The sequence below is a fragment of the Coccinella septempunctata genome, chromosome 8 (genome assembly GCF_907165205.1).
Source record: "Coccinella septempunctata chromosome 8, icCocSept1.1, whole genome shotgun sequence".
Taxonomy (NCBI): domain Eukaryota; kingdom Metazoa; phylum Arthropoda; class Insecta; order Coleoptera; family Coccinellidae; genus Coccinella; species Coccinella septempunctata.
In genome coordinates, this window is record NC_058196.1 from 26,399,371 (window position 1) to 26,543,549 (window position 144,179).

The 144,179-nt window shown below is 35.4% G+C and overlaps 3 protein-coding genes across 4 annotated transcripts; all 3 read right to left on the reverse strand.

Annotated features, from left to right (window-relative positions):
- Positions 1–25,123: 25,123 nt before the first annotated feature.
- On the reverse strand, positions 25,124–43,584 carry LOC123319156. The gene is made up of 5 exons (XM_044906013.1): positions 43,110–43,584; positions 35,989–36,207; positions 32,679–32,901; positions 29,144–29,480; positions 25,124–25,270 (listed from the first exon to the last, which is right to left on the reverse strand). The coding sequence occupies exons 3-5, from the start codon at positions 32,713–32,715 to the stop codon at positions 25,252–25,254; spliced, it is 393 nt and encodes a 130-aa protein (XP_044761948.1). The 5' UTR covers positions 32,716–32,901; positions 35,989–36,207; positions 43,110–43,584; the 3' UTR covers positions 25,124–25,251.
- Positions 43,585–55,881: 12,297 nt separating this feature from the next.
- LOC123318982 (homeotic protein Sex combs reduced-like) lies at positions 55,882–98,914 on the reverse strand. 2 transcript variants are annotated; one of them, XM_044905769.1, is made up of 3 exons: positions 97,777–98,914; positions 59,122–59,459; positions 55,882–57,320 (listed from the first exon to the last, which is right to left on the reverse strand). In XM_044905769.1, the coding sequence occupies exons 1-2, from the start codon at positions 98,486–98,488 to the stop codon at positions 59,155–59,157; spliced, it is 1,017 nt and encodes a 338-aa protein (XP_044761704.1). In that variant the 5' UTR covers positions 98,489–98,914; the 3' UTR covers positions 55,882–57,320; positions 59,122–59,154. The 2 variants fall into 2 exon arrangements, with proteins under 2 accessions (XP_044761704.1, XP_044761703.1); XM_044905768.1 differs by having other exon boundaries at positions 59,247–59,459; positions 97,777–98,913.
- Positions 98,915–118,227: 19,313 nt separating this feature from the next.
- LOC123318392 (homeobox protein Hox-B7-like) lies at positions 118,228–121,107 on the reverse strand. Its single transcript, XM_044905002.1, has 2 exons — positions 120,426–121,107; positions 118,228–118,610 (listed from the first exon to the last, which is right to left on the reverse strand). Exons 1-2 carry the CDS (start codon positions 121,105–121,107, stop codon positions 118,228–118,230), a joined length of 1,065 nt encoding a protein of 354 aa, XP_044760937.1.
- Between the last annotated feature and the right edge of the window lie 23,072 nt (positions 121,108–144,179).

The following is a 144,179-nucleotide window of genomic DNA, read 5'->3' on the forward strand; positions in this document are numbered from 1 at the left end:
ACTCCGTTCTAGTTACAAAAACTTGAGAAAATTATTTCATGGCCAACCGACTGCTTAAATAAAATGGAGTATAGATCATTAGGCTATAATTTCATAATCACAGATAATATAGAATATGTTTTTTCTTAGATAACACAAGAAATATTTGAGCTTTCAGATAGACATTCTATTGATGTCTAGATCTCTCAATGAAGAGTCTAATTGTTCAATCAACAACTCGATTACACTCTCCATGAACAAGCTACGGAAACTCTCTTTTGTGTTTGTATAATTTTGGGTGAGTTTGAGAAGGGACGACCCTGTATCAGGGGTCAAGGACTCAACCAGTAAAAAACAAATCGCGTGATGTGTAGTCGATCAGGCTCTTTTCTCTTTGATTCCAGGGCAAACTGATAGATCATTCCCACAAATTAAATCGTGCCCATTTGGCAAAGGTTGTACCCTGACCCTTCCACGTAGATCGCAACGTTTTTATCTCGTGACATATATTCCAAAGCCTGTACGGAAGCAGCCCCGACACAACAATAAATAAATCTGCAAATAAAGAAAGTCACGAAGAGACCAAGGCTCGAAAAGATCGAACGCTCGCAGAAAATAGCGTTAGGCCATTGTTGAAAGTAAAAGGACACAATTATTATTCATTTGTAAATGTCAGTGCGTCGGCCGATATTCAATATGGTGGGAGCAGACCGACCACACGACACGGCCAACTTGATAAATGATGCCCGATTCTTAGGATAACTCTGTTTTGAACACTTTTACCTTATACCATACTGAATATTTTAGAACGTGGGATGTGCTTCCGTCGACTTGGCTGCGTTTCTCGACTTGACACGTTTCACGTCATACGAATAACGAGTTTGATGTTCCATCCTCATCTGTTTCACGCATCGTTGGTTATTTTTTTGACTCTTGGGTCCCTGTCCTTCGTTAAGTTTAAACTTCAATCGAAACTGATGTTCGTGAAGTATGCAGGACTTGTGTGCACAGTAAGTTACTACTACTACCACTTCTAACATCAGCTAGCTTGAGATTTTGGAAGATCTGGGAGTCTGGGAGCCATGAATTGGTATGTAGGAGTCTGCAAAATAGGTTTGGTTCAAGGCCCCATCCTCCATTTCAAGTATCTAACACTACACTGTACTGATGAGGGACAATGATCCCGAGTTGGTTTCTAAGGTGAGAATTATTTTGAATCTTTAATTGCTTCCAATTCTATTTGTAACTTCTCTATCTACGACGATATATTGAAAAATTCTTAGCCTACTAGAACCAAACAAAATTTCAATGTCAAAATATTTTATTATTCGACATATTCTCCTCTTGATTGGATATATTTATACAGTGAACTTGCAACGTCTCTAGAACTTTCCAAAAACAATGTGTCTTCTTGGTGGAAGAAAATTCACGACGTTTTAAACTAAAAGGGAAGTGATGATAGTCGGATGGAGCCAAATCTGCTGAATAAGGGGGGTGTTCTAGTAATTCAAACCCTAAATCACGAATTTCTTGCATGGCAACATGAGATTTGTGTGCATGGGCGTTGTCCTGCAAAAATAAAACACCTTTGGATAGCTTTCCTCGTCTGTTCTCTCTCTCTTTTCCGTAGAAACCTTAGTAATGTCGAATAGTAATGTCCGGTTATTGTTCTACCCTTTTCCAAAAAATCAATCATGATTACTCCATGGCAATCCCAAAAAACTGAAGCAATATCTTTTCCAGCAGATTTCTGGACACTAAGCTTCTGAGGTCTTGGAGAACAAGAGTGTCGCCATTTCATCCATTGTTGCTTTGTTTCTGGATCTTAGAAATGTACCCAAGTCTCATCCATAGTAACAATTCGGTTTAAGAAGTCTACATCGTTTTCAAATCGAGCACAGATCGAACGCGATGGTCAACATTCAAACATTTGAGGATCCATTTGGCAGCAATTTTTCTCATGTCCAAATTGACGTGAACTATATGATGAACGCGTTCGTATGAAATATTCGGTGCTTCAGATATACGTTTTAGCCCAATTCGACGGTCTGATAAAATCATGTCATGAACTGCATCGATGTTTTCGGGGACTGACACAGAAACAGGCCTTCCCGATCGGTCATCATCTTCAATGGAAAATTTACCTCTTTTGAAGCTTGCAGTCAAATTTTTTAGAAGGACATTGATCACCAAGGGTATTAAGCATATCTTCGTAAACCCTTTTAAATACAGGTACTTGATGATGGCTCGATACTCCAATTTTTCGATTTTCACGATTTCGGTGATTTTGATCGGTTTGATTTACTCCTTTGACCTCAAACTTCACACTGACACTTCCAATGAGTTATTGTTCGTTGCTATGGTAACGCAATATTTTTTTTATGCATGAAACTGGTCTAGACTAAATAGATTTCAATACATCCTCGTATAATCTATTAAATCCATTTTGTCCTGTATTCAACGTGAAATATTTTCCTTGTGTTATGGATAGTTTATCATGAATAAAATAAATAAGGAGTAAATAAATAATTCGATAAATGTCCCGAAAACTAACGACTGTTACATCCCATTAAATATCTCATGATCTATGTATAATCTGAAGTAATGTTAGGTATGTACGATGCATCGTTATTCTAATCAGCATTTGCATTTCGTGGGAGATATATTTCCTATTTGTCATTCGGAAATCCGAGTCTCATGCTCAGAACCGAATTAGAAGTATAATTTATCGTTTCCTTCTATCAATATTTGATCAAGCGTCCAATGTAATATCTCAATTTCCCTGTCATCATCTGTACTCAGACGATGATGTGGGACATAATATCTGATTGCGCTACTTAATATTTAAAAGAATCGCTTTATTCTCTGACTTTTTTCATGCAGTTAACTATGATGATTCTATTTCGGAGGACCCTTTCATGTTTACTCAACTGGGCCCTTAATATTGGGTGGAATATTGAAAAATATACTTAATGACTTGGCTGTATGATTGATATCCAGGTACAATATTTATTCTATACCAAACGTAGGTATCACGATTTCATTTGAGTAATATGGAATTGTTTGTGCAGCGAAATTGAAATGTGACCACAGGGAAAGAACAATCATCAACAATTTGAACGAAATGAATGAAAACTTCGTTCGAGTTCCTTACAACTTTCTTCTAGTTCTTAATTCGACCTATCTTAGCAATGAAAAGTTGTTCAAATTGTCTCAAACGTTGATTTGTCTGGAAAATAGATATTTTACATACCATACACTTCTCATCCTTGATTCTATGCCTACCAAAGTATGAAAATAAAATAAAATATTCCTCTAATATATTCATGATACGAGGATGTATCGATATCTAGTTAGCCTAGACCAGTTCCATGCATGAAAAAAATATTGCGTTACCATAGAAACCAACAATAACTCATTAGAAGTGTCAGTGAGAAGTTTGGGGTCAAAAATGTAAACCACAGTTGTCAAGATGTCCACCGAAATTGTGAAAATCGAAAAATTGGAACTGCAACCTTCAAAAGAGGTAAATTTTCCATTGAAGGTGATAACCAATCGGGAAGGCCAGTTTCTGTGTCAGTCCCCGAATGACATGATTTTATCAGACCGAAGCAACAATCGATGGAATGCGACACTCTGGTTCTCCAAGACCTAAGAAGTTTCGTGTCAAAAAATCTGCTGGAAAAGTTCTTGCTTCAGTTTTTTGGGATTGCCATGGAGTAATCATGATTGATTTTTTTGATAAGGGTAGAACAATAACTATTCGACATTACTGACCACTCTACGGGAAGAAATTAAAGAGAAAAGACTCGGAAAGCTATCTAAAGGTGTTTTGTTTTTGCAGGACAACGCCCCTGCTCACAAATCTCATGTTGGCATGAAGAAAATTCATAATTTAGGATTTGAATTACTAGAACACCCCCCTTTATTCACCAGATTTGGCTCCATCCAACTATCATCTCTTTCCTCAACTGAAAAAAATTTAAAAGATCGTCAATTTTCTTCCAACGAGGAGGTAATGAAGGCTGTGATGGTCTGGTTTGCAGAAAGAAAGAAGAAACAAGGTCTTGGGACGTTGCAGGTTCGCTGTAATAATTGTATCCAATTAAGGGGAAAATATGTTGAGTAATAAAATATTTTGACATTGAAATTTGGTTTGGTTCTATGGTAGCTAAGAATTTTTCAATATATCCTCGTAATCTATTGGAATTTCTGCCTTGCTTATCATTTGATATAATGAAATAATAACCTAAACTGGTATCTGCATAGCTCATGAGCTATGTACTGACCGAACTCCAGCCTACTTTCTCGTCAACTTTTTTATCATATGGATAGTCAGCGACGGTCGCTGGGATCATACATCATCACATTTCCGATTAGCATAACGCTCTTTGCACACTTACAAATTAAAAAACACGATATTACACGACCAACGGTAAAAAGACATTGATCAATCACTAATCGTACGTATACGTATGAGTCTTGTTGGTTTCTCATTTGAATTGAGTGTATCCAAGTAGAAGATGCTCACGCGTGGTTCAAGATTGCTCATATAAATGCAAATTTGAACCCGGGTCGGGTTGCGTTTAAGCGTTGTATCGAACAGAATGAAGCAGATTCGATATTGGATGGATCATCAGGGATATGCGATGAAGTAACTGAACTAGACCATATCTACTTTACCCCCAAAAGAACATATTTTCACAATATATAACCTAAGAATGCAGATCCGGTCAGATTGAAAACTAGAAAATAACGTTCGGAAGCATCTTGCAAATTTTAAGTGACATCTGGAGAAATTTTGCACAAGTTTTCGTTTGAATCGACTCTGTTATGTTTCCTTGAAAATTAGGCTATTCATACATCCTTCAATCAAAGGGTTTCGCAAAAAACCATTTAGAGTCAGATACGAAAGTTAGCAGAGATGACTTCAGAAAATATTGACGATAATGTGGATATTATAATCATTGTCGTTGGAATCGGCTGGCTAGATTTCAGCTTTTCATAACTGCGACCACGTTGATCTATCGTTCTTGCCACCCTTATGAATCCAGCAATCTCCATAAGAGCTTTCGCGAATCAAAAGCTGTCTTGCCCATGTTTCTGAGTACCAACATGTTCGTCAGTTTGCTTCTCCGATTGACAGAGCATATGCATATGCTGCTTCGTCCAGTTGATGCAAAGGGTATTTGTTGTGACAGCGACAGAGCTCTGCCAGAAAGCCTACAATACACCGAAGCTCTGGAGTTTCCCTACAGAGGAACTTCTTGTTTTGCAAATCCCATTGTTGGATAGAAATCCTGATGTGATCTTTTTTGAGACCTTAAAAGGGTCCAGGTTGTATTTTCCTCGATGCCATAGTACCCTGGCACCCATATAAAAGTCACTTTATTACTTCTGTCTAGTTGCTTTATAGTGCTGTGGTATTTCCAGATCAACAGAGAGTACTGTCAGTTGGATGCCAGAGTTCTCAATGATGCCTGGCCGTCTATTGACACTTGGAATGGCATCAGAAGGTTTTGCCAAAAGGTTTGAGTCTATTTGGTTCAGAATCCTCATATATGCCCAAGTTTCAATGTAGGAGATTCTCAAATTATCTCACAGACTACAGTGCTAGGTAGATTTAGGAGTGGCAGATTAACAACCTCTAGTGCTGCTGAAGGAGTTATCCATGCGTACAAGCACCATATACGATCACAGTATACCATGTCTGATTTTAACCCTCAGATCTTTCCAAAGACCCTTTTGTATGCCCACATGGTATGGCCTTGGAAAGAGTTTTGTGTATGTACGTTTTCCAGTTGAATTTACTCATATGGCTCATATGGCTCCATGTGGTAAACGTTCCAATAAATTCATTGGCACCGTCAACGCATACTTAATTTTCTTGAAATCATTAATCAAATTAAGCATGCAGGTAGGACTAAATGAAAACTATTTTAGATCAGAATTTTTTCTAATTTACTATCTATCCCATAAAACATGGGTGTTCTGAATCGGCGCAGTATTGCTTTCATGTGAACGACTCCAAATGGGGCTTATGAATACGCAACCTGACTCCTCGGCTTCAATACAATTTTTTCCTCGGTAATTGTCATGCGAATGAGGAGCTGAAGAGGCTTTGTCGCGCGTAAGTTGTCATGCGCACAATAGATTAATCAGGAAGAGTGTGACGACCACCTGCGTCGCTATCCTTGGTCAATTGGAGGAGGGAAAAATTGGTTTCTCAATTATAATTTCCATTATTATGTATGGGTGATAAGAATGGTGTGTTTCAGTCAGTAATTTGCAGGGAAGGTAGTCAGTTGATTCTTGACAAAGCTTTCTTCGATCAAGTGATACCCTTTTTTATACTTTATGCTGGTATTCTTCTCGGTCAGATCAGGTACGATGGATGTGGGAGTACTGAAAACGACTTGGATTTTCAACAATACTGGAGCTAGATCGGGAAAGACCAAAAATCCAAGAAAATTGGGATTTTTTACCTATACCAAACGCAAATGTTCAGGGTGGCCAAAATGTGTTGTCTACTGAGGGGAGCTTGAGAACTATTTATAAGAGCTAGAAAAGAACGGATGACACATTTCCGAACTCTTTTTCAGTGAAACGAATAGTGAAAACCGTAGCCTCCTACGATTCTTGGTTTTTGAGTTGTTAGCAAAAAATGAGATTTTGATGATTTCGAAAAGTTCTCATAACTTTTTTGTTACACTTTTTACTTTTTGAAGTTACAGATCTGAAACTTGAACTTTTTTTTAAAGTTATTTTTTAATTGGAAAAAATATCTTTTGTCAGTAGATTCTACAGATAGAAGTGCCTAAGAAGGTTTAAGTTTCAGATCTGTAATTTCAAAAACAAAAAAGTTATGTGAAATTTCCTAAATCGTTAAAATCTAATTTTTGCTAATAACTCAAAAACGAAGGATCGTAGGAGGCTATGGTTTTCACTATTCTTTGTTTTTCTGCAAAAGAGCTCATAAATGTGTCATCCGTTTTCTTCTTTCTTTTCTTTTTTCTCTTATTCTCTTTTTATTTATTTCAACCTATAATTGAAAAAATAAAGCATGTCATACACCCTCTACGAAGGGGTGAAGTGTAGTTGTTTTCTTCAATTGAAGGCCCTCATTTCGCTCAGAAATAGATAGACCTTTTGTTGCTGAGGATAGTTTGGAATTTTATGGGTTCTTTATCAACCTATTTCTAAGGGTTGAAATGCTGTAAGCGATAATACTAGATGCTGAGGACGAAACAAGAAATCTTCTTTATCGTCACAGACTAAACCTAAAAAAATGAAAAATCGATTCGAATTCTCGATCCGACTCGAAGGACCAAATCCAACAATATCCCGGTCTTATCCCACAATCTCGAACAAGCAATGGACCCGCACCATCATCAATTTAACACGCAAGGCTCATCGTTTGAGCGCCAAATTAATTCAGAGCCTGTTTTAACAGGTGTAAAACTCACGTGTAAAGGCCTCGGTACTCAATGCCCTCTACCGTCTCCGACTCGAATCGTTCTCCTTTATGAAAGTGTTGTTCATCGTCCGACGCAATAAATCATAAGAAGTGTCAAGTGGGCCATCAGTCTCAATACGATCTGCTCTTAATGGTTATAAATGCAACGCTAATTTGGTGGAGATGCTCTTGCTAAAGGTAAATCAAGGCGTTTGTAAGTGGTTCACTTGGATCACTTGATGAAACTTCTGGGGAAGGCAGCAGGTGGGATAATTTCCTTTGAACAATGATGGCTTATACGCTTTTTCACTTTTCGGGATTGTAGTTTTGCTGTATAATTGTATTTTATAATATTGGTGAAGAAAATGTATTGATTAGTAATACATTCATTTCGAAGACAAACTATTTGCTTCTTCCTTTAGGACCCCAAAATATTATAGGAATAAAAGAGGATAGTTTACTTGGAATTATGCCAAAGACCAAAGCCAATCTTCTGCTTTATGGACTTAGTTCCAAAAAAGAAACTGGTCAGACTGGATACGTGCTGAACAGAGCTGACACCTGTTCTATGTAAATTATTCATTACTTCCTCATACAAGCAAGGAATTATTTCCGATAAGCTCTCTTCCATCAGACTACCGTCCAATAGACAGGAGATTTTAAATATAACAAGGAAATTCTACGAGGAATGATGATAAAATGAATACCAAAGCATTCTCACCACAAAAAACGAAGTAGCCAGAGACTAGTATGCTTTTAGCGTGAAACGTATTAAAATGAGAGAAAATAAACTTTGAAGGGCATCTCTGGACCTTCCAAAAACACACCAGCAATTTGCTAGAATTCTCTAGAACTTTATCAGATCCATCATTGATGTCTCTAAGGGACACTACAGACTCAGAGCACACATCAATACATAAACCTAGCATTATCAAAGAAACTCTCTGTAGACTTTGACTGGTGGAGGTTGAAGCATATCATTTGGCTACCTGGCTGCTAGTAGAACCAGCTTGGAAGTCCTTGGTTATCTAAAGGTGAGGCTAGAAGACCTCAGAAAGCACCTCACCTAAGACATACCTATAGTGTTTACTCGAGCATCGTGGATTTTGAAGATAAATTAGTAGAAAGAAAAAAAGGTTCTATGAAGTACTTATGCACTTTCAGCGGTGGGGAAAGCGTCAGCAGGTTTTCAAAGATTTAAAAAAATATCGTCAGGTTTTCATACTCGAGCGGGTCAGATTAAGATACTGTATATGCCCTACGAGAATATGTTAATTGGACCCAAAGGAAGATACTTTTCAAGTGAGTGACAATTTGGACGTGACGCAAGGTCACAGCGGTCCTTTGAAAATGAAAAAAAAAATCGTTACTAGTGCAGACCCACGAGCTTGTCATATTTTCTTACAGATGGTTGATTTCGGTGTTGCAGACGTGTTGACCCATGAATCTGACACTAATCAGTGAAGGTTTTCCCAATTTGACAGTTTGAAGATGATAACAATTCATGTTTTTCAATAACTCCCTTCCTTACCTCCAATCTTTTCTGTATTAATTATGAAAGTTGTAGATAATAAAATTCTATACAACTTTTGGCTGAAGCAATTTTTCATATCCCTAACCGTTTTCTAGCTAGAGGTAGATAAGGAGCTTAGCCACACATGCGAAAGGCCAAGGTCAATATAGAACCCAGTCTAATGAACATTCATAGCCATATATCTCAAAAACGTTCAGACGTAGAAAAAATTGCTTCGGACAAATTTTATTCCAGGAGAGAAAAAAATGAAAAAATAAACAGATTTTTGTGACCTTTATGGCCAATTTTTATCGTTTCAGCTTGCTGAAACTGTAAGATTATATTTTTTCCGTTATTTTTCAATCATTAGCTTCAAATTAAGACAAAAAGCCACCGCACTCGAGAATGTAGGCGTGACTTTTTTTTACAAATTTGGCACCTTCCCTCACGTTTTCATCACGCTTAAATTGCCAGATTGAGGCAATATATACTTTGCAACATGTAATTAACCACATATATCTTAATCTGACACGCTCGAATATATACAGTGATTGTTTTTTTAACTATTCTGACAGGTATTCCCTTTATACAGGTCTAATTTTTGGTAGGGGTACTCTACAGTGTCAAAGGATCCCCTTATATTAATCTGATAGCCTCGAGTAAATCCCTCTTGGGCTCCCCAACTAATTGTTCCTTCTCTCAAGAAAATGGGACTTGGGAAAGCTCATTCGTGTGCCACAATATACCGCACTGTTTGAGAGGCTTGGTTCTCTCGAGCTGATTCTAAAGAAGTTCAAGAACCTCTCCATAGTTTGAGCTTTATGAGCTCTTGTGTGTGCCACAATAGACAGCACTGGTCACAAAGTCAGGTCTGATTTGCCTCTACTTAAAAAATTGCAAATAGTACCTACTGTAAGAAGGGTAGAGAGACTTCAAGTACTCACAGTATCAAGATGAAGAGAAATTTTTGCTGACTTTACACTCATCCCTTAATATGGCAGAATTCTGGGTGATGGCTATGCCCAGAAAGAATTTGCACCACTTGAAACCTTAAAAACCCTTGGAAAAACTTCTCGACCACCTTTCACACAAGACTTAACCACCCCAACTCCAACATTCGAATGATCCGGAAGCTCAAACGTAAGTTAATGTGAATTCAGGTGGTTAGAAAGAGAATCTGGCCCATTTAATTAAAACGTCGCCTACCAACCTGATACTCCACTTTTTGAAATCGCAATTCATCCTCCTGTCGCATCAGAAGGGAAGTCTCAATGATTGACACCGACAATTACCCCGTCCCTTAACTCGGGCGAACTCTCAAAATACAGAAATACATTTTCCAACCCCAATTCGCGTCCAACTTTTTGGCATCCGGTGCCGGTTCATTCAGTCGTAGACAGAGAGGAAGCCAGCAGCAGGAAGTGGAGAAATCTCTGGAAGATACACTTCCACCCGGTCCTTCCTTAATTTTTGTATCAATCATAATCAAGTCGGCGATGCGATTCGTCGGTTAAATTGGCGGACGAAAACTTCTCCGGCGGAATTTTATCTGCTGGAAGCCCCCGCTTCCTTTTTGATAAGCAAACATCTCATTTAAGTTCGCGAACAGATCAACTATCAAGTTCGTTGCGTCTGGCTTGATTGATCGATTTGCCATAGGGCGGTTTTCCAATTTCACCGGTCGCCGTCTGCGATTTTGAGTGTCGGGAATGAGATGTTTTTCAGCTGGTGCGACGTAGGAGCTGATAGATTGGGTTTATTGACTGGTTGAGGGAGCACTTCCTGAAGAGTTTCTGATTTCCAAGGGAGTGTTGTAATCTCTATGAACGAAAGTTTGGTCCAACTTGCACGATAGGTCTATCGCATCTTTCATTTTAAGCAAACGTTTATGGATTTAAGAAAACTGTAGGTATATATTATATTCTCTTGTCGCCCCTTCGTCCTTGGTTATTATCTCCATTAAGTACTTTATGCTTCGTTTCTTATAGTCTGAAAGGAGTTGGAATAATTAAGGCTTGTTCACTAAGCGCTTGGAGACAATTCAGTGATTCCGTGGACCTCTTGTAAAGAATATCCACACGAAAACATTCCAGAATAAACCGGAAACAGCTCTTGACTAAACGTGGCCAAGGGTTTTCGAAAAAGTTTGGCATATGAGATGTGTTGGAGTTGGATATTCAGGAATTCTCTAAACAACAGAAGGTTTTACATGGAATTGGGAGGATAATGCTCTACAATCAGATGAATGAAAGTGGGTGTCAGGTGTCACTCAAGGTTCAGTACGTGGGCCACTTCTGTACATACAGGGTGTAATTGAAGGTGAGGCTTTTTCTTCAACAGAAGGTAGAACTGGTCGAAATGAAGCGTTTTACCAAAAATCACCGAAAACATTCAAAATGACAAAGTTGATTACTGAAATAGATCCTAATACGACCCTAGATCGTTTGTTAGCTGAATTATCGCAAATCAGTGGGAAAAACTCTCCTGATTCGACCATGTGGTTTCCTATAGGATATGAGCTCGTTCGATATTTACGTGGTAATGAAAATGGAAATTTAGGATTGCCGAATTGTTCTCATTACTTTTCAGTAACTTGCACGATTTTATGAAATGGCTCATTTCGATACCAACTGACAGAAGAGACTTAGGACACAAGTGTAAAAAATTGAATAATACTTCAAAATCTCACCAATGAAATTCGTCTTAATTATTAACGAATTTTTTCACAATGGGCATCACAATCTTCTTGTTCGAACATTTCAACAATCCTCGTAAGAATGGGATGAAATGGGAAAACATCATAGCACTTTTTCAACATAACTAACAAAAGCATTTTCGAGAAACTGCCTCGATTTTCAAAAAAATTTTTTCCTTCTAAATTGCACGATACAACAATTATGATTCTCTCAAAAGTGACCTGATGCATCTAACCCGATGAACTTGGTACTGAACCATTCATTGTCCAGCCATATGTTTATGTTTTGTTTCGTTTTTGCGATGCCGGAGTCACTTTTTACAGTCCCGTACTTGAAATTCAATGAAATTCTGTCGAACTTCTAGGGGTTGTATCTCAGCCATCTTAGATATTTTATACAGACAATTTTTGGTTGAACGACGATCTCTGAGAATGAATGAGATGCACTTGAGGACATGATTCCTCGATGAAAATAGGCAGAGGTAGTTCATAATGAACCTTCTTTTCAAGATACAGGCTCTGGAAGGTGTTGACGAGTTGACACTTTTCAATTTTTTTACGGGTTCTAAAATACACTAAGTCATGAAACTCAAATAAAAAGAAATAAGTGAATGTTGCTCTCACAATTTTTTCGATCCCATAACTTTATTATTAGGGGTTGAAAATAGCAACCCCTAACGATATTCCTATGAAAATTGTTGTCGTTCGGCAGATTTTCGAAAAATAAAATTCTTATTCTCTTATTTTTTCCCATTCAATTCTGGAGACAAAAGTCTGCTGCAAAATTTCGATACAGTCGATACTTTTCTCAGAATAAATCAAAACTTGCAAGCAGTTCTGGTCAGAAATATCCTAAGATATATCATATTATCATAATGAGTTGTTATTTTCAACCCTAAATAAGAAGGTTCGATCGAGATCGAGGAAAATTGTGTCAGCTATATCTACTTAGGGCTGAGTTTTATGACTCAGTGATTTTTAGTACCCGTACAAAAAATTAGAAACCGTCAATTCGTCAAGCACCCTCAAAGGCTGCATCTTGAAAGAGGGGTCGATTTCGAAAAAAAATTATATGAACTACCCCTGCTAATTTTCATCCAGGAATCATGTTGTGAATTCCTTCGCATTTATTTACAGACACCCTGTACACACTGTTCAAAATTGAACTGGATATTCGAGCGATACTTTCTGCTGAATCGAATTATCAGTATTGATGTGACTGTACATACTATGTTTGTACAAAACATGGTCCTCATTGCACTTAATCATTGCTTAATTTAAAAAAATTACAAGAACCTCGAAGGTGGAGGTCCTGCTCATTCACGTATGAGTCCATATTTCGTCTGTATGAGTCTGAAGGACGAATAATGGTGTGAGAAGAACTGGTATGATGAAATTTCACGACCTCATTAACCCTTTTCGGTGGTGGCTCAGTGTGCTTTCGGGGAAGTAGAAATGCACCTCAGCCTCTGTAGACCAAAGCTATATTGAACTGGTCTGCAATATCACAGCAATCACACCGCTTACCTGACCCAGCGCAGACATAACAACAATGTTCGACTGATATTTGGCAAAACATTGCTCCACCTGGCGAAAAACCTTAATTTCAAGGTGTTCGTAGCATAAGCAACTTTTTTAAGCCTGCAGACTGTCTTCTGTAAAAAATCAATACACCACAAGGTATTATTCTTCTCATGATGTGGTCGTAAGAAGACCTCAACTCACATAAATCGAGAGTAGCCTGTTCGAAAAAAAAATGCACCTTCAACAACTCTCAACAAGGTCCAATGTGTACTAATATTTTTTTTATGTCTATTAGCCTATTCCCCTACCCCCTCTCCACCCATCTTCCGGCATCATCCACCGAGAAAAATTTCAATTAAATTTCCGCCATCCCGGACCTAGCAGGAACGCCAAAAGAATTGATATTAAAATAGATTAGGACCCGGCCTTTAAAATAAAGAAAGGAGAGATCTGTCGAGATGTCAGGGGGGGCCCGGGCGTGGGGAATCGGGCCCGGGGGCAGAACGTAATCTTGAAGGGTAGATACAGAAAAGACTCCTTCCGAACCGTTCGTTTCTTATATACAATATTTTTTCCCTGGGAAAACTTTGTTGTTTGAAGCTGCGCGCCGCTAAGCGATCATTAATCACTGGTAAGTTTCGGAGAGTGAGTGACGTGTCGGAACGGAGTCCCCCCCCTTACCCCCCTCGGGGCCCCTCCGGTCCCAGCCGACGGCGCTGAACAACTCCGGGGAGCTTTCAGAAAATTGCAACATCTCGCCAAGTAGGATACGTAAAGAGAGTGGCTGATCTTGTCGTCTCTTCGGGACGGGGACAGGGGGAGAGGGTGGTTTGATAAGGGGTGAGAGCTGGGGGCTGCCGATGATGATAGTACTTCTTATTCCGGGGAATTCTCATGCGAAAAAGGGTGCGAATTTCATGCAATGATTTATTGTACCAGTAGCTCACGATTGAACCCGAACAATAAATCGGGGTGGACAGAAAATTGCAGTTCTCATCCCTAGAAAATCGATTTTTTAATTTATAAATACCTCAATCAGAGATGGGTTTCGTTGCTGAGGTTTTTAGCCTCAGATTTTGATCATACGCCAAATTGTTCCCCAATGCACAAAATCTTCAGACTCTATCATAAAAACGTCCGTTTCTGGTCTATATCCATATGTACCAAATATGGACCTTAGATATAAATGGTTGTCCATCGGATGTTTACTGTGTTTACGATTCTCTTAGAGGTGGGCTTATTGGAAGTCTATTATGGACTATATTTTCAATAACGTTCATACAAGCCATGTTCTCTTAGAGTTTATGGTGTTCATTTTCGAAGACTTTGTGATGGCGAATGAGAACTCTTTGGCGTTTGTCCCACAAACTTTTGTGTAAATCGATCAAGGACTTTATCAGGACTATATGAAATGGACCTTTGTTATTTGGTCCGTAATATGACCATCAAGAACACTTACTGGATACCCGGTATTGACATTGTACATTTTATTCGATGAACAATGGATATGAAGGGTGATTTTTTAAGCGTTGTTTTCTTGAAAATCGAATAAAACACTCAATTTGCATCATATATTCAAAATTTTTATTGAATTTGATAACTTTACCTTTGCCATTTACATTTTAAATATAATTTCATGTAAATGTTGTCTGCGGCTCCGTTTCAAAAGGTTCATTTGGAAGGTTCAAATTTGCGTCACTTTTTCGAGCATTTCTGCCTGTATTTCGCGAATTACGAGTGTTATGTTATCCTGTAAGGCTTCAATCGTCGATCCGACGTTGAATAGTCAATGGACACGATTTAAATGTTCCAAGAACGTATCTTCAGCTAAATTCTGTACAATACTCTACTCAGCTTTACTATACTTTGGGATTAGTTATCTATCTATCTGGTTTACTATATCTTCCTCAACTTTACTCTACTGTTCTCTAGTATGCTCAACTGTACTCTTCTGTTCTTTACTCTACTCTACTCAACTCTACTCTTCTGTTCTCTACTCTACTCTACTCAACTCATGTCGTCTGTTATCTACTCTTTTCTACTCTTACCTACTGTTCTCTACTCTACTCTACTCTCGCCAGCTCTAAATTTTGGGTTCGGAGAAGAGTCATCACATCAATGAAAGACTTTATTCCTAAAAACATTCCATTACATTAATACATGGACTTTCAACAGCCTGTATCTTTTCAACCGAGCTGAATTGGCAAAAATGTTTATGGGAAAAGCACCTAAAGTATTTTCAGTTGAAATACAGGGTGAATACCAATATTTCAACAGTAGATTCTTGAGGTCGAAAGAAACACTTTTTTCCCATACCATTTTTTCTGATAGCTATCCTGCATATATACCCATAAGGATCCCATATCTCAATAAAATTGATTTATAGAACCGAAATTTTTTTATTCCAACAAACTGCAAATGTCCATAATCTACCACAGGAATTATGAGATATTAAATAACCTATTTCGCAATTTAATCAATGCGCAGGAAGCTGCCTGCAGCCAAAGTCCCAAAAGGTCATTATTCAGTCATCCCCTTCAGAGCCTCAGGTTCACTTCAACGCCCAAGCCATTTTCGGGCAGGAATATTATGTCATTCCGCTCACTTCTGTCCTGGTGGTCCATGCAAAGTCCATTAAGGACCTCGCCAATTTATTGTAGGACTAATATTTCATGCGAAACGATTAGTTTGTCATTTCTGAGAGTACTCCAGCATCCGGCGAATCATCTGGTTGCTATTAGGTACGTGAGGTCGCCATTTTAGTAATTCGATATTTTTTTCTTGTGCCAGAACTAGGTCAGCAACCATTCGCCGAAGGTATTAGGCGTTTGTCGTTTGAAAGCAATGGAGTGTAGAATGTAAATATGGCTACAGGATTAATAGGTACTTTTAACTTTGTGGCTCTGATACAAGGAGGATAGGTAAAATTTTATTATTTTTTTCTTAACGTACATGTCTCAGAATTCAAGTATGAGTCGACACCGTTAGATATATTATTAGTGAGTAAAAATGTTTTTATTAGTGAAACTTTGGAACCCAACCCTCCCTGTATACGCCCCTGCATGAAATAGCCGTTTCGAAAACGAGACAAGACTCTAGAAAACATGACAAGACTCTCGAAAACGAGATGAGGCTTTAGAAAACATGACGAGACTCTCAAAAACGAGAAGAGACTCTCAAAAACGAGAAAAGACTCTCAAAAGCGAGACGAGACTCTCAAAAACGAGAAGAGGCTTTCGTTAACGTGATGACAGTCTCGAAAACGAGACGAGACTCTAGAAAACATGACGAGACTCTGGAAAACGAGACGATACTTTGGAAAACGAGACAACACTTTTGAAAACGAGATGAGGCTCTAGAAAACATGACGAGACGGGACTCTGCATAACAAGACGAGTCTCTGCATAAAAAGACGAGACTCTCGAAAACATAACGATACTCTCAAAAACGAGAAGAGGCTCTCAAAAACAAGTTGAGACGCTCAAAAACGAAACGAGACTCTCAAAAACGAGACTCCCAAAAACGAGACGAGACTCTCAAAAACGTAACGAGACTCACAAAAACGAGACGAGACTTTCAAAAACGAGACGAGACTCTCAAAAACGAGAAGAGACTCACAAAAACGAGAAGAGACTCACAAAAACGAGAAGAGACTCTCAAAAGCGAGACGATACTCTCAAAAACGAGAAGAGACTCTCAAAAACGAGAAAAGACTCTCAAAAGCGAGACGAGACTCTCAAAAACAAGAAGAGGCTTTCGTTAACGTGATGATAGTCTCGAAAACGAAACGAGACTCTAGAAAACATGACGAGACTCTGGAAAACGAGACGATACTTTGAAAAACGAGACAAGACTTTTGAAAACGAGATGAGGCTCTAGAAAACATGACGAGACGAGACTCTGCATAAAAAGACGAGACTCTCGAAAACATAATGAGACTCTCAAAAACGAGAAGAGACTCTCAAAAAGAAGTTGCGACGCTCAAAAACGAGACGAGTCTCTCAAAAACGTGACGAGACTTTCAAAAAGGAGACGAGACTCTCAAAAACGAGAAGAGACTCAAAAAAACGAGAAGAGACTCACAAAAACGAGAAGAGACTCTCAAAAGCGAGACGAGACTCTCAAAAACGAGAAGAGACTCTCAAAAACGAGAAAAGACTCTCAAAAGCGAGACGAGACTCTCAAAAACAAGAAGAGGCTTTCGTTAATGTGATGACAGTCTGGAAAACGAAACGAGACACTAGAAAACATGACGAGACTCTGGAAAACGAGACGATACTTTGGAAAACGAGACAGGACTTTTGAAAACGAGATGAGGCTCTAGAAAACATGACGAGACGAGACTCTGCATAACAAGACGAGACTCTGCATAAAAAGACGAGACTCTCGAAAATATAACGAGACTCTCAAACACGAGAAGAGACTCTCAAAAAGAATTTGAGACGCTCAAAAACGAAACGGGACTCTCAAAAACGAGACGAGACTCTCAAAAACGTGACGAGACTCACAAAAACGAGACGAGACTTTCAAAAACGAGACGAGACTCTCAAAAACGAGAAGAGACTCACAAAAACGAGAAGAGACTCACAAAAACGAGAAGAGACTCTCAAAAGCGAGACGAGACTCTCAAAAACGAGAAGAGACTCTCAAAAACGAGAAGAGACTCTCAAAAACGAGAAAAGACTTTCAAAAGAGAGACGAGACTCTCAAAAACGAGAAGAGGCTTTCGTTAATGTGATCACAGTCTGGAAAACGAAACGAGACACTAGAAAACATGACGAGACTCTGGAGAACGAGACGATACTTTGAAAAACGAGACAAGACTTTTGAAAACGAGATGAGGCTCTAGAAAACATGACGAGACGAGACTCTGCATAACAAGACGAGACTCTGCATAAAAAGACGAGACTCTCGAAAATATAACGAGACTCTCAAAACGAGAAGAGACTCTCAAAAACAAGTTGAGACGCTCATAAACGAAACGAGACGCTCATAAACGAAACGAGACTCTCAAAAATGAGACGATACTTTCAAAAACGAGACGAGACTCTCAAAAACGAGAAGAGACTCACAAAAACGAGAAGAGACTCTCAAAAGCGAGACGAGACTCTCATAAACGAGACGAGACTTTCAAAAACGAGACGAGACTCTAGAAAACATAACGATACTCTCGTGGGAATCACAAAATCGCGTAAACATTCAATTTCTTGACAATTTGACCTAAAGTCAACTGTTTTTCTAGTTCGATGTGGAGAATCTATCTGGCAAAGTACATCTACGGGTTACTCGTCTATTCTACAATTTTTTTCATTGCCTCATGCAAACTGGAAAGAATCAAGGGGCAGTCAATTTGAACGTCAGGAAATCCCTTTTGTTGACCTAATTTCTGACTTTCTCCATGATATACTGCAACACCTTACAAAGCGTTAATCCGATCTAATGATCCAAGCAACCTCGACCTTAACCGATGCTCTCGACGTTAGAGGTCTGGCTTCCGCTCCTCAAACCACGAAATTTTGCATATTACCGACGTTCTCAAAAGAGAAAAAAAAAACGTCGTCTCATACCTATCCGTATCGGACCCGGGCGAAACACAAAGCAGGCCTCGAACAAAACGATCAAAAGAGAAGCAGTTGGAGCCATAGGCATAAGAGGCTGAGATTTTCATGTCACTTTTGAATGTTATGCCGTGGATGTCATTAATCTTCCTTCTTAAGGGACCGATGGAGCGCATTCAGTGCCGCTTATCCGTCGAAGAACCCCCTATAACGCCACGGTAGATCTCAACATCCAAAGTCTTTAATGTGCTTAATTAATAAAAAGATGTGTGTAGCCATTTCTTTGTGTCCGATTGAGGCGGACGGTGCTTCGTTCGTGCCATAAATCAAATTGGTTTCTGATTGCCGCTTGTGAGCGTCGGTTGTTGCGTAGAATTTTTTTTTCGAGATGTGAATGAGATCGGGACGGTGATGAATGAGGACGAAGGTCTGTCTCCCTGATTTCTGAACTTGGTAGCGCGGTGATCTTATGAGAATTTTGGCATTCGTCATTGTTATAATCGAAAATTATAAATGATAATCAGTTTTAAAAAAATTTCAAAAACAATTCAGCTTCTCACCTAAAGACAGAGAAGAAAAGAGAAATTAATGACATTCAGATTAAAGTTTTAGACTCTTCTACTACCTGTATTATTCATTAATTCGCTATAGTGTTTTTTCTTTATCTGTTTGTTTGTTGATTTATTATTTGATCTGTTTCTTTATCTTTCTTGAAAATTCGTCAAGACCGAACAGTTGCACTAAGGTCCAGCTAGAAGAGATGCTTTCTCAGACTATATGTAGCACTTTCTGCTCAACGATGATTTTTCTGGGAAATACGCGTTGACTTTCGAAAAATCGGGTCACCTAAAGATTCGTCAAGGCCAAACGGTTTTTTCACGATATGAAACTCTTTGTTTGCTCCAGTTTTGACAACGAGAACAAGCATTATACGTTGAATAATAAATCAGGAAGTATGAATTGTTTCATCTGCTATAAACAGTGCCATCAATATATCCTTTCTTTAAGAAAGAGCACTCCCAAACAATTTCAATGGAAGAAACACTGTTGAAACATCCAGGTTGTTTCCTAATTATTTTTCACCATTCTTTATTATCAGTTGTCAGAGTCATGAGAAGCAGAATAATTAAGGTAGACACAAATTAACACCAGAGATCCATGATTAATGATTTCTCGTATTACACTTCAAATTAGACGTGTTTTTTATCGTTACCTTAGATATAAACCTTATGTTCAGAAAATAGGTGTAAAGGTAGGTATCGATGGAATTTTTTTATATCCCAAACCACATCGATTTTAATTTCATATGGGCAATTTTTCTTTCTATAGTTGGTAATTTAAGTGCATTTTTGTTAATAAGTGGATAATCTATAAAAAATGATTTCAATTCTCATCCCACTGACTTTCGTGTGAAGTTTGTTCGTTTTTTTATGGAATTCAGAGTAAGTTACAGAATTGCATTGATGGGGTTGTATTCAGCTGACGTAGCGCCATCTAAATGGTAAAATGTCGAATCAGAGGAAGATATCTGCAAATCATGATGGAATGTTTAAAATATACAAAACTTAATAATCATGAACAATCATATAACATTATGATTCGTCGCGGAATCTATACTAAAAAAAGACCTACTTATTACCTACGTAATTTTTCGAAATAACAGAAAATGTTTTGGGTGCATCTCAGTTTTTCCAGTAAAATAATATCATCTATTGAAATATGGATTCTGTTAATTTCATAATAACTGTGCTAATTTTGTCTTTGTTTTGAATGTAACTATGTGAATTTTTCATTTTTTGTTCTGAATTATTTCATATAATTTTCATAATTACACTTTTATGTAGAAATCGTTGAGAAAACTGTCAAATTTTTTACACTCTATAATTCATCCTCAGTTTATATTGGGTGGAGGCACGAAATAAGAGATGTTAAAATTAAAAGCACAACATTTCAACTTCTGCCAAAGCTCTGTTACCTACCCATTGTTTCAATTTTATCGAAAAGTTTTTCTTTTCTTATGCGGGAAAATTCAGACAGAACTGATGTCATCGTTGAAAAATATATCCCTTTTCTTCGAATGCAATCAGGTTAATCTATAATTTTCACATCACTAAACAAAAAGATATGAAATATTGCATCTGGGCCAAAATACTACTCATACTTAAGTGCAGAAAGTCAACTAGAGATATTACTTTACAATTATATTCAACTGAATTGAACGAACTCTAGACCTTTTCAAAAGTGAAAAATCGTATAAAGATATGCATCTTTGAATGCAGGCTACTGTCATTCAAAACGGTATGTCCATACCAAGCCTTTCTAATTAATGAAACATCAAACGTTAATATGTTATTAATATTCTAAACAAGTTACTTAATGCATGTGCATCAGCATCATATAACGCTGTCAGTCTATTATTAAATAACCAGACGAAGTAACTTTTATCAAGGATGAATGAAATTAATTATCGAGTCAAGTAATTATATAAATTAGAGATCGAATCGAAAATTTTTTCATAGCGGCTTGCTAACCAAGTGATATGGAATGAGAATAGCCTTTTATGCAATTTAGTGAGGCAAGAATATAGGTTGAATAATTTCAAACCTTTCATATTCACTAAGATATGTTTCTAAATTTTATCAGAATTATATTAAGTATTTAGGTATTATAGGTATCATTTCTAAAGAAAATTTTTATGGGGGTATACTTCTCACGACATTCACTAAATTGATAAAAAGTTTATCAGTTGATAATTTATGTATGCGTGAGCATTATTAAAACTTCACTTTATTGTCATATAAAATTTGCCAGATATCTAGATTATTATAGTACTAGTGGATATAGGATAGCATATAATGAAGATAATTGGGAAGATTTATCCTATCAATTGGGTAACTATAATTGTAGAAATAACGTAGGTACCATTACTACATACCTACTAATATTTTCCGTTCAAAACTGGAGATTCCTATGCATACAATGGTTTTTCCTCATGAGCATTTGGTGAACTAAATAATCGCAGCCGAAAGAAATGTATATAAAGCATTTCATTGAAATATAAATGAGTCAAAAATTTACCTCCATCGTATAAGGACAGCCTGTCCTTCCTTAAACAATGTAAGTATTAATTATTGTTTTGATATGAAATGGCATTATATTATAAAGAAACTTTTTTCAATACAATATAAAACGAAACAATTTATGAAAGGGATGCATATACTAAGGCCACAAATAATTCAAAATAGTAAAAATAAAAATGAAGTAGAAGTGTTCATATCGAATGGTGGTAGACTTGCGTCTGAGTATTAGTAATATTAAGCATTTGATTATAATCACTTTTATTTTCTTGCGAGATTATAATTGTTTTCTCTATTAAATTCGTGAAATATTTATTAATTTTTTGTATATGTCCCTTCAATTAAATAATTTTTTTACTAATATGAAGAAAACCTCATAGTATTTTATGGTGATTGTATATGTAAAATATTCAATTCAATTTAGACTTCCTCAAAGTGCATTCACCATTTTTCTGAACATCTTAGTAATCTGATAATTAATGACATTCCTTATCAGTACTTCCAGCATTCTATTTATATTATTGGCAGTAATAAAACAAAATGCGTTAGTTAACAGAAAAAACGTATTCTTCGTTACCAACTCTCTTAATGTTAAAAAAAAAAAATTTGGAACTACAGCGTTTCTAGCCATAGTTCTATTTAGTCATATTAAATAAATAAAAAAATGAAGAGTATTATCTCTTTGTTGGTATGATGATTTTTTATAAGCATTGAGTGTGCCTTTGCTCTGAATGATTTCCCAAACTGTTGAAAGATTGACACTTCAGTTCCAATAGTTTTTCGAATTTGTAAAGAATAATTTTTCTTTTTGAAGAAATTGATAAACTGATTGTTGAAAACACTTTTTCATATTTTATTAATTTCAGTATACTCATTGAATTTGAAATTTTTTCGTTTTGTGATGTTATATGAATATAAATCAATTTTATTTTCACTTTTTCTTTTATTTTTATTCCTCGTGGCACTGGATAGATCTAAATGCTGACAGATGAAGGTGAAAAAAAAACATTTTCATACGTTCAAATCTATTTCAGTATAATTATATTCATTTATATTTTTATGAATTAACAAATAATCACACGAAGGGTGGTCCATTGATCATCTCCTCTTCAAATCTTTGAGGAAACTCGATATTCTAGTCACGTTGCTTTGTATGCACCACACAAACCTCTCTAGAACCGAATTTGTCGCATAATTTCAAACAAATTCGGATCTACAGGGTAGATGTAGAGCATTAACGTGAAGCGAAGCGTAGTTTCAGCTTTCTCGGTTATATTTCCGCAAACTTTTCGCCATCTTGGATCAATCAAAAACCTGTAAAAACAAAATTGTTTTAATTGTCAATCAAAATTCGTCAATGTTTCTGTTCTTGGGAGTAAATGTAATGTAAAGATGGTTTTGGGACATGCCTCTAATCCTATAAAAGTCGGGTGTCAAAATAATGTTGTATAAATTGGGCTTACTCGAATCGTGAAGACGCTAGAAACCACGATAAACACATCGTGTGTATCATGCCCTTCTAGGGTAAGTGTCCAGCAGGGTTTGTAGATTATTTAAGTAAAGGTTTCTCGTGTATGTTTGTTCCAGTGAATATGTGAGCACTTTTGATTTTGAGCATATGAAAAATTCGAGATACGATACTATTGATGTATCTGTATAGGATGTCTGATTTTCAGAAAATGTTCAATTGGAGAAAAATTAAAATTAATATACTCGGCTCTTACTACCGCATCTTCAGATGAAACAAGCGTAGGAAATCCCAGAGACGTGCAAAACATCTATACACAACCGTAGATAGGATTCGGGATCATTGTTCCTCATCAGCACAGTGTAGTGTTAAATATTTCAACCGGAGGATGGGGTCTTAGCGAAACCGGGGGATCGCTCTGAGATATATTCTCATTTCTCATCACGATGCGCCACCTGTCTGGCAATGACTGAACTTCTCTGGGATTTCCTACGCTCGCCATGACTAGCTCGCATTTTATTGAAAACAATTCTGTCCATCTCATATTTTATATACTGTGTACTTCATTTCCATATTGAAACATTCCCAATTCAATTCGTAAGACAAGTAATATTTTATTCATTTTAATTCTTCATAATTTCGCAACTTATTCAGAAATATCCATTCAACCCAACTACCGAGATGTAACAATGTTGACAATTAAACTACTCCGCTGCAATCTGCGAAAGTACAACGCCTCCTTCGCCTTAATTAACCATATTAGCAGGCACTGTTTACACTCAAACCCCAATTTGACTTAATTAAGAGATAGTATCTCTCGTCTATTCCCAGTTCGTCACGCTAGGTCGGCCAGCCGTGGAACGCCGTTAAATTTCGTACCATAAATTGGCTGCAAACACAGCCGCGGCGACGACTCAAACCAAAACTCAGCATGATATGGGCAAAATTGACCTGGAGGGTGAACTGTTATCTGATAACCTTGAACTGCTGGCAGTTCACGTCACGAGAGTATGTAGCTGGTTCGATTTTTTTTCGCGTCGGATATATTTCGTTCGGGAGGGTTCAAAGAATTCTTTTATTTTGATATTTTTCAATGGATTGGGTTAAAGATAATTCCTTCAAGGTACACAAAGGACATATACATATTAACTCAGATAAATTTAGTAGTTCTTTTCACAATATCTATAAGTCCATCGCTAATAACCCCCTATGGTTGAAAAGAATTTTCTAAATGAACAAAAAATAAAATAAAATAAAATAAATAAAAAAGAAAAAAATAGAAAAGAAAGAAGTTATTTTTCCACTTAAAATTCATTTTTTGTTACAAATGTTGCTATCAAATAATGACTGATTTTTCAGGCAAGGCTGATGAACATAATTGTATAGCATAATTCTTATGAAAACTTCTATAGGTGAGATTATATAAATGTGAATGATCTTGGGTATCGTGGGATGTTTTCTACGAATAGAAAAAAAAATAGATTGATATTGATAAGGAAGATATGCTTCAGCCAATTCATTGCGTACTTAATTTACTGAACTGATTAATGAAGGAATAATTATGTTGATATCACACCACCATGATTATGTTAGTTCACAGTGTGGGAACATGAAATCTTTCTCAGTAATTCCCAATCAATTACAAGCAATAGATTATTATCATCATTATTAAAATAGAACAAAATCAAAAATTGAAGCTATAGCCATCAGATATATTAAAACATTTTCCAATCAAATCAATAATAATTATATTTTATTCATTTTAATAATAAAACAATTTGAAAGACACTTCATATGTTAAAAGTCTAACGTTTTCGTTAAAATCCTTCATGAATGCCTTATTTACTCAAAAAGTAAAAAACAAGTATACCTTTTTTGTTCCAATGTGGTGAAAATGTTCGAAAGTCATTTTTCTTCTTTGGCTTTATTGTAAGTGTATCCAGATTTGCAAAGTTGAGCTTCTGATCCTTATTTTTCAGATTCATTCTCCTTTGAACCACCTGAAAGCAGAAAATAATATGAGATCCAGTGAAAATTGGTTAATATGAAAAAAAACCAAATGACATTAAAAAAATAGCATTCATTCGTCTCTGGTTGGAGTTTCATTTACAAAAAACCTTCACTGGTCGTTTCGTTATGTTATATCTCTTTAATCATAGTTAATCTTGCAAAACCACTCTTGTCTAAGTTCAGGAGTTAATCACTGGAGGGCTGTGAATTGAAGTGGATCGCCTAGATCCACCTAGTAATTTAATGGCCGCAGGGATTAGAAGGGTCTGTCCAGGAAACGTGGAGAGAGGTCCACAGGGTTGGTCCCCACAATTAAGGGAGGAAGGAAGCGAAAGCCATATCGTTATAACAGCGCAAATTCATGCTATTCTGGGCAGAGGGAATTTAACCCTGGAATTCGTTCATTAGCAAAAGAGCTCGAAGTAGCATATTATACTTCAGGAAGGAGAGGGTTTTCATTTTTCCCGAATATTCCCAGTGAGTTAGTAGTTGCAGGATACTCATACTAAGGCTTGTGCAGAATTTCATGAAGAATAAAAATATGAGATAATAATAATATAATAAGAAGAACAATTTTGTATTTTTGTTAAAAATTAATTATAATTTTTATTCTTCATTCTGTTTCTACACATCTATAAATATTTTCTTATTTTCGTAACTGGTTGAATAAAGTAAAACCTTTCAAAACGTCAGTTACTTTTAAGAAGTGTCACTTCATTTTATATTTCAAAATAAGTTGTTTTCAATATCATTCCAAAAACATCAATCACTGCTCAAATGTTCGAATAAAATGAGTTTAACCTATCAATAAAAAAAAGATTGATAACAAACCAATAAATTACTGAATAATCCTCAGAAGAAAAATATTCCACACAATCTTACACCTGCCAAAACTCAACTACCCATCGCAGAGACAAACTCCTCAATGTACATGAAAAGTACCTTTGCGTAAGTCTTCAGCATACCACAAACAAAACTCAGATATGGCAACATTGACGTTTCAAGGGGATCTTCGCCTCTTCCTATTGACGTATCCCGTCAACAGAAAGAGGGGGGGAAACAGGACCCATTCCCGCTTATTGCAATCGTTTCGAGACGAGGGATATAACAGTGACATCCTGTTGGAGCCTACTCGATTTCATCACGTCCATGTTCATTGATGCCACGCATATTTTGTCATTTCGTGCTCGGATTGGGACTTCTGAATCGCGAGGGTTGAAAACGAAAGATAAGGCTGGTGCCTGGTTGGAATAATAGTATTGATTCTCTTTCAGTTTTCTCTTCCTATGAAATTTCAACGAATTTGTTGTTCAATACTTCTTTTTGCATGATTATATCTTGCGAATTTTGATAAATTTTGGTTAAAGTTCCCCTTTGGATAACCTCTGTTCTGGACATAAGGACAAAAAGTGGCAAACACTAAATAGTGCCTGATCCAACCAATTTATAGGAGGAAATATAGCTAAAAATGATAAGCTGACCGAATCTAAACCTCATTTAGATCTATATTGAGTATGAATTTGTGCTCTTGTGTTTCTTATTGTATATTTTTCACATTTTTCTTCTGTAATTGAAAAAAAACTTATTATTATTATTTTATTTACCGGGCATACTCATCTCAAAACTTCAGCAAGTATTCCTTCCGTGCTTGACGCCGAACTGTGTTATTCGAAAAGAATCAAAACTACAGTATCACCGGATTTGGGTCATAGCGAAAAACGCCCTAATATAACCCTATCATGACAGAGTTTAAAATAGCATACATCACGCTACGTCCTACAACAGACATGCCACACTGTGCCACGTCAGGAAAAAAACGCACATTCGTGACCAGCCTGTTGATCGGGCAAAAGTCCCGAACTTTTTCCAGAAATGTCGGGTATGAAGTCCGCGACGCAAGAGCACGAGCGACAACACAATAATTGAATTGTAGTCCAGAGCAGACAAGAATTGATTTAGGGATTCCGGAAGCGATGTAATTAATTCTCGAGGAGGTTTTAATTATACTTCCCGCCTATTCCAGCCACGTTCGGAGCGGGATTTGCCGGATGAAAAGACGGAACGTGTGCTCCGGCTTTAGATTCGGCGATTGTTCCTAGTTTTCTATGGGTTCTTTTGGCGCTTTTGTCGCGGATCTGGGGGAGTTGCCTCCCTTCAGTGAGTGTCCTTGGATGAACACTTTGAATAGAAGATTTTCAAAAGATTTATCACAAATTTCGACTTGAAAACAAAATTTTGGCATTCACACGAAATAGAATCGGATAATTAAGTATGCTGGAACGTCGATCGGTAGACTAAAGATAATATTGACTATTGTGGGAGCTCAATTGACAGGATTCGCTTCGTGAGAAGTAGCGTAGCATATACAATGGGTACAGTTGTAAAAAAAATAATTTGAAATACCTTTCATGTGAAAACGTTGTCTATCTAATGAATGAGTCAATGGAAAGTGGTAAAGATACTTTCAAGAGTTAGTCAACTCGGTAGATGCGAACTAAACTAATTAAATTTTTTGCACTGCACTGATTTCATAAAGACTACGCCAATGCGTTCTAGTATGGCGTAGCGTGTGGCGAAAACCTGGTGACTCCGAGTACTCCTTTTGCGCCACCTTTCTATATCTTTTTGAGTATTGGGTTTATAGGATTATATCGCCAATCAAGATGTTTCAATTCGAAAATCACTAAAGAAAATAATTGATTCGAGAGAAAAATAATGTAGACCCGTACAAAAAAATCATATTATTCTTCTGGAATCTTACTAGAATACCAGTGCCTTCTGCAGTTCTATTGGATTTATATATACATATATGATGCCGTGATTTGGGAAACTTGAGTTTTTATTTCATCCGACGGTGTACTTTGCTTTAATTTTTTGGATTATTTTGTGAATAGTGGTTTATGGCGTTTCAAACAGGAACATTGAGAAATCTTACACAAAAACCCTTTACTTACAAAATAGCTAAATATTTTAGAATTCACTTTATGCAAAAAAAATCAAAGAATCAGATTTCAAACATTAGTTAGTATAGTATCACTGCTAGACGAGTTCTACATAATGATAGATGTAAATTGTGAAAAATCATCACACAATTCGATTAATTGATAACTACAAGAGCTTAAGAATTGAAGGACCACTGTAGAACAGTAGTGCTGTGCAAAAATACATTTCAAATTGGAAAATTATAGAAAATGATTAAATGCTTAAATGCATTATAGAACAGAACATTATACAGCTATAATTTAAATATAAACTCGGGAATTCACAATTCTGTTCAACCCCTGATGCCTATGTCCATTTCAAATAGTAGATAAGCATAAATTTTTTGTCCATAAATGAAGAATGATCTGAGTAGTTGTCTATCAATAAAAAATTGAATTAAAGCATTTTTAAAATTTTATTACAAAGCTGACTTTCGTAGAAACATATGTGTGATAATATGAAACCACGTTAATCGATGAATAGAAGGAAAAAAATTAACACAAATTACAACAATAAGAGAAACAAAAGTTACAACAAATCTCAGAGTAAAAGAATATAAATGGGCTTGATGAGCAGAATATCCGAAATTAAGACGCAAAAGTGCTCAATCTTCGATAAATAACCGGGTTGGAACTGGCAGCCTCCGGAAGATAAACGATCCAACACTGGCAGACACAGGTTGTTCGTTAAAATCCTCAAACAAACCGCCATTAAACGTTAACAAACAACGACGTGAAAAATCGATGGCAGCGTTCCGTTAACGGCGAGCTTAGCTCACGCGAATCCCGGAACATCCCCTAATCCCGTTTAATCAAAACCGGATTTATGTGCGACATTATTCAGAAGCAATTAAAACCTTATTTGTCAAAGAGCAATCATACCTGAAACGAGGCAAAGCCGCCTGGACGGATCTTGCAAGGCTTCCTTTCGCACTTTTTAGCACTGCCGCGCATCTTGTTGACAGAAGCGATGTCGACTCTCGCAGAGGCGGCTGTGATATCAGCGGTGACATGATGGTTGCTACGTTGCCTGGCAAGGGGAACCGCCGGCTTGCTTTCAAAGCCCTCCTGATGCTCGATCGATCGCTTTCACGCCCAGTTTTCCCGCGCATTCGGGGTCCTTGCGCATTCTTACTCTTTAGCAGCGGATCTGGCAGGACCAAATGTTGTGATGCCTCCGGACAGGGGCGAACTCTGCTCGCGCCACCCTCGGAAGAGACTACAAAAGGTACAGGATCACATATGTGCGGAGGAAGGGGAGGGGATGTAACGATGAAAACGTGCGAGTTGCGGAAGAATTAAGATTTGTGGGTAGCGTAATACCTTCAGAATGGAGGCCGGAACAAAAGATCACTCAACAATGAACTTTGTAACCCTTTGCAGCCATGAATACACAGCTTCATGTTCCAAGCCTTGAATTGAGGTTTTTCTTTCAATATGTAAAATATGTAAAAGCTATAACAGGCCATTGACAAAGGCGAAAAGATCATTCCTATTTTCAAGGTATTCGTTAGCTTCTTCAGTTCCACCATATGTACACGGCGAGTCTTTGACTATACATATATTTTTACAGTAGACTGTTGAAGTCAAAAGAAACACTTTTTTCCTTCAACATTTTTTCCAATTCGGCGTAGATAAAAAGGTATAGCCATTTTAAGTTTTTATAATGATCTAAGTCACCCGTAGAAATCTGACCTTGAAGTTTTTCCAAGCATTAAGAAATAAACCATTTTGACCTTCGAAATGAGCTTCTATATATTAGAAACACAAGCATAAACTCAATGTTTCCATTCCATTTGGTTATCGGAGTAGTGTTCATAATACAATGAGTTACTGCAATTTCGTTCGAGATAAATATTCTTTTCTTGATCTGTATTTCATTATCGATAATAATAATAACAATTTTAACTTGCAGCCACCCACTCTGCATTAATCTCCAATATGTAATCATTTATTTCCGTTGTTTATTTTATTTTTTAATTAAATATCTCGAAATAAAATTAGATTCTTCATTGAATTTTGAATTTCATTTAGAAAGCTTACGTTTAATTGAAATCGAGGAATAGAAATTAGCTGATTCTTCATGGGGTGCTGATGCCTTCACACTTCGTACTGCAGCTTTGGCCTTAGTTTTTTCTGCTGCTGAGTACTGTTGCTCTGTTTAGTTCAACAGTACGCACGACAATAACAATCGATACCCTACTCAATGATTCCATGAGGATTGTTACTGGAACCATCAAATCTTCACCTCTGTATTGGTTACCCGTTTTTTCAAACATCGTAGTCTTTGAAGAAATTCCATTCCTTCCCAAATTTATTCCCAATGTTATCATATATACCAGATTCTAGAAGTGCCAGATCGAAATCTCGTTAGCCTTTATGGACTAATGATTTTTTTTATTCGACTAATAGCCACAAAGAATTTTGGCAATCAGAATGGAATTCGTGTAATCTCTTCAATAAAGGTTTGATAAATTGATCCTTCAAAAAAAGCCCTGGATTTGATCTTCCTAGAAACATTTGGAGCACTCTAAATCGTCTTAGGACTGGCTATGGTCGGTGTAATAATTCAGATGGAATGCTGTTGATACTCTGAGATATGAGTGTGACGCAAAAGAAGAGACTATAGACCACTTGGTAAAGAATTCCAGAAAAAATAAATTTAAGAGTGGTATCGAAGAAATTAATTCGGTGACCGACACTTTTCTGAGATGACTTACCAATTTCAGAGTTATTTAAGGAGATTATTTTCACTTCGTCAACCATCATGGTAGAAAAAAGGAGGAAGACTATGAAGATGTCCTTCAATATAATAATTTCAGCTTATTCTTGACACAAATTCATTATGATTACCCTTATCTATACTGGCAGACAGAGAGTTTTTCTGAGGTTTCTATCTTTGTTTTCGTGTATCATACGAAAATATGTATGGTAGGTACCCCGTTGACATTTTTTCTCTGCTTAGACTGAGATCTGGAACGAGGAAAAATTTCTAGGATATGTTTCTTGTTCACATTTCTTTACACCCGCTTCATTGTTTTTAGGTTGTTAAAGTTTGTATCCCTCCATTTCAAAAGTTACCAGATTCAAATATAACCTATTCAATCTTTCATTTCATAGGATCTCTGAAAGTTCAAATGTTCTTCTTCTTTGCCAGGTTAACAAACATAAAGCACCATAATGACAACCAAATTCCTTTTAGAATAACAAGCTAAATATATACCACTGGACACTGCACATTTGAAATGTGTAATTTGTTCAGGTTAATTCTGGGGATGTTTCAGAGTTGCATTCAGCCAAAGTACCCAATTTTTCGAACAGGGAATCCTTCTGACGAAAATGATGTATTTTTAATGAAATATCTTTAAAACGTCACATTTTGAAATAACCATTTCAACCGTTTCCCAAAAAAAATTATTTTAAGCACTTAAAAATGAAAAATAAAAATGGGTATTTACAGTTTAAAGCGTTTTGTGAGAATTGCACAAGCTGGCAACATCGACTGGAATATTCCTTGATAATAAAGGACAACAAATGCATTACCTTGATGAGATAGACAAAGATGGCTGTCTATGAAGTCTGCGACGAACGAGGAAGGTCGTAAAATTTTATGTTATTTTTAAGGCCGGTTGCAGTTGAAGCTCGCCAGTAAGCACGCGCCTGTAGATCAACAGCTGTTTTTTATAAACAAGCTGATTGGGCATTGTTCTTTTCATTGTCTTGTATGCGCTGTTGCCAAATCGTAAACTCCGCACAAAGCGATTTGAATTTTGAAACCCCATATTTGAAGGATGATTTTGAATAGTTTCCGCGGTGAATTTGAAAAACCATGAATGAAACTCATAATTATTCAGTTTAAACATACATACTTATGCAGTGATAACCCAAATTGAGGAGAATTCCCCATTGCAAAGATACATATTTTTATTTTTGGTTATCAAATTACCCGAAAACGTCGCAGTCTACGAGAAAATATAAAGAATACTTTTATTTTCGAAATTGGTCAGATATTCAAGAGGGAGCCTTCAAGACTTCTAAGACTTGAGTTCTTTGAATTCCTTTAGTAATTTTATGGTATGTTATGGTTATAATGAAGAAACCGGAAGATTTGTACGGTATTTTGAGTTCGAAGAAGATTCATCACGTCAATGAAAATGCATATTGCGAAAAGCATTCCATTCGATGTAATTAAATTTTTAAAGGATCCTCAACAGCCTGTAATTTTTCAACTGAACCGAATTTGAAAAAAATGATAAGGGTAAAAAGTGTCCAACTCAACTCACTATCTAATCGTGTATCTATTCGCGCAAATTCTCAGATTGCAGCTACCTGACAGCTGTCACGCTACCTCTGTGACAAGCCGTTCGACCCGTTAAAAAATTCGTTACTCTCGAAAAATGCTCAAAGAAATATTCACCTGAATCCCACCCTGTCCTCATCCCCCTGACCGCCATATTTCCGCCATCTCCGTTATCTCCCGTCACACTGAAATCTTCCAGCTCGCAAACTGCCTTCCAGCCTTCCACCACACGCCGTAGTCGCTGCCTTCTTTGTCGTGCAGATTTCGACACGCCAACTCCGCTGTCTTTTCATTCCCTACACATCTCTCCTCCTTGTTCTGCCGAGTTTCCCGGCGTAATCTGAAAGGACGCAAGGGAATAGTCATTCAACCCGTTTCTGCGCTCTGCCTATATTCCCGCTTCTTATCTCTGCGTCTTGCTTTCGGGAAATCGAGAGGTTTCGTATTTGCGGAGCTTCCTGCCTTTGCACGGTTTGCTGGTCGATAGGATGATTCCGGTTCATCATTTACAATAATTCCAACATTTGTTTAATTATTTTTTTAATCTCTTTTTCATATTTGTATTTATTTCCATTCAACACTGTACACCATCATCTGGTAATACATAGATTGAAATTTAAAAAGGAACAAGAAATTATTATTGAAATCAATATAATGGAGACTAAAACTCAAAAACTAAACAAAGAAAAACGTACAGAGAATATCTTCAACGAAAAGGAATAAAAATGTAATATTTGGTACGTATGTACAACTTTATAAACCCTTTAAGAATAGTCATAAAATAATTAGGTTTTATCATAGGTATATGTAATTCGGGGATACCCTGTATGACACCTCCTTACATCAAAAAGAACGCAAGAATATTTACAACGAAAAATTTGTGTTGTTTTCCTGAATTTACTGCAAGTACCGTAGATTCGGGTGACTTGGGACGATTTTGAAATTCAACTTGTCATATTTCAAAAACGGTGACCTATTTTCATGTGAGAAAGAGGTTCAAATATGCTAAATAAATCAGACTATTGATTAGGATACATACCATGCTTCAGAATCCGGATATAAATATAAAATACTTGTCCCAAGTCACCCACCGAGTTGGGAGGCTTGGGACACAAGTTAAAATCCATTGATTTCTCAACTATCAGATGAAATAGGTGACTTGGGGCGGTGTATAGTTCTGAAAAATCAGAATTCGTGATTATATAGTTGAAATTCGGTGAGGAAATCAAATGATAAACCCCTATTACAGCGAAAGTAAATATATTGCAACTCAAATGAAAAAACCAAACAAAACAAGGAAACTTTGATTTCTTTCATTCTTTGGTGATTTCTTTGTGGAAATAACGCAAATAATGATATCCTGCGAAAAATCGGCATATTTCCTGCTGCCAATGAGCCGCTTGCATCTATTCGGCATTGTCCCAAGTGACCCTATGAAACAACAAAATAAATGAATCAGATCCGTGTTGCCGTTTGATTTGTAAACAACCTTGTTTCATGACATATCTAATATGCCAATATCCCACGTAACCAGAAAAAAAAATACACAGGCACAAAGTGAAACACATATACAAAACACTAGAAAGTGTGAGGGCCATAAAAAACGCGCCTTTTCTCTCCTGAATTCATTAATTTTTCCTGTCAATTCAAACGCTCTGGTCACGGCAAACTCAACAGGAATTAATTGTTAAACTAACTGAAAAGACGCTACACAATCTTATAACTTTGTCCCTTCACTTGTAAATGGTAAGAGACAACGAAACCTGCAAGGGGGGTAATTGTCCTAAGTTACAGGACTGTCCCAAGTCACCCGAATCTACCGGTAAAAGACTCGCTCTATAAATAACTTATTTTAAGCTTTTGTCATCGACTTTTTTTCGATCCAAACCTTCGCGTCTGATCAGAATTGTAGTCGAATCTACACAATGATCATTAAATTATTCAACGGAATATGAACAATACTCCATCTTTTCCATATTTCTTGCACGTACGTTATTTGTAATGAATATTTGAATATAAAACAGGGAAAATGAATAGCAATCGTCTGAATATAAATGGCTCTAAGATGACCGAACATTTCATCATGAAGTTTGTGAGTGGATAAAATAAAATTCTGATTTATCTTCGCAAGAGAGAGCCATGTTATTGAGATAAAAATTATTAAATCTAAAATCTTCTGTTCCAATTATATTATTATTATAGTATTATAATTGACACGATTGAAAAATTTATCTTGTTATCTAGGTTGAGTCTTTAACTCGTAGGTACAAATATCAAGAATCTACTGTTAAAATATTTGTACGAGTCAAAGACTCAACCTGTATTTATTACCTATATTGAGGGACGATCTGGTCATATTTCTGTCATAAGAATAGTTTGTTCTCTTCGTCTGCAGATCGTTTTATCCAAAATCTCCTCCATCATAGTGAGAGAGGAAATTTCAAGATTATATACACTCAATTTTTCTTTACTTGTTTCCAAAAATACTTCATAACGACAAACGATAATGTTCCCTTGTAAATCCGACCACATTTAGGTTTGGCAATATACAAACACAAAAGCCATTATCTTGAAAAATGGCCAGACTTGAGTCGAAGAATTTATCGAGAACTTCGTTCGCGAACTTTCAAATTTCACAGCGATATAACTGTAGCCATTAAAGGCCCGATGTTCAAGAGATTTAATTTTAAAGTTTAAATGAACGCTGTTATAGGTGGCGATTTGCATTTCGTCGCAATTGCAATGGAAATTAATGCATTTAATCGTGCTCGTTGTATACGCACGAAAATGGAAAATGGGTGATGCGGGATTATTAGAAGATATTATGTTCTTTCCCAAGTATCTATGTATAGTGGAGATACAAATACTTATTTGTAAGACAAATATTAGGTATACCTAATTCAAAACTCTTATTGCTTAGCACACTTTGTAATTTTCCATTGAAGTTTACTTGTTGTTGTTTACTTTTTCGTAAAGGAAACTGCAATGAAGTCATTCTAGTATTCTGCGCATATTTTGAGAGCCAGTCTTCTGAAAAATGGAGATCATTACATACTCGTTGAAAAATATGCTATTTTTTACCTATTTTACTTGTTTATGTGTCATTTCAATGTTCTTTTTTTTATATTCCTTCTTTGTTTTTTATTTCATATATTATATTAGGTTTAGAATCTTTCTCAAGGCTACATTGATTCAAATTCTGTCACCCTGAATGAAACAATGGTAATATTTGTTACAAAATGTAAATAAACCTTCTCGATGTGTTGAGCATGAAATGTGTTGTTGAATTAAGAATAATAGAAGAAGGTATATTGGGTGAAATAATTGTTCCCACGAATGTGAAAGCCCCTGTTTTCCTACCCCATCTCTATCGAATACGAGGGTCCAAATCGTTTACAGTGTTTCAGAATAATTGATAATAACTCACGGTAATTTACAGAAAGGTATCGCTCTTCGGGCTCTCAATTTTCGATCGCCATCCTGACGTTATAGCAGTGGTCCTACATTCCTCTACGGTCGACACACAAATCACTCAAAAACTGGTTTGGCCCGTCTGGCCATCAGAGGAAATACCAAAAGGAGGTTCGTTCATCTTGTTGCCCTAATGAATTTACAATGTTGCCAATTTAATTGCCATCGGTTTGACCTGAAACAAAAACGAAAGTGGTAAACGTTGGTCTCGACTATGTGGTAAAATATTGCGGCGAGAGAGAGACAGAGATGGAGTTTTATCGCTATATTCATGGTGCTATCTGATACCTTTTGGGGTAAGTGATTAGAAATTTATGAATATTTTCCTAAGACTGTTTTTGTTGAGATTTACTCAAATTGTCAACCGAAACTTCTGATTCAGGCTATGGTTGTTGATTTAACATTTTTCCTTGAAGTTTCTATGTTTCTTGTTTTTTCCAAATTTTTGAATCAATATTTTCTGGGATAAATTTTCAATAGAAAATTGACAAAATTCTATTAACAATCAATATTATACTGCCTGCATATTACCTCATCATAGGCATATTTTGAAGGTTGCAGAAGTCGAACCTCACGTTCGAAAGAAACTTTCTCGTAGTCCATAAAAATAAGACCTTACTCTCATTCACGAATACCTCAAAAAGTATCCAGTAGAGTATATTGTAAAAGGCTACCAATAAAATTCCAAGAAGTTTTCTATTTAGAGTTTAGAGGGTACTCCAATATCTCCGTGGACAGCTGAGTTTTACACCTTGCCATAAATGATGTTATGACATATTATTATGAGTAGTAAAACGGCAGTAAATTTCAACCTTAATCTATTTTTCGTCGAGTGTTAAGTTTCAGCAGACTGATGAGGAGAACTGTTTTTATGGAGCCAAATGTACTAGATAGTATAAAGACTAAAGTTCATCATATTTACATCAATTGAATGGGTTTGTGCGGCCCTTAACACTGCTTTATGAATTTGATAAATACACAGGGTGATTTATAACTATTGGGACATAGGCTAAGGGCAGATTGTTTGGACAAAAATATGGCTATAGGACCAAATATACCTCAATAAAATATTGCTGTGGAAAAAGATAGAGGGCGTTAAAGTTGAATTTTTGTTTAGTTTTTTGCTAATCACTTCACTGTATATTTTTTCATCCATATTTAAGAAAAACACAATTGAACAGTTCAGAGCATCGGAGGGCGATTTGAAGTAACGATTAATTTATTTTATTTATTTATTTCGACGATAAAGCATAATTAAAAACAATGTAACATAAAAAAAAATAAACTTAAATTAAATGTTTTACGTGGCCTCCTTCGACTTCTATGCCTTTTTTAATTCTTTCAATAAAGGACTTTCGAACTTCGAAGAAAATATTATTCTGTCCCCTTATAAAAAATTCAACTTTAACGCCCTCTATATTTTCACACAGCAATATTTTATTGAGATATATTTGGTCCTATCCCCATATTTTGCTATAAACAATCTGCCCTTAGCCTATATCCCAATAGATATGAATCACCCTGTGAGATATGAAGAATGATATCTTCTCAAAATTCTTTAGCATAACCGCATAAACAAATAAATAAATTTATAAAAAAAATTATTTTCTATTTTTGTTAATTAACAATACTCCAATAACAGTCCAATTGAGTGAAAATAATTAACTTTTAAGACTGACTATTTATTGGGAACCAATAAATGTAAGTTATTGTCGCATTTACTCAAGGACCAGATTGACCCCAATAACTCCCCATTACTGAATTTATTTCGAATATTTGTGTTCAACTTGTTGTATTCTCCTCAGTTTAATCGCTAACCTAAAATAAACAAAAAATAAAATTTTAATGTTGAAAAAGGAGACAATAATAAACAGATGATAGTTTTCGATATTTTAAGCGTCTACTGGCCTTGAAATGGTTATTTTTCAGTTGCTTAGCAGGAGCGAGAATGTCTACCTTTTTTTTATCAAAATAGTTGAAATTCATGCAAAAAACCTCCTTATAATTTCATCAAAATTTTCCGAGCCTAGGTCATGGCTTGTGTCAATCTAATGGTCAATATGTCACTAAAAATATCTTTCGAAATTGCTGTGAAAATTTAATAAACATTCTTGCAGCTGATGAAAAGCATTACTGAGGTTTTAGAGTAATGGGAATTGGAATCTTGTCAAAATAATGCTTACGAATTGAGTCATCTCCTGAAGAGAATTGTTTTAGGAAAAAAATATGAAAATAATGAAAAAATAAACAATTATAAAAAAATAGCATAAGTAAATAGATTTTTACAATTTTTATTTGAAATTTTTCTGGAGTAAAACAGATGAAACACAGTCGATTTGTCGATAATTTCGGATAATCCGACGTATCTCGCAAAATCCAGCAAAATTCATCACATTCCCCGCGTTTCCGCTTTGTTCAGTCGCAGCCACAAATCAGCATTTCCAACTTTCTTTCCCATTTATCAAACAAACAGCCAGTTTTCATTTCAGGTCTAAGCCCCCGGAGAATCCGACAGAAAGCGTCAGGATGGATTTATTCCTCCAGGTGAGACCGGCTGGGAACAGACACGAACTCTCTTCTGTGTCAAACGGTAAGGGGCTGACCTTACCCAAGGAATACGGAAAGATTAATGACATCGCATTACTCCATACGGTGTTTATCCGTGGACGTAGTAAACATTGGGATCGATAGAAAACTCAATTCATGTCCTAGGACATTCCTGGACAACTGGATTTACGCTTTGTCATTATGACCTGGGTAACGCGCTAAAACTCGGTATCTGCTGAGTAATGATTCGGTTATTAACTGTATGGATGGCATTGAAAAGGAGGACTATCGGAAGGATGGCATTTCGTTGGAATCAAATTTTTACTAAATTATATCGATCACGAGGTAAGATAAAATGAAGAGTTATTTAGGAAAACGAAAAACCCAAATGGAGAAATCTACGACTAACAAGGAAAGAAAAAGATACGGGGAAATATTGAAAAATTCTTAGCCTACTATGGAACCAAACAAAATTTCAATGTCAAAATATTTTCTTACTCAACATATTCCCCTCTTAATTGGATACATTTATTACAGCGAACCTGCAACGTCTCTAGACCACTAAAAAAAATGTTTCTTCTTGCTCTGCAAACCAGACCAAAAACCAAACACCTTTGGACAGCTTTCCGCGTCTTTTCTCTTTAATTTTTTCCCGTAGAGTGGTCAGTAATGTCGAATAGTAATCTCCGCTTATTATTCTACCCGTATCCGAAAAATCAATCATGATTATTACCCTATGGCAATCCCAAAAAACTGAAGCAAGAACTTTTCCAGCAGATTTTTGGACACGAAACTTCTTAGGTCTTGGAGAACAAGAGTGTCGCCATTCCATCGACTGTTGCTTTGCTTCTGGATCGTAGAAATGTACCCAAGTCTCATCCATAGTAACAATTCGGTTTAAGAAGTCTACATCGTTTTCAAATCGAGCACAGATAAACGCGATGCTTCTACCCTTGCACGCTTTTGCTCAACATTCAAACATTTGGGGATCTATTTTGCGGCAATTTTTCTCATGTCCAAATTGTGACGTGAACTATATGATGAACGCGTTCGTATGAAATATTCAGTGCTTCAGATAACCGTTTCAGCCCAATTCGACGGTCTGATAAAATCATGTCATGAACTGCATTGATATTTTCGGGGACGAACACAGAAAGTGCCCTTCCCGATCTGTCATCATCTTCAATGGAAAATTTACCTCTTTTGAAACTTGCAGTCCAATTTTTCACGGTCGCATACGAAGGACATTGATCACCAAGGGTATTAAGCATATCTTCGTAAATCTGCTTACCTCTTAACCCTTTTAAATACAGGTACTTGATCATGGCTCGATCCTCCAATTTTTCGATTTTCACAATTTCGGTGGACATCTTCTTTCTATTAATTATTACTTAACTCTGGTTTACTTTTTTGACCTCAAACTTCACACTGACACTTCTAATGAGTTATTTTTCGTTGCTCTGGTTACGCAATATTATTTTTAAGCATGAAACTGGTCTAGGCTAACTAGATATCAATACATCCTCGTAGATTTTTTGAAAGAGATACCTGCAATTCTGTTATGAATGTATTAGTAGGTCAGGAGAACCATTTTTATGGGCCAAACTACACTATTTAACAATTGATAGGGCTCTCTGACTTTCCATAAATTAATTCCAGGAACAATCCCTTCAGGATGTTTATTTTGATCAGATACCAGTATGTTTAGTTGATATTGCTTGGTGTAAACTTGAATTTGTGGACACTAGGTACTAATTCGGCTGAGTGATTAAATGGACCAAATGCGTGCAGAAGTTTCAGAGTTATAGGCATTCGAACTTTTATTCCAATAATTAGGAATAACATCACAGTATAAATATGGTTGTATAAAGTAGATACGGATATAAACAGAATCTTTTTTTAGACTTTAGAGTCAAGCATTACTTTTCAACTGGATCGTTTCTGTGTTTATGTAAATATCTTTTCCGTTGGCCTTGGATTTGATTGTGAGTCTCGCACTTTCTTTGTTTCTCTAAAAGCTAATTTGAAATTTTCTCAGTCCGTCTCTGATGGAACCGAATGAAATACGGTTATAATTTGCATCAAGGATCTCGAGACCGTATTATCTATCTGCTACTCCCACAAAACAAGAATAAAACTGACCTCATGGTCGGAGTATTTGGAAATATACAGGCGACATGTTGCAGTATATCGGTTAGCGACACCTACAGAGAATAGAATGGGTTAATCGCTGAATAGAAACAAATACAAAAATAACACTGAAATGATTTTGTTGAATTAGGGCTCGGTGACCGAAAGGCAGTAATATACAGGGTGTCCATAGCTTAATATGTCAACTTCAAAAACCTTTGGTATTTATGAGCATTCTACGTAGCTTCGACAGCATCCCATTCAAAATTTTCAAGGTACTCAGAGTGTGCCACATCATTTCAGAGAGCTTTTCAATAAATCAAATTTTGCAGAAGAGTTTCGGTACTTTTCAACTAGTGTATTAGTTTTAAGTCACAAAGAACGTTATCTGTTGGAATATTGAGCATAAATAACAGCCTTTAGTATGCCTCTGTGGCGTAAAATTCTGAAAATGAAGAACAATAATGGCATTCTTTAAAGTACCTACATAATTGAATTTAGAAGTAATACCTTCAACAAGTTATACAAGGTGGGCTTTTTAAAACGAAACAGACGAGATAACGGGTGTAATAAATTTATTTCGAAAAAATGCTTGGACACGTCGATTTTTGTTTCCAGGGGGACAACTTTTAAGGTCAAATTCACAACTATATCGCTTCAACCCTTGGTGTTAGCACACCAACCCCTAAATTTTGAACAGAAATGATAGATTTTCACGAAAATCGAGCCTAACCTAACCTAACCTGACCTAACCTCCTTGAAGCTGTCTAATATACTGAAGTTCATTAGGAATTTTTTTTTTAGCTCTGGGCACAATAGATCTCAAGGTCACAGTGCAACACAGCCCGCTTTAAAATCCAAATAGAACCTAGAAATACTGAGGTATCACAACATGAATTATTGAAACACAAACCATTCTTTCAAGGCCACTACACAAAAATCACGCAGGAGTTTCGATCCCAATCCAGGGTTCATAGTTCACAAAAGAAAAAACACTTTAATTCTGAAAATGAACGCGCGGTGGACAACGTGTGCCGTCAAATTAATGGTACACATTTTTCAATGCCAATTAGAATTCACAGACTGTTGGAAGATCGTGACTCGATAACATCATTGGCATCCAATTTGGGTTGAATACAGAATCAAGCCTTGTCTCAACAATGAAATGAATCGGAAGACAATTGTGGAAAAGGACGAAAAAGTTTATTTTTTCTTTGGGACAATTACAATGTAGTGGTCTTCAACTTCTGTTGTGCACAGAGTGCCAGACAAAGCACTATTATAGCCATATCGTGTAATTCTTGCAGATAAGCATTATCAAGAAAATTTCAAGGTTTGGAATTGAAAACGATAAAAAACATTAACCCCGCTGGCCCCCTGATAAATTTTCAGTTTGATTATTGAGTTGTCCGCAGTCTTCTTTGGTACAAAAATGGGGTACCATCATCCTACCATGATTGTCGAAGATTTTGGCAGTAATCCACCAAATTAAAAGGTTGAAAACCCAATTCATATCAACAATTCAGCAGCAAACAAACGCAGGGTATGGGATAATGTGAGTTATCGATATTTTGATGGATGAAACTTTCAACCAACATCTATCTAGGAAATTTGTAAACTTTTTAGGTGCTTATAAGCCTCCGTCAGTCTTATTTAAGGACATTGGTAAGTGAGGTGAGAAAAAATTTCTCTATTTGTTGCTTATGATGTTTGATTGAATAAATAAGCAGGAAACGTTTCGAGTGTCATTTCAACATAATATATTTGCCCTACTTGATTTAAAATACAAGGTAACATCTCAATAAACATCGCATAGAGTGAACCAGAAGTACCATTGAAAACGTGATGTTAACAATTTATTAGTAAGACCTCCAATCGTTTCAACCTTGTGAAAGGCCACTTTGAAATACCTTTATGAATTCTGATATCGTTTCCAACCCCAACGATGACGCCTGAATTTGAAGAAATCAAAGAATTTCATCAAGCCAGGTATGCAGTATTGATCATGGATAAATATGTGTCTGAGCATGCTCAGTACGAGCACAACATTACCGGCTAACAGCGTCCGTAGAAAATCGCCCATCGATCTGCGTTTCTGCTTAAAATTCGACAGGAAAAAAATTTAAACATTCAAGGATGATATCTGTCGAAAAGAATTCCATAAATAATTAAAAATATAAAATTAACTGTATGAATATAAAGAATATCGGCGTAATCGACAGGAGTAGGACTTTACTAGGAATTTTAAATAGTAAGCATAGACATATGCTAAAAAATCTAATAAATTATGTAAACGATTGGCGAAAAAAAAATTGATAAACATAAAATAAGATATTATTCCTGTGAGAAAGCTCGTTTGGTCCGCAATAAATGATTAATTAAAGATAATTAGGTACTCACAGTCCGGAAGTACAATGACAACATTCAAATTGGTAATTGGTGAAACTTGTTCAGTGGTACCAACGTGACGAGGCGGTAGAATTAGAGGCGGCACAGGACACTTCCAGTTTGCTCCACGTTTCGTTACCAACTGTCGCCTGGCTGGCAGTCTTCCCTTGGCCGAACGAACGGGCTGGAGCAGTTGTTGGGTACGAGGGGGCCATTAACATAAATTATGATTCGGAGACAGTTAATATTGGGTTATAAACCTCTCCGGTTTACAGGCAGGACTTTACGGTCGTCCCGGTCTATTTTCGATTTTGGGTATTTTCTCAATGGGAACTGAGGTAGCAAGTTGGCTTTGTTGTCGGAAAGATTATCGGCAATTCTGGTTAGAAAGTTGACTTTTCTCATAAACTGCCCAACAATTTAAATAGGGTCGAAACTGAGTCGAAAAATTGTATATTTTATTATTTATATATTGTCATTTTTTTTTATTTCTGAACATGTTAAAAATACTCATCTGTACAGTACAATTGATACACAGTTAATAATCTTTATATCAACAATAATTGAAAATAGATTGAAATTACACATATAATAATTAGAACACTTTCTGTATCACTTTTATGATTTTGCCTCAAATATATACATTCATCACCATTATGTTTTTTATATTAACTTTTTTATTTCTGTTTTAAATTCACACTGATAGACAAACAAAATTTTAAACATCCCCAAATACCCTGTACTTACATTCAGATTGAATCGAATAACTCAATACTGTTTATTTTTCTAATTATAAACATTGCTTTTCTACAAATTGAATTTTTCAAATTCTAGCTTGGTTTTTCAATCATAATATGTTGAATAAATTAAATAATGAAGAATCGGACATATGCTTAACCATTATTAGCTGAAGCATCTGTTTCATCCTCAAAATAATACAGATCCTCCAGTATAGTGGTATCCTCTGCATTTCAAGACTCAAAATCACACACGTTTGGGTTGTGTAATATTCGTAAACATTTTATTTTTGAAATAAGGTGCACATTCTCAACACAGAAAAAATCGTTTAACCCAATCCTTTCGACTCAAAATTTCAAAAATACAGACATTTGACAAAAAAGATGACGTTCTTGGGAATAAGCGTTGAAAAAAACAAAAACAAGTTGAATGCATCCTATGTGAACATACTTATTTTTATTTTCTATTTATTACAAGGACTTTCTATAAATTTTCAACTTTTAAATCACTTTACTCTTTCCAAGTGACTAAATAACGACAGAAAATTGTTAGTGAGCTTGTTTTTTTTAACTTTTCACTTTAATCCTTACTACTATTAAGTCATAGTCCGTTTGTCTTTTTGTGTGTAGATAACTCCGGAACCAGGCGATTGAAATGGAATGTATCAATATAAAAATGAATGTGACCTTCATCTGCGGCATTCATTCCTGATGAAGGTAGTTATTCAGGAACCAAGGGCGAAAAACTGTATATTAGAGTCGAGGCGTAGACGAGGCTAGCAAGCGGGGAAGACAATATAGACAGTTTTTTGCCGAGGTGTATATTATATTTTTTCTTCGAACTCACATACTCACTTGTGTGCTGTAAATCCAACCTGGCGTTAGTTGCCAATTCCATCATCTCTGGAGAAGTGTTATTCATATCCATATCGCTATCGCTATCCATTCTTGTTAATAATGAATATACGATATGCATATGACAGTTATTATCATAGGTACTTTCATCAAATCCCAGCTCTCGAAATTAATTGAAGCGCCACTGCAACTAAGGGAAGAACTGAGCAGAAAAGTGTTTGGGACGAAAAGTGAATGCGGACGAAAAGTACTTGCCTTCGAAAATAGTCGACTTCCGTTCGGAAATTAGTACGTAAAATTTCATTTTTTGTTTGGGTCGACGAAAAATGCTCCTTACAGCATCTACCGGATATTTCGCGAGATACGAAGAAGTCGAAGAAATACGAATTTAAGCAAGGCCTGGCATTGTCACTTGACGATATATGATCACTTCTATTTGGACGTGGATCGTGATATAGCTGATTCTATACAATAGGTAATTGTGGAGTTCTTTTCTCAAGAAGAGTGCGCCAATCTTTCGATAATTGGAGTTTTCTTCTCATGAGGGTTTTTATTACAGTCTTATTAATTTTTTTATGTTCATCATTGTTGCTGATTCTTTAGTAATTTTTAATACTTTTCGAATTTTTTGTTACTTATTATCATTCTTCAATTATTCTAATTATTTCCTTAGTAGCTTTTTCGAATGTAGTATTACGCGGACGAAGCCGCGGGTTTAAGCTAGTAATCAATTAATCATAAGGTACAAACGCTAGCTTTGTGTGTATAATCATTGATTTATTATAATCCTCAATGGTAAAATTCCATTCGCGACAGTAGGCGTCGAAATATTCCCATTTCGACAATTTTCAAGGTTTTGGATTAAGGACATTTCAATAACAAAAAAATATAATAAATAATTAAAATCAATATTCCATATTTGCTTGTACCCATGGAGAGGGAAAGAATATCTCAAAACCCACTGCCAGGTTACAATGATTTATGTCACTTTTTCAAGCGTTTTACTTATTTACTTTTTTGATTTGTGATAACTGGCCAGTTAAGCTAGAAAATTAATTATTCAGTAATTCGTCTCTGGACTTGCGATTATCAGAATTCACAGGGCATTCAACCCAAAATCTCGAGAAACCTGTTAGCTTGTCTGGTGAAACAGACAATTCCCAATATAAAAAATTTAGTTAACCCATAAAAAAGTAACACACTTAATGACCATCAGGTACATCGTTACAGTTTTGCCTCCGCAGACAGATCGTTGCCCAAAACACCACCCGCTCGCTAAACGGCGACAGATCCATAACTAGATGATGACCGGTTATCATTCGAACACTTTCGTTTGTGGGGGCCCCTTCCGCAAAGACCGATTCATAACAATTGCAGCCTTGATCCGGTTCTACTCGAACGGAGGTAGGTCGCTTACGTCACACAAGATCTCGATGCAGCTGTCAATTCGATTTCGCTGCCGCGTCCAGGAGCTGTCAGAACGTCTGAAATATCACCGCCTCTTTCACAATGGCCGTTTGCTCTTTGTGTGTCGAGCGGGCCGAGGTCGTGGCTGGTCCCAGGTAGGCACGGTATGAGCAGTTGCTGGTTGTTGATGTTGGTTTTTTTAGATTCCCGATTCCGGGAAATCCGTATTTGGAAGAGATTTCGGAATGCGAAGGAATTTCTAGGGACACAAAGTATTCTGTTGATTTATTTTTTTTTAAATGAACTAATAAAATCGATGATGGAAAGAATTGACTTTTGAAATTTTTACTGTTCCCAAAAAAATTGATAAACAAAAAAAAGACCGTAGATTGAAAGAAATCAAATAATTTGTGCAATGTAGAATCTGCCACGCACATGCGATAAAATTCGGCATAAATGGTGTGGCAAAAATGCAGAAAATAAATTCCCAAATATACAAACATTTTTATTTAATGTTTTAAGTCTACCCGTGAAATGGGCCTCTTCTTATTCAGGAGAATAATGCGATTAAATTTTAGAAAAATCCACAAGTTTTTTTTATACCTATCTACTGAAATTCTTACAGTTCCTATTCATCACTTTTTCAATTTGAAATGATCAAAAAACCAAAAATTAATTTTTCATTCAATTTTCTAGCTCACAAACAAAAGAGAATGATGCGTCAAAAATGTCGGAAAAATCCAAAATTTTCATTATATCTACTGAAATTCTCAGTGCTGTAATTTAAAATTATCAAAAGACCATAATATAATTTTTCTTGTAATTTTCTAACTCAATAGCAAAACAGGGTATCCGCTTATTAAAGAGAATAATGCGTAAATAATTAAAAGAAAAATCCACTTTTTGAAAACCGAATTATTATAGTTATTGCAGAATTATTTAAAATTATCTAATTGATATCAAAGCAGTGTCTTTTTTCATTCAAGAAAATAATTTCAAAAATTCATTAAAAATCCGCTATTATTTTCTCAATCAATTCATACTTTCAGGTAGGTACTTATCATTTTTATGATTAAAAATTAATAAAAAACAAAAATAGATTTTGGTGAAATTTTTTAGAACACCTTCGAAGCACGAAAAAGCCACATTCTTTATTAAACCAAGTTTTTACAGTATCCTTATCTTTTGTTTCGAAAACGAATGAAACTATATAACCGAGAGTACCAATTTGACGTTTTCAAATATTTTCATTATGTAATTATTCATATCATATAAATCGGAAGCTTAAAATGAGAGTTAAATGAAAATGCATGTTTTCGTTATTTTGATATTGCAATTTTTCCCATAGAATTTCTTCTTTACGTTCATATTTTAAATTCTTCATCTGCCCTATTGCATATTAAATACGATCGTTGAAAATCTTCAATGAAAAAAAGTCAATAATTTTACTCTCGAAGAAGGAACCGGTAGAAGAGACTTTTAGTGAATCCTGAATTAATTTAGTGCTACTTTCAAGAATCACCCTTGATTTTTGCGGTCCTTTACAGGTTTCTGCATTAAGTGTAAAGAACACTGAATAGTGAAAGATTTCTTCATTTAAAGCTTTCATTTTATGGACATGTATATACATAATATTTTTCATTGATTATCATTGCACTCACATTCTTGATGACTAAGTATACCAGAAATTGATATTAAATTAAAGGATATTCTTAGATTTCTTCGATGACATTAGGATAGGTTCGACTGGTGAACAGTAGATGGCCAGGATGAAACAGAATTCTACTAAATAGTGACATCTGTTGCACTTACTACGCAATAACAATCTGTCGGACAAACTAGCAAACCTTACAGTTTGGCTCATATTCAACTCCTGAAACGTTTTCTGCATTAATTTCAAAAAAGATTCCAGTATAAATATTACAGGGAGTATTTACAACATTCTGTGCAATAGAGGCATTGGTTCAATTTAATCGTTTTCTATTCGAGTTATGTTAGTGTAGACCGTAGACCAACGACCTCTATCAATCCTCGGACAAAAATCCAAAATTATTAAATCAGAACTTGAATTAATAAATTGATTTGAAGCCTAGTCAGGAAATGAAAGTTTAATTCAATTTGTTCGAGCCAACATCTTGTAGATATGTAAGTTAACCCGATTTTTATTTTCCATAGGACAAGTTATCATATTTTTGACGAGCGCATTTTTTTTGAAATCGTTCTTTTACTGTTGACTCATATTCAATATAGAAAATGCAAGACTATTTGTACACAAAAAAATGAACGCTTTAAAATTAACTGTTGATGCGATGTACCTGTATTATAGGTGTTTTATTGAAATAAACACAAAGTATTCTTTCAATCTGAAATATAAACTTTTTTGAAGAAATGTTTTATATCAACTTATACGGAAAATAATCTAAAATTGACAAAACTTTTTCTGATATACATCACATAAGATTGTTTTGCTGATGAAGTCATGATTGATAATAAGTTAATAATCTTCATGAATCGAATAAACACACATTACAGTATTGTTTTCAATCTCAATTAAAAATGATAATCAATTTAACCATCGCCAAAAAACTACAACAATGTCTGAGCTAGCATTTTGTGTCCCCCTCCTCTGTTATGATGATTGATCTGAAAACTAACAGTAATTAGTATTGCCCTGTGTACTTCGGATTCGATTCTGAGGCAAATGTTCAGACAAACCATTAATCACTCTAATAACGTCCAAAAGATTTCCTGACAGTGGCACTCGACTAAAGTAATCGAAATTTTAATGAATGGATGCTATCGAGAATGAATTTCCCTCCTTTACATTCTTATTCGACTTTCAGCAACATTTTGTGCAGAACAGCTCTCATTCAGTTCGCTAACATCATAGACCGGTTTATAGATTTCTGAGCCTTTTTCTTAGATATAGATAGTATATAAAACTATACTAGTATATGGAGTTCATAGAATTCGTATTGAAGATTCTAGAAAACCAAACAGTTGATGATTTAATAGAGAATTGCACTCCAGAGAGCTCTTCGAAGTCAACTCGAAAATGAAAAGTGGAAAAACAAAAAAAAATATTTTCTCCCAAACAGTTTCAGATATTGGAATGTTTGGTATGAAAATATAGGTTTTCGAACACGCTGAATCTATTGCAAGCAATTTCGAAAGCCTATCTCCCTTCGTTTAGAATTTCACCTTGGAAATGGCATTTTTCAAAAATTGCAATTTTCAATCTGCGATATCCCCTGTTATATTCGTCTGATCCCATTGGGATTTCCGGCTATATAATCAGCGCTGTCTAGGCTTCCACCCTAGCACAAGAACTCGATTTAGAAAATCCCGATTTTTCGGGTCAAAAATGAGCAAGGGATTAGACCCCCCTAAAATGACCTATTTGCAACTCTGTCTTAAAATCAGGATGTTCTATTACTGTCCTCGGATATGGAGTGCATGGAATTCGCATTGAAGATTGTAGAAAACCAAACAGTTGATGATTCAATAGAGAATTGCACTCCAGAGAGCTCTTCGAAGTCAACTCGAAAATGAAAAGTGGAAATACAAAAAAAATTATTTTCTCCTAAACAGTGTCAGATATTGGAATGTTTGGTATGAAACTATAGGTTTTCGAACACGCTGAATCTATTGCAAGCAATTTCGAAAGCCTATCTCCCTTCGTTCAGAATTTCACCTTGGAAATGGCATTTTTCAAAAATTGCAATTTTCGATCTGCGATATCTCCTGTTATATTCGTCTGATCCCATTGGGATGTCCAGTAATATAATCAGCGTTGTCTAGGCTTCCACCCTAGCACAAGAACTCGATTTCGAAAATCTCGATTTTTTGGGTCAAAAATGAGCAAGGGGTTAGACACCCCTAAAATGACCTATTTGCTACTCTGTCTAAAAATCAGGATGTTCTATTACTGTCCTCGGATATGGAGTTCATAGAATTCGTATTGAAGATTCTAGAAAACCGAACAGTTGATGATTCAATAGAGAATTGCACTCCAGAGAGCTCTTCGAAGTCAACTCGAAAATGAAAAGTGGAAAAACAAAAAAATTTTTTTTCTCCTAAACAGTGACATATATTGAAATGTTTGGTATGAAAATATAGGTTTTCGAACACGCTGAATCTATTGCAAGCAATTTCGAAAGCCTATCTCCCTTCGTTTAGAATTTCACCTTGGAAATGGCATTTTTCAAAAATTGCAATTTTCAATCTGCGATATCTCCTGTTATATTCGTCTGATCCCATTGGGATTTCCGGTTATATAATCAGCGTTGTCTACGCTTCCACTCTAGCACAAGAACTCGATTTCGAAAATCCCGATTTTTCGGGTCAAAAATGAGCAAGGGGTTAGACCCCCCTAAAATGACCTATTTGCTACTCTGTCCAAAAATCAGGATGTTCTATTACTGTCCTCGGATATGGAGTGCATAAAATTCGTATTGAAGATTCTAGAAAACCAAACAGTTGATGATTTAATAGAGAATTGCACTCCAGAGAGCTCTTCGAAGTCAACTCGAAAATGAAAAGTGGAAAAACAAAAAAAAATATTTTCTCCCAAACAGTTTCAGATATTGAAATGCTTGGTATGAAAATATAGGTTTTCGAACACGCTGAATCTATTGCAAGCAATTTCGAAAGCATATCTCTCTTCGTTTAGAATTTCACCTTGGAAATGGCATTTTTCAAAAATTGCAATTTTCAATCTGCGATATCTCCTGTTATATTCGTCTGATCCCATTGGGATTTCCAGTTATATAATCAGCGTTGTCTAGGCTTCCACCCTAGCACAAGAACTTGATTTCGAAAATCTCGATTTTTTGGGTCAAAAATGAGCAAGGGGTTAGACCCCCCTAAAATGACCTATTTGCTACTCTGTCCAAAAATCAGGATGTTCTATTACTGTCCTCGGATATGGAGTGCATAAAATTCGTATTGAAGATTCTAGAAAACCAAACAGTTGATGATTTAATAGAGAATTGCACTCCAGAGAGCTCTTCGAAGTCAACTCGAAAATGAAAAGTGGAAAAACAAAAAAAAATATTTTCTCCCAAACAGTTTCAGATATTGGAATGTTTGGTATGAAAATATAGGTTTTCGAACACGCTGAATCTATTGCAAGCAATTTCGAAAGCCTATCTCCTTTCGTTTAGAATTCCACCCTGGAAATGGCATTTTTCAAAAATTGCAATTTTCAATCTGCGATATCTCCTGTTATATTCGTCTGATCCCATTGGGATTTCCGGTTATATAATCAGCGTTGTCTAGGCTTCCACTCTAGCACAAGAACTCGATTTCGAAAATCCCGATTTTTCGGGTCAAAAATGAGCAAGGTGTTAGACCCCCCTAAAATGACCTATTTGCTACTCTGTCCAAAAATCAGGATGTTCTATTACTGTCCTCGGATATGGAGTGCATGAAATTCGTATTGAAGATTCTAGAAAACCAAACAGTTGATGATTTAATAGAGAATTGCACTCCAGAGAGCTCTTCGAAGTCAACTCGAAAATGAAAAGTGGAAAAACAAAAAAAAAATTTTCTCCCAAACAGTTTAAGATATTGGAATGTTTGGTATGAAAATATAGGTTTTCGAACACGCTGAATCTATTGCAAGCAATTTCGAAAGCCTATCTCCCTTCGTTTAGAATTTCACCTTGGAAATGGCATTTTTCAAAAATTGCAATTTTCAATCTGCGATATCTCCTGTTATATTCGTCTGATCCCATTGGGATTTCCAGTTATATAATCAGCGTTGTCTAGGCTTCCACCCTAGCACGGGAACTTGATTTCGAAAATCTCGATTTTTTGGGTCAAAAATGAGCAAGGGGTTAGACCCCCCTAAAATGACCTATTTGCTACTCTGTCCAAAAATCAAGATGTTCTATTACTGTCCTCGGATATGGAGTGCATAGAATTCGTATTGAAGATTCTAGAAAACCAAACAGTTGATGATTCAATAGAGAATTGCACTTCAGAGAGCTCTTCGAAGTCAACTCGAAAATGAAAAGTGGAAAAACAAATAAAATTATTTTCTCCTAAACAGTGACAGATATTGGAATGTTTGGTATGAAAATATAGGTTTTCGAACACGCTGAATCTATTGCAAGCAATTTCGAAAGCCTATCTCCCTTCGTTTAGAATTTCACCTTCGAAATGGCATTTTTCAAAAATTGCAATTTTCAATCTGCGATATCTCCTGTTATATTCGGCTGATCCCATTGGGATTTCCGGTTATATAATCAGCGTTGTCTAGGCTTCCACCCTAGCACAAGAACTCGATTTCGAAAATCTCGATTTTTTGGGTCAAAAATGAGCAAGGGGTTAGACCCCCCTAAAATGACCTATTTGCTACTCTGTCCAAAAATCAGGATGTTCTATTACTGTCCTCGGATATGGAGTGCATAAAATTCGTATTGAAGATTCTAGAAAACCAAACAGTTGATGATTCAATAGAGAATTGCACTCCAGAGAGCTCTTCGAAGTCAACTCGAAAATGAAAATTGGAAAAACAAAAAAAATTATTTTCTCCTAAACAGTGTCAGATATTGAAATTTTTGGTGTGAAACTATAGGTTTTCGAACACGCTGAATCTATTGCAAGCAATTTCGAAAGCCTATCTCCCTTCGTTTAGAATTTCACCTTGAAAATGGCATTTTTCAAAAATTGCAATTTTCAATCTGCGATATCTCCTGTTATATTCGTCTGATCCCATTGGGATTTCCGGTTTTATAATCAGCGTTGTCTAGGCTTCCACCCTAGCACAAGAACTCGATTTCGAAAATCACGATTTTTTGGGTCAAAAATGAGCAAGGGGTTAGACCCCCCTAAAATGACCTATTTGCTACTCTGTCTAAAAATCAGGATGTTCTATTACTGTCCTCGGATATGGAGTTCATAGAATTCGTATTGAAGATTCTAGAAAACCAAACAGTTGATGATTCAATAGAGAATGGCACTCCAGAGAGCTCTTCGAAGTCAACTCGAAAATGAAAAGTGGAAAAACAAAAAAAATTATTTTCTCCTAAACAGTGTCAGATATTGGAATGTTTGGTATGAAAATATAGGTTTTCGAACACGCTGAATCTATTGCAAGCAATTTCGAAAGCCTATCTCCTTTCGTTTAGAATTTCACCTTGGAAATGGCATTTTTCAAAAATTGCAATTTTCAATCTGCGATATCTCCTGTTATATTCGTCTGATCCCATTGGGATTTCCGGTTATATAATCAGCGTTGTCTAGGCTTCCACTCTAGCACAAGAACTCGATTTCGAAAATCCCGATTTTTCGGGTCAAAAATGAGCAAGGGGTTAGACCCCCCTAAAATGACCTATTTGCTACTCTGTCCAAAAATCAGGATGTTCTATTACTGTCCTCGGATATGGAGTGCATAAAATTCGTATTGAAGATTCTAGAAAACCAAACAGTTGATGATTTAATAGAGAATTGCACTCCAGAGAGCTCTTCGAAGTCAACTCGAAAATGAAAAGTGGAAAAACAAAAAAAAATATTTTCTCCCAAACAGTTTCAGATATTGGAATGTTTGGTATGAAAATATAGGTTTTCGAACACGCTGAATCTATTGCAAGCAATTTCGAAAGCCTATCTCCCTTAGTTTAGAATTTCACCTTGGAAATGGCATTTTTCAAAAATTGCAATTTTCAATCTGCGATATCTCCTGTTATATTCGTCTGATCCCATTGGGATTTCCAGTTATATAATCAGCGTTGTCTAGGCTTCCACCCTAGCTCAAGAACTTGATTTCGAAAATCTCGATTTTTTGGGTCAAAAATGAGCAAGGGGTTAGACCCCCCTAAAATGACCTATTTGCTACTCTGTCCAAAAATCAGGATGTTCTATTACTGTCCTCGGATATGGAGTGCATAGAATTCGTATTGAAGATTCTAGAAAACCAAACAGTTGATGATTCAATAGAGAATTGCACTTCAGAGAGCTCTTCGAAGTCAACTCGAAAATGAAAAGTGGAAAAACAAAAAAAATTATTTTCTCCTAAACAGTGACAGATATTGGAATGTTTGGTATGAAAATATAGGTTTTCGAACACGCTGAATCTATTGCAAGCAATTTCGAAAGCCTATCTTCCTTCGTTTAGAATTTCACCTTCGAAATGGCATTTTTCAAAAATTGCAATTTTCAATCTGCGATATCTCCTGTTATATTCGTCTGATCCCATTGGGATTTCCGGTTATATAATCAGCGTTGTCTAGGCTTCCACCCTAGCACAAGAACTCGATTTCGAAAATCTCGATTTTTTGGGTCAAAAATGAGCAAGGGGTTAGACCCCCCTAAAATGACCTATTTGCTACTCTGTCCAAAAATCAGGATGTTCTATTACTGTCCTCGGATATGGAGTGCATAAAATTCGTATTGGAGATTCTAGAAAACCAAACAGTTGATGATTCAATAGAGAATTGCACTCCAGAGAGCTCTTCGAAGTCTTCTCGAAAATGAAAAGAGGAAAAACAAAAAAAATTATTTTCTCCTAAACAGTGTCAGATATTGAAATTTTTGGTGTGAAACTATAGGTTTTCGAACACGCTGAATCTATTGCAAGCAATTTCGAAAGCCTATCTCCCTTCGTTTAGAATTTCACCTTGGAAATGGCATTTTTCAAAAATTGCAATTTTCAATCTGCGATATCTCCTGTTATATTCGTCTGATCCCATTGGGATTTCCAGGTATATAATCAGCGTTGTCTAGGCTTCCACCCTAGCACAAGAACTTGATTTCGAAAATCTCGATTTTTTGGGTCTAAAATGAGCAAGGGGTTAGACCCCCCTAAAATGACCTATTTGCTACTCTGTCCAAAAATCAGGATGTTCTATTACTGTCCTCGGATATGGAGTGCATAGAATTCGTATTGAAGATTCTAGAAATCCAAACAGTTGATGATTCAATAGAGAATTGCACTTCAGAGAGCTCTTCGAAGTCAACTCGAAAATGAAAAGTGGAAAAACAAAAAAAATTATTTTCTCCTAAACAGTGACAGATATTGGAATGTTTGGTATGAAAATATAGGTTTTCGAACACGCTGAATCTATTGCAAGCAATTTCGAAAGCCTATCTCCCTTCGTTTAGAATTTCACTTTCGAAATGGCATTTTTCAAAAATTGCAATTTTCAATCTGCGATATCTCCTGTTATATTCGTCTGATCCCATTGGGATTTCCGGTTATATAATCAGCGTTGTCTAGGCTTCCACCCTAGCACAAGAACTTGATTTCGAAAATCTCAATTTTTTGGGTCAAAAATGAGCAAGGGGTTAGACCCCCCTAAAATGACCTATTTGCTACTCTGTCCAAAAATCAGGATGTTCTATTACTGTCCTCGGATATGGAGTGCATAAAATTCGTATTGAAGATTCTAGAAAACCAAACAGTTGATGATTCAATAGAGAATTGCACTCCAGAGAGCTCTTCGAAGTCAACTCGAAAGGAAAAGTGGAAAAACAAAAAAAATTATTTTCTCCCAGTGTCATATATTGGAATGTTTGGTATGAAAATATAGGTTTTCGAACACGCTGAATCTATTGCAAGCAATTTCGAAAGCCTATCTCCCTTCGTTTAGAATTTCACCTCGGAAATGGCATTTTTCAAAAATTGCAATTTTCAATCTGCGATATCTCCTGTTATATTCGTCTGATCCCATTGGGATTTCTGGTTCTATAACATCAAACAGTTCTCTGAATGATTTTTTCTGAGTTGATTCTCGAAATCCAAACATTTGGATTCTAGCAGAGGAGTATGAAAATGCTTGTAGAATTAATAGTTTATTCATATTGGACAATTACAACAGTAAATAGTAGGATTTTATACAATCTAGTTTGTACGCTTGCCACACACACAAGAACAAATACATAAATAAAGCAACAAATAAAATTAATAAGAAAACAATATTGAGCTCAAATATACATAACATAATATACAGTTCCACTTATCAGTACGGTGTTTCTTGTCATAATCTATGTCATAATGAACAAAACGGGTGTACTCCAATACATACAACTCTCAAACAGTACAAATTCTGATTTAACCGATATCGAGTTATCAATCTCCATCACTATATAGTCAATTTGATAATATTTACAACAGTGAGTCAGCCATTGCTCAATAATCCCTATAATAACTTAAATTATGAGTGGCAATTTATTTACAAAAGTCGAGTGTACATCTCTCATCTAATATATACACTAACAATACCTAAAACTCTATTTTAATCACACTTTTCAACTAAATTTATTGTGAGCCAAGTTGAGAATTTTCACAGTTACTTCGTAGTTTCGAAAATATCAAAAATTTTCACGAGGAACGATCAATTTTTTAACAATATTGCACGAGAGAATTGGACAGGAGTGAAAAACAAATGTAAGTGAGCAAAAGTAAATCGGTTAGAACGGTTTTAAGATTTAAACGAAGTTGAAGTTATTTGATCACTTTATCAAAACTAAGTTATCCACACTTTAATGTGTACTTTCAAACTCCACATTGATAGTGTTCGTCTTTTTTACCAATATCACCGAAATGTCTATTGGCACTTATTCGAGAGGTGCATCTGCATACGGCAAAACGATCATTCTGAGACACTTGGTGGTGAGAAAGACGCCTTGAAACATGGGTTGGAGATTGAACGACAATTGTTCAAAATTGAGCAGAGTTTTTCGACGTGTAATAAATACTGCACATTTGCAAGATTTGATTTATCATACGTGTTTTCTTGAGCAATACGAATACAGGGTGAGAATAACATATCTATAAATTAATTCAGGATTAGATCCTAGTGAGTGAGCTTTTCCAATAGTTCCAACTTTTGAGGTCGATTTTCACTTAAGAATCAGATGGATCATAGCTCTTTTGATTTTGTCATCTAATGTATAATATTGAATATATACTCAAGCAAGTATTGGTTGTGTCTTTTCGACATTGCTCACATCTCCAAGCAGACCTTTCCTCAATTTTCTATCGAGTTGTCGTGTCAATCAGAATCGCGCTCTCGTGTTGACGTACACAGACCGGAGACTACCCAGGGATCCGAATGGGGGGCCTACGAAGGGCCGCAGTCTCCGTTGTAGGCGGCCCATGGCTAGCTGTAGGGACTGCCGCATGCGTAAAGGCCGCGTTGCATGGGTCCCATGCCTCCCATCCCCATCGCTTGGTGGAATGCATATCCTTCATCCTGGAGAGAAGCCAGGTGGAAATCTGTAACATCAAAAGGGGGCTCTGAGTTAATTCCAGCTCAAACTTTGGGGACGAGAGTGGAGCATGCCCAAGAGACACTCACAGAAAACGATTGATAATTTTAGTGCGCAATACTAATCACACATCGGTAATTTACCTCCTCTAACAGCTCAATTTATATTTTAAACTAGCCAACATTTACTCGAGCGCGACATTTGAATTTCGTTCAGTTTTCTTGATTTTTCCGAGATTCCTAGGCAACTTTTCCTGAATGTAATGAGTATAAACATTCTACAATGTAAGAGGAAGGTTTTAAAAAAGAAGCTAATGAAATCGGTTCAGCCGTTTTTAATTTATGCGATGACAACGCAAACTATGTCACCATTTTTATTTATAACGATTGAGAGACCTTCCATGCATAATTGTAGAAGTTTTGAAGCACCCTCTATAAAGGGAGGAGGGTAGTTACGGTATTTGAAAGACAAATCTAACTTTTGGTGCCAAAGGTGGATGGACCTTTTGTTACTGTTTATTATTTGGTTATTGAATGTTTTTGATGTTTCTGGTGTTATTTATTATATGCTTTGTTGTTGTGATTATTACTTCAGTTGATGACTCTACGAAAATGGCATGTTTTCAACAACAGTTGAAGTTACTCCTTAAGTGTATGTATGTCATTGACTTCGAAACACATAAAAGAATATAAAAATCCGTTTCGGTCATTTTATCCATTTTATCCTTTGAATGAAAAAAGTGGAGGAAAAGAAAAGCCATCAATGAACAAATCATCTTCAGCAAAAAAGATTTCAACATTTCTCTCGAAAAAGTTACTGGATTATAAATGAAAAGTTGCCTAATTTGAAGAAAAAAAAACAATGAACAAAGTGATAAATGCCGAAAATATGAATTTTGTCCTTTACATTTTGTACTTAATTTTCTCAGCTTCAACTAGAGAAAACTGGGAAGCTGCTCGATTGATAAACTCTCATGAGAAAATGAGAATTTTTGAGTGTCGCAGAGCTTTTTAGCAATTTCATATCTATTTTGTTTTGTTTTTATGAATAATCATAATTTTCCATACAAATTCAGAGTATCTATTTGTATTCTTCTAAAATCTAATATGTACATATTGTGCATTCAGAGGGTTCTTACACCATCCCCATAATGATTATCCCTGTAAAGTTCCGAATTTGTTTTCAGACCTTAACCTATGAACAGCAAGCGCATGCATTACAGTGAAAACAACTCTTCTTGCAGTGAATGGGAACGATTAACTGTCTGATCTCCATGAATAAATAGGTGTACACAAACAGAAATGCAATTTTTCGCTTTACTTGCATGATCGAATATATACAAATATAACGTTTTCAAAAGTGAAAGATATTTTTGGAAACAAAGGAATTCGTATATGAAAAAAATGATATAGAAATAACTAAGCACAGAAATTCATCGATGAAGCGATCCTGCTACGTCCCTGATAGTCTGATGTGTACAGAGACAGGTTAATACGCCAGATCCGTACTTAGTATAGGGTCAGGGCCCCAAATGAAAAAAGTCTAGAGGCTTAGAGGTCCAATCGACAGTGGATAACTTAGGAAAATACCGCCAAAAGCTACAGTATTATCCACCTTAGCGACGATAATAGCAAAATAATGAGTGATGAAAAAAGGTCCTATTGAAAATAGGAAAAGAATCCTTCATCCACCTTTGAAAACAGATATTATAGTCATTTTGGGGTATTGCGAAACCAATAATGAGCACATAGTGCCCATTCACAGCACTAACTACAGAAATAAAAATAATAAAAAATAAAATAAAATACCTAATAACGAAAATTCTATCACAACACAGCATCCTAAGTAGCAAGATGAGCAAACTGACTATGATGCAAATCAAACTGATATGGATGCCCGTATGGGGACATGTGATATGGAACGATATTCATACTGGCCATCTTGTGTTCCTTTTTCCACTTCATTCTCCTGTTCTGAAACCATATTTTTATCTGTCTTTCCGTCAGGCATAGGGCATGTGCTATCTCGATCCTTCGTCTTCTTGTCAGATAACGATTGAAGTGGAATTCCTTCTCCAGTTCTAAGGTCTGATAGCGAGTGTACGATGTCCTCTGTCTCTTGGTCTCTCCGTTAGCATTGACGGTACCTGCAAAAGAGGAATTATTCAATTGTCTGAGGTTCATCGAAATATGTCGTCAAGTAGGTCATGAACTTTTGACAGATTTTTTTTGCCAGCTCAGTGATAGCCAGCAAAGGATGCAGATGATTTCAATTCACAAACACCATTTCCATATTAGAGAAAGGGGTAGAAAGGTAAAGAAAACAAAAAAATATTATCTTCAAATTAAGAAAAAATATTAAGACAAAACTAATCTGCACTTTATATCAGATATTATCTCACATTTTACTGCTTTGTTTTTTTTTCTTTCAGATGAAACTTTCTGGTAACTTGGAGAAGGCTCCCTGGATTTTTTCTTGTTCGAGGAAAGGATCAATTTTCACAGTGCGAAGTGCCCTTCAATGTAATATATTTCAGCCTATTTTGTTAACAGTTTCATCTCTTACAATCCACAACACATACGGGGAGAAAGGGTTTGTTTACTGGGGTTTTTCCTTAAGATCTTGTATCATACGCATAATTGTATGGTACCTCATTACGCTAACCTCTGTATAAACTTTATATCTCATAAACACATGCTATAATAACTGTTTGATGTTAAAAATTGTAATTTTCTTTATCAAAAGAATATATATGATTTGGGTAGTGACTATTCAGCATTAATATTAAAATTAAAAAAATAAAGATTTTCTCGATTTTACATTGCATAATCGTTCGTCTTGAAATTAAATCGTAAAACGCCTTTGATCAGTGGCGTGCCCTACTGCGTAGCTCTCAAAGCTGCACCACCTCGCGTATAAATCACAGTTTGGAGAGCAGCCAACTACGAAAATTTGTTACTGACATTATTATGCATTTAAATAACTCATCAGTGAGAGGACATCTCTACTTTATCTGAATTTTCCCCACAATAGTGAATTAATTGAGAAGTCACTGATATACGAGATAAAATGCAGATGGAACAGGAAATGATATTCGATAAGTCTGATTTGTTATTATATGTAGATGAGTTCTTACGTTTGAATGTGTATTTGTCAAAGAGTGAAAAAAGCCCCTTCCCAATCGAAGCTATGATACTGTCGGAAATATTAATGGATTTCCACAAAAAAATTGCCAAAACATGGATCCAACGAAAAAGGCACAGAAAAGACATATTCAATGGTACTTTAGCAAGCTGAAATTTCGAAAATATATCCTTGATAATCCAAGGATGAGAGTGGTGTAGAAAAAAACCTTGGTTTGCGATATACAGAGTGTCCCAAAATTCTTCATCTTATTTTGATTGTGCTCCACGAGAAATGCCATTTTTGGAGTTCAACCTTGCAGAAAATAGGTGATACAGGTATATTCATAGATTCACGAAAAACATACAAGAGGAAGTATATAACAGCGAAAATGTATGAAAAAATAAAAAAAATATAAAGACTAAAGAAATCATAGTGGGTACAGTAAACAAAAACCTTTCTTGAATATATTCGCCGTAAGAGCAAACTAGTCCATCTCAGCGTCAAGGCAATATATATCCCACCCGAACTGTAGAAGATAAATCAGGCCTCTGGGGTGGTCATGCTGATTCTAAATCAAAATATGTGTACCATACTCCATTTAGTATGATGAATGGCGATCAGAAAAGTCCACTCTTCTGTGAGAAATGTACGATTGAGCTCTCGTATAAATTAAGAACGATGCGGATGAAACAGTTAATTTCCCTGGGACATGTTACAAAGGAAGCAGTATGTAGCTGTGTAAGAACGTTTTGCGCGTAGTCAGGATTGGTTGTCGCGCCTACACACATGCATTATTTCTGCGGTAACCAAATATAACCGCTCGCTGAAAGCCTTGAGTGGAAGTAAAATAAGACGCGTTTTCATCACAATAATCGCTTTGATAGCTTTCGATTCAAAGCTTTTATTTATATACACAAGCTGGCATCAAGCTAGACTTTCACTCCGCGAACTTTCTGAAAACCCCTCGCAACAAGTTGCTGCTCGATGATCCTTATTAATTGACTCTTTTCAAGAACATTGCCAGATGTTTATATCTGTTCACTTTTAAATTAGGGATTTCAAAACTGTTTTTTGTATTAGATGGTAAAAATTTGGGCAACTTGAAAGTCGGAAAATAAAATAAATGAAAATATCCAAGCATTCAAGATAGAAATTTTGTATTTTATAAAACGATTGGAGTTGCTTTTTCGAAACAGCCTTATTTTAATGCAAGAATCAGATGATAAGAAATATGCTCTGAAAATTGTCGAGTAGGTTCAAGTCATGAAAACAATAAGGCAAGAGCAATTTTACTGGTAAGAATATCAAAAAATTGTGGGATGTGTTGGAAGGAAGAGATAGAGCTCGTTGAAGCAATTTCCAACGAACTTTATTCCATTTAAACATATTCGAAAGTCATGTTTAAGTTTTCTTTTGAATAAAGTTAGTGTTCGTTTCATATCTTTAGTAAGGTAGTAAGGTTTCATAGAGAAAAATAGGTATCCAGACACGGAGAATCTTCTTTTTTAGAAGCATGAAAATTAAAAATGGTTTTTTATATGATGATAGGAACGAATATACAACGTGAGTCTTTGGCTCGTACAAATATTTCAACAGTAGATTCTTGAGGTCGAATAAAAACCTTTTTTCCCTTACCACTGTTTCCGAATCGGCTCGGTTTGAAAGATACAGGCTGTAGAAAAACCATAAAAAAATGTTATTTTTAGTTCTTTCTCACAAACGGTTTTATTGAATGAAATGAATTTCAGAATATGGTTCTTCATTTATTTGATGAATCTTTTTCGAACACAAGATATTACCCACGTCCTCATTATGACCATTACGTACCATAAAAATACAAAAAATTTATAGAAACCAACTCTTAAAACTAGACTGGACACTATCTAATGAATATTTGACCGTTTCGTAAAATAAAAGTGTTCTTCATATTTTCTCGTATAATGCGCCGATTTCGAGTAATTCGATGTTCAAAAATTGAAAAATGTGTGAAATTTGAAAAATTGGGTACTTCGGCTGATTACAACTCTGTTCAAAAGATCCACAGATGTGTAGTCTCACTGATTTTGCTAGTTATTCTGAAAGTAATTTTGTTTTTCCAGGGGTGGTACAGCTCATTATGAAAACTTAAAATAGCTATATCTTTTCATCAGGGCCGAATCAGAAAAATGGTATGGAAAAAAAGTGTTTCTTTCACCTCAATAATTTACTGTTGAAATATTTGTATGAGTCAAAGACTCACTCTGTATGTCTAATGGCGATTCAACGCAGCATGTAGATACCATTAAAAAAATGCACTACACTTCGAAAGCGTTTATGAGCACAAATTATGATAGATTCGAAAAATAAAGACAAAACATTATGTTTTGAAGGATATTAAATTTACATTAAATTTACTGTTATGTTAATGAGCCATCAGGTTTGGGCGGGCATCAAAACATTAAAATATTATTTATATCAAGTGATCCATTCTTCACCAAAAGTTTTACGAATAACTTACACAAACCGAGCTTGGCGTCTCGCAATGAAAAAATGTGTGAAATTTTGTCACACGTTTTATTTATTTGCGTTCGAATTCTACATTATATCTTCCTGGCGAGCTGTCACATTTGAAATAATCTAACATTTGTGTACGTTGTAAATCTTGGAATTGGAAAAAAAAATAACGTGGAGCGTTATTTACAAGCGTAGTATGCTCCGCCATAGCGCAGTCATCGGAAAATTATTTCGGGAGATTTATTTCCAGAGAAATCTTTTCGAAATGCGTGTTCCGATGTCGGACGCGTTGCCTTTTCAATAAGCCTTATTTTTTTTTCTGTTTCTCCATGACGAAGGTTAACACCTTCTCTGAAATTGATAGCGTGGTTGTCCTGGATTATTTCGTGATCAAAATATACTATTCTCATTAATGCATCTAAGGTGCACAGTGTACGAAATTTCAAGAAATAAATGTAAAAAATTACTGAAAATTTCAATTTATATTCTTTTTTTTATTTCATCATAAAATATTTATTTTTGAGCTCTATTCATTTTGTTAATGCTTTTATGTTGATTTTTATATCTCAATCTTATTTTCTGGTGAATTCAACCGATTCAATAGAATTCTAGCTACTAACGAGAATAAATAAATTAATTTCCATACATTCTTATTAATATTGATATTTTTCAATTGTAAAATTGAATTCAGATAGTTCTTGAGCAATATTCCGACTGAGTCCATTTTTCATTCTTTTTTTTATGATTTTTTATTTGAGAGCCTTATTGATTTTGTTAAGGTTCTCTCTTGATTTTTATTCCAAGTGTAATTTTCTCATAAAACCAATACGAGGAAAAATTCCAATGCAATAAAATATTTATTCAATTAAATAATGAATAAACATATGATTGTCGACACCAACTTATTAGTTTTTAGATTTTTCAAGAGAAAAATTGAAATTACTTGAATTGTGTAATAGTGCAACTTATTTTTCGTTTTATTTTTTTTATTATAAATTTGATATTAATTCCTTTTTAAGTTCTTTCTTCTTTTTGTTGAACTTAAGTTAATTTTTTTTTAAATCCTTTTCATATACCTTCTCATTATTGTTTTATGTTTGAAAAGAGAAATTGAAAGAATTACTTGAAATTTTCTTGGGTAATGGTCCATTTTTCAATTCTGTATGAGCTTAATTTATTTTTCGCGTTATTTTAGCTGATTTTTCCATCTAATATTTATAATGGCATCCATTCATTGAATTTATTCACGAATAACGTATATATGTACATATATTATATTTTTATTATATGACTATAATAAGATGATTTGACGATTCAAATAAATTATATTTTTTTTTACATGAAGAGGATATTATTTCTGTTTTATTTGACATACTGGATGCAAAGACCCATCCGTTATAACTGTGTACGGATTTGTCAACTCTAAAATTATTGAATTAATGCATCTGGTCGCGCATATGGCAGTTATCTTAGCAAGTAACAACTGACGGTACCGTTTTTCTGTTGCCCGGGAATTCAAATTACCCCAACAGAATCGACTTCGCTAGGGTCCTGATCTGTCATCTCCTCATTCAGGTAATCATACCAATTATTTCATGTAGAAACCGCCAATTAAGGATACAGTTATGACTCAATGAAAGGGTTGTTTTACGATGCGGATTTTACAGTTACGATTTTTTTTTCGTAAGCTCTTGCGGTAAATTGCGTTTTCCGAGGCAAACTCCTGTCCATTTTGCGGTTACTTTGTCAGTTATTTGATGTGACGTTTACAAAAACGTCCTGTGGTCAATTCATCCATTGTTTTTCATCAGTGTGCTCTTCCAACTTTGTTTTCGACCATCAGTCAACACTGTGACGCTGTATTAATTTCATTGACGTTTTGAAACGTGTTACTTTTCTCATAATTTTTTTCCAACTTTTTCTTTAATCTATAAACTTTCGGAAATGTTTGACCGGAACATCACCTTTATTTGGATTAGTAGAAAACAGTAGATCCAATGTTTTCCGATCATTTTTGAAACATTGTATTGTGCAAAGCACAAATCCAATTTTTTAACCGTGGAGCTTAAAGATTCTCTAAAATTAAACTCGCGGCATTAAACGCAATCTGTACACTAGCAGGAGAAAATATATACATCCAATTTCCGAAAACGAAAACGATGAACTACGTTCATATCTACGTCAACCTCCATTTCACAGGTAATTTATGGGCGAAGCTTTATATTTATACATTCGCTTTATATACTGGTATAACTCATCGCATAACAGGTGAATCTGTGGAATTATTGGATTAAGGCCACAAAAATATAGAGTCCGCACATTAACGAGTATATTCGTCAGTATACGATGCGTCTCCACGAGTTAATTGATTTAGAACATGGAGTACTTGATTTCGCGGGCGTCTAACTTGTAGCATCCTATTTGTTACCAATGTAATGGGCTTTGTAAGAAGGTTTGATGAATCTTTGAATAATAGGCGTTAAAGAGCTTACTTAATGAACCATTTGGATTTGAGAAGATAATGTAGGAACTATTCTCATTTTTCACTTGAATTTGTCTTTATGTTTGTTCTTATATTACTCTTTCTTGGCGCCACCTCTTAATGTTATTATTTCTTGTGTGACCACACAATCTATTCCTGGAAAACGATTTTTCATGCCCAAGAAATTGGTAATTGAATGCAGGATTTCAATTTAATAATAGGGGAGACTGGGGAGGGTTGATACGTTTTTGGAATATTTATTTTTGTAAAATGAATTATATGAAGAAACAGGAATTTTATAACATTATATAATTCTTCGATTAATCGTTCAACGAAATAAATATAGAATTCTCAAAATATAAACATCCCATTCTGTACAAAACGTTGAACACAAAAACATGCAAACTGTCTCAAGCCTCCCCACATATGGGAGGATTGATACGGTGTACTGGGAGGCATGAGACACATAAACTGAAAATATAAGCCCCATTGTTATCACTTGCAAATGTCACATATAAACATTTTTGTGCCATTTCTAACACGGTCACATTCTTCGTGGCACCATTGCGAGCACACCTGACGCCTGATCCAGAATTACTAGATCAGTAGGTAGGTCAGCAATGATATTGGTTTGCTTTGGTCCCGTAGGTGCAGAAACATGTACAGAAGGTAGGTTGGATGGTAAAAACGCCTTTATGTAGGCCTATCCAACCAGCTCCGGAATATTTTTTAAAGATGATACATGTATCAGGCCTCCTCACCCTAAATGTCTCAAACCTCCCTGAAAGCAAGTTTTAAAGTAATTTATGTTTTCATTTTATACCCATACATTTTGGCAACCTAATAAGACAGTAAATTAAGTAGGTTTATGTATATTTCCCAGTCAAATGTTTGTTTATGCTGAAAAATTAATGCATGATCATAAAACCCTTAGGTAACGCGAGTAAATACTTACAATTTCTCACCTCGAAACACTCTTTGTTGAATATTTCACGAACGAACTACTGTTAGCCTTACAGATTAAGGTCATATAGTGCTTTCTGCCAGAGAATAGTGTTGACCAGTATATTACTTTTTAAAACGGCTACAGACCGCGGATATCAGCCTGTATCAAGCCTCCCCATGTATCAATGCTCCCTAGTCTCCCCTACTGTGAGAGGAGAGTTCGAAACCAAATTTAGTTACTGAGGTCACTGTTTCAAGCCTATTTTAACTTTTTATATTGTCATAATGTTATACTTTTTATATTAATAGGTAAATATTATGAGATATTCGTACTGAAATGGAAGATATGAACATCACTTCTGGTAGTTTTCTATCATCCTCAACGATCTGTAATTGAACATCTATGCGTGAAAACCAGGCGTTAAAATTTATGTTGATTATATTATGATACTTTGCAAAGAATAATGATGGAATGGATAGCGTAGGTGCTCAATGAGTATAAGTTAATTCTCATGATATAAGCATAAAAATGGTAGCAATTCATTGAAATGCAAATGAGCCTAATGATTAGTGAAACAAATTAAAATGGCTTGTTTTAATGAGAACGTCGACACCTTCCATTGTTTATTAATTGTATGTAATTACAGCTAATTAAATTTAATGCACGGTCATTATGTGATTATCTTGCCTTTACAAATAAGTGTGTGCGTTAAACATAAACTATATTCTTGGCTACAGATGAATGCAACAACCTTCAACGCCCTGAATCCGGTGATATATGCATAAAATGGGATCAATCCAAGTTGAGACTGTATTTCATCAAGGAAATATGCTCAAAATAGGGTTCTCGGGATATTAGGGGCCAATCAAAAAAAAATTTGAATAAAAAACGTATGCACTTATGAGAACCATGGTCAGCATCTACTCTTCCTAAATGAAATGGTCTTGATACTCGGAGTGATGATGCTTGGGTAGTTCAAGAGAAGAGGTTGCTCTTCTAGAATATGTAGCACATTTAGATCTACCATGATTTTTCTGGGAAATACGCGTGTCAAAAGTTGTTCTTCTAAAAATCGAAAAATACCGTAGATTCAGGTGACTTGGGACGATTGTTGAATTCAAATTCTCATATTTTCAAAACAGTGAGCTATTTCTATCTGAAAAAGAGGTCCTAATATGCTTAATGACTCAGACTATTGATTATGATAAATGCCATGCTTCAGAATTAGGATATAAATTTTGAAAAGAATAAAATATACTTGTCCCATGTCAGCCACCGATTTGGAAAGCTTGGGACACAAGAAAATCTATTGATTTCTCAATTCTCAAATGAAATAGTTGACTTGAGACGATGTATAGTTTTGAAAAATTAGAATTTGTGATTATATAGTTGAAATTCGGTAAGGAAATTAAATAATAATTACAGCGAAAGTAAATAGGGGAGACTGGGGAGGGTTGATACGTTTTTTGGAATTTTTATTCTGGAAACTGAATTATATGAAGAAGCAGGACTTTTCTTATATTATATAATTCTTCAATTAATCGTTCAACAAAATAAATATAGAAGTCGCAAAACATAAACATCTTATTCTGTACAGAACGTTGAACACAAAAACATGCAAACTGTCTCAAGCCTCCCCACATATGGGAGGATTGATACGATGTACTGGGAGAGTAATCGAGAGGATTATTCAGCTCAGTGGGTAGGTCAGCAATGATACTGGCTTGCTTTGGTCCTATAGGTGTAGAAAAATCAGGAAATTGTCAGTTAGTCACTTCCACACAAGAAAAGTCAGCCTCGTTAAATACATGGGGATTGTACAGTTATTAAAAATCCCTTTGATATGTTGGATGGTGAAGACGCCTTCATGTAGGCCTATCCAACTAGCTACGGAATATTTTTTGAAGATTATACATGTATTAGGCCTCCCACGACAAATGTCTCAAACCTCCCTGAAAGCAATTTTTAAAGTGATTTATGTTTTCATCTTATACCCATATATTTTGAAAAGCGAATAAAACTGTAAATTGAGTAGTTTTATGCATATTTCCCAGTGAAATGTTTGTTTATGCCGAAGAATTAATGCATGATCATAAAACCCTTAGGTAACTTGAGTAAAAACTTACAATTTCTCACCTCGAAACACTCTTCGTTGAATATTTCACAAACAAACTACTGTTAGCCTTACATATTAACGTCACGCAATGCCCTCTGCCAAAGAATAGTGTTCACTAGTATAATACTTTTGAAAACGGCTACAGATCGCGGATATAAGCCTGTATCAAGCCTCCCCATGTATCAATGCTCCCTAGTCTCCCCTACATATATTGATACTCAAATGTAAGAAAACTAAAATAACAAGGGAACTTTGATTTCTTTCATTACTTGGTGATTTCTTTCTGGAAATAACGTAAATAATAATATCCTGCGAAAAATCGGCATATTTCCTGCTGCCAATGCACCGCTTGTATATATTCGGCATTGTCCCAAGTCACCCTATGAAACAACAAAATAAATTAATGAGATCCGTGTTGCCGTTTGATTTGTAAACAACCTTATTTCGTGACATATCTAATATCCCAATATCCCACGCATCCAGAAAAAAATTACACAGACACAAAGCGAAACACATGTACAGGAGACTAGAAAGTATAAGTGTCATAAAAAAAGCGCTTTTACTCTCCTGAATTCGTTAATTTTTCCTGTCAATTCAAACGCCCTGGTCACGGCAAACTCAACAGGAATTAATTGTTAAACTAACCGAAAAGACGATACACAATCTTATAAGTTTGTCCCTTCACTCATAAATGGTAAGAAACAAAGAAATCTGCAAGGGGGTAATTGTCCCAATTTACAGGACTGTCCCAAGTTACCCGAATCTACCATCTATCTGGAATTAATGTGTTTGTGTCGCTTCTTCAATGAATAACTAAATAATAGCTATTGACCTCACGACACTGCTTTGTTTTCTCAATTTCACAAAATATTCTTTCATTCGCATGATATAAATAATTTTTTTTAGTTCATTTTTCTTATTTTCTTCTTGTAATCGAAAGATGCTTGTGACGATTTCTGTTTCTTCATTCCAAATTTATAACTTTTGGACCACTTCGATCCTTCTCTAATAGTCCCTCGTTATAGCTGTCATTTAGCCAGCTGCTGCTCCCACTCGGCCTACGTTAAACGTCAAATGTCACTTCTGTTCCCCATCATAACCAACGACTCCTGACGTATATCCCATGTTAGTTCCAGGAACTGATCCCAGATCGGACGCTGTCGTTGCTCATTCCTCTCGATCCTATGAGAGGTTGACGCTGATTGGCATGCCTTCACTTTTTTCTATCCCGCTGTAAAATGTCGGTGTATTATCAGGTGGAGTCTGGCTTAGGCGTCTTTAATCCATAGAGCCTTCTGGGTCCGTTGTGGTTAGTTTCGAGTTTGACACAAGCGAGAAGCAGAAAAGAGAGAGGTGGTGAAAGAGTTTTGCGATGGCTTATTAATTGGCGCTATGAATATGCAGATTAGCATTATAGTTCATTAGGTTCATGCATTATTGAAAGCCTATCTGCATTTTTCGCGTCTAGCGTGACATAGATGGAGTTTGATGACGGCAAATGCGAATTCTTGCGCTATTCGAATGTCAAAGTTGTAGAGTTGAATGTTGACATTTAATAACTCGAATATTCGATTGACAATGGACATTTATCACACTTTACCGACCGTCGATGTGAATTAATTTAATTGGTGAAATGCAGGTGACAACGGATATGTTTTCTGGGCTGCCTTGTGACCGGAGTAGAGAAATTCATACAAAAGTGGAACATAGAGTGCTAAGCTACAGAACCCATACACAGCTAGGTTAAAACGGAGGCATATTATTTCAAGGAAATGTTTCATTTAACGTTTTAATATTATTATTTCATTGGATGGTGTTACATTTTGAAAAACCCATTCCTTAATAGAGCACGAGTACATTTTTCGATGCAATAAAGAGAAACAATTATTGGTTCTGTAAGTGAGAAGATTGATGGATGAAACAACCCTAAGTTTCTTTATCATGTAAATCGACTTCCTATCGTAATGTCTAATGGCATCAGCAAGTATAGAAACAGTCGGGCAACGTTACAGCATAACACATAGCTTGAAGTCGAATTGTTTTAAAGAATGTTCCTTCTTGCATTATTCACAATCTTTCTTACAATGTAGTATGTGTATTTGAAAGGGAAATTAGATAGTATGGATGCAGTCATGAAATGGAATTTTCAACGAACATAATCTGAATGTCACATTGAAAAAGGAATAGATGCATTTTCAATAAAAAATAATGAAAATTTCATCCCATTTCTAATTTCATGAAATCATCATCTTATTATTATCATAATTTCTCTTCGAATTGAAAATTTCCAAATTTTTTCTCCATTTCCCTTGATAGCCAATTTTTTGTGAACTGGATTTGAATAAGTTATTCAGATATTTTTCCAGCAACTTCTATTATTATTATTTTATTTGAGGCAATCGTTGGTGCTTTATATTTTTTATAATTTTTATTGAAATTATTTGAATGATTTTGAAGATGTTCTTTATCTCTTTTTGTTCGAGATCAAAATAGATTGCTAAATCACTCAAGTTATAATTTTTTCAAAGAAAATACCCCTGTAAAATTAAAATATGAAATATTTCATTATGATTTTTTGTTTTTATTTAACATATGGAAAAGAAAATATAATTCATCTCATCGGAAAATTTTTCTGATTTTTTATTTCTGCTTAATATAGGTATCATTCTTTTCGTAAAAGCGAAATTGTGAATTTCCTGGATTCAATATCAACGTTGATATTTGAATAAATTATTCGAATGCATTTTTGGTGTTTTAATTTTTCTTCTATATAATGCATTTTAACTTAGAAATTTCTTCGTTAATTCTTTTATCTGGTAAAAATTTTGTATGAAGCTACCCTTCAGTCTAGAATGAATTATAAAATTTCACACAAATAGTCTGATTTCAAAAAAATCTTTGATAGGGTTTTAATTTTGTTCTGTACATTCAACAAATGCTCATTATTGAAAATAGTAAACCAAATGTATGAGATAACCAAAAATAGACGCTCGCTATCGTTCAGTATGATTTGATTGCCCCTACTGTGATAACGTCAATCAAAGCGGGGTCATAAGCGGAAGTCTTTCACATTAGGTCATTACATTATTTTTATGCCCTACGCAGATAAAAACGGTCATTAAAATTAATTTCAGAAACACATCGTGATTCTACAAATTTTGATTTATTCATCAGATGATTTCTCAATCAAAAATGAAGAAAAAACTTAACGTACTGAGATTGATTTGGAGCAAACATCAATGAGGGAGAATCAGGTAAACTCGAAGGTATATCAACCTTGGGGTTCTTCTCCTATGGAAGAATGGTAGTTAATCACGTGCTCACGATTACCACCATGAGACCTTTCTAGTTTTTGTACGTTCGAATACAGAGTAATTATTATTGTAACATGCATTTATCCCTGTTAAACAGGTAGAAATGGTTTCCGACAGACGTGATTCTTTAACATCAGGAGTAACAATTATTCATTGTTGAAAGTAATGGCTAATAAATAAAGGCAGTGCGACCAACGTCTTCTTGCTAAAGATTTGCAAGGGTTTAAGCTTGTTCCTTGAAAGACCGTGCAAATTTTTGTCCTGATTCTAAAAGGATAATGTGGTCGGTGCTCTCTTTTCTGCATGCAAATTTATAACTCCTCAGCATAACATGTCATTTCAAGGTCCGGGAATTAATGTTCGTGCCTCAATGGGATTAGAGAAAATGGTAACAAGATAGACGTTCACGAAGTGTTAGGACATCGAAACATTGAATAGATAGCAACATCGGCTTCAATTAACGATTATTATTATGGTGAATATTCAATCTGTGGATTAAGAAAATAAAATGATAATTTTGTTGAATTTTTCAATAATCCCCAATGATTAAAATAATTTTTTGAAAAAGAGTTAAATATTCATGATAAATTTCTAAAAATCATTTGAAAAGTGAAAAATCACTTGAATATAAAAAAATGAAAAAATAAAATGCTTGTTGAGAATTCCAATTTTTTTATTTCGAATAACAAAACCGATCCTCGTCAATTCATTAATTCCATCTGGAATATTGTGAAAAATTTATATTCATTAAATTAAATTTTAATTTTTACACATCACAAATTACTCGAAAACGGCGCATCATACGAGAAAATATGAAAATATATTAATTTTACAAATATTCATTAGATAGCGTCCAACTTAGTTTCAAGAGTTGGGTTCTTTGAATTTTTGGTGCTTTTATGGTACGTAATGGTCATAATGAGATAACTGATGATAAAATCATTTGTGAGATATAACCAAAAACAACACTTTTTTATGTTTTTTCAACAGCCTGTATCTTTTGAACTGAGCCGATTCGGAAAAAATGGCAAAGAAATAAGTGTTTACTATTATTATCATTTAATAGAGAGACAAATACAAGTGAACAACTTTTATATTCGTATAACCTGAGGAAATATAATTAAAAGAAAATAAAAATGCATTTTTTTGTCACCGCATTTACTTCGTGAGAGATAATCTACGACAGAATTTACTCACATATACTAAAATATATGATTGAAGTTATTCTAGAGCAGCTCAATTTTTTCATCAAAATAACGTCATCTGTGTCTTTCCTGGTAGCAATATTATGCATTAATCAATTTTGTATTTAAGTTTAAACTGAAGTTATTTTTGATGATATATTAAACTTTATGAAATAATAAAAGTATTATATTAAATGTCAATTTTAATTAGATGTTAAATTACATATAAAAATACCGTCTTCAAGTTCCTTGTCAACTATAAAATTATTTTCAGTTGTTGACTTTTCCAGTTCTTTGAAATTCGAATTTTAATATTTTGATACTAATTCTCTCAATCAACGTTTTCCGCATACGAAAAAAACCTAAGAGGAATCTTTCGCAATCTGAAAATATTTTAATGAAAAAAGTTTCAAAACTACTCAAAAAAAAACACTTTTGGTTAGGATCAGTTTTGTCCTAGAAACTCCGCCGAAAATGTAGAAGCCGCCTGATTTTTTCGTGAAACAATCTTCCAGACACAAGACTAATGAGAAAGCAGGCCCGAAATCTCCCAGATCAATTAAAAATGGCTACCGGATCGGTGCGCTAAATGCAAACGAGTGGGAACTGTCATGGCGTCGGGTTTCCAACAATATGGTAATGACCATAAAAATTCCGGTGGTGCCGGGATTGGTGCCGAATTCTGAGAATTCCGTTGGATGGAATAACGATCGCCAATTTGTCACTGGCCGATTTCGGTATTTTCGTAACGCATTATCTCCGGACAAATATTCGACGGCTTTTTTTCTCTCCGCGGTCGCGCCGCCGCCATCTTCGGCCGTCGCTTATCTATGAGGTAATAAATTTTTCGGATGCGATTTTATCCGTTTATTTTCGGATTTGAACAAGCCATTAGGAATACCGGGGATGCCTGGAGCATAGTTCGCCGCTTAATAATTCCGGTATCTTGTGCAGGAACGGAGTCGACATGGATAACTATAGTGGTAACTAAGATATGTAGTTATTTATTTATAAATTCAACTATACGTTGGAGTAGAGGTGGCAACATGGGAGACTCAGTATGTAAAGAATAAAAAAAAACACACTGCAAAATTTTCGAAACACGTCAAAAAAAATTTATATATAATACAATGATGAAAATATAACATAACCTAACCTTAACTAACCTACCAAAAATAATCATGAAAATTTTGTTTCATTCAATAGCAATTACGCAGGCTTCTAAACTCGAGACCTAACCTAGCCTAACATACCAATGCATTGATGAAAATATAACATAACCTAACCTCAACTAACCTACCAAAAATAATCAAAAAATTTTTGTTTTATTCAATAACAATTCCTAGCTGATTTAAAACGCGAACGAAAGACTGGAACTTAGAGAGATAGTAAAAAAAAATTTTGAATTTTCATCTTCAACATATAATAAAAAATACAAAAATTATTAAATCAAATATTAAAAAATACCACAATTAGTATCGATACAGGCTTGGCATATTAATTTCTGCCTGATCTGTTCTAGGCTCAGTGAGATTTATGAATTAAAATTGTTCTCATACAGAAACTTCAAAGGTTAATAAATCGGAAATCCCTTAATTTTTCGTCTCGAATGTGTCAGATTCAGTTGGCAAAATCCGTTGGTTTGTAAATTATAATCAACTGCAATTTCACTATCTATATTCATAAATATCTATACATTGAAATTGAACCAAACCTAACCAAATCTAACCAAACCTAACCTAACCGAACCTAACCTAAACTAACATTGAAACCATCAATTCACAGCCAGGTAACCAAACCTAACCATACCTAACCAAATCTAACTTAACCCAACCTAACCTAAACTAACCTAAACTTACATTGAAACCATCATTTCATAGCCAAGTAACCAAACCTAACCAAACCTAACCTAACCTAAACTAACATTGAAACCATCATTTCACAGCCAAGTTCGTTTTTTAATTTTGACAGGATCTGTAATTCTGGTAGGTAATGTCAGGAAAATATACAGGGTTTTTGGAATTACTGGCAATCACGTTTTTTCGAAATCAGAAATAATTCTTCATGGAACATCGGGCCATGCCTACCCTGTATGGCTCGAACGGAGTCTTCCTGTGCTGAACAGGTAAATTTATGGACTAGTGTCGCATAATTAGAAATTGATTAATTTTTATGTTTAGCGAAACGGCGTACAAAGGTAAACGCAGGACATAGCAGCTTAACAGACATCGAAACAAGATCCCGGAATAAGCTTAACAGGTATTAGAAAACGCTTTCTGGAGTACCCGCAAAGTCGGGACCGACGGTGTCAAAGAGCAGGGCCGGCTTCAAAGGAGAAAACTTCAGGTTTGCAAACTTCAGGGACAAATAGCGGTTGGTTCATGCTGAGTTACTAAGAGCTAAGATTTTAAAAATGAAGTTTAGGAATCTATATCTGTCAATATGTAATCTTCTATTGATAAATTGAACAACTGGAAGTAAAAATTTTTCCAATAGGTTTTCTTCGAAAGTACTTGAACTTAAATTAAAGTAGTAGGCGGATATTTTGGGGATTATTTTATTTTCATGTCTTGTCGCTTCCATAGAACATCTGCTCAATTTCATTTCTTTCGCTTTTGTGGTTTGTGAAAAAAAAAATTAAAATATTCTAGGTGCCATTTAAGGGGGTTGTATCATAAAAGAAGCTGCTCAAAAAAATTGTATGAAAAATCCAAACTATTTTTCACAAAGAACATCCCTTCAATTTTTTTCGCAACTATTCATTTACACTACTTCAGGTGAAACTACGATTTTTCCAATTTCTTCAACAATAAGACAAACCCAGGTTTTCCGCTGAGTGAAATTTTTTCCATTTGTTGAATGCTATCATCGGATTCAAGACCGTCTCTGGCCAAACCACGTCCATGGAGAACATAGGCTGGCTGCCTAACCTATCAAGTTATTTATAATCTGGAATATTCAACTACAACTGTTTGTAATTTACGAGGTCAGTCGAAGATTTATAGCGCCAGATTCTTATGCGTTTTGGATTAAAACCGACCTATAGTTTTAAATATCAAAATACCTAACAGGTATTCGAATTTATTATAAAGTCGTCCCTGGTATACGACTTCAGGAATAACTGAATATTATTTTTTTTCCATGGATATAACTGGATGATACTCCTTGAATATTTCATGGTTATGATGGAATTTAATTGATATTCAATTATTCATTGCTTAGTATGTGGTAATTTGTTGGAAGGAAATTAAAGAATTAAAGGCGACACACATCATCAGACAAACTTGACAAACTCAGAAGTTTGTTCCTTCGAGGAAAAATATAATTTATTTATATATTCCCTTGTGAGACGATGTAATGAACGTATAGCGTATGTATAACGTAGAATTATGCTGCATATCTTATCAGTTATCTGGATCTTTGTGGATATTATTAGACTGAACATATTCAGTTTTATTTTTAAAACCTATGGTATTTCTCTTACATTCAAATTCACTATCATCCTTCTTCAGGACTTCTTTAACGAAGAAAAATATGAATTCGCAATTGAATCATCCCTTTGAAGGCAATAATAAATTAATATGTCCATAGACAGATACGAAGAAAATGATTAGAGAGAGAAAAAAATGATTTGAAGTTACGCTTTTTGAAATATAAAAATATCCTTAGTTGGAATGAAAAATTAATATAAGTGTAAATCAAATTCTTCATTACGCTTTATTATTGTTTTTTATTATTATTAATACAAGTAAAAGAGAAGACGAAATTTAGTTATATTAATTATACATTATTGTTTTTTTGCATTCCTATTTTCTGTGAATGACAGATCATCTAAACGATTGAATGGATGGGTAAAATAGAACAGTTTCATACAAACAATGGTTTGATTTGTATTCACTTTCCCTTTTCCAAATCCAAATGAAAAAATTTTAAGCAGATATATGTTTATCGATGATCTGAAAAACGCACAACTTTCTCGATTCTCGATTATTCCAATTGTTTCGATTTAATGACATTGAATTAATCTACTTACGATTGAGGATTAATATTGGATGATCGTAAAATACTCACCTGCAAAAAAAGAATTATTAAGAAAAATATCGAAAAAAAATATTTACAAAAATTTAAAAAAATTTATAGATAGATCAGAAATACAGAAACCCACTTCAAAGGAGTGATTTTTTTTTTTAATATCCATAACTATATGCATAAATAGTCAAAAATGATATTTGCTTCCTACTTCGTGTAATATAGCTCTTATCTGCTCATGAATTTTCGATATCATCGGTTCTAAACAGTAATTGTCCTTATTTCCAATTCCAAAAGATAAAAAAGGTATAGCGGTAAAGTGGCATTTAATTAATCACATTTTGTGAGTGGAACCTAAACGGAAGGTGGGTATAATTATCATATAATAGGCGCGCATTGCTTGTTAAACATTTATTTATTATTTTTTAATTTCTATCCTACTTATCTGCCGGCTATAATCTACACTTTCTTATGCGTAAAAATAAGCATGCTGACTGACATTAATTAATGACATTTTTATTGTTATTAGTCGGGGGCTGCCCCATAACCGCAACACGCAGCATATTTTGTTGTTTCTCATAATTCAGCTGATTTCGAAGAAGTTCATTTCAGATATCAGTATTTGATCATATTTATTAATAAATTTAAATTCGATTAGATAACTGAGAAAAATAAATCTAATGAACTCTACCCGCTGAAATTCTTGTTGATTTTCGTTTTTCATTCGGGAATATTTACGAATTACGTAGGTATCAGTATAACATAGAATACCAGGAGGTCAAAAAGCTAGTTTTTTTCGTTCGTTGAGAATCAAGGTTTTTCACCACCACTTCCACTTTATATTGCCTTTACCCATCTGTACAAGTTTATAAAACACGAATACTGCAGTAAATGTTCGTCGTTAGTTAAAAAACTTAAAATTTAGTTACTTTTTCAATTGTATATTTTTTATATTTATTCTTAGTGTTTTAATTCATATTTGTATATATTTACACATAAGCTTCAACTTGCAACCTTTTATTTCTACATCAAAATTGATTTTTTTATTTGTGCATCGTTTCCAAAATTGCAAATGACAAATAAATTTTGTAGTATTTTCTTGCAAAATTAAATTGGCTTATTGAGAAGATTTTAAGTTTCGACTACACCAAATATTAAGAGCTGGATATAGAAGCTGGATGATCTGCAGAAGTAACCCTTGAGACCTGCCGATAAAATAATTAAAACTGGATGTACTTACGTCTACAATCCAAATGACCCATCATTACCCGATATCACCGTCGATATTTTATAATTACAATTTAATGGTATGATCGATATCGATGATATACAATGATGAGCTTTTAATCAGGACGATTCGCATGCTTAAAAATTCATAGCATGAGCACACATGTTTGTTTCAATTCTCCATCCCACATCAGCAATGAAATGGGCTGTTTTTATAATTTTAATGATAATAGGTTTAGTCGTTTACAATCGATTATCAATTAGGCGGGTCTTGATGGATTGTTTGTAATTTAGAAGTGAGCCATCTTGAAATGTCGGAGACGGAAAGAAATTGACTGGTGATGCTCTACGATGATTGACATCATAATTGCGTTTTATTCAGTACATCGATTAGATAGGAATTGTAATTTTTTTTACCCGTTTGGAAAGTGGGCAGCTGTACATATGCTACTGTAAAAGATGCAATGCTGAAGCTTCTTGTTTTTCTAAAGATCGAGATCGATTTCCTATAAAGAATATATTCGTTTGAACCATGTAAATTATAGGTATGTAATTGCAAAGATTAATATGCCTGTTATTAATCTTTCAATATCAACATTACTTTGTTTTTAATTATTATTATATCTTTATCCTAAGCGGCTTACACACACCGCTCCAGAGGAAAATTCACTCTTTCCAGATATCGAAGGATTAAGCTCTGTTGATTGGCAGGTTTGGCAATCAGTTTCTGCATTTTCTGGAGAGTCTTCGATGATTTCTTAGTAATCCTGTAGCAGCTTTGAGGTGGTAGAACCATCAGCAATGTCTCGATGAAATTCAGATGAAATAATTTTGTTTAAAGAATATTTTTCCTGAGGCATACTGTTGGCCATATCAACAATTTCTCATTTCTCAACCCCTAAGATATTTTGGCAGCCATGTTCGTTACATCTGCTAAATCGGTGGTGGTTATATTTGTAAAATAAGAACTATACTTATGCTAGGCCTAGAAGTTCTGTATATATATCTCGTTGGTTCCTCAGACAGAAATGATAATAACCTGAATTTTGATGAGATCAGAGGGTGCTTGAAAGCACAGCTTGAATGAGCGTAAGTCGCATAAGCTTCCTCCAGTACTTTCCACCCTCCTTGGCCACAGCAAAGTCACATACCCCCCTGGTAATGACGTTACCCCGCACGAACTGTTTGTATAGAATTTGATTCGAATAAGAAATGCTCCGATAATTTTTCGAACCATTTATATCTGTCTGTCTGTTCCTTTTCCGATCTGAAGCGCGACACGCTACCCCCGCGCCCCTCCGCCCCATCGCGCTCGCCGCACTAGGGGTGGAATTGTTAAAAGCTTGCCGATCATTTAAAGTATTTGAGGGTCGTAAATCAGAATCGCAGTGCGCTCCCGTATTCAATCTGAGACACGGAAAATGACGTTTGTTAGCCACTAAAATGATTAAGTTATTTATTGGATTTTGGCAACCCCTTTTCGGGAAAACGTGGGGTAGTAATTATTATTATTATTCCGTTGAATCCGCCCCTGCTCTGAGATTAAAGAAAAAGTGCAGATCAAATGAAAAAACTCAGGAAAAAGAATGGACTTTCGAAATATATATTTAGTATAGTATCTATGTTTTGTTATGTGTATTTAGTGTTAATAGAAAAACAAGTTGCTATTCCAAAACATTTGATCGGTTTTGTTAATTCTTTCCTCAAATAAACTATATGTGAGTTCATACATATCGTATGAAATTAAATAATACAAGGGACGTTTTTAATTGTTCTATTTTAAATCGACTATATATAGTTATTTTAACTCTAGAATTCTTCGTTTTTATATAGTTGACTGTTTTATCTTATTGTTTTTAAAATAAGTAAGTTTTTTTGCTGTTATTTTCTGTTGGCGATTCTTCTGATGATATTGAATCCTTTGTAATGGCCTAAGATGGATTTTTAATGCTCTGAAACATGTCCTCATCAACATTTCGGATAAATAACTAATGTGAAGTAGGTTTTTGAGAATTTACTGACTTATATGAGTTCTTCGAGAAAATAGAGTTTATATTGTAGGTACCTCAGGACACCACACAAGGATATTCTTGGAGCACTTTAATAACAACACAAAAGTGAAACAAATGAATCAGAGGTCGATGATAATCCAAGCGAAAAAACTATTTCCACATCTTTTACCTTATAAACTCAGTGAAAAAAAATCGATCGCACCAAAATTGTGTTCAGATAAAGCATCGAACACTTCATCATTATCAGATCGAGAAAAACCATTAAAATCAAATAGCTACATCCGCGTGAACAAGAAAAACCCCATCATGTGCCCAACACCCAAAATACACAAACGTGCCATGTGATATCCCAAACTTTTATTTATGATTCTAATGTCCATTCATTGAAATAAAACTACCACGTAGTTAAATCAAACTTAATGGATTCTCCGACACGATAGACCCTCACGATGTTTAATCGCCCATCTACAGGGGTTGTTCAAAAAGTAATCTTTCAAATTGAGCAGAGGCCTTAGAACATCTTTCCACAATTTCTGTCGAAAACCTCGAGATCCATTTTGTAGGAAATCATAGCCAGAAATATTAGATTATTCAAAGTTGACGTTTCTTTGGATTTCATTTATTAGTAATAATTTATTTAACCCAGGACTGTCAAAAGCCTTTTCGTAATACAAGGTCTGAACTTTTTATTCTATTTCAGGAAACTTTTTTCCAGACAAGATTATCAGATCAAAATTGATATCAGTAAAAAATTCAAAGTTGCATGACTCACGAGCAAACTCTGCTCCTTCAGATTTTTTTACACCCCCCGTATACCTGAGGAGAAACGGGAAATCAGCGCCGTCGGACTGACTAGACCTACCAGGCAGACAACACAAAATAAATCATCAATCACTCCTTGCTTCGAAACAGTTGAAACAAAGCTATATAAAAGCAGCTGGAAATATGGACTATAAGATTCTAACGAGGCCAAGATATAACTTGGCGAAAGATGCATTGTTTTTTTTCCGATAGAAAAACCAAACTCGAGAGATTCCCCAAATAGATGATGAATTGATTGATGAACATTGTTCTTTGCATTCGACGTGTGGAATTTTGATAACACTGCGTATAAAATATTGATACTTTCATTTCTGAAGCGAAGAATCCGAACAATGTAATCTTTCAGTAAAATCCAGAGTGAATTAATCCGGCTCGAAGGAACAAGTTTGCAAAATTGGTGATTTCGAGTAAATCAAGTATCTAAAGTTCCACAGTATTATTTTTCCAAGAATTGTTGTCTACGCCAACGAGAAAACTTTGTGGATACCAGAAAATCACACCTTCAAATGATACGTATCAATTTCTTATATGCGTTACAAGTCAATTAAGCATATCGTCTATTCTCCTAGGTCACAAAAATTTTCCCGAATTTATGTGTGTGGTCACTATTTTAATTGAAAACAATTTAACAATATTAGACCGTCTACGTTACGAAACGGCTTTGCGTGACTGTTTGATTCGCTACCATGCCCTAGTGCTGCGGGTTAATGACTTATTTTTGGAACAATAAATCATTCTTTTACAAGATTTGGTAAGCACATATAAATTTCGACTGAACAGCCATCAGAGCGTCGACGGTGATATACCAATGAATCATTTTTATATGACATCAGTTCTATTTTGTTATTATGTCTAGGTTCGGGTAAAGTATTGATTCCTTCGAAAATAACAGTTTATAAACATGAATGTGGGTGAGCTACTCAAAAATATCAGCTCCCTCCAAACAAATATGCATTCAGTGAGGATTTTTTATACAAGACTGCAACATTTTAATAATAAATAATAAAAAAAATTGAAATGTGGGGGGTGCAGGTAAACAATTTTTTTCTGATAGTATTATTTAATTTATTAATTTAGATTTTAATTCAGACTTTTCATTTTTTAAATAGATGTAAAGGTGAATAGTAAAATTATTAATACCCTGAGACATCGTTCTTTTCCATGTATCCCAACTTTATGACAATTCCAAGCCGTTTAAGAATCTTTCCTAAAACGACGAAAAGTGAAGAAAGACAATGAAATAAGCGGTACCTTCAAAGTGAGAATCAACAAGACATCAAACGAAAAGAACTTGAAAAAATCTCAACAATAGCGTTTCAAACATCAACTCCATAACATTCCCATGGATCTATTCGATTGCGAAATGAAAAATACTCAACAATTAATAGAAACGCTGCATAAATACCGATACAGTGTAAATAGCCGGTACTACTTGAGAAATTCAAGAGACTCCCGGCTTTCATATCTAGAAATATGTTAATGAATAGAATATGAGACGTCATTTATTATGTATTAACATAACATTAATTATATCTCGAGTCCATATATCATTGATGGTTGACAACGCTAACTTGTTCTTGCTTTTTGTTCCTTTGAAGCCATATAGCGTTATTTATTAGGTAACTAGTGAGAAAAGGTTCGGGCTATTTGTTAAACAACGGATATTATGGCTTTCAGTTTGTCGAATTCATACATTAAGGATGTTTGTCCAACAATTTCTCCCACAGAAAATTCACCTCAAAAAATAAGTAAGTGATAATTTACTGCTGTGATAATGGTGAAAATATTTCCCGAATCGTTGATTATTTTCGACTTCCATTTCTTTTTTACTACAGTCCAGAGTTAGAACAGCGAGGGACAAACTATATGAACACCTATAATAATGATTAGAGATTCAGATATTCGCAATTTAAAGAGTAATTGAGTGAGTGAGCTATTATTTTGAAATAATATTATTTTTTTTTTATTTTTATTGTTTTTAAATTAAATTTTAAACTTTCAAAATCCAGGATCTTCGTCTCAGTGTCCCTCAAGGGGTTTGAAGAATTGGCCAATAAAAAATTGTTTAGTTTGGTGATAGAAACCAATGAACTAAATCAATACTGATGTCATCCCTGAAAATGAGAATAATAAAAAAAATAATTATCGTAAATGAAAAGTGAAAACGATCGTTGAAACTCGAATCATTCAAAAAATTAGGAGCACATCAACTGCATCCATGAATTTCACAGGAAATTTCCATCCAAATAGCTGAAAAAATTGACCGTAATCAATTATATTTCAAAACGATACATCATCACTCCGCTAATTGACTTATGATGCAGTTTAATGTCCCTAAACAACGAATTCACCTAAAAATGGGGGTGGTCTAATTTAGCGGTGCATATTATGCAGTCAACTGTGGTGCATCGAAAAACAATTACTATGATGTGTACAAAAAACTCAACCTCAAACTTCTGGAACGACAGGGGGGTCCTTAATAGCGCGGCAGTCTATTAAAATATCGTTAGTGGTGATAATTTAGGACTTATTGATTTCGGTTTCCTTGTAAAGATTACAGTATAATAATAATTGTGTATTGAATTCACCGTCTAATGGGGTTGTCAATTCATGTTTGACTCGTGTTCGAAAAACAAAGTATATGGTACTTGCTTGTTATATTTTATTTGTTTGGAGTTTGCATCCAATACGGAATATATTTGATTTTCCAGATTAAATGATCAAATACACAGGAAATTCTAATTTTCGGCTACAGTTTTTGTGGTATAATATGAAAAAAAATTAAGACAAATAAAAAATTGTTTGTGGATCATTCTGTCAGAAAAATGAAATATTTCTTTTATTTCGTGAAATTTTGTATCCACATAAGAACATCTATATCGATAGAATGAGTTGCCTGAAAATTCAGCTCTCTAGGTATTCTACGTAAAAAAAATATATAAAACTGAAATGAATGAAATGCAGAAAGTAACATTTTCCTGAGGAAATTTGCCACTGCATTCGTTTCTGTGATTCGTGTGATAGAAGTATGTCTGTTGCATTATAAGTTTATTATACTTTTCAAGGGCTAACCAGATGTGTTATCTACTAAACTATCGAACATAGGGATGAAAAGATATTAGGGAAAAACCGTTATTCAAAAAAAAAAAATAATTTTTAATAATCTACACATAGATGAGTAGGTTCTTAATCACAAAATCTCATTTTTTGGTAATTACGATTAATTAAATCAATTCAGTTTCTTGGAAAAAATTATTGTATTATTTTGCAATTTCTAAGGCGAAGAGGACCAATATTAACCTAATAAAGATTACAGCGTCGATTCCATCAGATAAACTCGAAAATAACCTGCACATGTGAGGGGAAAAAGCGCCACATAACATAATCGCAAACCTATTCTCAGCAACTCGAAAAAGATATACAGCCAAGACAACCAAACTCTTGACTGCCCCAACAGCTTAGCGGGGCACGATCCCAAAGACTCCGGGGATATTTATGACTTTTGGGGTCACAAGCCATTGCTCCTGGCCGCGTTATTACCCAACCCTTGGGTTTCATTCGATTGTGCTAACGTTCGCAAGGCAAAATATATACACCTGTTGGATTCTGCAGCATGTTGCTTCAGTGCGTGGTTTTCTATCGATGCGATGTAGATACGCATAGAATTTTTTTGTATTTAAAAAATTAGTACTGTAGAAATAATGCCCTATACAGGGTGTGCCAAGGTGGGTGGACTATTAGACGATTACGGTGAACGGATAATAAGACGTTTCTAAAAATTTGAGAGCTAGGGTTTACGCTTCTGATCTATCTGACTGAAATATTAGTTATACTCACGAAAGAATACTATAAACTTCGTTGTTTCAAATGGGATATGCTATTTATTATAACTTTTTTCGCTTCTCTATCCACATCTGAATACCCTTCTTTTGTACTCTAAATCTATTCTTGATACTTTTTGATATATCATCGATTTTCCACAAAAACTTGCCAAAAACATGGATCCAATGCAATAGGCATAATAAAAAAGGTGAAGTAGTAGTAGTAGCTCAGTAGTAGTAGAAAAACTTGCTGAAAAATCCTCACTTTCATAGAAATATGACTTGATTTCCGAAACCATGAGGTTTTCGTATACAGCGTTAGTCTTTGACTCGAAGAAATATTTTAACAGTAGATTCTTGAGATCAAAAGAAACACTTTTTTCATCTACCATTTTTTCCAAATCAGCTCGGTTTGAAAGATACAGGTTGTTGAAAAACCATAACAAAATGTTATTTTTGTTCTCCCAAACGGTTGGACGCTATCTGAGCAATACTTGAGCGTTTTGTAAAATTAATGTATTCATAATATTTTCTCGTATAATGCGCCGTTTCTTTAATTTTCTCAAATAATATTTTGTGAGGGGACATTTTGAATTATAGCCATTCCTCTACAGGCAATCACTGGGAGGATATGTAACAACTTGCAGAGGAATCTGAACCATCCGAACACCCACGTCTACATTGCACGTCCCCATTCATAAACGCCTCGAAAATTTCTGGTTACGAGCACCAAAAAAATCCTCCAAGATTTATACGTTTCGTGATCCACATTCGTACAACTGCGCCAGATGTCCGAACGGTCTAGTCTGAATACCGGGGGCCCTTAAAATCTTGTCAATTACACCGAAGAAAATGTCAAATTTATTGTATCCATTTCTGTCTGGCAGTAAATTAAGATGAGGTCTGTTTTTGTTCTTCTATCCTAGACGGGCCTTTCGTTTCCGCTTCGAGAGAGAATCGGATCATTTCCTTTTGTTTGTAGAGTGGAGTGTAAAAATGTGTGTTTATTATTAGCCGGGAGTTTTGATCGGATCCATCAACGGTCGTGGAGTACTATTGAGAGATGAGAATATCCCACGAATATCCTGCGGAACCAGATTATTGGTTGCCTCAGTTTTCACTCCTATCCTAATAGCAATATTGAATTCAAACAAGGATTTCACAAACATGATCTCAAAGTTATTACATTGCCCAATTTGGGCTGTACGTAACAGATACATCAGAAAATTAAAATATAGTAATTCAACCATGAAGAGCTTTTTCTCTTTCCAGAGAAATAAAATGTCGTTTTGTCAATGTAACGAAAGGAAAATAGAAGACGGTTCATTCTAACACAAGGATGGTGCTAAAACAAGTACAAGTATCTAAAAGGATCAATAAGAGCCAGATGGAGAGAGAATTGACGAAGGAGTTCAATTGAAGATTGAGAAGCATAATGAAAACTAGTCTAACTGGCAAGAATCTGATAAAAATACGCATTCTCAGCACTGAGCTACACATTCAGAATCATCTCTTGGACCAACACCGATTAAGGAGCCCTTCAGATAAAAATATGAACAGTGCTGACGAAATATCATAAGCATACCCTCAGAGCTCAATAGAAAGTACAGAGGTGACATGACAGCTTGATGATAGAGGAATTGTTGATTTGTCCAATCATATGTCTCAGGAAATTGAAGGAATTCCAGAATATTTCCTTGTAGTCTGTGATGCTGATAGGTCTACTGCGTTGAAGCTGCAACAGGATCAGTTAGAAATCGACGAACCATCTGCAGAAATCTACATGCTCATTCATTCATTGCTGAGTCTCGTTACCGAGAATAAATCTACAGAAAGACTAAAAAACCGGACTATCGGTGCGATCAAACTTATAATTTCTTAGGGCTACTTGCGACCGTGTGCCCTCCTGTGACTGAAGAGACCCAACCGCGACCTACAGATCCTTCCACAATCCGGGCATGATGGATATAGTCATCAACCAGATCTGGCCGCCGCTGTATTCTTCTCGAGTCTCCATTATAGCTGTGGACCAGACACCTCCACTGTGACCTTTCTAACGCTAGTTGTTCCCAGTTGTGATTGGCATTAACTGATTTTAAGGATTGATGCAGTATATCCTTGAACCGCTTATGCTGGCCCCCTGGTTTCCGAGCTCCCTCAGTGAATTCGCCGTACAGAGCTATTTTGGGGAGTCTTGTGTCTTGCATCCTCAGAATGTGGCCGCTCCATCTGAGTCGGGCCCTCGTTACTTGAGGCTCAAACTGTTATACAACTCGCGCGCTGCAAGACTTCTGCATTTGAAACTTTGTGGAACCATCTGATGTGCATTATTTGTCTAAGATGACGTTGTTCCGTTTGTTCAAGCCGTTTGATGTTTCGTCTGTAGGGAGTCCAGCTTTCGCTTCCTTAAAGAAGCTTTGGGAGTACCACTGCTTTGTACTCTTCTTATGCAGAAACTGATTGGCAAACCTTTGCATGAAAGTCACCAGAACGATAACTCCGACATATCTGCGTCCAAATACTGGTTGACTTTCGGAAAGTTGTTTCCAGAGACAGAGGCTTTCCCTATTGCCATTTAGGATCAGGAGATTCCAAAAAGGAACAAGGAACTTTATCGCCTCCCTGGATATATATCACATCGATAGCTGGAGTGCGAAGCATGAACAACAACAACAACAATCTTGTTGCCAAGATTTTACACCAAGAATTGGCAATAACAAACCAACTTCTGAGGTCAAAAAAGGCTCCTTATTACAATTACTCAAAACATTTAAAATGCAGAAAATCATGGAGAAGAACACCCTCCACTTCGTCAAGAATTTCGGGGAGCAATCAATCGTTTAAATGAAACAGTTATTTTATGCATCGTTTTCATTCAATGAATATTAAAATCTAAAAAAAATAAAAGTATAAAACATTCATAATGCGGAGCACTAAATAGATAATAAATAACGAAACATATTTTCCGATTTATTCATGTTGTCTCAACATCATTCACCACGTTCATACATCAAGGTACGACTATCATTTTACACTGTAATAAGTAGACTTCGCATTGTAAATATTCATCCAAATTTATGCATCAAAGAAAGTAATTGCGAAATGATTAATACAAGATGGTAGACGCAATTGTGCATTTTGCACGAGTGAACTGTAGCATAGTTGTTGTTATGAATATACATAAGGCTAAATTATATCTTATTCCGGAATAATTATTGTTGTTGTGACTATACAAGAATGTAAATGAAATTATGATTATCATCATTTATTACACTCGTAGAGAACGGTCTTTACGGTAGCTAGTTGAGCTTGACGAATTAGTGAAGATTTTTGTTATGCAAATCGTAATAACAATTTTAAAGAGTTGAAACTTGACGTGGTGGACTTGCTGAAAATAAACCGTCAGAGAGTCTCTGCTTTTGGATGTGGGGTGTAGAAGTATATTCCCACAAGGGATTAAGGGGTCGTCAACATTAATAACAGATGTTCTAAGCCAGTAAATGCGGTGTAGGAATAAATGGAATTTTAATTGGAGCTCTAATATCCCACTCAGATCGTGTGATGATTATTAAATTTCATAAAATTTCATGAGTCTAATGGGGAAGCACTCAAAATTTAGCGTAGACAATGTGACGTCTATTATATGGATTTCCACCAAGAATCGGCCACATTAATTCAATTTTTTTTTTAAAAGGTGAATATTTTTATGGTTGTGATTTTCTCTTTTTTATATTCAAACCGTTTGGTCCATTAACTCCGTAAATTAGTATCAGGATTTCTACTTGACAAACAGGCTACAGATATTTCATATCCTTACTTTAATTACAACCATAGGAGAATGTTAATGATCAAACCGCCCATCTGTTGGTCATCGACCAATCGGCGAAAGAATGCTCCAATGTGGATTACACTCGATATCTCAAGAGCGTAAAGCACGTCATGCTGGGAAATGGATAACACAAATCCATTTTGTAACTATACTAGATTACAAAGAGAACCAGTAATGAGGAACAGTGCTGATAGAAATTACGGTTCATTTTTGAAGTGGTTTGTCTGGACTACAAGAGAAGTTCGCATCGCATGACATGAAAAAAAAAATTCGACAGCAGTATCTCCCAGAAAAATCGTCGTAAATCTAAATGTGATACATATTAATAAAGAGCAACTCTTCTAGTAATTAATAAATTTCATCGAGCTCGTTGCACTTCAATTTTATATTTGAAATTAAACATGCAGAGACAGGCGAAGTTTTTCACTGAAACTCAAAGTTAAATGATTTAAATAAAGTTTGATAAGTCTTTAAGAAAAATCACTGAACTTAAGGTAAAAGATTCGCAACTTCAAGGCCCCAATGACGTTAGCAATTTTTAAGTGAACACAATACTTTGTATACGAACCAAAACCAGTTTAATCGAATTGATCGCTTCTCAACTTTTTTTATGTTGTACTGTAATTTTTTTCGACATTTCAAATTTAAAGTACAACAAATATAACATCAGTAGCTGCTTTGATGAAAAACCTATAATTTTAAAACGGAAAGAAACGACAAACGAAGATATAAAATCAAACTTTTCAAAGTAAAGGGCGGTATATAGGAAACAATACCAATTACTTTCAAGTGATGGTGTATTAAGCCAAGATTGAGACATTAAATGCAGATCCACCAAAACCTGCCTTTCACGGAATATATTTCCCAGTGGATTTACCCCGAAGCAAAGAACATTTCCATAATTATAGGTCAATTAATGCAAGAACTGGACCGTTCTTAGGTTTGGTAGGCATTGTTATATGGCAACTTCATCTCCATTTTCACCGTGATCCATTTTGTTCGATAATTCCTTCGTAAATAGTCCATATGAGGTTTTTTTCACAGTGGGGTAACTCAATTTATAACTATCGGGTCGATATAAGTGGAAATTTCTGCAATATTTTATTTCAAACTTAATAATGGGGATTTCTCCTCAATTTGGGTTATCACTGCATATGCAAGTTTAAACTGAATAAGTATGAGTTTAATTCATGATTTTTTCAAATTCACCGCGGAAACTATTAAAAATCATCCTTCAAATATGAGGTTTTAAAATTTAAATCGCTTTGTGCGGAGTTTACGATTTGGCAACAGCGCTTACAAGCCAATGAAAAGAGCAATGTCTCATCAGCTTGTTTATAAAATAACAGCTGTTAATCTACAGGCGCCTACTTACTGGCGAGCTTCAACTGCAACCGGCCATAAAAATGCCATAAAATTTTACGACCTTCCTCGTTCGTCGCAGACTTCATAGACAGCCATCTTTGTCCATCTCATCAAGATAATGTATTTGTTGTCCTTTATTATAAAGGCATATTTCAGTCGAAGTTGCCAGCTTGTACAATTCTCACAGAACGCTTTAAACTTTAAATATTCATTTGAATTTTTCATTTTTAAGTGGAATAAAATAATTTTTTTTGGAAAAGGTTGAAATTGTTATTTCAAAACGTGACGTTTCAAAGATATTTAATAAAAAATACATCATTTTCGTCAGAAGGAGTATTCCCTATTGCCCTTCCAATAGATGAACACATGATTAAAAACCGTCTATTTCCGTTTTATTCGAAAATAACCCCCTGAACAGCCCAGACGTTTCACAGCAACTATCTGCCTATCTGTTCCTATAAAAAATATTCACATTCTGACTAAACCCCATAAATTAACCAACAACACCCCTCCCAGCCCACTTCGCGCATAATCGTAACCCCATAAATTAAGAAACCCTTATGTTTTTGTCAAATATCCGATTCATGGGGTTGAATACCTGAATTCTTCTGGCAGCATTCTCGAACGGGCCGGATAGGGGTTGATATTAACATGTCCACGATGTTTATTACCTGAGGAAAGGCAAGACGCTGTGGCTTGTAAGTGTCCCATGCACAGTGAGTCGATTGAATTGGCCCCCATTGTGTAGGATAATCTAAATGGGGCCAATATTCTTCTCTAGTTTACGATGTGTGGAGTCGTGGAAGATTCCGCACCCCATTCCCATTATGCGGAGGGATATCGACATTATTTATGGTATTATCTGCGAGTTGTGTGTTTTGGGTCGATGTTTCACCTTTGGGATTGTCTTTTTTTCGGGAGCGATTGAGTTTTTACGTTTCATTGAGCTTCAATGAGAACCACGACTGTTTCCGTTACGCGAAAGCTGCGAATGTGGAAAGTATGGCTTTTATATCTTATATTTACCGATATTCAAACGTAACATTTGTTGTAATTTCAGTGGGCCAACATTATGATCTCAAAACAAGGATATTTCACGAAAAAATCAGTGTGTTATTATAAAAATCGTGAAATTAAAAAAATTATTTATTTGAAATTTATTTTTCATTCGATAAAGAGTTGAAGAATAAGCACTACAAGACCAGCAAACGCACAGCTGGTTCTCTCACGCTAAATCACAGGCCGTTAGAAGAACGATAAATGAAATTACTATATCTATTCTATTGTTTCATCAACTATTATTATATTTTTGTTCCGCATTGAAGTGAAGTGTACACAGATGTTTTTTTTTTATAATTTTCAGACAGTTAGACAAGGTATTATAGCAGTCTTATTCAGTTGAAATACTACTCACAAATCTTTTGAATTTTATGTTACAATACAGGGTGAGTCTTTGACTCATAAGAATATTTCAAGAGTAGATTCTTTAGGTCCTTTACTATTTTTTCTGAATCGGCTCGGTTTAAAAGACACAGGCTGTTGAAAAACCATAAAGTTATTGTTAGTTCGATCTCACAAACGTTTTTATCGAATGGAATAAATTTCGGAATAAGTTTTTCGTTCATTTGATTAATCTTTTTCGAACTCAAAATATCAATCACGAATTTCAATTTTATCATGATGACCATTACGTACCTCAAAAATACCAAAAATTCAAAGAACTCAACTCTTGAAACGTTATCTCATGAATATTTGAACGTTTTGTGAAATAAAAGCATTCTTCGTCGTATAATGCGCAATTATCGAGTAATTTGATGAATAAAAAATATCTGTAATATTCGGGAAATTGGGTACTTTGGCTGGATACACCTCTGTTTAAAAGATCCACAGATGTGTAGTGTCATAGATTTAGCTTGTTATTCTTAAGGTAATTTTGTTTTTCCAGCGGTAGCACAACTCATCATGAAAACTTAAAATGGCTATATCAAAAAATTGAAAAAGAAACATCTGCCTCGATGATTAGAACACTTTTTTTGTCCAGCAAAATTTGAATTGGAATTGTTTTTTTACCTAAAAAATTTTGATGATTTTGATACATAACATAAAAAATAGGCAATTTTTCGGATTATCTTTCAAATCAGTCCTTGATCCTCTATATTTGAATAAAAACAAGAATAAAGAAAGGCAAAATATAAAGTATCAATGAAAATGTTTCCCTGGAAAGTTGTTGACTATGGTTAATTTAAATATTCGAATTGCTATAATTAATTGATTATTAGTTTAATTACTGGAAACTGAATAACGCATAAATCAATATGCAATATATGAGTGTTTCAATCAAGGTAAATATTAAACATGCGAGACGTGAAAGATTGTGATATTGGTTTGTTACAACGTAAGTTAATTAAATGAGAAAAAATTACTAATCATAATCGATACAGGAAATTATTCAGGGCTCATATATTATTGAATTTGCTATTGAGAAATAGAATTTTGAATATTTGAAAGAAATAAGATCAAATAAGGAGAAAAGTTTAACCTTTGTATAGAAGAAAAGATACCTAATATAAAACTATTTATTTATTTGGTTTTTGTGGCAATTAATTGTATTCATTTAATGAAATGAAAGACATGTTGAAAAATTGGAATGTTTTTTGGTATCATTTCTAAATTACTCAAAGGAGGCAAATTCTAACTGGTCTTTTAGCAAATAAGTCTAATTCGACCCTGAATCAGGTGAGTATTGAAAGCTTCATCCTCTCATTTTTGAAAAAGAAGAGCTTTTCCATTGTCCTTTCTGTTGTTGTCTCCTCAAGTCTTGTCCCGAATGAGGATGAAAATTTACATAAGCGATCGTTACATTGGGACGCAAGTTTGCTAAAATGAAAGGATATAAACATAAACAACTTTTTAAGAGTGTTCTTTTTACTTCTGCTTGAATTAATGGTTTTACACGTATTTCCGCCTATACAGTTGCTCTTTCAGATATTAGTATGAAATGGATGTCAACGGAACATGAAATGGATCCAGCTCGAAGGACCAAATTTATCCAGGGACAACAATTGGTCTCATCCATTGATTCTAGGAGTAAAAAGCTTGTGTAGTTCTAGGTAGGCAGTTTTTGTATCTCAGATGCACCAACCTGTGAACCCGGCGTGGAGTTCAGCCATTTTAGCCGCGTATAAAACATAAACACCACGTCCAGTCGATGCCAGCAGCGTTCAAGAGATCGGGTCTCCGCAGTTCAAGTGTTTAACGCCGAACAGTCCGGCCTTCCACTTGCAGTGAACAATATAATTTGCCTTTGATACGTATCTTGATTCAGATGTAAAGGAGCGTACACACAATTACTCGCGAAGTTTGGCGAATGAGATAATAATAGTGTGTTGCCACCCCGGGCATTCATCTTCGGTTAAAAATCCACTACGCCTTCTAATATACTCTCCCGCTACTCGGTTGGTGCGCTCTCTTTCGCATGCCGTCCGTAAATGAAGTCATTTATAACTTTTGACTGTGGCTGTATGCGGTCTGGAACGGCGAGAGTTGGGCAGAGCTGCATGTTTTGTTTTTCAATTATCGATTTTTGCAGATATCGTGAGGCTGAAACTGTAATGAACGCCTCAAGAGAGGTAATTGCCAGGAAGTGAGAACAATGGTGGTATATTTCATGAAGAACAAAAAATCGAAAATATTCACGACCAACATTCGCCCTGTGAAATATATTCAGCATTTCTCTTCGAAATTATTGACTCATGTAGGGTTTAAGAGGACACATTCTTCAAGGAACAAAGCCTACTTATACTGGCTCCACAAAAGTTCAGAAATGTTGGGACTGTTTCAAGAGTTTCCATTTTTCATCTGGGAATACACCACCTAAGAATATCGAGGGTGGGACGTGCTAAGAAGGATCAAAATTGGGATTTGAATTGATGACTCACTTGTAATAAGTTGGTGATAAATTCTAGTCGAAATTCCATTTCGCTATCACAACTACTTCAAAAATTACAAGTGGTAGTGCAGCTTTAGACAGAACCTATACCATACCGGCATAACACGGCAGTGGCAAGTGTTGTAAAAATTTTGAACTGATGTTATAAAAATATAACAAATTACACCTGAATTCTATTTAAGTATTGAAGTAATTGAGGCAGGAAAAAAATTCGGTGTTGTGTACTGTAAATTCCTAATATATCACACCAGTTCTTTTCAGGAGAACAAAAATATTATTGTACTCGATGGATAAATTATACATACTATAATTTTATAGTATAATTTGCCTCGTACGAATATTTTAACAGGAGATTCTTGAGGTCAAAACAAAAACTTTTTTCCTTGCCATTTTTTCTGAATCGGCTCGGTTTAAAAGATACAGGCTATTGAAAAACCATAAAAAAATATAATTTTCAGTTATATCTCACAAACGGTTTTATCGAATGAAATGAATTTCGGAATATAGTTTTTCATTTATTTGATGAATATTTTTCGAACACAAGATATCACCCACGTCTTCCAGTTTTCTCAATATCACCATTACCTACCATGAAAATACCAAAAATTCAATGAATCTAACTGTTGAAACTAAATTGGACACTAACTAACGAATACTTGAACGCTTTGAAAAATAAAACTATACTTCATATTTTCTCGTATAATGAGCCGTTTTCGGTTCAAAAATTAAAAAGTATCTATGTGAAATTTGTAAAATTGAGTAGTTTGGCTGAATCCAACTCTGTTTAAAGATCCACAGATGTGTAGTATCACAGATTTAGCTTGTTATTCTTAAGGGAATTTTGTTTCTCTAGGGGTGGCACAGCTCTTTATGAAAACTCAAAATGGCTATATCTTTTTATCAGGGCCTAATCGGAAAAAAATGGCAATACTGTTGAAATATTTATACGAATCAAAGACACCCCTGTATTTTGAAGTGGGCGATATATCTGAATTTTCAATATTCCGATGACATTTTCGTAGAGCTTGACTAAAATAAAAACAAAATAAATGATTAGGTGTATTTTACAATAATAAATGGTGTGAGGAACAATGAAATGACAGGTACGGAGAATTAAGCTAGATCCACCTCAAGCAGAAGACAATTTGAGCACTCCATTAAACACTCTGTATATTCCCGAATTAAAATTGATTGGATGATTGAAAATTGTGAGACCAGAAGTACACGAATGTAATAAATATTATGATGAAATAAGGTCGTACTTATACAATACAAGGATTCTCATTCGACGAAAAAAATAGGTAGCACCCTCACATGATCTATGTCGTTTCAAAGGTTAAATTCATTCCCGTCGGCAGCATCCGAACGAACGGTTATCAAAGCCTTAAAGGCCTTCCGCCGGCAATAAATCTGGAGGACGTGAAGCCCACTCGAAAATGTCGAACACTTACAATATGTTTAATATTTTAAACTTATGTATCTCATGTGTATCATTCGGCGTCAGGAGAGAGAAGTGATCCCTCGAAGATCGGGAGAGCCGTGGGCCGACAAACCTAACCTAGCCCCTGATTTATTATCTACTACCGAGTGAAGAAGATTTCTGCCCCGACCGAGCCGGAGTGACATCTCCCCTGATTTACGTCGACAAGATGCATCGCATTATAATAATCGTCAAATTATCACGCTTTTCAAAACAAAGCCTTTGAATGCGGTGATTTATCTTCACGGGAACTGTTGAGAGTTGATGTGCATAATTTGGCGCATAAAAGAGGGCCTAGCAATTGGTGGAGTGATGAAAATAGAAGGAAAGATTCGGTGAAATTTTTTTCGCAAGAATATAAGAATTCTTAAAAAAAGTCTGTTGGAGACACAAGAAACCTGCTCACATTCATTCAAATTGTAAAAATCCTAGTCACAAATCTCAATTCTTGAAACTGGGAAAAATAAAAGAAAATAAAAAAAAATAAAAATAATTATATCTATATAATAAGTAAGCTATTGAGGATCAAATCGAGATTATAGAGCCTACAAACATATTGCTGAAAGAATTAATAATATTTCAACGATTGGGAATGTTCATTGAAAATATTGACAGAAATTATGAGTAAAAACGTTGAAAAATATTAGTTTTAAGAGTCTGAGAAGTAAACGCCTGAAAATATACTTATGATAAAAGAAAATATGTAGATTATTTTACCCATCGCGATTATTGAACATTTTGACAAGGAAATAGAAGACCGAATTAAATTGAACAGGGTGTTACCAAATGGGTACGAAAGTTTTAAGGGGGTAATTCGTTGCCAATATTAAAGGGATGCATTTCCTTGCAGAAATGGGGAAATTCTTTCAAATGTGCTTACATTTTGTGGGCATGTTTCACCAATAAGAAGGCTACCTATAAATATTTTTTCAATTTTGAAGGGGTGAATCATGCAACCCCTATTCCATTTTTACGAGTACTTTTATAGCGCACAGAATTTCTAGATAAAAAAATTTATATTGAAAGGAGGGATTCATTACAAATCTTTTTTGATTCTGGTATTGAGTCCATAAAAGAAACAGTTTCTTAAAGGAACAATAAAATATAATTGTGCAAAATGGATCTCCTGTGAATGGTATCTTGAAAATTCAGTATGTGGCTGTTGATTTCTAATGTAGACTTCTTATTAATAGAACGTACTCACAAAATTTTAGTTTACAACAAGGACCCCTTTAATTTTCATCCCTTTCGTGTTAATTCGGTAATATGTCTTATTTATCGATTGCATTAATATTCTTATATGCTATCTTTGATGACAACATTACTTTTTTCGTTAGTGAGAAAATTTTATTATTAAATATGTATTTATTTATTGTTTTTGCTTTCGTCCATTATACCAGAATGAGTGCATGATATTTTCGATTTTCAACTTTCATGACAGTTTTGCAAATTTTGTTTTCCATCTAAATATTTAGGCAAATATGCAACAAATTTTCTCCACCATAGTATGCAGTTTAAAATGAAGCAAAATTGGACTATATTACCTAATCCAGATATAAATTAAGGGATAATTCCAAAGAAATAGATATTTGGAAATGATGGAACATTTTACTGATGAAAAGTTTTGTATTGACAATTCACCTCATCATTTGGGGCAGCTGTCAAATTGCGAGGACGATTTATAACAAGAGTCCATTCGTTAACTTTAATAAAGTAAAGTAAGTAAATACATATATTGTATCCAGGATCCAGTATAATTGCGAAAAAGTGTATTGAAAGGATATACAGTGCCGAGTACAGTGCCTATACTTTGGAGATGCATAGGGGAAACATTTGGCAGATAAATGTTAGCTTAGTGAAATCTCTTGAATTTTGAGGACGATTTATATTGAGAGTCCATTCGTTAATGTTGATAGGGTAAATATATGTTTTGTAAAATTGCGAAAAAGTGCCCATACTTTGGAGATGTATAAGGGAATCATTGAAGATAAATATATAAGCTTAGTGAAAACTGTTATCTAATTCGAGGATTATTGGGATTTCTTCCACATGAGCTGTCACAATTTTCTGCCAGCTTTATAGTTCGTAAAATGTAGGTATGTCAATTATACCATTATGGATTTATATTTGGGCTTTATGATTGTTATGTTTTCTGTATGTATCTCAAAGATATTCCAAAGAATAAAGGTTGCCACTACCAATTTGTCAGATATTGGCTGCCGTCTACGCCAAAACGGATAACTTTGCAATTGACCAAACTATACTCACTTTGACCAAGATGAACCCTCTTCATCCACGGATAAATCTGAGGCGGATTCGTGGGACTCTTCGAATTGTTATTATTGCTGCTCGGCTTCTCGTTGCTCGAGGTAGAACTCGTACTCGAGGCCGGCGACGACAAATTCTGTGACACCGTCGTGCTACCAGCAGCCTTGCTCGACGGTGAAGTGCTCACGGACAGCGGGGATGTCAACCCCGAACTCTTGGAGGTGATCGTCGAATTGCTGTTACTTGTTGCTTGCGTGTTGCTCAAGGGTGGCGAGTTCCTAGCGTTAGGGGGCCCGTTGGTGCTCAAGTCTTGAGGTGATGACACGTTCGACGTCGGAGTGCTGTCCGCGTATTTGCAGCTCGCCGATGGGTTCAAGACGGCGGGACTTGGAGTGCCGGCGTTGGAGTGATGCAAGTGGGTGCTTGAAGCGTTTCCTCCAAGCCTTTGGGGTTGGAGTTGGGTGTAATCGCCCATTGAGGGTTGTAGGCCGTGTCCGGGAGCTGGGGCAGCGTAAGGATGCTGGGGATATTGGGGGGTGACTTGGGGAGGAGAGTAACATGCTGGGGGGTAACTAGAAGTCGCTGTCGCGTTCGGGTTATAGTAGTCGCTTCCCGGAGTGGAACTCTGATGAGCTGACTGTTCACCCCCAGGTCGCGCCTGTTGCTGCCCATAGCACTGCGCCAAAGAATTCACGAACTGATAAGAACTCATCTTACCAAAGTAACTCGTACACTATTTTCTTTCCCAGTCAGAAAAATTTACATTCTAATCCGTCAAACGTAAATTCTACACTGGTTAGCACTGAGGGTCGTAAAACAGGTCCATAAAGTCCTCAGAAGGCCATAAATTAACGTTTATCTTCGCCCGTAATGACCCTATAAACACAACACTGAAACCTGTGTTCTGACACGTGGCCGAAGGCAATAAAACTGTCCAAATGGGAGTTTTATGACGACCTCACTCAGGTGACATACCGCGCGCGCAAAGTTCGCGATGCGAGGAGGCTTTATCACACGGCAGCCTGTGTGATAGTGGAGTGTACGTCTTTCGCGATGCACGACTGTTCGATGCCACACGTTGATTGGGTTTGACGGTGTTTCCAGGATGATTCCCCATCGAGCCGCGGCGTAGGACGTAGCCGACGACCGTAGAAAGAGCGTAGTGCGTATGTTCGCACGCGATAGAGGGAGAGCGCCAGAGAAAGAGGGGATATACTCGGGGCAACGTGCAAGCTCTGCACTGCACGGCGTGTGTGCCCTACGCGTACGCAAGCGCGGGGCGTAGACGGCAGGATACGAAGGCGGGACCGCAGGATTCAAATTGATAATTTGTGAATTGTTTAAGATTTGACGCTCAGCTGAGTTACTCGGTTGTTTGCTGCCCATGCCATCCCATATTACGGTAGCAGGTTGCTTAATGAATCACTTAAACAACCATTATGAGCCATCGCTTATTAAATGAAGGTGCAATCTGTCTGTTTGGGACGGGGTTTCATCGGAAAATTTTCCGAGCAGGATTTGGGTTTTTCATGTTGTGGTGTTGAGAGTCCTGTTGTGTGTTTCCTAGATTTTTCTATTCGTCATTTTCTTGTTTTGTGTTTTTTGAGTGTTTCAGTGTAGGTACAAAATTTTACCATTTTTCTATCTCTCTCTTTGTGAGAAATGAAAATTTTTGTATGGAAATTTTATCTCTGGCTACTTTATGGGAAACTTATTCCAGGAATAGATATAATTTAGGTAAATTTGAAGAATGACCGATGTTGAAATCTAGGCTTTGCATGAATGTTTTACCCTTTCATTTTCTTCCTTTTCGAAAAAACAAAATTTTTCACTATTGGATGCTAAAGAAGATATTCTTTCATTCTTGATTCCCTATTGAATGAGTAGAAGATTTGAACAAAGTATTTGAAAATAGAGACATATATCGCATATCTAAGGATGCAAAATAAAATCAAAAAAAAATGCGAACAAAATGAATAAAGCTATTGAAAATTCGATTAAAGATACTCGTATTTCTAGGTTTACGGTAAAAACAGAAAAAAATATTTCTAGGGCTGTGGCATACTACTATTGTTTTATGATTAGATATATGTATTGGAATCAACAAAATTTTAAGCTGAAAATAAATATATCTAAATGAGAATTAAGAGAGAAAAAGGTCTACACCCTTATTTTGTACGTGGGAAAATGCTCAGAAATTTTTATCTGCGTTTTATTCAATATCTATAAATCAGCATAATTTTCACAAAAAAATATGTTTCCGAAAATGTGATGAAAGCTCATTCTATTCAGCAGGATTTCAGATTTCAAAAAACGATGGATTATGAAACTTGATGTCTTAGGTTAAACAAAACTTCAAATATTGATTCAACCGTACAAGTAAAGAAATTAAAAGAAGAATATACATACATACATCAAAAATTTTTCCGCGTTGTACAATTTTTTGACAAGCAATTTTTTTGGAAGCACCCCAATCAAATAGTCTTGGAACAAATTGAATGTTAATCATTGTGATTTCGAAAAAATTTCAATATGACAAGAATTTTCCGAATCAAAGCTCTGGATTCAATTGATTAAATTGTCTGAGGAAGGAATCTGATATTGTTTTAATTTTTTTTGTCATTAGGCAACATTGTTTGGAATATAAACAATATTGTGTGGTTGAAATTTTATTTCCGAATCTAAAGCATTTTCTACAAAAAATTTTTAATTTCACATTATTTTTGTCTTGTCGTAGATATTTGTAGGGAAAACCAATAATAAGTTGAGAAAAATAAAAAAATAATTATCTTCACCATATTAAAGAGCATAATACATAATATACTTATGTACATAATTTCAATGCTATATTTCACTTAGTTTAGACTTCGTGAATATTCTTTACCCGAATAAATATATTCCATCAGAATTACGGTCTTTTATCTCTTATTTACTTTCATGTAAATACATATATCATAATAACTTACATTGAGTGCAACACCCTGGAACCAAAGAGAAAAATAACTAATATGAACGAGAAGGGGTAAGAAAATTAAAGCCAGTAGCAAAAACATAATCATCGAAACAATAGAAAGAACAGTCAGGAATAAGAAAAATAAATTGTCCAATTCACAATATTATCAATGAATTAATTGTATACATATTGATTGCTTGTGAAGTGAAAAGTTTTTTTCCATAAAATATCCTATATCTTCAAGTGCACGAAAGGCATAAACTGAAACTGAAACCATACCTACTTACACCATAATTGAAACTTTTTATCTGAGTCACTTAACGTGATTCCCTTTTCAATTCAAACCCACGCGAATCAAGTTAATATTCCACTATAAACTTAATGCACCTAATGATAAAAAAATTACAGTTCGAAAAGCAAATAAGCGATGGTTTCTGTGTATTCGATTTCAGGAAAAGGAAATTTGGCAGGTGTTATTCCATTATTCAGAATATGATTCGAGAATGATGCATGTCGTCGAGTGTACGTCCAATAGAATAGGTAATTTTATGGCCAATAACAATTTGTGAGGAGCACTGAGGGGTTAGCTTTGTACCTTTGAGGGTTGATTCTCAATTATTCACAGATTTCGTCGGGTTTGTTTGTTGGAAAGTTATGTCAACTGACTGTGAGTTGAAAATCTGAAGAGTAAGATGGGAATTCACTCTCATTAATTCATAATATACATGCACTAAAAAAAACATAACATATCCTATTTTTAAGATATCACATGTTTATAGATACATCTTTATTATCTATCTAGTATTCTTCAAATATTTCATTTTAACTTCAACAGACGCTTTTCGATATTAATAAAAAAAATCCAGTGCGAAATACCTGGTTATGTCAAAAGACCAATCCAATGCATTTCCACCAAATACTAACCCTCCCTCAAAATTTGCCTTCGAAGTATCTGCACCATTTTGACATTAACGTTTTTCACTACACTGTGATTTGTTAGTTGGCTAGGCGTTTTATGCCAAATATCTCGTATGACCTCCATCGAAAATCCGACAAAGATTCAAATAAATACTTGTAAGAATTTTGTGTCTGGTTGTCACGAAGATAGATTGACCCAAATTCCCCTGCTCTCAATATGCAAATGTTCAATGACAAACCCTTTAAACCGGACCAAGGTTAAATAAGATTTGAGTTCTTCAGGAATTGTATTTTTGGCAATGTTCACCTTGAGGTTGCTGCCTATTTTTGGACTTAACATTTAGCGTCTAACTGTTAACCCTATTTCCGCAAGAATTAATAGGGGACATGAAACAACGAACAACAATGAAGGTAGCTCTCAGCATGTATCTGGCAAAAATTGGAAGAATTTTTTTCGGACCTTTAAGTTTATTGGTATTTAGCTACAATGATGGAATGTGAATTGCCACAATGATGAACATTTTTTGGTTTTGAATCAGCGCTATGTTGTCCGTTTTACATAAATCTCTCAGCAATAACGTATGTCTCAAAATGTACCTAAATTTACATACGTTTATACAAGCTGATTGAAGGAATCCTAATTAACTTATTCGCATGGAAAAGACAAAATATCACTTTTCAAATATAATTATTTTTGCTATAGAAGAATATTCAATTATTTACACATAATATTCAGTTGTTTGAGAAGAGTTAATGTTGGTAATCTTCTTTGGCTGAAGGTTGAAGACGTTACATCAGTTGTTGAACTCAAAGAAATTAGCCCAAAGACTTAAGCTTGTACTTTTATGGAAGTGAATGGGGTATACTCCTGTCATCATCAAAAATATGTATATCAGCACTTTGCCGCCTAGAGCTTGAATATTTTTCTCCTTATTTAACCGTGTAAAAAAGTGCTCTCGAAGATGACGAATTTATAGCGGTGTTAATCGAGCTGTTATAAATATTGTGCTAGTTTGTTCCCAGTTACAATCATCACATATTTCCATTGATACAGCAAGAATATTTGACGTTATCAAAATATTTGGAGGCAGAGTAAACAGTATCTCTCAACACGTAAGCTCCTGAACTTTTCGTTACTTAATTCTCGCCGTACAGGGACGGACTGGAGTGAATTCATAGGGGAAGAATATAAAATGAAAAAGTATATTTATAAGAAGATGCATTTGCATCAATTTATGATCGATTATTCTGTTTTTCACTGCCATAGAATAGTTGACGGAAAGTTAATTAGTGATTCAGTAGATTTTCCTCCATTGATACTTCAAAAAATTATTCATTGTCTACTGTACAGGGTGTCCCGACACTACGTGACTCTTTCTTGAGTTTGAATAAAGTATATAAAGAAGAGTCAGGAATGCTCTAATTTGTTTTCCTTAGACCCCTCCTATTCATTTTTTTTTGTGATAATTTCCCAAGGGTTCAGGTGATTCTGGTAATTTTTTGAATTTGAGTCAATACAAATATCAATAATGCTTTGTTTTTAATACCCTCCATATAAGTCTACGGGAACGTACTTACCCCTAACACTTAATGGTCAGAAACTTCTTTTTGGTTGAAGAATTCGACGAATTTCTTTTATTCATATATTATTTCATTAATTATACAAAAAAAGTTTTATGAGGGAACATCGAAAAAATACGTCGTTTTCGAGTTACAAACCTTTCTAAGATTGAATAGAAAAAAATTGTTGCTATGATTACTAAAACTTAAACTTATTATTTTTCTGTGTTTCTTCACATATATTATATTTCATTTATGACTTCTGTTCACATTGTCAGAAAAAATATTTTCAGTTACAATTACACTGCAAACGAATAGAACTTCAAGCATATAAATTCACCTAACTGCCGCCCTGGCGGAAGAAGTAATTTTAAAAATAAAACGAATCCCAATACAATTCCGTCCTATTACTCTGTTTATTCTGTAACAGGTGCCTTTGTTTCTCTTGAACGTCAGTTGTCAAATCTTGACTGAATCAAATAGTTGCTTCAACTGAAGATCTATTTCAGTTAACCAAAACAAACATCACGAGTCATCCACTGAATAAATTCCGAAATACTTGAAAGCTAAACATTTTTTTATTGAAATTTTGTTCAACATACAAGATAGTAATTTGCAATATATCTTCGAAAACTTTTATCAAATATTTTTCATTGATTACGAAAATTATCTCGGGAGCTGAAACTGGACCGACATAACAGCATGATGTCCTTTCTTTGTAGACCTGTTTAAAATCTTTCTGGGAACTAATATGTCTACTCGTTCATAGATGGTGCTTGAAGCTGGGGTAAATTTAACAAAAATAGACTCTTTTAAATTTATACAAGAATTTTTTCGAATAATATTAATTATCATGATTAATTATTGAATTAGAATAGTATTTTTAAAATAAAATATTCAATAAAGAATAGAGTAAAGCATGATGATATCAAGTAATAATAAAATAAATTTACTATACCTATATCCTGCTGCAATTTCCGCAATTTGATATAATAATAAGATATTGCAGCTTTTTTTCGGATAGCAGTTTTTAAGTTCAATAAAGTTTGTCCCAAAACTAGGATCTGTGCCATATGTGCATTTATTATTCAGAAAATGTAGCAGAGCTAGTCCGACTGCCTGATCCATAATCCTATCGTAGCAGTAGAAAATTGGATGATTTATCGAGTTAATAATTTATGCTAATTGCACAACGTATGCATATTTCAAGGGTTCAAAACGTTGGAGCGACATCATTTCTATTTATCCGTGAATAAATGTTTATACTTGACAAAATGGGATGTCATTATTCATAGCCGATAATATCTGAATCTCAGCCAGATTATCACAGCAGAATATGGAAATTCAATCGGTTTCGCGCTATTTTTTTTTGTGACAGCCGGAAGATTTTTATTTTTTGCGACCATCAGAATTCTTGTACCTCACAAAAGTATGATCTTTTCTAATAAAAAAAACACAATGATTTTTTTTAATACATATTTATAAAATTTTTGAGAAAACACAGGGGGCAAAGGATTTTGTTCTCATTCGTATATTAATAACACAATAATAACGTGTTGCTTGCGTTTATTTCAATAACATATAAGAAAATTTTGTTAATCTCAAATATTTACTATGGATCCAGTTCATTAAACATTTTTTTGATTTCCATAAGTTGCGTTTTTCATACAAATAGTAGTATACTGAACAAAATATAATGCACATCAACAAAAGTAGAAAACAGAAAAATATCACAGTAACAAAAAACAACAAAAATAGAATTTGGATGTCATATACAATAAAAACAAAAATCTAAGTATGTAGTATGTGTATATTTATAATATTAAAACAAACAGGGATAGATAATGTTAGACAGGTACTCTACTATAAGTATATAGTTATGAACAATTTGTTCGATAATACCTATTATTATTTATGAATTAGGTATATTGAACATATATAGATATGTTTTTTTGAGGTTTGAACATTTTTTCAGTGGTGAGCTAGATTTAGGAAATACTTCGAAAAAATAATTGGATATCTATTTGAAAAATATGGTCAAATATTCGTATGAATTCATTCTCATCCAGATTATATCTCGAAGAACTAATTGCACATCTATCAGAATCCAATCAAAGTAGCATTTACAATATGTGAGAAAAACACCTGTAGTGGAATCGAAAAATCTGAAAATTCGTCCTGAATTCAATAAAAAATTATACATTGATTTAGAACAGTTTTCAAGATGTAATATCTAGTTGAAGCCATCATAACCATGAAAATTGTCCAAAAAAGTAGCCTACATAAAAAAAATAGAGATAAATTATGACGAAATAAGAATTTCATATAGAGTCAGAATATGAAAATAAAAATTTGGTATTTTCATTTGGAAAGGCATTAGGGTGGCATGCTATTTCACTATTTTCGGACCACCCTATGAAATCTTCAGCGCTAAGTAGAGTCGATTCCGACAAAGTTTGACTCATTTTCCTAGTCCAAAATTTGTGAGATCTCATTAATTCATTCATTGCTGTACCTCGTTACTGGGAATAAATCTACAAAAAGACTCAAAAACCAGACTATCCGTGCGATGAAACTTATAATTTCTTAGGGCTACTTGCGACTGTGTGCCCTTCTGTTACTGAAGAGACCCAACCGTGACCTACAGAACCTTCCACACTCCAGGCATGGATAGCCGGTGTATTCTTCTCGAGTCTCCATTATAACTATGGACCAAAGACCTCCACTGTGATCTGTCTAACGCTAGTTGTTCCCAGTTATGATTGGCATTAACTGATTTTAGGGATTGATGTATGTATAGATATCCTTGAACCACTTATATTGGCCTCCTGGTTTCCGAGCTCTCTCTGTGAATTCGCCATACAGAGCTATTTTGGGTAGTCTTGCGTCTTGTATCCTCAGAATGTGGCCGCTCCATCTGAGTCGGGCCTTCGTTACTTGAGTCTCAATTGTTATACAACTCGCTCGTTGCAAGACTTCTGCATTCGAAACTTTGTGGAACCATCTGATGTGCATTATCTGTCTCAGATGACGTTGCTGGGTTGGTTCAAGCTTTTCAATATGTCGCTTGTAGGGCGTCCAGCTTTCGCTTCCGTAAGGAAGTAGGGAAGACCTTGGTCTTCAGATTGAGGTTGTGATTTTGAAACACTCTGTCCTTTAGATTCCAGAATGCCCGTGATGCCGAATTGATACGGTTATGTATTTCCATGTTTAGATTAGTCCTAGTATTTATGAAGCTTCCCAAGTATTTGAACTGCTCGACCTGTTCCAGAGTTTCATCCTCCAGGCTGATATCTGTTTGAAGGCTTGAGTCTCAATGATGGATCGTGAGATCTATCGACTGATCGAGCACTGTTGACTCAGCCTGTATATTGTATCACGTATTGAAGTAAAAGGTATAAAATTCAGCTTTTTGAACTTTATGTATTGAGAGTTATATTAATGATAAGAATTTCCACGATGTCTCAACTTTCCTGAAGTTAAGAAGTGTTTTTTCACTAAGAAAAAAATTAAATAGCAATATATTGGGGTTGCTTGTCTTCTTAGAATAATTATTCCAATGAATAATTATTATTTATTGAATTAATCTGGGAATTTTTATTTTATGAGTTTTCAAATGGTGGAGGTAAGACTTTTTTCTGATTAGATTCATCTATAATTTCTGATATTACTCCTAAGAAATACAATTTTTGGTCTTTTTCATATTAATAAACTTGCAGGCACAAATACATGGATTTTCAAATTTTTACGCCAGACTTGGTGAAAATCATTTTTTCAATTTTTGACTCACCACTTTTTCAATTTTTGACAATTTTTGATATTCAACGATTTCATCAGGTGAAACCTCAAAAAGTTTCAATCGTCAAATGTGGTGGCGAACGCGTGTTAGGAAAACATCCCCTAGTCCCGTCAAAAAACAATAACCTACCTTCAATTTTCCGTCTGGGACCAGATGCGCGACCGCTATAAAACGACCAACTTTGGAATAGGCAACCCGACGCACAGTTCAGGGGTGTGTATTGGCACATAATAGGTTCAGTGACGTGTTCCACTAACCCTGACAGAGGGGTCGGGGGGTATGGCAAGGCCGGGGCGAGGTTGATGGATCACCACGGCCGTCCTGTCAAACGCAAGATGGATCTGCCATTTCGGAGTTGTTCTCTTTACCGGAAAACGTTGCCAGCGATGGCTTCTGAATGAAAAGTTTTATGAAATTCCTGCAGCGTTAATTATTCCGGATTTCGGGCGTTAATGAGGGGGGCTTTTGGAATTTGTAATTAGGGCTTGTTGGAAGGTCAGCAGGATCTGTTGAGATGTCGGTAATTTCTGTAGAAAAGCTATTTATTCATTTCGCGACTACCATGATAGGCATAATGATCGATACGATGGTATAGTCTACGTGAACCTTCCTGTAACTTGGGTCAATTACCCCCTTGCAGATTTCTTTTTTTCTTACCATTTATGAGTGAAGGGATAAACTTATTTATTTATTTATTCATTTATTTATTCAACAGAGGAACAAACACAGGTAAACAAATACCCAGAAAAATGTTCACAAATAAATTAATCTATTACAGAGGCACACAAAAATTAATCAAACTAAACTAGTATAAAATAAATATTACAAACAAATATACTGCATTGTCAACTACATAACCTCACCCCCCAAATCATTTGAAAATCTCAAGAAGTAACATCTTAAATATTTCTTTACTTTATTTTCATCGTGATGAAAGATATCAATCATAGTTTTGAAATGGTTGCACCGCTCAAGTACCCTTACAATAGGGGAATTTTTGGCGTTGTTAGTACTTCTCAAGGGCAGGACGAAGGTGTCCAACTGTCTTAACCTCCTTAATGGAGCATGAAAGCAAAACTGCGAGATAAGCCCCGGCGATTCCAACCGATTACTAAGCAACTTATGAGCAAATAGTACATCACTCATCTACATAAGATTGTGTAGCGTCTTTTCGGTGTGTTTAACAATTAATTCCTGTTGAGTTTGCCGTGACCAGAGCGTTTGAATTGACACGAGATATTAACGAATTCAGGAGAGTAAAAGCGCGTTTTTTTATGGCCCTTATACTTCTTAGTGTCCTGTACATGTGTTTCACTTTGTGTATGTGTAATTTTTTTCTGGATACGTGGGATATTGGGATATTAGATATGTCGTGAAACAAGGTTGTTTACAAATCAAACGGCAACACAGATCTCATTCATTTATTTTGTTGTTTCATAGGGTGACTTGGGACAATGCCGAATAGATACAAGCGGCGCATTGGCAGCAGGAAATATGCCGATTTTTCGCAGGATATTATTATTTGCGTTATTTTCACAAAAAAATCACCAAAGAATGAAATAAATCAAAGTTCCCTTGTTTTGTTTGGTTTTTATACATTTGAGTTGCAATATATTCACTTTCGCTATAATAGGGGTTTACCATTTAATTTCCCTACCGAATTTCAACTATATAATCACAACTTCTAATTTATCAAAACTATACACCATCCCAAGTCACCTATTTCATTTGAGAGATGAGAAATCAAAAGATTTTCTTGTGCCCCAAGCCTCTCAAATCGATGGGTGACTTGAGACAAGTATATTTTATTTTTTTCAAAATTTATATCCGAACTCTGAAGCATGGTACATATCCTAATCAGTAGCCTGAGTCAATAAGCAAATTCGAACCTCTTTTTTAGATAAAAATAGTATGTTTTGAAAATATGACAAGTTGAATTTAACAATCGTCCCAAGTCACCCTAATCTACGGTATCAATTAAATCTAGAAATTCATAAAAACTATTCTTTATTATTTAATTTTTTGAAAAATCACGAAAATTCCCTTTTTCCTTATTTCTGTAGTAATCGTAGTCCTTAAAAGAGGTAAATTACAGAATTAGTTTCAGTCTGAGTGAAAAAATATGAGTTTCACGCTATATGGTGCGGAAAGCACTCACATAACCTCACCCCCCCAAATAAATGATTTTTTCACTGAATAATAATAAACAGCGCATTCGGACCATTAGGATGATCTCCACCTTGCAGATGATAAATCGAATGTTGGACAATACAAACCATTAAGACAGTTCAATAACGATGATTAAGCCCAGAGTTCTCCCCCTAAGCTACGGGCCATTATCGAGCATCGAAGATCTGCTTTCTGCTTCTTATCATCATCGGTTTGATGCCGTCTGGATTCTGCCTCCTGCAACACAATAATGTTATTGTAGTACGCCACTAGAAATGTGTGATGGACAACGAGAAACCACTGTTTTGGATCAAGAAATGTCTAGGTTTTCGATTAGTTTCCTGTTTTCATCCGCTATCTTTTCATCCTGGTCTATGGTTCAACATGTAAAGAAGAAGATTAATTATGTTTATCTTAATCAGCATTAAAAACAAAGTTTTCAGTTCTCAGTTTCGACAAATCCATAAGGATCATTGATATTCACAGAAACTCTGCTACAATAGCTTCCATATGGATTGGTCCCACACCTAACGAAAGTGACGTAAACAATATATATGCAAGGAATCTGGTCGTTTCAAATATGAAAAGTTAGACAGATTTAGGGTAGCAGGTCCACTTGAACTTTTTGATTATTTATTAATTCTTTGAATGTTCTGTAGTAGAAGAATGTTTTGACATTTTATATTTTTCTTGCAATTTTGCTGACGTACAAAGAAGCCTTGGACCATAGAGGAAAGATATTTCTGTAGCTCAAATTTGTCAAAGACAGATATAAATATGGAAATATTATGAGCAGGTTTTTTATAGACTTAGTATATTCTTTATATTATAATTAAGAACAATAATAGCTCTATGTAAATATTCCAGTTCTAACATCAGTATGAAGTGGCATATTTTTTCAATAAAATATTCCCATCAAATTATTCTAGTAGTGTCTCGAATTTCATTATATTTTATGGCTCATAAAAAATTGATTTCGCAAGTAGGTGTTGACTAATTTGGCGGATACGTGATGAAAATTCATAATAATAACTAAAACTCAAACTAATAATTTAATGGTTTTCATAAGATTAAATACATCAGTTCCATAAAAGTTGCCACCGATCACACACAGAGGTGGACATTACCTCAGTCTGAATAATTTTTTTCGATAATGTCAAGCGAAAGGTTAGGTTAGGCTGGGTCATGTTAGGTTAGGTTAGGTCATGTTAGGTAACGTTGGGTTAGTTTAGATTGGTTAAGGTTATGTTGTGTTGGATTAGGTTAGATTGGGTTTGGCAAGTTCACCCTTGATCAAATATTCTGTTCTCCCTTGTTTACTGCTTAAATTTGAACAATTCTGTTGCAAACTTCTTGAAATTTATCTATGTAACTTCATCAGGAATCTAATTTTTTAACGAAAGAATAATGAAAGAGTCCTTCCTATGGTGCAAGCTGCCTAAAACTCATTGTAGAATCGGATGATTATGGAAGATTTTCACTGGCGTCTTATACTAATAGTTAAGCCTTATTCATTCAAATAACACCCTTTAAAACGAAGGAAATAACCGCGTCCTTGCGAACATAAGAATGTGGCAATACAACAGCCGAAAGTTCGCGAGCTCCAAGTTCATATTCGTACGGCGTAACACACCGTTCAGCTGTCATTCTTAATTGATGATGGTTCGTCAGACGAAACGATTAAATGCAGGGGTAGACGTGCTCGCAGCTTCGCGTTCTGGCTCACTCCGGTTGCTATCGTTCCTGTCCCAAATTCCGTGTCCATTCTGATGCGATTTGGGCGATCAGATGGGACGGAGCGGTTGTGAATGAAAAATTGAAGGTTTACGGCGAAAAGGAAAGGGGGAAGCAGTTGCTTATATCCTGATGAGATAAAGGAGAGTTGTGAGTTGTTATAATTGTTACCATACAGAGCATTTTACAGAGAAAAATTCATGTGAATGTATACAGGGTGAGTCTTTGACTCGTACAAATATTTTAACAGTAGATTCTTGAGGTCAAAAGAAACACTTTTCTCCCTTACCATTTTTTCCTAATCGGCTCGGTTTAAGAGATAGAGGCTGTTGAAAAACCATAAAAAATGATATTGTTAGTTCTATCTCACAAACGGTTTTATCGAATGAAATGAATTTCGGAATATAGTTTTTGACGTTGTGTAAAATGAAAGTATTCTTCACATTTTCTCGTATAATGCGCCGTTTTCGAGTAATTTAATGGTCAAAAATGAAAAAGTCTGAGGAATTTGAAAAATTGGGTACTTTGGCTGAATGCAACTCTGCTAAAAAGATCCACAAATGTGTAATGCCACAGATTTAGCTATTTATTCTGAAGGTAATTTTGTTTTTCCAGGAGTGGCACAGCTCCTTATGGAAATTCAAAATGGCAATATCTTTTTATCAGGGCCGAATCACAAAAAATGGCATATAAAACGAAGGATAATGAGGGTACAGTTTGAAACAAATTGAAGAAATTTAACGGATATAACATTATACAGGCAAGGTTGGTGGATCATTTCCGATATACAGAGTGATTAATGATACTTCTTGGTTTCATAATATTTGCTTTTTCAACGAATACCGAAATTCATTTTTACTGTGTGTTCCCACATGAATGATGAAAGTGATTGTTACTTACTCTGGGTGCTCTTTGATATTCTTTAAGTTTTCTTCTATGAAGAGATCTTAACAACGATATGAAAACCTTATACAGGCTGTTCTATGACGACTCGATTTACTCGATGTCTTGTGAAAACTGAACATATTTGCAAAAGTACTTACTTGAGAATAAAGGCTCCAAATTGATAAAAAAGATTAATTTCATTCTGTTTAGTTATTCAACATAAAACTGTTTTATTTTTTTTGTTATTAGTATAACCTATTCTGAGAATCAAGGGTGCCTACATTCAATATGAATGAAACCTCAAAATTAATGACATATTGAAAATCTACTTTGTAAAATATTTTTCTACTTCATGTTCTTCAATAGACATTTATGAGAACAATCTGTTTAGAGAAGGGAATGTATTGCTGGCAGACTCATTATAATACATTATTGAATGGTGCGAAATCAAATCTGCTCATAACTCCTCTTCTCCTATATTCAACTCAAATTGAGTACAAAGTATTTGTTACAATAAGGATAAATTCTTAAACGTAAGAATTGAACATAACCAAAATAAAAAGTTTTTCTTTTGTTCGTAACGAATATTTGAACACTCAAGTATCTACCTAAATTAGAGAACTGGAGCTATTTTCTGTTCGATCTTCTTTGCAACAAATAAAAAATGAATTATTTTACCTCCAATAGAGGTGTAAAAAATGTTATTCAATTTTGTTTGAATGCGTTTGATCAAAAACCAATTCAAAATTGCATGAGAATGCGCATGACTGTAATGAAAACTAACGTTCGTTTTATATTATTTCATTGAAGAGTATAAAATGAAAAAACTCAAACAAGATAAATTTACATATATTTATAATCCGGAATCTAGTGAAATACGTGAATTCAGTAAGAAAAAAAGGTTTCTCTGTCAATTAACTTACTGCTACAATAACTTCGCGAGCACCACACAAACTCAACATTCTCAATGATGGTCAAAAGGCAAAACAGCCATTTTGCAACTTCGAAAGCGCAAGTCTCCCGCCAAACTTGCAGCTGCTTCTAACCCAGAACCCCTGTCTGACTTGAAACGGGCTTTGTTTGCCAAGTCTATTCTTCCTTGCATGCACATAGGTTTGGGCTATGGGGTTCGACATCAAATTTGCGGACATTTTAGATTGAATCCCATCGAGGGACACCCACAATCGTAATAGAGCAAAGCCGAAGTTGAAAGTGGGAGGATTGTGCGAAATATAAAGACAATTTATTCATTTATCGCAATTTTTTTCATATATCAATGTATTTTCAATTTGATTCTGAATATTATTGTCACAAATAATTTTACGTATATTTACTTTCCTCTACATCTAAATTCTAAGTATGTATATGTATTTATTAATATTTTTTCATTCATTCTTTTATCCACTTATCTATTTTGTCATTATACCGGCAATAGATTTATTTAACTAATAAATTTCTGATAATTCTTTTGTTACTATATTTTAATGATTTCGAAACATCACAATATGTTTGTGTGGCTCAATAATTATACGTTGATATTATGATTTTTCTGTTCATAATGTTGTTTTCAATACTCGATATTAATTTAAATCTTTAGTTTTTGGTTATTATTCTTACGCGTAAACAGGTTATTTTCAAGGGAACCAACTTGAAGAATCTAAAATATAATGTACGTCTGATATGGAATGCCGCTCATCAGACCTATTGACTCACATCTTTTTATCAAGTATAGTAAAATAAATGGTAAAAATAATAAATGTAATAATTTATAGACTTACCAATAAATTCAAAATTATGATTTTGAGGAGGTAAAGATAGACTGTTTGACTGAGAAAAAGCACCACACACCTACCCGGTCTGAAACCAACTTGAACTAACCAAAGAACTCATAATGAATCTCAAACCCCAAATTCTTGTTGTGAAAGTTCAGAAAAGCTACAAACAGAACGCCCAGAACTATCAACCAAGAATGGCCCTAACCATCGGTCCAGTGGGTCTACACCGAGACAAATTTAATAACCCTACTTACAATCCTTTTAAATGTTGCAAATCTCCTAATCCACTTAAAGCTTGCCCTAATGCCCACTAGAGAAGTGTAACCCTTTCATTTCATCTCCTGCAATTTGTCAAATTTTACACGACTGTCCAAATATTTCCCGACATGAATGGTCGGTTATTGAAAAAGGGTTGGAATATTTGGGTAGTATTTCTGCTTCTGGTGAAAGAAGAAGGACGTGAAATCAAACATGAGATGTAAAATATAATTTATTCACACAGTATTAAAACTAAAATATATATGAATATATATAAATATTTTTTGTTACATTCTAATGACTTCATCTTATATGCTAATTCTGAGATATTTACAAATTTGAACGTTGTGATAGATAATTGGGTATAAGGGACTACGCCCTATAAGATATCATCATAAATTCGTTGTAGAATAACAATTACTCATAATAGTATCTTCGAATGAATAAACATTAATAACACACGCGTGTTTTATACAAAATTTTGATTAGGATTCAAATGATAACACTCTCCAGATAATTATTCAACTTATGAAATGACATGAAAGGTGTCGCTTGATTATTACTAGGACATTATTCAATCCATAGCAAAAAGAGCAGGATGACGTTTAAACGTGTATATTCATGTTGTTTTATTTCACGAGTGAGTTAAAAAAATTTATTTCACTGAATGGATAATCGTCAATTTACCCTTGTTGCTATGGATTGAATAATGTCGTTTTCAAACGACATTGAATAATTGAATAATTTCTGTCACTAGACGATTTTGAAGGAATATCCGAGAGAAGCTTTTAAAGACAATAATAAGGATAAATTCAGATGCATACCACCCGCTGATATGAATATCAACAATTGTTACGATCTGAATTGAACTACTATTTTTCGTATTTACGCTCATTACGAAAAACAATGCTTTTCACAACTGGTTGCACAAATAACTATTCCCTGTAGTCTGATGTTTAATCTTATTGATACTAAATTTGACAGACTTTTATTTGAACACATGTATCTTCAAGAAAATCGAGATATCAAGGTAAAATAAAAACTGAAAGGTGGCGAAGAGTATTGTCTTTATAATAAACTGAGCGTAAAATCTACAAATTTCCCGCACTCCTTCACGAGGTTTTAAGAAATAGGGCTACAAATAAGCTATCAACATCTCTGAAAAACTTTTTTGAAGTTCTTTTTAATACTAAAGAATTTATCTACAATTTGGCGTAGAAACAATGGAAATCGACGAAAAATTACGAAAGTTCTTGGAGCAAAAATTTAAGTAGCCGAGTTTTTTTACTGCTGAACGTAGTTTCTAAGAAAAAATTGTTTTTCAGGTGCCATCGTTATGAGGCACCTCAAAAAAATTAAATGAAGGACCTACACTATTTTAGACAAAGAATCACCGTTTAAATTTAGTTTTTCGCAACAATTCATTTACACCCTGTATATTATCAGAATTCCATCGATATGAATATCAAAAAATGTTACGATTTACAACCCACTCAATGCATAACGGCACTAAATTTCATAAATTTTTTTAAATAATATCCATTTTTCTTAAAAAGTGCGCAAACTCAACTGATGAAGACATAGGAATGCCTTCAACATTTCGTCATTTGGCCTTGCTTCCAATTCGTTTCAGAAGAAGTTAAATAACTGTTCATAAACTACGTTGACAGGTTGATTTCACGCATAATTTTCAGGCAAATTTCAAAATTTTTATTGAAGCGTGACAACACTGTTATTTTTGTGAAATAAATCTCAAAGGAATGTATACTGGTATCGAAGTTTTTATGATCAAAAAAATTCAATTAATTCTCAAATACGAAAACATCAACAAAACAACAAACGGTGATATTCAGGTTACCAAATGAAATTTTTTCAGTTAAACGCGTTGTTCATTTCCTGGGACATAAAGCGTCGTGTTTAACACTCAAAAGGACCCGGCTACAAGATTTATAGCTGAGAGCTGTGACATCGCTTAGTTCTTTCAACAAACGCAGTGAAATAAATAGAACAAGTCAAAGAATCAGTCTCGTTTCTGGGAAGAATCGGTGATTCCAGAGCATGGCAAGCTTGAATGACCATGAAAACTTTTCAAAATCGTCTTCGCCATTCCACAAAAGCTCATTACTGACAAAGGACTTCGAGGAAAGATCTAAATTTCTGAATAACAATTCATGGAACACAAATTGCTAAAAAGCAGTTCTTCAGTCTCAATTTTTCAGTTAGTTACAATTACTAACGTACAAATTTTTAGTTTGTTTCATTAACCGCGTATTTGAATTCCTTTGAAATTGTTAAACCGTAAGAAAACCCATTCGCTTTAAAAACTTTTGAAAGAGAATATTTTGGGGGGGCAAAATTTGGGGGGCTCTAACTCCAAAGAGGGGGCAACGATAATAAAAATATCACATTATCAAATAACATTCTACTGAATTTCCAATTCTGAAATTTACTAGCTTGTCTCTTAAGAACCAGCTGATGTCGTAGCAGTACGAAAAAAAAAATGGATAAACTGGCAAGGTGGCATGTCCCACAATTTTTTCGAGACACCGCAATACCCGACAAAATACAGTCATTAAATGATAATTCGATCTGCCAATTTTAGGTTATTATCCGCGTACGTGAGTTCTCGCCAAATGAAGACGAACACCGAGTGATCACTTAATCACTCCTGAATATGCAGATTTTCGGTCCGGTGAGCATTTAACTACAGTTACGCCCCCCGTTCTATCCTGCCATAATTCTTCTAATTTGGTTAATGTCTTCATCGACGGATGGCGATAATGACTGCTGTGGTCGGGGATATTTCTTTTGAATTTTTAAGGCGCGTTCAAGAGCACTTCCTCAAGCTGATAGGTGATGATTAAGCGGCTGACTTTTAGACGAGACCTAAAAATATTTATTTTTCATCTTTTCCATAGCGCAAGGATCTTTTTGCCACTCGAAAATGTAAAACACTTGTTTTTTTACACCCTTGAAGTTCAAAAATTATTCCTTCGGTCTTCATCATTTTGTAGGAAAATGCCCCCCAAAATGTCAATTTTATTTCAAATTACGCAACTATTCATGTAATTAGTCATGCACTGTACGAGGGGTAAAGGGTAGGGTGCTTATTTTTAAATAGCATCACAACTTTTTGTGCCAGAAGTAGATAGAGATTTGGTCATTGCTGATATTTTTTCAACCCCCCTTTATTATAGAGATGAAATAGCTAAAGATATCAAATTCGAATATTTTCTTTTTTTATGTATTTCAAAGTCAATAAACTGAGCATTAGGACTGATGTTATTGAAATTTTGTCGAAAGAATGCTTTCTTTATATACTAGTTATTGATGAAATATCTGAAATAAAAATTAATAAAAAAAAATAAAAAATTCGAATTCAATAATTAGAACCATCTTTACACCTATAATAAGAAAGAGCGGATAAAAAACCATCAATGACCTAATTCCCCTGAGCAACAGAATATTGCTCCATTTCTGGCACAAACAGATATAAGGATCCATTTAAAAAAATTTCAATAAACCTCCACCCCTCGTAGAGGGGGCATGATAAATTCCCCAATTATGCATGAAAAGTTGAGTAAATTTAAATAAAAATTATTCAAGAATTTTTCTAGATAAACATAAAAAATATTAAGATATTTTTCAAATTGAAGAACGTAAAAAAAGTAACGTTTTCATTTCTTCCATCTCTGTGAATTTAATTGAAAATTACGAATATGTTTTGTGAAATTCAACCGAATAATTTCACCCCATTCGTCTTTTTTTATAATATTATTTTTTCAGAATTTATTTTCAAAATGAAAAAAATTCGAAAAAATTAAAATGAACGTTTACAAAAATTACGGAAATTGAGTTAAACGAAATTTTGAGAGGAACATCCCACTATTAAAAAACTTTTATATTGGAGTTTCTTCATCGTTAAAATGTTAAAAGTATCCAATAATCTATCACATTTTGATATGTGCTCCTTGCATTATATAAAATATTCTTCATTTATTTCAGTCTTTTTCTCTGCGTAATGAGTGGATAACCCAACTGCGTTTATGATTGTTTTCTATACAAAAAGAGCAAAAGTCACAAGTTTTCAATGACAGATTATATACAAAATGACAAAATAAAGAATTTGAATGAATGCTTTAATAATTGTAGTCTGATGATTACAGAATATGCGTGTTGAAATGAGGTTTTCAGGTACATAGGAACTAAGAAGAAAATGCTTTCTTATTAATGGATGACTAAATATCACAATCTGTCATTGAAATCCATGACAGCAAACAAGATCACAACCTTCTCGAATAAAAACTCCAAGGTGAAATGATAATATTCTCTTAAGAATATTCGCTGCAGTTCAACAGAATACAAACTAGCAGCTCATAGTCATAAGAAAATCTCAGGAATCATCCCATCCGGTGCGCTAAAGAATGAACAAGAGCTTCCCCATATAGGTTACGTTCCTCACCCAACGTTGAAGTCTCCGCTTTTCCGGCATATTCTGGAGTTTCCGATGGACTATTCACGAACAAGTTGGGGTTGAGGGTGAAATCTTCGGTCATCTGGTAATCCGAGGACACTGGTAGGTATTTGGCGTCCTTTTTCGCCTTCATCCTTCTGTTCTGGAACCAGATCTTGATCTGCCTCTCGCTGAGACATAGGGCCTGGGCTATTTCTACCCTTCGTCGACGAGTGAGGTACTTGTTGGAGTGGAACTCTTTTTCCAGCTCCAGGGTTTGGTATCGGGTGTAGGTTTGTCTTGTTCGCTTGCTCCCAGCAAAGTTGGTTTCTGCAAGAAAAAAAGAGTTTCGATGATTTTCAATTTTTCGAAGGAGAAATACATTTAATGGTGGTTTTTCGAAAAACGATTTTTGTGGAGGGGGGAATTATCATTGAGTATTGAGTTGAGTCAAGGAAATTTTATAGAGGGTGTTTATTCTCTGGGTGAATTGGAGTCGAACAGGTCTAGTAAGCCTTTGTTTTCGTTTAAATTTCCTGTATTTTTGTTATAGTTTAGATTTCAACCTTCCTGGCAAAATTGTTCATATGCCCAAGAAAAAATGGTATATCTAGTTCCCGGAGACAAGGGTGAAAAACATGAAAAGTGAAGTTTTCACCCCAGAATTTTAAGAATTGACAAAACACCCGTATCTCCCCAATGATTGTGAAATAATTTTTTTTTTCCGTTCTGCTTCAAACAGGGATGATCAAGGCAAATTTCAATTCGATTAAATTTAAATCAATCACTGAGTGTTCCCTGAGTATAATTAAGATTTACAGTCAACCTAGAAGAGCCCCTAATCTTGATAAAAAATATATATTAATTTTTTGTCATGCCAGGGTGGTTCGAAAATAGGGGTAAACTATCTTCGTGTTGTTAAGTTGAGATAGTTTTATGTATATCCAACCTTGTTTGATGCTCATGAGAGGACCGTACAGTAATTGTGTGTATATAGGTTGCAGTGGCGTATATAGCTAATATTTTCGAGGGGGGGGTCTAGACGCTTACCCCATCGAATGGTTAGGTTAGATAAATTTTTTAATTGGAATTGAGATTCGAAGGATAATTTTGCGCCTAGTCTCCCTACAGATAATATTCATTTCGAGGGGGTTGGCCGGGCCCCCTGCCCCCCCTATATACGCCCCTGAAAGGGTCAGTAAAATGATACATATATAGAAAAATGTGTTTGGAAGAAAATATCGGTTAATTTTTTTGAATTTTAGTATATCAACAACTTGTAGAGCAATTAAAAAAAAATGTAATTGCTACGTTCATTCATCAGTTACGTCTCTACGAAAGGGACATATCAATAACAGTCAATAAACACCTATCAGTCCCAAAACGTATTGATCTCAAAATATATTGAAAAAAGTGGAATTTAGTAAGCTTAACAATATCACCCCTATAATAAAAAATACTCTATATATCAACGGTCAAATTATCCCCAGCAACCCCAGTATTTCTATTTCAGACCCAAAAATTCAGGGTCAACATGCAAAATACGTAACAACCCTTCATCCTCATTTTAGGGCGTAGGACGAACAGAATGACGCCGTATATTTTTCCATATTATCAATTTATGTTTTTTATACTATTATTGCAACACATAATGTTAATATTGAGTTGTCTAAACCTTAATAAAAATGTATGTTTCAGAAATCATGCTAGTCGATATAGGTACAGGGTGGGAAACATTTGTTTTAAGATTTCATCACTAAATAAAATAGTTTTTCGAAATAAGAAGCTTCTAATTCCCTTCTAAATAAGAAATTTTTCTGTTCTGCTCTTTTGAATCAGTGATGAATTTGTTTATTTTTGATTTGATTCTTTTCCATTTTTGCTGCTTGTTAGTGTGAGATTTATTGAATTTTGTTTCTATTGATTCATCGAGTTGCTCAGCGATATTATTAACAAAATAGAAAAATCTTGTGTCAATAATATTTCTGGTATTTCTTCCAGCAATATCTTTCGTGAATTTTGGTTATCTGCAACAACTTGAATTCAAAATTGTACTACATCTTTGAGAGCAATTAATATATGAAAAATTAAGGAAGTTAAAAAGAAGTATGTATTTGAATCTGATTTAAATACGAAATAAATTACCATTGCTCTTCATCCACGGGTAGAAACATCCCTGAGGCACGGTCTCCTCAATCATCTGTCCATCCTTAGCAACCCCACATCCAAAATCCGTCCCCATCTTACCATCCTCGTCTTCCGCGAACTCCCGCGAACCGTTCAGACCACAATCCAGATCGTTAGCGTCCCTGCTCACACTGTTATCCTCGATCGCGAAACAAGCGGCCGCGGCACCCGGACTCAGACCTCCCCTACTAACCTCGCGGCCCTGCTGGATCTCCCGGTAGTCATACGTGATTTTCTTGCCGGCAGGTAGGCTGAGAAGGGCGCGTAGAGACGACGGTTCACTATCGCTGGTCTTATCGGCACACGCATCCTTTCGCCGGGCGTCTTCCGGTTGTTTTGAGGGTTGGAAATACTGGCGGTATTCGTTGTAATGATTGAGACTAGCAAGGTCTGGTAGCTGAGGGTTCGCGGAATCGCTTATGGTCGAATCGGCACTGTAGGTTGGATAAGCCGGCTGGTTTTGGTAGTATCGGCAGTTGGGAAACGTCGGTTCTTCTTTGATTGGGGTCGGATACGTGTAGTTCCCGTGGTACTGCGGCGTGTAGGGCGCCTTGTAATCCTCGTGTTGCCCGTAACTGTACTGCGGGTACTGCGACTGGCCGGTGTAATTGTACGGGTACTGTATCGGCGGCGCGTTCATGTTGGACGTTGGCTGAGCATCGACTGGCACTGATTTCACCACCCTTATCGGGTAGTCCCCGGTCCACAAGCCACGGTCCAGGCACGTTCGGGTAAATGTTTGACATTGTCAACTTATTCCCCCAAAAGCGGCGTGGCGGAAGGGGGTTGCGACCCCCTAAGGTTTGTCGCCGTTCTTTTATTTCGCCAGCTGTTCGGTGAAACGAACCCACCCACCCCCGTGGTCCTCTATTGACGGCTCTTTCATCCAGTATCGGTCCGTATTATTATTGGCATATTGCAGATTGTGAGAGAGTTTCGATTTAGGGGTGGCTTGGGTGTCGGGGTGGAAGTTTGATATTATTTTTTTAGGTGGCTGGGTTTTTTGCGGCTTCGACAATAGGTCGACGGTGTTGAATACGTGTTAAATGTTATTCTGGCGAATGCGGACTGTGGGAGAATTTTAATGGTTTTTATTGGGTTAATGCTCAGTCAATTTATGACATCATTTTGAACTTGTCGAGCTCTTAATCAGTAGGAAACAAAATGAGTGGGAAAATTAATCATAACCCAATTGAACAGATACAATTTCACCCTGATAATAAGGGATGATATTTTTAAGTTGAGTATTTCTGAAATTTTTTCTTGGGCGTTTCGACTTATAATTTCAACTCTGGCATAAGTTGAATAAGATATATTAATAAATTCAATAAATTACGAAGGAATTCATTAATATTTTACGTGAATATTGACTTCTGAATTACAGCAAAAATTCTACCCTTGAATGTTCCACATCTAAATAAAAAAAAATATATATAGTCTTAAAATAATTTGACGAAAAAATTATTTGAGTCTACGCACTGCCGTTAAAGCAAATCGATTGCAAATAATGACTTTTATTATTTGAAAAAAATACAAAAATATTTATAATTTGATGACTACGGTACCGAAAAAATTACCACTAGAAAATAAACAAATGCCCCTCAAAAAATTCCGGGAATTCATACGAAGGAATTTTAGGAAAATGTGCAAAAATTTTGATAAATTTAATTTTCAATCAATCGATCGCAGTATTTCTAGATATTCGTTGCACTTTTAGAATTCTTTTATATTCATTATTATATTCGTTTTATTCCGGATGATTCTTCGAGGAAAATTAAAGTGGGTATTTGGCATTGAATTTTTTGAAGAACCTTCCCCCTCAAAAGCTTAACACCCTTCAGAAAAAAAAATTTATTTTTCTTTTTTATTTTCCCTGCATATTAAGCTAACGACACGAAACTTGGTCAATATCATTTGTGAATGAAATTACTCATGTTCGAATTATTTCAACCTTGAAGTATGCTCAGAAAGGGTGTGAGATAGCACCTAGCCTAACCTAACCTAACCTAACCTAGCCTAACCTAAGTATTTGACAAAAATGTAAATAAAAACGATATTCACAATTCAGAAAAAGGACAAGTGTACATGGTGGGCAAAATTCGTTGTCTATTGACACGGATGACACATTCTCGAGCTCTTTTTTTCCTGACTAATCCAAATCTGCAAACATATTGGCCTATACTTTCTAGATTTTGAGTTAAACAAAAATTGAGATTTTGTCGATTTCAAAAAGTTGTCATAACTTTTTTTTGTCTTTGAAGTTACAGATCTGAAACTTGAACCTTCTTAGGCATTTTTATATGTAGAATCTTCTTACAGCAGATTTTCAATAAAATGCATTTAAAAAAAAACAAAGTTCGCCTAATGATCCGAAATGAAAAATATTTCGAGCTTGTCACTGGATTCTATGTGAAAAGATGGTTCAAGTTTCAGATCTGTTTCTTCGAGGACAAAAAAATTATGAAAACTTTTCGAAATCGTCAAAATCTCATTTTTTGCTGATAACTCAAATACGAAGAAACTTAGAAGGCTACGGTTTTCACCATTCTTTGATTCTCTGAAAAAGAGCTAGGAAATGTGTCATCCGTTTCGTTCTAGCTGCTACAGTTCCTGAGATCCCCCCAGTAGACAACGCATTTTGCCCACCCTGTACATCTCAATTTGTCTAGGGAAAGTTCGATATTTTTTCATCCCCAGTCATCACTTTCCCTAACCTTTTTCCAAAAATTCCTTACAAATCCATAGTTCCTCGAGAGGACCATAACGTTTGTACAAACCTAAGGATCCTTTCTCGAAAAAGCTCCACTTTTATTGCACACCCTTGTTACGGATTCGTTCTGCTGAGTCAGGTAACGGGAGTGAATGCACAAAAAACTAGGGCATCGGCTTCTACCAAGAAAGAGTCAACTTTTTACGACCCTATTCATCGTCCGAACTGTAAATATTTAGGGAAACCGTGTGGACTTCCAAATTGATATCCAAAATATCGGTCAGGTGAGTTATTGGTGCAGTTCTGACTTACGAACGTCGTAAAATTGAACATTATTGCTCTAGGAATTTGTTGGAATAGATGTTGACTCTGGTATTATGGGTAGCTTCGCCAAACTTGAGCTCTGTCAACGAGGAGTGGTTATAAATTATCATTATTAGGGTTTTATTGGCTGTCAGTCAGCGTGCTGAAAAATATATTGACCAGAGGATGGTTTATCAGTGATTATGGGTATAATAGCTTAATCCGGATCAAGGTCTTTATTCAATAATTGTATCTGTAACAGTCTAAGTACAGTGTGTGCCAGACAAAAATAATAAATTGCGTATATTACCATAGTAAATATTTCGAAAATGTTCCTTAGCCAGTTAGGTTAGGTTAATTTGATATACAGAATATACAGATATACAGCTCTGTATAAAGCTTATAAAGTTGACATATTCCAACTGTTATTCTTTCAAACGATAAATAAAAAGAATTATATGCCATACTTTGAGAATATCAATGTCCAATTCCGCACATTCTGATATATTATCTGACAATTTTTCCATTTTTTTCACTCTACCGCTATGAACTTTCATATTGTTTTGTTCTGTTTCAGATAATATGTTTGCGTTGCTATATCAAATTTTCATTTCTTTTATTGGTTATTTCTTATTGAATGAGTTCTTCTTTCTCAGATGCAGTTACACAGAAATGCTTCCTCATCAAATTATATCAGCATATCAATTTATCGAAGATGTTCGAAGCAAGTTGAAAAACATTATAATTTAGTTGAATTTTGTGATTTATTTTATTGTTTCATCTGGAATTTTGTATTTTATTTTGTTGATACATATTTTCAATACATCACAACACAATTGGAGTTGTTTTATATATAACCATCTGATTAATTGTTGGATGATTTTCCACCTTATTTCAGTGCTTTTCCAGTTCACTTATCGTATTTTAGGGATGGTGGTAGAATGTCTGAAAGATTTTTCGAAACATTCCTTTGTATTTTAAATGAATTAAAAGAATTTTTAGTTTAATTCAAGGATTATCAACTTTGCTATTGGTACTTGCAGTAAAAAATCAAAACATGATCAGGGTTCGATAAAAATTAAAAAACAGTTTTTTTTATTCGAGTGAGAAACGCTGTGTGGAAGAAGGCTTTTATAGGCTATTTTTGTTTTTTGTTTCGACAAGCATTCGTCAGCCATCTTCAAGGATTATACATATTGATTTCAATAGAAGAATTTATCTAGTCAGCTCAGCTGAATTAAGAGGGACACATTAACTTTTCGAAAAAATAAAATAAAATTCAACCCCCTTAGACACAAACAAAATAGTAAGACGCTTCCAATTTCTGAGTAAAAAAATTAATATGTTCCATCAAATGAATTACTGCATTCAATCGATGAAAGCTGTGTTCAATATGCTAATTTTTTTCCCCGTCTTCCCCCTAGCCCCACAAAATTACCGTGAAAATTATGCCCTCGACAATCCCAACCTACAATTGCAAAAATACAATCAAAATGCCGTAAAATTTCACGCGTACGAAGCATCTCATTCCGTCCACTCCATCCATATATATTCTTCATCCCTCCGATGTCCACATGTCCCTATACCTCCCCCTGTGCGAGCCCAGATTAGCAACAATAGAGATGCGTGCCTGGATCGGGCATAATAAGATTCGGTATTCGATAACAGTAGAAACCAATCACTATCGGCTGCGTTGTACCCCATTCTGCATCTTCCATGAATGAAGTCGCCATCCGACAGAGGGGTGGTTGAAAGTTTGGGTAATATTGACGTATTTTGTTCTAATGAAAATGCATGGAAGTATGAAATTGAAGGATATTCATAACAGTTTATGTTTATCGCTTTACAGCATGGAGATGTGCAACAGGTACTTAAGATTGGATGAGGGATAATTATTTTTGGTTCACCCCTTATGATATAAAGGGTGTATATCATACACCTCAGAGGTGTTCAAAGGACTTTAAAATGAAAATATAGAAAATCGCTCAAACCCTCAATTTCTTATTTGAAGGTGAACAACCTTTCCTCTTTTTAATCCCCGTAACTTCAACCCCCTAACAGGGTTGAGCATAACCTCCTCCGATATTATTGATCATCAGAAAAATACAAGACTGAACTATTTCAGGTTTCAAAAATGGGAAATAGGAAATTTTCCAATTCTTTGAGAGTTTGACGTACCTAAAGAAAGTTGGATGTGTTTGAATTTCCCATCAGACAATCATTAACTACACCGGTCTAGCTAATGATTTTTTTTTTTTACTTCGACTTCACTTTGCGAACCAGAATTGATTTCCAGAGTAAACACATCGGTGACCAACATTAACACAACAACGGGTGTTAAAGAAAATTCCCCTAACTCCAAATGGATTATGAGACAGATGAAGACTAATGACGTCATGACAGCTTGTGGATAAAATATATAATTTTCTTGACCAAAGCATTATTAATGATGCTGTCCTAATCATATACAGCAACTGGTACGCATATATTCATAACTCACACCAACACCGGTCTCTTTCGCTTTTGTGATGTATGATTGTGCGATGTGTTTTTTTAATGCGCGTCTAAATGTTGGTTTGGTTTCATTGATGGTAAGGATGGAAATGGATGTTATTCTGCCGGCGGTGGCCTTGGTGGTCGATGCCAACTAGGGAGTTGCCTCGTATTATCTGAAAATGGTATTCATTCTGAATATAAAGGAAGCTGAATCAAAATATGTAGATACATTATTTTATACATATGATAGGATATCAGTGTTTTTTGTTGGTAGTTCGATAATTCATTATCAACGCATTATCAGGAAGCAAATTCTTTTTGATTTCTCCTATCCACACAAAACGCGAGGTTCGGAAAAAGAATAAAATCAGACAAAGTTTTAATTCTTTTTCCTCTAAAATGACAAGAAGTTCATATGAGGATATATTGAAAAATTCTTAGACTACTATAGAACCAAACAAAATTTCAATGTCAAAATATTTTATTACTCAACATATTCTCCTCTTAATTGGATACATTTATTACAGCGAACCTGCAACGTCTCTAGACCTTTCAGAAAAATGTTTCTTCTTGCTCTGCAAACCAGACCTCCACAGCTTTTATTACCTCCTCGTTGGAAGAAAATTTACGACCTTCTAAAGTTTTTTTCAGTTGAGGAATGAGATGATAGTCGGATGGAGCCAAATCTGGTGAATAAGGGGGGTGTTCTAGTAATTCAAACCCTGAATTACGAAGTTTTTGCATGGCAACATGAAATTTGTATGCAGGGGCGTTGTCCTGCAAAAACAAAACAGCCTTGGAAAGCTTTCCGCGTCTTTTCTCTTTAATTTTTTCCCGTAGAGTGGTCAGTAATGTCGAATAGTTATCTCCGGTTTTTGTTCTACCCTCACCCAAAAAATCAATCATGATTACCCCATGGCAATACCAAAAAACTGGAGCAAGAACTTTTCCAACAGATTTTTGGACACGAAACTTCTTAGGTCTTGGAGAACCAGAGTGTCGCCATTCCATCGATTGTTGCTAACAATTCGGTTTACGAAGTTTACATCGTTTTCAAATCGAGCACAGATCGAACGTGAAGCTTCTAACCTCGCACGCTTTTGGTCAACATTCAAACATTTTGGGATCCATTTTGCAGCAATTTTTCGCATGTCCAAATTGACGTGAACTATATGATAAACTCGTTCGTATGAAATATTCAGTGCTTCAGATATCCGTTTTATCCCAATTAGACGGTCTGATAAAATCACCTCATGAACTGCATCGATATTTTCGGGGACTGACACAGCAACTGGCCTTCCCGATCGGTCATCATCTTCAATGGAAAATTCACCCCTTTTGAAGCTTGCAGTCCAATTTTTCACGGTCGCATACGAATTACATTGATCACCAAGAGTGTTAAGCATATTTTCGTAAATCTGCTCAACTCTTTTAAATACAGGTACTTGATGATGACTCGATACTCCAATTTTTCGATTTTCACAATTTCGGCGAACATTTTTATTCTTTTAATTTATTGCGTAACTCTGGTTTACTTTTTTGACCTCAAACTTTACACTGACACTTCTAATGAGTTATTGTTCGTTGCTATTGTAACGCAATATTTTTTTTATGCATGGAACTGGTCTATGCTAACTAGATATCAATACATTCTCGTACTTAGGGCACTTTAAGGCCTGCTGGTCAAATCTCTCTGAGAAAGAACCTAGTGGCAAAGATCTCGAAAGTTTAGATCCATTAGATAACCAAAGGATAAATGCGGTTGTATCTAGCCGTTCTAGATGTCGGAAATTCGACTGTATATAAAGGTGGGATGCAGTTCTTCTGACAGTTTTTTAAAACGGTACAATTAATAGTAGAGGCAAAAATATATTTTAGTAAATACAAAATCTAACACACTCAACACAGTAAAAATTATGATTTCAATATTATGGAGCGATGTCTAACATCTCTGAAACCACCAAAATCGACTGCCACATCAATAACAGTCAGAGCCATTTTATTTAAAGGATACTTACAACTAATTTTTCATATTTCCAGCACCTGGACAATACAGACCATCCTCCAGAAGGAACCCCCACGTCTGCTACTTCTGCAAAATCGATCTAGCACCTCGCGTACGTGTCTTTTCGTGTTCTCGTTCTCGTTCCGAAATACGTAATCGTCATTTCTGCAAAATGTCGTTAATCATTCGGCCGGCCCCAGCTGTCAATCATGGGATGTTGCGATCCGGGACCCCGTCCGGTACATTTAACAATGCCGTGGGGCCCGAACCGACGACTAATAGATTCCCAACGACGTGTATTTTAAAGCGGCGGAACGCCACTTGGTCCTTCGAAAGTTCTCTGATCGCTGGCGAATTTGCAGCGGAATCCTGGATGGAAATTAAGCAAGTATTGAGGATGGATAGGGTGGTAGCAAATCTAAACAGTCTTTCGGTGAAAGAGCAAGGGCTGAAAGTTTCATAAAACAGTTTTTTTTGCCCACCGATGCTTGGCTATCAAGAAATTTTTATTTTTCCAATTTTTCCAAAATTACATGTTTTAAATCAGTTGAGGAAGAGTAGGTTGAAAGAGTCCAGAATACTCACTTCGATATCTGACCAAAGGCCCAATAGGTTCGACCTGATTCGACCAAGTTGGTTTCGTTTAGGATATTGGCTCGTTCGATATTTACGTGGTAATGAAAATTAAAACTTAGGATTGCCGAATTGTTCTCTTTTTCTTTTAGTAAGTTACACGATTTTATGAAATGCCTCATTTCGATACCAACTGACAGAAGAGACTTAGCTTAGGACACAAGTGTGAAAAATATAATAATATTTCAAAATCTCACCAATAAAATTCGTTTAAATTATTTATGAATTTTTTCACAATGGGTATCACAATCTTCTTGTTCGAACATTCCAACAATGGTCTTAAAAATGGGATGAAATGGGGAAACATCATAGCAATTTTTCAACATAACTAACATAAGCACTTTCAAGAAACTGCCTCGATTTTCTACATTTTTTCACCCTAAATTCCAAACAATTATGATTATCTCAAAAGTGACCTGATGCATCTAATCCGATAAACTTGGTACTGAACCATTCATTGTCCATCCATATGTTTATGTTTTGTTTCGTTTTTGCGATGCCGTCACCTTCCACAGTCCCGTACTTGAAATTCAATGAAATTTTGTCGAACTTCTAGGGGTTTTATCTTAGCCATCTTGGATATTTTATAAGGACATTTTTTGGTGAAACGACTTATTTTGACGAGTTCTACCTTCCGTCAAAGAAAAAAAGCCTCACCTTCGAAAACACCCTGTATACTCTTATCTGAAATGTTATACTTCATTGACTATTCATAGCCCATTCAAGAATTAGTGACCTCTTCTGTGGTTGTGGAATATCCAATTCGAGTTGGTAATATTTTCGAAAATAACACCTTGTTTCAAGGGAAATAAAATGGCCTTTTAGAAGATGCCATACACGAAATAATATTCCTCACAACTTCAAAAGAAGCAACGCTTTTCTAGTGATAAATCTTGAAATTGTATCGTTCAGTCTTGAAGAGTTTTCAAGCGACCCCATCTTCTTGGGAAATTTTGAAGGTCAAGTATTGATACGCGTATCTCCCAGAAAAATCAACGCAGATCTAAATGTGATACGTGTTCTGAAAGAACAACTCTTCTAGTCATAAACCTCGAAGATTCATCGAGCTGGGTACGGTCGTTTGGTGTTGAGGAATTTTTAACTGACCCCATCTTTTTGGGAATTTTCCGAACATTTCCGACACGCGTATCTGTCACAAGAATAATCGTACATCCAAATATTTCACATACATATTTTGACAGATCGTCTCTTCTATTAATACATTTTAATGTTTTATCGAACTTAGTGCAGTGGCGGTTTCAAGAGTGATTTTGGAGTGGGGGCATAATTTTATAATATGAAATTCTGAAAGGTGATTGTTGAAATATATAGGAATATCTTTATAATCGTATAATGAAAGATTCTTCATATCGACACGCCGAAAACCATCGCCAAGTTCGCCAGATCCCTCCAAGCGATACCCGGGAAATGCCCGTCGTGAGCCAGAAAAAAAATGGAGGTCTCCATTTAAGAAAATGGGTCATCTCGACCTGTCCAAACTCCAAATTAACACGTCACACTAGATTTCACATGCCGGCGAAATCAATCCTCGAAACCTAATAATAAATGACAAAAATCGTCCATCCATACCACTGAGTTATTGTCGGGCTGACGGATGGCGAGGGGGCCGCGGGGGTGCCGGGGGCGGCTGCCGAAGTGCGAGGGCGATCCGATGCTGCCTCGTGGAGAAAACAACCCGACCGTTGACGTTGATGGATCGTATTCCGTACAAATGCCAAATTGTGAAAAGAAGTGTAGACGAACGGTGGTGTTGTAGAGTGCATACCGTGGCGCGCACCACGGTGTAAACGTTGCTCCGTCAATGTATGCGCCACCGAAACCCCCGAACACAGACCGGGGTGGATCAATTATATCGGTGAATGAGAATCGTTCGAGTCCAAAGTTTTGAGAGCGGTGCTGTGTCGATTGGGATGGATGATGGATGGTTTTCGGATTCGCCGATGGAGGTTTTCGGGAAATTTGCCGTTTTGGGAACGTTCCGGGATGGAAATGGGGGAGGTTATTCGGTATACAGGATGATTCACTGTTTCTATTCGTGGTGAACCGGGTTAGGGATTCTTCACAGCAGGATTAGATTTTTTTGCTTCCATTTTGCAGAAGTTGATCAATACCTCTTGCGAAAAACAAACAATTAACTTCTTCCACAGTAACAAAGCAATGAAACTTCATAATCGTTACAGTACAATGCAAATAAGTTTTGTGTTTACGTAATCAGAAAACATTTATACAGGGTGAGTCTTTGACCCGTACAAACATTTTAACAGTAGATTCTTGAGGTCAATACGAACACTTTTTTCCTTTGACATTTTTTCCGAATCGGCTCGGTTTAAAAGATACAGGCTGTTGAAAAACCATGAAAAATGATATTTTTAGTTCTTTCTCACGAACTGCTTCATCGAATGAAATCAATTTCGGAAGATATTACCCACGTCTTCCAGTTTTCTCATTATGACCGTTGCGTACCATAAAAATACCAAAAAGTCAAAGAACCCAACTTTTGAAACTAAGTTGGAAGCCTTCTTATGAATATTTGAACATTATGTAAAATAAAAGTATTCTTTATATTTTCTCGTATAATTCGCCGTTTCCGAGTAACTTGATGTTCAAAAATCAAAAAGTATATGTGGAATTTGAAAAATTCGGTACTTTGGCTGAATACAACCCTGCTTAAAAGATCTACAGATGTGTAGTGTCATAGTTTTACCTAGTTATTTTGAAGGTAATTTTGTTCTTCCAGGGGTGGCACAGTGAAGACTTGAAATGGTTATATCTTCGAATTGTACAGGGTGATTGTTAATAATATACCTACTCTAAATCTATCTTACTTAATATTGGTATTTTTTTATGGGCGTTCAGAGTTCAGTACCAGGAAATACCAAAAAACATCGTAAACCTGAAATTTTTTTATGATCTGGAATTTTTCAAACGGAACATCCTGTGTTGCATTTTTCTAATCGGTAGAGCTTTCTCAATTTTCAAAAAATATAGATTTTTTGACCTTAAGAAAAATCCATTTTTCAAATCGCTAACCTAACCTAACCTGGAATTTTTCAAATGGAACACCCTGAGTTGCATTTTCCTAATCGGTAGAGCTCTTTCTTCTGATTTCAAATATATATTCTTCATATCTTCACATTTTATTTTTTGTTTACAAACCGTTTTTTGTCATTATTTGTTTAATTATTTTATATCGATTTCATTGTCTTTCATTCGTTAAGTATACAATTGTTTTTCCAATTCTTATCAAATTCAGAATATTCACTTAATTTTTTTTATTTTGAGAACGAACGTTTTTAGTACCTTGAAAAAACATTGTTCCAAAATTTTTTTTTATTTCCTGGAAAATTGCCAAAAATGTGGATTTCCTAAATCATGCTCCAATATTTCAAGTTACAACACTCTGGCATTTTCAATATCGTACAAAATATTCGAGCTAAAAAATACATTAGGAAAAAAAACAGGTATTTCAATGAAGATTGAAGGACTGGATAACATGAACCACAATAAAAACATGAGAACCATTGTACAAGTAGATCTCTCTACTTGAAGACCATCAGCTCGATTAAGATGATCCGAAAGATAACGTATCATCGAAGAATATCTCGGAACCACCAACAAGGCAGAAGCAGTCGGCTATCCCTTTGCTTCATTATTCATTCTAGCACGATCATCGTCCTTCTTTTGAAAATTTCGATCTGACAGTAGCGTATTTTTATTATCGTTGACGAAACCGAATGAGAGGAACGATTTGTAGGAGACTCGGTTTGTTGCCTAGTCACTGTGGGACGAATTGGTCTCATTAGGTTATCAATTTCAGTTTCGTTTTCATTCACAAGGCATTCGCTTGTGTGCCGTACACACCAAATTGCATTTGGTCCTCATGGGCCGGAATAACAGGTTAGGGGCCCAGGATGATGTCATACTAAAAATTATATACCACTGATGACTGATGGATATTTTTCCTTCCCTTAGCACTAATTTGAATGGAAAATGTATGTTGTATAGGCTTCTGTATGACATCAATATCGATGAAAGCTTGAAATATTGAGCAAGGATATAAAGACACATTGAAGTTGAAGAAAAAACGAACAATATTCTTCATTCGTAGTTCAATTAGTTATTCATCCCACTAATTTGATGGACCAATTATACCACAGCCAGTGCGATAAAGAAAAATTAAACCTATATTGATATTTCGAATAAAATCAATGTTTTGTTATGATTCGTGTCAAAGATCAAGAGCGCAATATTCCTTTATTCCTCGAAAATTCATGGCTTCCATTATACCCTACCTAGCTCCCTTCACCATAATATAAAGATGGAGATGGAAAGAGCTAACAAATTCTTTTGACATCAATGACAGGGTTAGTTGAGACTGCGATATGAGTGACAGCCGGCATGGCCGCTGGTGTTAGCCGATACTTGTCGAGGATTACTAAGCACTAACCGGCACCCATGATGTAAAAATCCGACAGGGGGTATGGTGATGTCCTCTGACAGGAATGACTTGACGAAAATCGGAAACACCGCCAACTGGGTGGCAATTGGAAATTTATCAAGGGATTCATCATGGAAGCTATATTGAGAATGAAGAAAAAGATTCGGATTGATATACTACAGGAGAGTAATGATTGATTGTTTGATCATTTTTTATTTTTTACTGTGTAAGTTTTTTAAAGCCTCGAAAATATTTGATAGTTTATTCCTTGTTGTGAAATATTTTTAGTGTTTTTTTAATCTACTTTAACTTAAACATAGATAAATTTTCAATATTTTTTTCTTGATTATTGTTTTTTAAATTACTGTATTTAAATATTTTCAGTTTATATTATCTTTTTAATTCCACGCATTCATTATCATCGAATTGAACGGAAAAATGAAAACTATGGAAAGAGGACATCGGGCACAATTCAAAACAACCCTATCTTGCCATTTTGGGTGCCATCTCGTTTTCAATATAGAGTGTGTGTTATCTAGTATCTCCAATTTTGGTTTTACTGTAACTTCTGAAACAATTTATCGATTTAACTGAAAATTTGGTCGTATATTTTCTGCCCCAATGCAACACAATGGAGTAGGTAATTCCAAAAAGCTCAGGACCGGACTGAATAACAGCATATTTCAATTCAACCTCAAGAAAAACGGGTGTATTTAAAGGTGAAGTTTTTTAACAGATGGTAGAATTGATCAAAGTAAATCGTTTCACCAAGAATCACCTATGCATAATTTTCAAAATGACAAAGTTGAAAAAAAAAATCATTATTACATATTACTGAAATAGATGCTAATAAGACCTCAGATCATTTGTCATTTGAATTATCGCAAAACAATGAGAAAAAACTTATCTGTCGTGATGACTGACTCAACCATATGGTTTCGTTTAGGATATTGGCCTGTTCGATTTTTACGTGGGAATGAAAATGGAAACTTAGGATTGCCGCATTATCATTATTTTTAACTTTAACCATTTTATGAAATTGCTCATTACCATACCAACTGACAGAAAAGACTTAGGACACAAGTGTAAAGAAATAGAATATTAGTTCAAAATCTCACCAATCTTTACAATGGACATCACAATCTTCTTCTTGCACTATACAACGATAAGTGACCTTATGCAACTAATCAGATAGACTCGGATGTACTGAACCAATGTCCAGCCATATGTTATGTTTTGTTTCGTTCTTACGATGTGGAGTTACCTTCCACAGTCCCGTACTAGAAATTCAATGAAATTTTGTCAAACTTCTAGGGGTTTTAGCTCATCCATCTTGAATATTTCAGACAATAATAAAATAACTTATTCTGATGACTTCTACCTTCTATTAAAAGAGAGTCACCTTTGAAAACAGTCTATATACACTATAGCACATCTTTTCTTCGAAAATTATCACTTTTTATGATAAAGAACTTCATCTTTACGGTTTATATCCAATCGTGTTTGAACTGGTCGAACACAGTTTCATTCCATTCTAATATATTCCCCCAGCTGACAAAAGCGGGGTCAAAATCTTCTCATGAAGACTTATTCCCGAACGCATCAGATCCGTTTCGTCCTGAATTCAACATCGTGCACGTCGATGACGTCACAGTGCCTCATTCAGACGCCAGTCAACGTGATCAGGCCTCTATTCAATGGCTGTCACTATTTGTAACTAATGTACTAAGTAGTGGAAAAGACTCATGCACGTTTACGACGGACAATGTACCAGAAATGTATTATTGATGAATAAAATATCTGAATTCGGTATACAGTCCGAGGGATTAGGTATGTCTGTCTGTTTTGCGGACCTGGAGGCGACGAGGCGGGTATAAATCGAGTGCTGTTGCTAATCATAGTCGATTGTTACTGCCATAATATGGCTCATCTCGTTGGGCAGCTATGTGTTTATCATATTCGGAAAATTTTAGAATGATTAGGTGTTACTGGCATATTGACTTTCAAAGAAATCCGAACACAGAATGGGTTGACTGAATTTCTGATGAATTTGTGTTTCATTTAGTTTGACAAGGTTGAGGTCTTGACAAGAAAGAGGTAATATTAGTGGCCTGATAAGAGTTAGTTGAAAAAACCCATCACAGTACAAGATATCCCAAATTGCTTAAATTTGGCTGTTTAACTTTGATAACGTTAATTAAATATTGACATCATGTTGTTTATTGAGTTCATTCGTCAACTGTCAAGCGCCAGCAAGAGTGTGCGTGGAGGGTAGCCTACCCAACAGAAATTTGGGCGCCAAATTTGAATTTCGTTTAGTTATGTTGATTTTTCGAGTTTCCGAGGCGTCTCTTTCTTTTTCTGGCCCCATTTAAACTTTCTATAAAAACAGAGGAACGTTTTAAAGAAAAAATGAATGAAATCGGTGCAGCCGTTTCTGAGTGATGCGATTACAACGCAAAAAGGCGGATGATGTTTTCCTCAATTCGAATGCTACATATTGTACGAAGTTGTATTGATGTCTAGTTAGCCTAGATCAGTTACATGCATAAAAAAATATTGAGTTACCATAGAAACGGACAATAACTCATTAAAAGTGTCAGTGTGAAGTTTGAGGTCAAAAAAGTAAACCAGAGTTAAGCAATAAATCAAAAGAAAGAAGATGTCCACCAAAATTGCTAAAATCGAAAAATTGGAGTATCGAGCCATCATCAAGTACCAGTATTTAAAAGGGTTAAGAGGTGAGCAGATTCACGAAGATATATTAATACCATTGGTGATCAATGTCCCTCGTATGCGACCGTGAAAAATTGAACTGCAAGCTTCGAAAGAGGTAAACTTTCCATTGAAGATGATAACCGATCGGGAAGGCCAGTTTCTGTGTCAGTTACCGAAAATATCGATGCAGTTCATGACATGACAAAATTGGTCTAAAACGAATATCTGAAGCACTGAATATTTCATACGAACGCGTTCATCATATAGTTCAAGTCAATTTGGACATGAGATAAATTGCTGCGAAATTGGAGCCCCAAATGTTTGAATGTTGACCAAAAGCGTGCAAGGGTAGAAGCATCGCGTTCGATCTATGCTCGGTTTGAAAACGATGTTAGACTTCTTAAACAGAATTGTTACTATGGATGAGACTTGGGTACATTTCTATTATCCAGACAGAAAGCAACAATCGATGGAATGGCGACACTCTGCTTCCTAAAAAGTTTCGTGTTCAAAAATCTGCTGGAAAAGTTCTTGCTTCAGTTTTTTGGGATTGCTATGGAGTAATCATGATTCATTTTCTGGATAAGGGTAAAACAATAACCAGAGATTACTATTCGATATTACTGACCACTTTACGGGAAAAAAATTCAAGAGAAAAGGGGCGGAAAGTGTTTCGTTTTTGCAGGACGACGCCCCTGCACACAAATCCCATATTGCCATGCAAAAAATTCGTGTTTTAGGGTTGGAATTACTAGAACACCCCCCCTTATTCACCAGATTTGGCTCCATCTGACTATCATCTCCTTCCTCAACTGAAAAAAGGTTTAGAAGGTCGTAAATTGTCTTCCAACGAGGAGGTAATAAAAGCTGTGGAGGTCTGGTTTGCAGGGCAAGAAGAAACATTGTTTTTGAAAGGTCTAGAGACGTTGCAGGTTCGCTGTAATGAATGTATCCAATTAAGAGGAGAATATGTTGAGTAATAAAATATTTTGTCATTGAAATTTTGTTTTTTATAGTATAGGCTAAGAATTTTTCAATATATCCCTCGTATTATGGGTACTTGCCCTCACCCTCTTTCAAGAACACCATCGAAAATTGTCACCTAAAAACTACTGATACTTGATATCGTTCTAGAATAGCAAATACTAGTAGTTGAACTGCTGCTTCTAAATGCCCGTTTCACAGAGAAATATAAAACTACCCGCTCCGGAAACAGCTCTACGACAGGCGCACGAAACCGCCAGAAACCCTCTCCTATCCCTTTGTACCTTTGTATTAATTTGAATATAAACGAAATGCGTGCGAATGACATAAAAGTTAAACGACAATGCGGAATCTAAGGTGAAGGGCGAGAACAATATGAGGAACGGCGAGTCCGGAAGGCGGAAATGCGAGTAACGAGTGGATTGCGTGTCGGGAGGCACATCGATACCCACTAAAAACGTACAATCCTGGCGGAAATTTCACTTACCCTGGCGAAATTCCGGTATCGGCGACCCCGGGGCGGTCAGACAGGTTGCCATTCAATTTTAGACGTTTGGTCCTTCGGGCCGGATCGGGCCACTGGTGATGACGTGAATTCGCAATCAGTAAGTTATATTTCATATTCTGCCAGAAGTAGAACATGAGATCTCACAGTGAGTGAGATTAGATCGCAAGCAACTCATCTAATCTAAGTCTCGCCTAGCCTTGTAATAAGCAGAAATAAAAATATCAATCTTGCAAAATAGGGTATGAACGACGAGACTACGAGGATTTCACAAGACGAGGCTTTCACAAGACGAGGCTTTCACGAGACGAGGCTTTCACGAGACGAGGCTTTCACGAGGCGAGGCTTTCAAGAGACGAGGCTTTCAAGAGACGAGGCTTTCAAGAGACGAGGCTTTCACGAGACGAAGCTAGGGCATGAGACGAGGCTATCACAAGACGAGGCTTTCACGAGACGAGGCTAGGGCATGAGAGACGAGACATCATATCCAATCTGCTTCACGAGACGAGATTTTAAGCATGTTTGAATGTTTCAGATTGACGCAGTTTTAAATTCTAGTGAAAGCAAAACTACAATTTGTTCAATTCTCTTACAGCGCAATATTCGTACAACTGAGAAGGTACACAGACTAATAAAGACTAATTGTACTGTAGACGAAAGACTTTCTGAATTTTCTCCTTCCAAACCTACGCAGTTGAGAGTCTCAACAGCCCTGGGTAACCCGCGGAATCGAAGAATAAACCACTTTCGCCCTGTGAGAGCCTGTCTATCCCTCTGACGCCCGTCCGTGAGAGCAGCGCTGCGCTGCCATTCAAAGAGACGGGCAACGGGAGGTCTGATCGTTTCGTGAAATTCCCCAGACAAGAATTCAGTATCAACCTGACTGACAGGGTACGACAGCTCAAGCTCGATGCAAATTGAATGGCGGAATTGTTACACAATATTACGCATTCTTTTTCGGACGCCGCTAGCGTTGCCATTCGTCATCCTAATGGATTTGGCAAGTTGAGGCTGCTGACAATGGATGGTCCTAGAGTGGATTATGGTATGGGTGTGCGTTATGCGAAAGATAGCTGTTCGATTCCCGTTCCTACTTTCTGATTATATAAATGTGAAAGTGAGGTGTTTGAAGAAAATTTCGAAATTAACAAAATGTACCTACACTGCAACAAAATAAAGATTCATAACAGTCTCAGAACTGACCTCTTGAAATACGAGAGAGAAATATTCCAAAAGTGGCGATAGAAAATTATATCTAATCAAACATTTTTTCGTAATTAGTTATCACGGAATGAAAAAAGAAAAAAGTCTGAATGGGAACAAAGAAATTCACGAGTTTTAGCAATACGTCTGAATTTCAAAGTTTTTGACCGATTTATAAAAGAAGGATAGGACTTAAAGCACTCCTCTGTCCTTAATGAACGGCAACCACGAGTAAGACCTCCATCATAATAAAGAGAAGCATCAGAAAAATTCATCCTGTAAGGCACAATTCTCAGAAATAGACTGTGCACTTTCCCAAGGTCACGAATATATGCTTCATGGCAGAGACCACACCACAGAGGAATACACTGGAATGCTCCTTATCAGGATACACTATATTACCTTGAAGTTGTGATTGAAAACAATGTGGTATTTCTCTGAGTGAATACAAGCAATTTCATAGTCCTTCCCTTGACATATGGACAATAAGCTTGTTGAAAATCAACTCACTGTCCGGCATAGCACTCAAGTCTTTTACAACTTTGACTCTTAACAGTTCTTCAAGAAAAAAAACCCTAGATCCAGTATTCCAACTAGTGAAACAGATGAATTTGCATTTGGGTAGGCATATTTCGAAACTGTTGATAAGCTCAAACCAATCGAAAAAACAATCCCGATCCAACTGAAATTTCAAGTTCACCAATAGGTTTGAATAACACCAAATTGCAGCAAACAATAGAAAGAATTTAAAGCTAGAAACTCAAAATAAATTAAGAACAATAAAGTTCCCAGATGGGATCCTTGGGGTACACCGGAAGAGATACTCAACCATTCAGATATCTGTCCTATATAACGAAACGAGAAGGAAAGACCTCAAAAGCTCTCCAGCCAATACGAAACATCCAGAAGTTGTGATTCATCCTGTCAAACGTTTTCGAAAAATCAGTGTAAATTGCATAAACGCTGCAGAACCTCTCTATAGCTATAGTCATCTCGTTTAGAAATACCTCAAGATCAATTGACGTAGATCTTCCTAGCTCTAATAAAGCCACTTTGCACCTCAAGATAGATAAAGTTTAATTATATTTGTAAAAAAAATATTAAACTTAATCTACAGCAAAAATAAATTAAAGTGAAGCACAAAAATATTCATTCCACCTAATAGGAATTGAATAAACTTCCAGATGTACGATCTACATACATCGGTCGTAGAAAACGATCCCCGATTACCCGAAAAAAACTCTCGGCATCATCAATTAGACCAGGTATTGTGAACCCGTCCCCAGAGGGACCACACAGGAAACATCATTGTGAGTTTGCTAAGACAAAAATTTCATCAAATGAATTCGATAAAGCCGTCGATAAAATTGATAGTCGGGACATTATGACAGGACAACAATGTGAAATATTCCGAGGCCAGATATCGTCAGTTAAATGTAGTCCATACGATTAATCATACGGTGGACATTCAGATAGTAAAAGCCGTGGTTCGATATGGTATGACTGACGGTGTACTGAAATGGAATGCAAATTCAATAGGCTGTGCCGTGTATATGTCAGGCCGTTGATTGAAGGAACGAAGAACGAACTATGGCATTTTTGTGTTTTAACTCTTTATGAAATCGGACGTTAGCCAGCTACTAAGGGTTCTCTAGTTCTAATAAAACCTAGAATATGTAAATGAATTTTTGTAATTACCTCCTCGTTGGACGAAAATTTACGACCTTTTAAACTTTTTTTTCAGTTGAGTAAAGATGTGATAGTCGGATGGAGCAAAATCTGTTGAATAAAGGGGGTGTTCTAGTGATTCACACCCTGAATAACAAATTTTTTGCATGGCAACATGAGATTCGTGTGCAGGGGCGTTGTCCTGCCAAAACAATACACCTTTGAATAGCTTTCCGCGTCTTTTCTCTTCAATTTTTTCCCGTAAAGTGGTCAGTAATGTCGAATAGTAATCTCCTGTTATTGTTCTACCCTTATCCAAAAAATCAATCATGATTACTCCTTGGCAATCCCAAAAAACTGAAGCAAGAACTTTTTCAGCAGATTTTCTTAGGTCTTGGAGAACCAGTGTGTCGCCATTCCATCGATTGTTACTTTGTTTCTGGATCGTAGAAATGTAACCAAGTCTCATCCATAGTAACAATTAGGTTTAAGAAGTCTACATCGTTTTCAAATCGAGCACAGATCGAACGCGATGCTTCTACCCTTGAACGCTTTTGGTCAACATTCAAATATTTCTGATAAAATCATATCATGAATTGATATTTTTGGGGACTAACGAAGAAAATGGCCTTCCCGATCCGTCATCATCTTCAATGGAAAATTTATAATACCTCTTTCGAAGCTTGCAGACTAATTTTTCTCGGTCGCATAAGATGGACATTGATCACCAAGGGTATAAAGCGTATCTTCGTGAATCTGCTTACCTCTTAACCCTTTTAAATACAGGTACTTGATGATGGCTCGATACTTAAATTTTGCGATTTGCACAATATCGGTGGACATCTCCTTCCTTTAATTCATTGCGTAGCTCTGGTTTAATTTTTCGACCTCAAACTTCACACTGACACTTCTAATGAGTTATTGTTCGTTGCTATGGTGACGCAATATTTTTTTATGCATGGAACTGGTCTAGGCTATCTAGATGTCAATACATCCTCGTACTGCCCTTAAATATATCGAAACTCCTCAAGATAAAAGGGAATATTCAAGGTAATCAATCGAGTAACTTTCATGCATAGTGCATTTTATTGGGTTCTTGAATTTTATGATGAATTCAATAATTTCTTTTCGTTTTCAATTAACGAAGCCTTCACCATCAAAAATTATCGTTCAGAATTCAAATTGACAATTGAGAACAGATAATTATCGAAAGGATTTCAATATCAGTAACACCCTCCTTAAAGAATAATAATCACGAAGAACATCATGCTCCACTTACCTCTACATTTTCTTCTTACCGAACAAGCCTCTCGAACAATAATAAATCTCATGGCCTTAACAAACTCGAACACACTTTGCTATTGCGAACATTCCATAACCACCCTGTTACTCACCACACGGGGGTTGTTCAGTCAGATCCGTAGTCTAGCTTTTCGTGCTCATCTTTTTCAATTTAGTCTTCCAACTAAGCTCTATCTTTTCATATAGTATTGCTCATTTAAAGAGTGAATGTGAAATTATTATTTAATCGATTATACTCTACTTCTGGAATAAGTGTTGAAGTGTTTAAATAAGAATATCTGCGGTTCCATTCAGTAGAGAATTCAAAGATTTGATGTAATAAATAAGAACTACGTAGTAAATGTTTTACCTACTGCTCGAAAAATAAGGAAATGAAAAGTATACAAAGACCAAAACAAAGAAAAAGGATAACCCTCTTTCGTCTATCTTATGTAGTTCTTATTTATAATATTAAATCTTTAAATTCAGTCAAAAAAAGCAATATATTCACTGCACGACACTGTTATAACCATGTTTGGGAAAAATACAAAAAAATTAGCAGAAATATCTCCACAATATTTTCGAAAATAGTAATAGAATCACGTTGAAAATTAGAGCTTAGCTTTTAAGTAAGCTTTTGAAGAGTTAAACAAAATTTGAGAGTTATTGTCCATGATTTTCTGAATTTTTTTATCTTCATTCTTCTTTTTCGAGTTTCTTCAATTTCTTTTTTTTTCAATTTATATTATTGAAGCGAATTAATTACTGATGATAAGTGGATAGTTTTGAAATAAGTCAATGAAGGATAATATCGGAGAATTAGCTGTATTCTATACCATCACTGATAGCGACTCTATAAAAAGGCATTAATTTCCTTTTAAATGAAAAAGTTTTCACCTAGTATGACACAAATCAAATTCCCGTGGACCGCTATTCAAAACTTGGAATTTATATTTTTTTTTTGTGTGTTTAAATCTTTTTATTTTGTTCACACTATTTTATTATTATCCAATTCATTTATTGGTGTTCAAGAAAAAATCATCATTACTTAATGAGCTTCGAATGATGCTCCCTTGTCTAATTTTACGTATGATCTAAATTGTTTCAGGAAGAGCTTCCTAACCATTTCCCGAGGAACCCTAAGGTAGCGCCCTGGGCGGTGCCTAGCCTGTCTAACTCTCCAAACTTCCCTTGCACTCTCCATCGCCAGCGGGCCCCGCAGATTAGTTCACTTCGGCACCAGTGACGAGCAAATAGGAACGGGCTCAGGCATTCACTCAACTCATTAAATATTTGCCCGTTTTCCAGATGTCAAGACGTCGCTTTCCTCCGGCTCAGCCCCCTTCAAAATACTTGCTAAATTGCCACTTGTCTGTCTCCTAACGTCTTCGGAATTCATTTGCGAGTGTGTTGTTGGTTATGTACCGTTGTGGCTCCGGGGTTTTTCGCCATATACCGTTTCGTCACGCAGCGTTCTTCGCTTATAAATCCATTTCGTGAAAATTATTAGGTTATAGTGGTTGTACTTCATACGAATTCGTTATTCTACCTCCAGCTGGTCATGGTCTTCTGTGACTTGAGTGGCTTGATGCGTTTCAATTTCATTAATTTGACGAAATTATTTTTATTATTCGTTTTTTTTTTTACTCGAAATTGGACTTTAGCTCATCTGCATCAAGGACTCTCAAAAAAAGGGAAAGGGGGGGCATTTTTTGTACAGTTGGTTGGAGCTTCAGATAATTCATGTTCAATGTGGGATAGTTATAAACACAACCAAACTCAAATTTATCAACCTAGCATCTCAAGGAAACCTCTCAGCATCAAATAACTCTTTAAGTCCGCTCAAGCGGATCAAAGTTAGAGGAAGTTATAAGATAGAAAAAATTGGCGACAAACAATGTTTCTTCCATATATTTTCACCGAGAGCACCTCTCCAACGTCAGCAATTTGAGCTGGGGTTAATCTCTAACATCTCAGATAGGCCAGGTTTACTCCGACTAGACTGTATCACCGTGTAATTAAGACACTGTCGTTTTCCTCGGCAACTGAGATAGCAACGAAATCAGCACATCAGCGTCATCCACTGCCTGCTTGCCTTGAATTCCATTGGCTTCCAGTTCACCCTCCAGCGTCGATATGATGGTGCTGACTGTGGTAGTCTTGGACAACATAGTTCATAGAGGGGTTCAGCAAATAAATACAATAAGGCTATTGGCTTTGTCTTCGGTAGCTTCTGCCAGTAGGAGAATCATCCAAAACTATTATGGCACTGCTTCCACGGTGTCTTTTGATGTTACGCGTAGTCTTGGTGGACTATCTACATTGCGCAAAAAAATTAACGCACATTATGGAAATCTCAAATTTATTCTACAACTGAAAGTGTTCTCAATGATAATTATTTTTATCAGAATTATGCATGCATATGTTATCCACTTTCAACGGTTTTCTTCAATACATATGTTTTCTCCCAGCAGGAATAAAAAAAGATGATATTATCAGATTTTGAATGTATTGGCTCCATTCTAAAATCAGTTGTTCCCGATCAATTCTAGTGATCAATAGTTTTTCTTTCGTTTGATTTTCTACACTCGATCGCTGTGCAACGCGAAACACTCAATTTGACCCAAGAGGAATGTGCCCAAGCGGTAGTTTTGCGAGAAGAAGGGTGGACATATTATACACAAGTGTGTCCAGAATGTTGCAGTGATTCAGGGAGATAGGTATGAATGTCCGAAGACCAGGACAGG

Coding starts and splice junctions, on each gene's coding strand:
- LOC123319156 (XM_044906013.1), bottom strand. CDS start 32,715: ATGGCGGTCAGGGGGATGAGGACAGGGTGGGATTCAG. Junction 29,481..32,678: donor GAGGACAGGGTGGGATTCAG/GTGAATATTTCT, acceptor TACCTTTTGTAG/TCTCTTCCGAGGGTGGCGCG.
- LOC123318982 (XM_044905768.1), bottom strand. CDS start 98,488: ATGAGTTCTTATCAGTTCGTGAATTCTTTGGCGCAGTGCTATGGGCAG. Junction 59,460..97,776: donor GAGGGTTCATCTTGGTCAAA/GTGAGTATAGTT, acceptor CCTCTTTTGCAG/GTACCGTCAATGCTAACGGA. Junction 57,321..59,246: donor AAAGGAACACAAGATGGCCA/GTATGAATATCG, acceptor TTGATGTTACAG/ATTTCCACCTGGCTTCTCTC.
- LOC123318392 (XM_044905002.1), bottom strand. CDS start 121,107: ATGAACGCGCCGCCGATACAGTACCCGTACAATTACACCGGCCAGTCG. Junction 118,611..120,425: donor CCCGTGGATGAAGAGCAATG/GTAATTTATTTC, acceptor TTTTTCTTGCAG/AAACCAACTTTGCTGGGAGC.